Below are 144,179 nucleotides of genomic sequence, written 5' to 3' on the forward strand. Positions count from 1 at the left end.
ACTCGGGACGTACCCGCGAGTACTCGGAAGGTGCTCGGGACGTGCTCGGGACGAGGTTGACGATCGACTACTTGACGCGCACGATGTTGGATTGGTCTGCTCCAACTCTTCTTCCGCTGCACTGCTCGTCAAGTGGTAACGATTCATGATCCCCTACTCGCATGGCTTCCTGGTTGAACGCGGTAGAGAAAATTTATTTTGTGCTAGCGTAGCCTACCCGCAACCCTTCAACTAGGACTTCAGAACCCTTTTGGCCGTTACGCGTGAGATGTTTGACATTCTCTGTGCCATTATGCCTCCTGAGGTATAGTTGTCCATCATTGACCCAACACATGCCTCTGTTGGTTTTATTTAACGTGATCAACGCAGAGCCAGATAAAATTTTTTAAAAAATGTATAAAAGGAATATGGTATTACGATGTAGCCCCTGACTCTAGGGTCGAGGAAGAAATTACTCGATCGGAGAGTAGAAAGGACATACCTGTGCCTTTGATCAGAGAGCAGTGTTATAGCTCTCAACTATGTACTTGATAATGAATGTGCATCTAGGCCCCTTGTGGGTTTTGGATAATTGATGACAAACGATTAAGGGACCAATGGTTTTATCAAGTGTATGAACAGGTTTTAGTCCCGTTAAAAAAGGATAAAACATATCCATGCCCCTCAAAAAGAAAGGAGATGTGACATGAAGAGACTCTTAGATTCCAACTATTCTTTAATTTGATTTTTGAGTCTTAGGAATGTCGTACTATTAAGAGGGATGCTTTTTGTAGTTTTGGTAGTGTCTCAGTGCTCAAAGTGCTTTATGAAAACCAATTTTTGAGAGACACCATCACTCATGAACACCGGAATCAAAGGGCAGTTTTGTCTGGTTCCGGAGTCTCCGGGTTGGTCCAGAAACTCCGGACTCTGTAGGTGTTCCGGAGTCTCCGAATAAGGCTCCGTGAAGAGCTCTTGGTTAGGCTTTATTTCTGTAACCGGAGTCTCCAGGATGGCCCGAATACTCCGGACAGTACAAATGTTCCGGATATTCCAAGTGAGTCTCCGTGAAGGGCTCTCGGTTAGCCTTTATTTCTGTGCCTAGAGTCTTCGGGATGCCCAGATACTCCGAACAGTACAAATGTTTCGGATACTCCGAGTGAGTCTCCGTGAAGAGCTCTTGGTTTTGAGTTATTTTTAAATCCCGGAGTCTCCGAGTTAGTTCGGATACTCCGGATGCTGTTGAGTCCCGGAGTCTCCGAGTGAGACTCCGAGACAGGCTCTCGGTTAGCTAAGGTTTTTTTACCTGGAGTCTCCGAGTTGGTCCGGAGTCTCCAAGGTTAAATGCTTCTGGATCTTCCAGGCATCCTCTGAACTAGAGTTCTAGCCGATTTTTCTCAAACTATTACCCGGAGACTCCGGGTGAACCCGTATAATCCGGGTCAGTGTAACGGCTAGTTCTGACAGGTTAGGTACGCGGTTTTCTGTACAACCCAGAGACTCCAAGTCTGCCTGAATTTCACAGTAACGGCTAGTTTTTAGGGGAAGAGTATAAATACCTCTTCACCCCCTCTCATTTAAAGCTTGCTGAACCACCAATTCATTTACTCTCTCTAGAGCATTCAATAGCCTTCCCAAACCCTCTAGTGCCCAATCTTTGCAAAGATTTGAGAGTTTGGTTTGGGGAGTGAGATTTGGAGCAAGAGAGCAAAAAGAAATTCTTTGAGCATTGCAAGCTTTTCTCTTGAAGCTTTGTGCTTCTAGACGGCAAGAGGTCATCCGTAGAGCACCCAATCGCTGTGGAGTGCCACGGGGAGTTTGTATTACCCTCGATTCGAGTAAGAACCCTAGCTCGATCTTTGTGGTCGCTTGGGTGAGGATAGAGTTTGAAAAGACCCAGCTCTTTGTGAGCTCCTCAATGGAGACGTAGACACTTCTTTGTGAGGTGGCCAAACTTCGGATTTAAATCTTGTCTCCATTTAAATTCTTGCAAGTTATTCATTCAAATTGCTATTTGAGGACTTGTCAAAAATTTTATTGCTTGCGAGTATTTAATTGTACCTTTATTGTTAAGTAGAAAATATCCATCTTAGAAATACCATGATAACTCATAGTCTCTAGTAGATTTTCTTAAGCTTCCTTTATTTTTGAGTTTCTGTATAGTCCGGATAATCCTGGTGAACTCGGAGTATCCGGACCTGCCCGGAGACTCCGGAGACTATTTAATCCGTTGTTGAGTTTTAATTTTAAAAAATGACTATTCACCCCCCCCCCCTCTAGTCGACATCAAGGACTTTCGGATAATGGAGTCGAATGAAGAGTAAAACTCCTTCTTGACCATGTACTCAATAACGGAGTCGGTCGAAGAGTAAAGCTCGTTCTCAACTACGTACTCGATAATAGAGTTGGTCAAAGAGTAAAGCTCGTTCTCGACTGAATACTCGAGAATGCAAGCCCCCGAGCGTTATGGTTTTAACTGCAATATGGTTATCAAGTGAACTCGAACCGCCAGGTAGGTGGGCATTAAAAGACCCCACTCCCATTTGTACTCATTTTCACCGCAATATTGATCTGACGCATCATAATGGCCGCCCATCCCTCTTTGCAGAGACGAGACAAGCCATAACGCCGTCATGACTTCCACCAAACGCGCTACACGCCTGAGACAATGCCATCATTTTGGATCTTGATGGCTACGTTTACACAGTACACCCTGTTTCCCCTGCTATAAATAGAGGGGACTCGAAGCCGTTTGTCCGTCGTCTCCTTTGTTTCATTTACCCATTGCCTCCTAGGACTCGTAGAGCTTGAAGCCATGGCCTCCACTCCATCTCCGCCTCTTAAGCCAATCCAAAAAGTCCTCTCCCCTAGGTAGTTTGAGTCACGTTCTACCGATGAGATTTTCTTGGGTTATCCGGTTTATGGTCATACTTACAGAGTTTATAATCTTGACACTAACACTATCATGGATTCATGTGATGTTAACTTTGATGAATCAACCCCTTGTGTAGTTCTGTTCTTGAGTGTGCAAGTGATCAAGAGATGAGTTGTAGGTGGCAACCTTTCAGCTCTCGGTGATGATGAAGATGATCCACTACTTCCTAGTATCACACCTGCTCCCAAGCTGGCTCCTACTCCTTCAACAGTGGTAGAGGGTCTTCTAGTATCTACTTCTAATTTAGCTGCTTTGGAGTCTACATCAGCAGTATTTGAGGGGGAGATCTTCTCACAGTGTGAGGCTCCTAAACACATTAAGTGGAAACATCCCTCACAGCTGATGATCGGTGATCTCAATGAAAGGGTAACAAGGTCTTAATCTGCTCAATATGTTCATTTCATAGATTCTATATTTGTTGCTTCTTTAAGCACCATGATGTTGGACACACGCTTTTTTATTCAAATTAGGTCAATGTCATATATGAAGAACTTCAAAACTTTGAGAGAAACCAAGTTTGAGTCCTTATAGAGACACCCCCAAATATCTATATCATAGGCACCAAATGGATTTTTAAGAACAAGCAGGGGATGGGTCTGTAGTAAGCAACAAAGCTCAACTTGTGGCCCAGGGTTTCACACACATAGACAGATAGAGGGAATATATTTTGAAGACACCTTTGCACTAGTAGCTACATTAGTAGCCATTAGGATCCTCCTTGCATTTTTGGCATCCAAAGGTTTCAAGTTGTATCAAATGAATGTCAAAAGTACCTTCCTAAATGGATTTAAAGAGGAATAGGTCTATTTCAAGCAACCCTTTGGTTTTAAGCACCCCAAATACCCACATAGAGTATACAAACTTTAGAAGGCATTGTATGGGCTTAAGTAGGCATCTAGGGCTCGGTACGATAGGCTTAAGACTTTCTTGTTAGAGCATGGGTATGTGATGGGATTAGTGAATAAAACCTTGTTTACCTTCAAGCATGGAAAAGACTTTCTACTTGTTCAGATATACATAGATGATATCATTTTTTATGGCTCTTCTCATGCTCTTGTAGCTAAGTTTGCAAAAGCTATGAGCAAGGAATTCAATATGTCAATGATAGGTGATCTCAACTTCTTTCTTGGGCTTCAATTAAGCAATGCAAACAAGGTACATTAGTTCACTAGATAAAGTACACAAAGCATCTGCTGAAAAAGTTTGACATAAGCGATGCAAAGCCTTTGGCAACACCGATGGTCACCTCAATCATGCTTGATCCAAATGAAGTTGGTGAGACAGTTGACCAGCGAGAGTATAGGAGTATGATTGGCTCCCTCCTGTACCTGACGGCGACAAGATCCGACATTCACTTCATTGCCTGCCTGTGTGCTCGCTTCCAAGCATCACCAAGGACATCTCATCGCCAAGCCATGAAATGCATATTAAGGTATCTCAAGTACACCCTTAAATACAGTCTTTGGTTTTCTGTATCTTCTTCACTTTGTCTTTGAGGCTTTTCGGATGCAAACTTTGCTGGTTGTAGGATTGATAGAAAGAGTACATCAGGTACTTGTCATTTATTAGGTACCGCTCTTGTTTGTTTGTCTTCTCGCAAGCAGCCTAGTGTTGCCCAATCCACTGCCGAGGCTGCATATGTTGCTGCCACTAGCTATTGTTCTCAGATCTTGTGAATGGTTACCACTTTGAGAAATTTTATGTTAGATTTCAAGAGTGTGTCACTTTTGTGTGACAACACCAGTGCCATAGCTTAGCCAATAACCCAGTCCAGCACTCTAGAACCAAACACATAGATGTGATATTCTATTTTTCACAAGACCAAAATGAGAAGAGAGGCATTGACCTGTGTTACATAGATACCCATCACCAACTTGCAGATATCTTTACTAAACCTCGAGATGCAATTAGGTTTGTTTTTCTAAGGGGAGAGCTTGGAGTGTGTTATCCCTATGGCATTGTGTGAAGGAGAGTTCTTGAATACTAAAAAAAATAAAAAGGTTACGAGCATTGTACTTTATACATGATGACATTTGAAGCCACGTTTATGCTACAAGGTTGTTTCACTTTCATATCTATACATGTAATTGTGTAGTTTAAGTTATGACTTTTTAGTCGGAAGGAAAAGTTGAATTAAATCTTGTCATGGTCAAACTTTCTTGACTACTTTGATCTTTTCTAAAAGAGCAAAATGTGAATTATCAAAGTTATGTGCTAAATGTTGAAAAATAGTTGATAGTCAAAAGATCAAGGAAATATACATTGCCACACTTCTTCTTTACAATACTGCTTATCATTGCACTTTGATATGAAATTGAAAGAAGTTGTGTATGACCAAAATCATTGACCTTAAGCTTCTAATTGTCTTTTTGACATAGGCTTTGCATGGCTCAAAAGTAAGGTTGATGGCGCATATAATTTCTTGCAAATGAATTATATTGTATATGTTTTCAAGCAATGAATCAGTTGTTTCAACCACAATGAAGTGTTAAAGTTTCAATGTTTTCTAAGATTGAAGTAGTTGAGTTTAGGAGACCATGCCTTGCAAATAAATTGTTAAGTATACTTGATAAGTTGTGCTTACACTACATTTCTACATGTGTAGATAGGTTCGTGCAATTATTTTTGATAACATGGCTTGATCGAATTTTTGCTTCATATGTGGATGATTTATGACGCTTGTTATAAAAAAAATAAGAAAATGACAATACAAAAGAGAGTTTAAAAATTTGTCTTTTGATGAATCCATTGTCAACAAGGGGGGGAATTTTTGGGTTTTGGCTTCGGGCTTTTGCAATCCATCTTATGATAAGTGATCTTGTTCTTACTTTTCTTTGGTTTCTAATCACTTAATATGACAATTGCTTATTGTGCTTCAATTCATTTTTTGTTTTTCATGTATGTTGTCAATGGACTCATCAAGGGGGAGATTGACAAAGATTGAGTTGAGTTGAATTTGGTTTGCATGAGCATGTCCATGTATACAATGCATGATTATGATTATGACTAACTAGTGATGGAGAGAAATAGAGTTGGAGAAACTTGTGTGCTTATCTTATGATGTGTAGGTGATGGATGCAACTTGATAGTCAATGGCGGGATGATCAGGGCTAAGCGGGGGGTGCTTGGTGGCGGACGATCAAGGAGGTCAGGCGGAGTCAAGGGTGATCCTAATTGTACACGTGAAGAGCAATCAAAGCTTGTGAAGATGGATGAAGACGGTGTGTTGATAAAGTCAAATAAAAGGGATGTCGGTGCAAGTGACAAGACGGTCCGAGAAATCAGGAGTGGAAGAGACTTGCTAGCGATCGAGATCGCAAGACAGAGTACATGCATCATATCAGAAAGGTTACTTGGGATGCAAGAAATCTAGATAACTTGGGATGTAAGAAATCTATGTTACTTGGGATACAAGCAATCTAAAAAACTTGGGATACAAGGAAGCTCTAAATGCCTATAAATATGAGAGGAGGGTTGTGAGAGCCTCCTTGAGCCATCCATTTGAGAGTTGAGTTCTAGGGTATTAGAAGAGAAAGAGAGGAATGCTTAGCCTATGGTTTATGTCAGAACAGTGTATCTAAAACTATTTTGTAATCAGTCAAAAATAGGGTGTTCCTTTGCATGTAATGAATATTGTGTTGCATCTTACCCGTGAGTTCATATCCTTCTAGTTTCCCTCTTTTGGCTTCCTTGTATAACTGCAAGTTTTACGGTTCTGTTGTGTCTTTCGTCTTTGTTGGATAGTTGAATTTTTGTATTGTGTTGAAATTATTCTTCTTATTGCTACAGGGATAAAAATCATCTATAAGTTGGTTGTGAACCATCTCTCACCTCTTGATTCATCAACTTAGAGAGTTTTTTCACCTGGTGCCTATTTCTTTGGATTTGAGTGTTTCCTCGTCTAGTTGCAATTTTTTGTGAGCTATGACACTTAGAATGATTTTTTATGGAACCTAGGGTTCAGATATATCCATTGAAGCTTTTGATAAAAATAATCTTTTTGAGATGTCTGGTGTGATTTATTCTTGTTTCTCTTAGTTTCTTGCTTCCGTTTTTATTTAAAGCGTGTTGGGTTAAATATTAGGATAGACCATTCAAAAATTTGGTGAGGCTCTTATTCACCACCCCTCTAGTTGCCTTCCTCGGTCCTACACAACACAAACCACACTCACACCCTACACGCGAAGTGTGCGCATCCCCTAGGGATGAGATTGGAAGGCCATACGGCCCCAGTGCGCGGGAAATGCGCGGACCTTTGTGAGGCACTTGCATAGCGATCCTGGGATTGAGCCCACGAGCAACCGAGACTGAACAACTGGGCGAACTTTTTTATTTTTATGTTTCTTAAATCGAATAATTGTAAACATGCGTGTCTGTTTTGAAAAATGGCATATTTAGATTCATGTCGCCCGTTGAAAGGATGATAGGTAAAAAAAATAAAAATAGATGCTCTCAAAATTCAAAACACTATTGAAAGTCATAAAATTTTCTCAAAAATAATGTATGGTGTAGAAGATGTTATAATCTAGCTCTCTATGTACAATGAAATTTATCTTTTTGTTTCTCATTGTACAAATCATATTTTTATTAAACAAATTGGAGAGCTAGATAATAGTATTCTATACACCACACAAATTCCAGAGTTTTCCATGACAATTTCGATAGCGTTTTGAATTTTAAGAGCCATGGAACATATTATTTTTTATTTTTAAACCTAATACCCTCTTACCATGCGACAAGAGTCTTAGATGCACAATTTCCAAAACAGACACATATTTTTACCCTTTTTCAATTTAAGAAATATAAAAATAAAAAATCCCAACTGAGCTATAGCTCAGTCTTCTGGGTAAATTCTTAGGCTGCATGGTTGTGATCCTTCGAGGATTCTTCGATGGGCTCCGGCTATATCAGAAGAGAGCCTTGTGGGCCCAGAAAGGCATATGGGCCTAAGCCTCTTACTCTCCTTCTCTAATTTCCTCCAACTCCTTTTCTCTCCTATTTTAAGTGTGTTCCGTTTAGTCAAGTCATACTCTCCTATTTTAAGTGTGTTCCGTTTAGTCAAGTCATACTCTATTTACTGTATGAGAGATATGCATGTGAAGATATGGTTAATTATGAAAGTCTGTTGTCATGTAAAAGGCATTTTACTTAAGTCATACTGGTTACGGAGTGGTTACTATGTTGACCTCTATATTTATTTCCCTTACTTGTTCATGCTATGAGTTGGGTTGGCCAGCATCGTGGCTTTTCCAACATTGCCAGCAGCGTGGCTATTACATAATCGACCTGACAATATACAGTCAACTCGTTCGATGCTAGTTAAAACATCAGAAGACATAACTAAAATAGGAGGATACCATAGGGCCTTTCAAATTAAGCACAGGGCCCTCAATGAAGTTTGGTACAGTACTGCCCCAACCAATCTTCCTACTCGTCTTGCGAGTGGGTGTGCCACAATTTTACTTGTCATCCTCTGGGTGGGTCTGCCACAATTTTCCTAATGTGCAGGGTGAGCTAGTTCATGGTGAACCAATTGTCTTATTTCCAGGATTCACTTCGAAAGAACCTATGCAAAACTAGAATTTAGGATATGTCTCTTTATAAGGTGGCTTTAATATTGTTAATGTCTAAGTCACCTCTTTGAACAGTTAGATTTACATCCAACCATCCAAATAAATATATTCCTTTTAACCCTACCATCTTCTTTCTTACTCTCATACATTCCCGGTCTCTCTCCCAGCCTCTCTCCAGCACCGCCACCACTCACACTACTCAACCTACCGCCTCATGCCGCCTTGTTGGCGCTGGCATGCCTCTTCCCTCCCTCCTCAAGCTCCATGCTCATACACATCCTCTTCTTCTTCAACTCCGGCGAGGCTTCCATACCATGCTCTTCTCCATCTCTCATGGCTCCCGCCGCTAACTAACCCATCTCCGATGGGACGTTGGTTAGGCGCTCCTGCCCACCGCTGGTCCCCCACAACCATAGCCCACGATGCCCATGATGCCTTGCCATCCCCACTCGTGGCTATCACCAGGTTGTCCTTCCTCTATGGACATCCCTCTAAATAAAGCCATCAGACTAAATTAAATCCCCACCCTAAACCCTAAATCCTCAAACACTAACTCTAAATCCCCCACCCTAACATCAAATTAGGAAGTGATCCCAAAGGAACTAGTGTGGATACCATGGCTAACGCCTCTCCTTTGTGCTTATAGTCACCCCATTGATTGTCTTGTCGCATCCATGGTGCTAAAGCGATCTAACATTCATGTTGCAATGCCTATTACAAATTTCCATTTTAACTGTGCAAACAATCTTTAATGATGTATTGCATCAAAATTTAGTCCTTTTTTACATGTGTATTAATTTTTTTTTGCAAATGGAGAATGTTGTAACTTATGATAACACTTATTATGAATTGGAAGTTTGTATATTACTAGTTTTATATAGCTTATCTCAATATTATTTAGTGGAATGGACTGAGGGCATGTTTGGTTCGTTTCCAAGCATTGCCATGCCACAGTTTAGTCATGCCATAATTTCTTAGAATGTTTTTTGCTTCACTGCCATAGTTGTGGCTTGCCACAATTCCTTAGCTACATGGTCCATGTGTTAAAAAAAATTGCATAACTTTTTCACAGTTATGACTTCAATTTGTTTGTCACACTTTTTGTGGCTGCCACACTTTGCCTAACACTACTTGTGGCAAGGGTTAAATACTAGTTCTTCAATTGAATGTGCTTATTTACTACGTTTTTTTATATTTTTCTTCATAAACTTTTGACATAGGAACATGTTGTGAGGTTGATTCTTACTGATCATTGTATGCCAGATATGACTATTATGATTATTGTGAAATAGAGAGTCCTTTATTGGGAATGAAACTTTTATTCTTTCTTTCCGCACAATTGTTGTCAAATATTTTATTCTAGTATCTCTAAATTAAAAAATATTTTGTTCATTAGTAACCAAATTCATATTTTTTTTCCACTCAGGGACCGTCCAACTTGAGCCCCTCCGGTGATTGCGTGCTCTAGCAACATCCCTGAAAGGATCAAAAAATGGGTAAAGAAAAAACTTCCAGTGATTGCATTAGGTGCTTATATATTTTTTATCTAAGTACTCGAATTATATTATATGCACTTTTTTATGCTTTTCGATGGAGGAGCCAAGAGTACATCTTGAAGCCTATCAAAGTTTGTAATTTGCCTCACATTCCGAGCTACATTTGATGAGCAAGATGGAGGCAACGAATAAAGATGGACTATATCTCCCCTATGGGATTGTCTATCAATTAATCTATTGTCTTCTTTTATCTCTTCAGTTGTGTTTGATCCACTTAAAGTTATGTAATCCCTATTGTGTCTAATCCATATGATGCTTTGTGTGTCTAACCCATATGATGCCTTGTCTCAAATAAGATTAAGCTCTTGATGGATCTCATCATGCTGTTACATCACAAACTGGTCAAAAATCCATGGAACAACTTCCTACACCAATCTGCAACTCCGAATCATTTCTATCACGAAAACATAAAGGTTTCCCATTTAACAATGTCTCGTTTACGCAACTTCGCAAACTTGGTTCTATGATGATATATAAGCATCTTCTAAATTCAATAGTCAGCTAGTGTATTCAAATCCAAGATAAAATTTAGTGCAATATAAAAGCTAGGAAGGAGAAGACCAGGTGATTGAATATGACTTGCTAACAGATTATTTATTCAGTTTGTATTCCATTCAAAGCACTTTGTTTACAATAATATATACAAATAAAACCAGTACTCTCTTCGATGGGAAATATAAATCATTTTAGGATTCCTGTCGGTCAAACTTTTTTAATTTTAACCATCAATATATAAAGAATTATGTAGATGGACAATGTAAGATTGATGGTAGTAGATTCATCATGAAAATTACTTTCATAATATATTATTATTTTTATTTCAAATATCATATTCTTATAGCAATTGCTAGTCAAAGGTTTAATTTATAGACCATGTAACGACTTATATTCTGATAAGAGGGAGTGTATTGTATTTTTTGGAAAATGGAAAGCATTATGGCTTTTGGCATCTGGGATGCATACAACCGCCGTCATTATTAAAAAGTTTTGGCTAATAGCCAGCAACATTAAGGAAGCAAAGCATGGTAAATAGCATCATGCATCTATTTTGTAACTACAACGCTACCCATGCTTTGGGAAGATGTCCATTGCCACCACCTCCAGAGTGTGGCACACCTTCAAAATACCTTTCCTTTGGTCTTCCTTTTGTAGTAGTCTTCAGAACTTCAGCCAGTAGGTTCCCCTAAAAATTGCCTGCATAAATGACATAATTATTTTTTATTGAACACAATATTATGACAAAGCTAGATAGTCTAAAAAATGGCCGCTACCCTAACCAAGATTCTTTTCTTTATCTTTGATCCCACCTCCTGTGACCAATTGCCCATGATATGAGCTACATTCCTAGGTCTTTTAATACCCAATGCTATTGTGACAATGTGCCAAATGGTGTTGGCTAGGCGACATTAAAAAAAAACGTGACAATGTATGCGTTCATTGTGATTGCAAAAGCAGCAGCAATTTAGCCTACTCTCCCAATTTCTTTTGGCCAAATTATCTTTGGTCAAGATAATCCCACAACCTATATACCATTGGAAAATCTTTATCTTTAAAGGGAGTTTCAGTTGCCATAACACCTTGTGGGAATTCATAATGTCACACCCGGTTTTAAGATCAAAACCAAATGTAAACTATATATATGCCAGGATCAATTTATACATACATATAACAACGTCATTAGTGGATAACAGACACAATGCTCATTATTATAACATTATTTATTACAAAATGATCATACGGGTCTAAAGAAAATTACATAGCAGCGGAAAAGAAACACAGAGCAGCCCACGCCACGGACAATCGACTGGAAGTGCCACAAGACTAGAACTTAGCACCGTCTTCAGGATAATCTTCAAAAGTTTCCCCTTCTGAATAGCAAGAGTGAGTATTTCCAATACTCAGCAAGTGGGGAGAAGTATGATGTGAAGGCTTAAACCAAGGTTTCCTATCCTCTAGGGTTTTATTTGCATAAAGCCAATTTTAGCCTAAAGCTATGGGGAAAAAATAGTTTTATTTTAAAAAGGAAAGAAGTACAAAAGATCTTCTTTTACATCCGAGAATTCATCCATATCTCAACCATGGAAAACATCCACCTAACTAATCATGTTAGGGTCCATGCCACTCAAAACCGTGAGCACGATTGAATATTCAGTTTGACACTCTGCAGAATTTGTACAATTTACGCATGAGTCAAGATCGTCTCTTTTACCGGTACTCATCGGTACCTTACACACTTCCGGGGTGTGCGCTAAGATATCACTACGAGACCTTTCTAAAGAGTCTCCCAGTATGTACTCGCCCACTGAGGTTTCACCGCCGTACATAAGTGGAGTAACCTTCCACCTTAGAAGCCCCCTCTTGTGCCAGGTAGAATCGGGAAGTACATATTCCTTCTCTACACATCCAACTGGCTCACACACCACTGGAAGAATATCTAGTTACTTAGCCAAGCCGTACCATATAGGTCTTGTGGCTGTACTGTTGTCATGTGTGATCGCTCCACGAACCGGTCCTTAACATAGTCTGGGCAAGATCTCAAACTATCCCACAAGAGTAATCACCAAACATATTCATTCAAGTTATCCATGCTTGGAACACATCAACAAGCACAAACCAACATACCCTTCTTACCCAAAACCTAGATTCCTTGTTGCTAATTCCCTTAACAACATCAATTATCATATCATACTTTCTATCTCAATTTTTAGTTTCATAGCTTATGATTCAACACCTATATACTACATGTTCATCTAAAAGCATGGCTAAGCATAAACATGATATTACTGAGAAATAAGCATCTACAAGAGTAAAGCCTGTATATAAAACTAGTGTTTTCTATACTACCCATTTCACCACAAAAGCAACATGCATGTTTTGTAAAGTCTAACTTTAAATGAAAACTAGGCTCACAACATTGTCAATACACTTGCCTTCGTCAAGGTGATGCACAATTCCTTCAAATTCCTCTTCCTGGAAATTCCTGAACTGCTCTTGAACTGAATCGTCTACATAAGCACACAATCAACCATAAGAATAGTACACTAGACAGCACTAAAACTAGATTAGAAATCCTATAAAAAGATTATACATGTTGCTATGAGAATATGAGCGCAAAGACCACCTAAATCAGAGCTACGGGCAAAACGTTATGAACATTTGAAGTTCTAGGGATGTTTTTGCAAATTTTACTTATTAACAGAGAAAAAAATTGATTATTTTTACATTGAAAAACTTGCTTATTGTGCAACGATGATGTCATAAATCAAAAATGAATTATTTTGTGAAGAAAAACCCGCGTGAACCACATCCATTGGGGGGTGAACCAGGGCGACCCCTCGGTCCACAGGTCCACTGTGGACCGACGGCTCTGGGAAGGGCTCGGGCCTGCAGCGGACGGCCAGAGGGTGATTGGAGTTGGCCGGATAGGGGCTTCGATGGCCGGGATGCTTTGGCGAGCGGTGGAAAACGGTGAGGAGGGGCTGACGAGCTCACCCTGAGCAATGAGGAGGCCGGAGAGGTGTCGGGGTGGCCAGGAGATGGTGAGGACGGCGGTGACGTTCGATGAGGCAGTGGGAGGGGTTTTCCGGTGACCGAACAACGATAACAAGATGTGGGATCGACTCTGGGGACACCTGCAGAGATGGAGAGCCAGTCAATTTGGCCGGAGGCAGCGCGGATGTGAAGAACGGTGACAGCGGAGCTCCTCACTGGAACCGAAGAAGAATAGGTCAGCGACGGTGATTTGAGCAGGGAAAAAGGCGTGAGCAGGTACAAAATGCGTGGAACCTCACTGAGAAGGAGGAGGGAAGCTTAAATAGAGGGAAGGGCGAGCGGAGTGGCCAGAATTTGAAGGAGAAGGGGTTGCGGCCATGGCTTTGATAGCCGGCAGTTTCCAGCTTTAATTGCGCAATAGAGAGGGGGAAACAGCCAAGGGGACCATGATGGGGCTTAAGTGCTTGGATCCACCTGTTATAGGAAGAGGAGGGGGCGCGGGAACGAAGAAATGGCCAGCGGCCGGATGAAGCTCGGGCACGTCCAGAGGAAGGAGAAGAGGAGCTGGGGCGGCAACTCAGTTCGGCTGGCGCGACTCAGCTTGATCCAAGCCTACTGGTCAGCGATGGCGGGGGTGCCTCAGGCGCTCAAGCCGGCTCGGGAAGGTGGTCTTGGCCCGAATGGAGAGAAAGAGAGGGGAAAGCGGCTCGGGCTTTGGCCCAAGAGAGAGAGGGAGAGGAAAAAGAGGTTTTGGGCCAAGATTTGAAGGGGTTTTGGTCCGGTTTGAAATTCTTTTACTTCTCTTTTTATTTCTTTTCTAATTTTATTTCTAATTCGAATCTAAACCGAATTCAAATGAGTTTTTGAAATATTTTTCACCTAAAAATTCCTGAGAGGGAGAAAAGGGGGCCTACTACAACTACAGAGCCAGCATGAATGCAACAAATCAAAATATAACCTAAGTTATTTATTTTTGACTTATGAAAATATCATTTTAACCCTAAGCTAATGGTGATGCTATCACTAATTTGTGGGCAAACTTTTAATAATTCACAAAACTGGAAATTAGGGTGTTACACGTAATGGGTTGATTCATCAATTACTTATACATGGATTGGACTGAATATAATCCACTTCCATTTAGAGCCCACTTGAACGTATATCTCTCATTACAGAGGTTTGTGTGAACTAATTTCAAGGTTAAAATTGGTCATTCAATTAGTTTGTCACCCACAATTGGTCGTCAGAAAGATAAGTTAAGAGGTATACTTTGCATAACTTTCGTGATTGTGGCCTGCTTGTGCCTCACAACATTATAAAGACATGGGAATTGCATGCTTAATGGACTATTGCCCAACCAAGTATCATTGCAGAATCGAGTCTGGCTCCCATCCTGTACTTGAGAACCCCATTTTAGGAATTCATTTTTTATCTTCATAAGGCCAGACCAGAAGTGTGAATCATCTTGTTTGCCCTGTCCTTGTATGAGTGCCTTGAAATCTAGATACTTTTTCATGAGCAGTTTTTCCCACACCCCATCCTCATTAATAAGCTTGAAAAGCTATTTGTTGAGTAGGCATATATTCTTGACCGAGAGGTTAGTAATTCCCAAACCACCTAGGTCCTTTGGTTAGCAAAGAATATCCCAACGAGCTAATCGGTATTTTTTTCTTTTGATTATCACCTTACCAAAAGAATCTAGATCATAGATAATCCAGTCTCTTTAGGACACTATGAGGTATTTCAAAAAAAAAGATATCATAAATGTGGGGAGACTGCTTAATATAGAATTTAGGAGGACTAATATGCCCCCAACTGACATCATCTTCCCTTTCCAACTACTCAATTTACGCTCAAATCTTTCCTCAACCTCCTTCCAGTCACTATTTTGTAACTTTCTATAATTCATTGAAATGCCAAGATATTTAAATGGGTGTGTACCAATATCACACCCAAATAAATATGCATATTGTTCTTCACATTCCTTTGTGTCTCCATAACAAAACAACTCACTTTTATGGAAGTTTATTTTCAACCTAAAGAGTTATTCGAAAACGCATGAGTAGTTTCATATTCTTTGCTTGTTCTATATTATGGTCCATAAATATGATAGTATCATCTACATATTGTAGAATTAACAGTCCATCATCTATCAGATGTGGAAGCACTTCTGTTATTTGGCGGTCACTTTTGGCTCTTGATATTAATATTGAAAGCATATCTGCTACAATATTAAAAAGAATAGGGGAAAGGGGATCTCCTTGTCTCAGACCTTTATTTGTTTGAAAGTAGGGCCAACTTCATCATTTATCTTGATTCCTACATGAACCCTTGAAACAAAACTTTGGATCCATCCACACCATTGTATCGAGAAACTCTTTATTCGTAAAGATTGTTGTAAGAAGGACCATTTAAGCTTATCATAGGCTTTCTCAAAGTCAATCTTCATGATGATGTCATTTGCTTTTTCTTGTGCAATTCATGGATGGTTTCATGTAAAATTATTACTCAATTATGTCTCGACCTAGCATAAAAGTGGTCTATGTGGGCCTTATTACTTTCTCTGCAATAGTACCAATTCTGTTAGTGCCAACTTTGGTAAATATCTTAAAGCTGACATTAAGCAGACAAATAAGACGGTACTCTTGAATTTTCAGCGCTTCCCTTTTTTGGGGATAATTGTTATGACACTAAAATTAAGGTTGCATATAGCCTGTCGCCCTTGATGGAAATCAGTGAACAAATCCACGAGTTCACCCTTGATCACTTCCCAGAAGACTTGATAAAATTTAGCTAGGAAGCCATCTGGGCAAGGAGCTTTATTATGCTCCATCTAGAAGATTGCTTGTTGCACCTCATCTTCGGTGAATGGTGCAGTGAGTATTGCATTTTCTTGCTCACCCACTTGAGGTATATCATTGGTAATTGATTCATCTAAAGCAAAATTATTAAGCTCTAGCTTACCAAATAAACCCTTGTAATATTTGGTGATATAATTTTTGAGTTCAAGTTCCCTGATATAGGAGTCATCTCATCCTCTAATTTGTATATCTATTGTTTCCAGTGCTTACCACTAGCTACAAGTTGGAAATACTTGGTATTATTGTCACCCTCAAGTAGCTCTTTCACTTTGGCACGTTGATACCATTTGAGCTATTCTTCTCTTAGTAGATGTGCGAGCCTCTCATTGAGATAATATTTGAAAGCCACCTCATTTGGTGATAAGGAAATTGTTTCTGCCTTCTTATCGAGCTCATCGATTTTATTAGCTAGATGTTTCTTTTCTTTCTTCAAGATCCCAGCAGTATGTTTGCCCAAACTCCTCAAGTATTGTCTGAGGGCTCTAATTTTATTTTGCCATATTTCAATGGCGTTGTTTCCCCCATGGTCTTGTTGCCAAATATTAGCAACCATCTTGCAAGCCCACCACATAGATGTTTGAGGGTTGAATCATGAAAAGTACTTCTTTCTGTCTCCATAATGGTAAGGAAATCTAGGTGATGTTCTTTTAAAGTATCCAAAATAAAGTTAGGTTTAGCCAAGTCTCCCAGATCTCTGCTATTCCAGAAGATTTCTTTCATGAGATAACTAATTATGAAGGGATGCTTGGCTTTTTGGTAGGGTGTTCAATTTTGCCATTCTTTTTTATAGAATTAAACGTTTTCTTCCTTAGCAATATGTTTAGATTGTAACATATTTGATATAAACCCTCATCATTGAGGACCTCAGTTAAATCACGACATATGTGAGTGAGATGTGCATCAAGGACATCCATACCATCCTCATCCTCAATATTATCAGAGCAAGGAGGAATCTTTGCATAATGGTTATTACCTTTTGAATTATTTTCTTTACCAACAACTATAAGGTGATCTACTTCTATATTTTTAATAGAAATAACAGAGTTTATAATATCACTATTATTTCTACCCATAGAAACACCTAAGTTTGTTATATTGGATCTAATATTGTAAAAAGGCATAGAAACAAAGGAGTTGCTAGACATACCATCATCTAAGTTCCTCTTTGCCACCAAGATTTTTGCCTTCTCCAACATATCTTCATCACCATGTGCTATTGTCCTCTTGCTACTCCTTCTGCCTGATCTATCACCCCTAGGAATGCTTGTAATATTATCCACCTCCGAGGTAATCACACTCTGCGCATTTGTCTTGTTCTTTAATACAGAAATCCTATAAATTCCCACCACAGTGTCAAGTGCAAGCAACGCCTCCACCATTGCCACATTAGTTATATTGGTTTGTGTACTATTTTTTTTGGAAAAAGCATGTAACACGTGTTAGGGAAGACCATGGAAATCGCTTGAGACCTGTGTTTTGTTCAGATGATCATTGACCTCATTTAGAATGGCATCATTAGAAATCCCCTACTGCCTTGGAGTAATCAAAAGCTCACAACAATCCATGGCCGAACCAGCAGCTGCTACTTTGACTAGCAACTCTAGAGCCAAGGCAAATGAGGCCTCATCTGCAACCATCAAGGAAGATGCAGCAACAAGCAGCTTCTTAGCCGCCTCTAGCCCAGTACCCTCAGTGAGAAGGAGAGGCGGCAGTATGTTATTCGTCTCTGTAGACTACATGTACTGGTCAAGGCCCTTGACAATCATACATGGCTGCATTGGCGAGTTGAACAAAGGTCCTACAGGAGTAGGCACACCATCCATCCCGCGGCCACCAATTTCTAGCAGCAACGCATGGGGCCAACAAGCAGCACCTAACGCTATCATCGGTGAGTGGGAATCAACAGCCATCAGTCCCACACCCTGCCACACACCTTCCTCAACATTAGCAGCACAGCCATCAGCAGCCTTGAAGTTACTGAACTCCCGCAGCTCCTCCAATGGACAACGACCTTCCACACGAGGCGATAGCGCGGCCACTCCCGCTCCAGGCCACCCTCCATCCCCAACTGCAGCGACGCAGCCAAGTGCGATGCTGCTGTCAAGGATTTCCCGCAGCATCGTGTGGGGCAATTGAATGACCGGCAATCACGTGCCATGCCGTCCAACCCCCTCACTAGGAGGTACATCATCGTGGAGCCCCTTCAGTACCAACATGGTCGATTGCACTACCAGCTGAGATTCTAGCAGCTCACTGCCCATATCATCTGTTGGCACCAAGGAGGCCACCTGCTCCTAGAACATACCATCTTGTATCACATGGTCATCGACAAGTTCTAAGTTACATGTATCATTTTTTGTGATCTCTGCATCTTCAACAATCACCTTATCAGCTATACCCATGAGAAGATCATATGTAACCTTGTCCAAAATAATGTTAGCCATGGAATGAATTTTCGCATTTAGAGCCGCATGTTTAGGAAGCTCTTCCTACATATTGTCATTACTCTTGGGCCTCTTGTTATCACGATCATCCCGCCCTTTCTCTTCATTTTCTTGTTGGGTATCTTCATCGTGGTCCTCTCCTTCATCAAGATCAACACCTGACTTATCAGTTTGCATTCCCTTATCAACTTCAAAGAAAATTTCATAAATCGCATCATCCACTGTAATATCATTAGCATCCAGGATCTTGTTGATGTCGGTTACTGCCACACAAATGCGAACCACCCTTGTTCTTTTAAGATAAATTATATACCTTCTGTGTCGCTCCAAGAATTGAGCACATAGCCCAGAGTGGTAAGAAAGACCGTATTTCATATGGAACTCCATATATATTGACCCAAACATGTTGTAGCTATTGATATGGTTTGATTTTCTTATTCCATTCCTCAATAATCATAACCCCTTCCTCATTATTAGTCCTGATCTCCTTGATTGCCACCATATGCTGCAACTTGACATGGCAAGGAAAAGGAACGATATATGCCCCGTTGCCATGCTCTTGAACCATCCACGGCCATTTGACAGGGATCAACCGTGCCATCTCGGTTTTAATTGGATCAACAAAGATATTTCCTTCCTTGATACAGATCAGAGCTGTCATAGCATCATTCTTGTGAGCTTTGGTTGTACCATCATGGGGGATTTGGAAGAAACCAAGAACATCATTGGCAAATCTGCAAAAGTCACTGTCGATTTGGGAGCACACAAGAGAGGGAATTGAGGGGTGAAGTCCTCCTCGCATATCTGACAGCATAGGATGATCTTTTTCTTACTCTTATTATTCTGATCCTTTTAGACTCCGAAGACCTAGCTCTTCTCCATATTCCTCTTGCAGCCATGATCTAAATCCTTGTGTACCTCAGTGTTCGCATTGTCATGGTTGTGGTCCTACCCTTGATTGACCATGTCGCTGAGGGCTTCGTTCTTCTTTGGCGGTGCTTGGGTTGGAGGTGGAGCATCACGACGACCAGCACCCCAGCCACGACCGCCACTGCCCTGGCGGTTCTCCCACCAACCCTCATTGCAACCACGCCCATATGGGAAGAAGTAACAAGGGGGTTTTGATCTGCCACCCCTATTACCTCGTCCTGTGCCACAGCCGCCATGGCCGTCGCGAGCTTTGCCTCCAACCAGACCACCATCGCCTTCACCAGAACCAGGCTGAAACTTTCCTCCGCCAGCTCCGCCTCTAGCCAAACCATCATGTCCATTGCCACCACACACCATGGTTCCGTCACAAAGAGCACGAAGGAAAGAGTGGCGATCACCAGACACAATACCCGACCAGTTAGGGTTAGGTTTGTGCTAGAGTTTTGATCATAATGCAGAAAGCCATGGGTAGCACCTAGCCCAATCGGATGGGAGTCCATCTGGCCCCGTGGTCCCACATGATGGCCCAATGACAACATCATTTTTTGAAATTTGAATCCGCCTAAATTGCGGATCCACCATCATTGACCTGCCACCAGAGTTGGTGTCGTGATGCGCTAGAGTTGGTGATAGAATCACATCTCCAAGAGTACGCGAGGAGAGATTCTCAGCTTTGGGAGAGGTCTCCATGGACATCTCGTTTGACCACAAGATGTCGATGGCGAGCGAGCTACCACCACCTGAATTGTTTGATTCGTCCACGATGAACCTGCACATGCAGCAGAAGCACATACCTTCGCTGGCCAGTTCGTTGCCGCCCTTGGTACCGACTGCTTGACTGGCATCAACTCCATCTCATCCTGCATACAAGAGAGATGAACCTGCGCATGTCAGTACCGATCTGCCTCAGCCTCCTTCCTCGCAGTCGTGATCTCAGCTGCCACCTGCACATTGTGCCACCGCGCACCTGAATTGTTGGTGCCCATGTAAAACTCCTCCCAACCATTCAACTCATCGGAATGGCCGGTCTAACCTATGTCAAGAAAACTTAACCTTATGGGTTTTTCTTATTTCATACCCTTTTTGGCATCCAGGAAGTATTGTTTTGGCTAGTGATGTGCATTATCTGTTTCTTTCTCAAGTATTTGAGTTTGTTCCAAGTATTTTTAATCTATTTCCAACTATATATTCTATTTTGTTCCCCAATATGTATGTTACTCACATTATGGAGTTTTTCCAATAATATTTTGTTCAGGCAATATATTAGTTTTTTTGTCTAACGAGTTATTTTCAATTATTTTTCAAACTTCCAAATAAAAGTATATATTTTAGGAAAGCAACAATTTATGATAGTAAATGGTATTTGAAATATTAATTTTCATATTTGAAACCATAAGGAACAAGGACGATGTGTCCCTCGCCATCGCATTATGCAGTCTTTTTAGCATGTTTGGTAAAGCTCCAGGTCCAATAATTCTTAGAGCTAGTCATTCTTAGCTCCAGAAGATAATGGAACTAGAGCTATGAGCAGATTAAGGGTGTTTGGTTTAGACATCTTGTTCTTATTTTGGACTAAAAATATATATTTAAGTCACTTTATTTTATCTTACAAATTCTAAATCATGCATGGATCTGGAAGTTATTCTCCCAAATAGGATCTTAGTCAGCCAAGAACAAACTAGAGTAACAACATATTCCTACTCCCTCAGTTGTTATATACCCAGACATATGCAGCAAACCTCCTCAGGTAGTAACTCTAAAAACAACATTATTATAGATGCCACATACAAGGTAACAAATGCTTGTATAGTAATGCATCTGTAAACTAAATCTACAGTTTTCGGTTGTTCCGAAATCAACACTTGTAAATAGAGAGAAAGACAATCAGCCAAGGCTCTAAAGAATAAAATAAATGGTTTTGATTATAAAAGAAAATTCTAAAACTTTGTAACCGTTGGATCTTGCTATGTGATTATGTCTCCAGTTCTTATCTCTAGCGACGGCTACCTCCACCAGCTCTCCGTAACCCCCCCCCCCCTATTCTCCACTCCCTCTTATAGGAAGGTTGGAGGAGGGCAGTGGAGGTTGTCAAGGGCAACAAGAGCTAGCATAACGGATCTTGCGGTAATACTAGCCGAAGACGAAAAAGGAGGACGGTGCAAGCCAGTTAGAAGTCATCGAAGAAGGGGCCAAATGGTGGATGTGGTTTTTAGAGTAGGGATGAGAGAATAAGTGGCAAAAATAATGGGGTGAGTTGCACACTAGTTCTAGGGCAGTGAGGTGGGAGACAACATACCGAGGAGGAGTAAAGTTTTGCTGTTATGGTGGCTATGGGAGGGGGGTTATGGTTTGATTGGGATAGGAGGTATAGTAGATGACGGAGTGAGGGATTGTTGGATCTAGATACAACGACAAAAGTATATATCTGAAACTTTTAATGTTTTCAAGTCTTTGAAGAGTAGAAGGACCCTAAATTAAATATTTCACCCGTTTCGCAATTTTTACTCATTTGTTCGGTGGTTGTTGTTTCACAATATCTATCTATTGACAAAAGATGCAGCTGTTACTATATTTATACTGTTGAACTTTCTTTTAAACGCCAAATGATCGTCACACTCACATGTTGGGTGAATACGATGTTTTCTTATCAGTTTTTCCACTTTGTTAGTCCATGCAACGATGCACTTCCATTTTGTTTCTGGCCTCCTTCCGCTCGGGCGTGATCCACTCGCTTTTCTCTCCACGCGCCAAAACCCCAGCCACCATCTCCCCTGCTCCTCCCGTTGCCACCAAAATCCCCAGGAAAAAACACTCACTTTGGAGCGACAATCCCCAAGAATCACACATCAGTAGCACTACTGCCTCTGACGCGCGTCGGGGAAGAGCGGGAAGGAGGGAGAGATGTCTGTGCAGTGCGCGGTCCGGGCGCTCGCCGCGCTCCCAGCGCCGGCCTCCCCGCACCGCCGGGCAACTCGCGTCTCCCTTTCCCTTCCGCTCCGCCGGCCGGGGCGCACCGTCGCGCCCGTCCGCGCCGCGGACTCATCCCCTCCCGCCGCGCAGCCAGCCGCCGCCGCCGGCAAGGCCGTCGTCCAGGACGACGAGTTCTCCCTCGCAAAGGTGAGCGGCCAGAGTATTTCTCGCTTCTTGGAAGATGGTGATAGCAAATGGCGGTTGTCATGCCGAGCAATCGTGTGCTGAATCGCTCGTACTTTGCAGGTGTCCTTTGGTGTGATTGGGCTCGGTCTTGGGATCTCGCTCCTGTCGTGAGTTCAGACTTCCTTTCAATCTTGATGTTCCAGTTTAAGAGATTCAGAATGCTCTGTCATGGATATTGCAATTGTGAGCTCTCGTGTTCTTGCATCTCAGCTATGGATTTGGGTCGTATTTCAACCTTCTCCCTGGCTCCGAGTGGTCCGCTCTGCTGCTGACCTACGGGTTTCCCCTCACAATCATCGGCATGGCCCTAAAGGTAAGAAATCTCCTCTATGTGTATGTACAATCTTCAGGAAGGATCATGTTACTTATAGCCTCTATAGGTGCCTCTAACAGTCATTCGTCTTCCCTAAATTATGCACCTCAATGTTTTGTACTTGAAATTAAGTCTTGAGATGCAGTTTGCACCGATGAATTTTCGATTGAGTGATAAATGCTTTAGTTGATGAAGGTTGAAGGCGCTTGGTTTTGTTGCTGCGATGTGTTCTGATTCTTGAATTTTCTATGTGCAGTATGCTGAACTGAAACCAGTGCCCTGCATAACCTACGCTGATGCTTTTGCTCTAAGAGAAAAGTGTGCCACCCCTATTCTCAAGCAAGTAATATTTACTTGCCCAACCAAATGTAACTAATAAGTATGATGTGATGAACTGTTTATATTCCATTATATTTCGTCTAGAGGTAAATTGGTCTATATGACCAATAGTTTGCTCATGGCGGAGCTCTTAATATGAGTGGAATTCGACATGAGGCTTTTATTAATAATAATTGAAATCTCTAGATATTGCAGATATGGGAAAGGAAAATGATGCTATTTCAACACCACTAGCTGTTTACTATCATTATGCATCTTAATATAATACAGCATGATGTCACACGTTTCAGTCTTGGAGATTGAAACGAAAATGCATAACACTAAGATTCTCAGTTAATTTCCAGCAAGCTGCATGGAGGATCTAACAAAGGCGAACAGATAATTCCTTGATCAAGCTTTCCTCTATTGAAGTGTTATCAATTATCACTTATTTAGTTACATCATGATGCTATAGACTGATATAGGTGATCCCTTACTAGATTTTGACATCACAATATCACATAAACGTACCTCCTAACAACCACGGTCCCGTATAGTTAATACAACCAGAGCTTGTTGATATTTTCTACTCTAATACAGGCACACTTTGGTAACTAAGACCATTGTTTAAATTAGAATGCATGCTTAATCATACCAAAAGAGGAATAATCACAATGGTTCAGCACATGCTTTTGAGCTAACGTTGATTTACCTTTTAGGCTCTTGCACTAGAGCCTGAACTTGGCCTTTTGGTTAAGGCATACATTTGCAAGGAAAAAAGTCGAACCTTGTGCTCTAAATTGACAATCTATTCCTATAGACAGGTCAAGCATAGAATCTAAAACAGCAAATTTCTGCAGTGCCATTTGTAAATCTTGTAGCATTTCTTATCTCTAGGTTAGGAGTGATGTTACGCGTTTTAGATATGGTGATGAGCAGCACCTGGAGGAAGCACTACAGCGAATCTTTCAATATGGTTTGGTAATTCTTCGTTCTCTCCATTTTCATGAAATAAACATTGTTTTATTTTATTCAAATCAATAATTTCGAGTTCAGGCAATGGTCGTCGATACGAGGTGTCTTCTTGTCTCTCTTTCATAGTAAGGACTTTGTTGCTTTATCTTATTTACAGATATGCCATATCTTTTTTTCTAACTAACAGGGTGGTGGCATTCCAAGACGTAGTGCACCTATATTACAAAAGATTCGAGAAGAAGTGAGTTCACCATCTGTTTGCTTTATTCTGTGAGGTAGTATTTTCAATATATTGCATATTGCGAATCACACATTTCATTTTGGAATTTGTATTTTGTACTCATTTCAAGAGTTGATTATTCAAATTCATAAAAGTTCAGGGATCTACCAATGACGTGGTCAAAGATGGCTTCAGACTATCCGCACAATTTGTGTGGTGCAAGTCAGGATTTGACACTGTTATCGTTATAGGATGTTACTGAAACAATTTGTGCAATTACTTCAAGCAAAGTTGAATGACTGAAAGTAACTGCCTATTAAAGATAAATTAACAAACTTTAGTGCCTTGGGATCATGCACTCTAAACAAACAACTGCTCCATAATGCAATGATCAGGCTGTCAACATAAAAGCCAATGTCAGTGTTCTTGAATTTGAGTATCATGAAAAAGAGGCATGAAATTCAGATAAGGAAACAGATACCATGGACGTATCCCCTTTAGGTGGAACTGAGATATTCTGTTTTCTTAAAAAATTATGAATTGAACCTTTTTTGTTTTTGAAACACACCATAAATGCCACAGTTTATTATCTTCTATCTGACAAATGGAAAAATGATCATTTGCTAAAATGTTGATGAGGTAACTGTGTTTCATTTGAAATATGTAGTTTTGTTGGTAGCTCAATTGCATGTTAATCAACTCTTCCTTTTTAATATCTGTTATTTATCAATGCTCCTTAAATATAATACTGATATGTTTTATTACTGTATTCATTAAATGGGTATTGCACAAGGGAAATTTATTCAGTCTTTCCTGTTGTCCCTTTGCCTTCTGGACATTCCAATGGATTATGTTTGTTGATTGGCATCTTCTGTTTGTTCAGTCCAATGATATAAGTAACACTTCAAATTATCTCCATGAGTTACCAAATGGCCAGCTCAATTTCCTTGGTGCAGTTCTTGATTACAGTATTCACAGTAATATTTTGAATGTAGGTAACTGAGGATGGGAAATACTGTTTAGTACTCGAATTTGAAGCCAAAGCATTGGAGCTATCTGATTTTGAGAAGAGACAGGTGGAATACCTCCTTTAGTTACCTGTACTGGTCTGAATCATGAAATAATACTAATCTTGTGTTATAAGTACAGACATACTAGAAGCAGTTTCAGTATTTAAAATAGACAAGTTTCTTGGATAAGCAACTGCTTCAAAACATTCAGCCCTTTGTAGCAGGGTTTTTGAAACCGAGTTGGGAGTTAATTCCTGAACCTTGACAATAGGCTACCCACCAGTTTAGCCAAAAATTAGAAGATATTGTATTACAAAACTTGCTGCACAAATAACACAACTGCTCAAGACACTGAACCTGCTGAGAACTATAGATATTGAGATTTGCCCTAAAAATAAAAAACCGCCCAAGATATAATGCATCTATATAGGAATGATGCTTACTATTACTTATTGGGATGTAGTATATTGGATAGCTGAGCTGTTAGAAAAAATACATTGTTTATTTTTACCCAAAATCCATAATAGAATTAGGTATGTAAGATTATCAGAGTATTGATGTCCTGCACATATTTTTCTGGTGCAGGCAAAATTCACTTCCTTTTTTGGTCCTGGGATTAAGGCAGAAATTGGTGAGTTGCGTTAATTTTTGTTTTGCTCCATAATACTATCAAGTTTGTATACTCTGTCTCACCCATTGTTGTAACATTATTTTAATGATGTAGGAAAAGGTGGCGGCGATGATCTATATGAAGTCCGCCTTATCTCGGAGACTACATAGGAAACAGACATTGAAGACATGTCCAGTTCCCTTTTTCACTAATACAAGAAAAAAATTGTCTTATTTTCGTTGCTCCACTAATTTTGCATATATGATGTTAATAGTGCTTAAGTTTTTACCCTTTTCTTTGTTTTGGCTTCTGAGCTTTGACGTCTACTGGTTGTTGACTGAGACCGGGCATTTTCATACGCTGCATGGACATGTGCACCGAAAAAGATGTTGTAGTATAGATGTAAATGGACTTGACTGGTAACTTTGTCCATATAGTAGAAATGGATTAGCTGTCTTTTATCTTTGGAACTGTCGAATAAGTTGAATATTCCTGGAGTTGGCGTATTAGTCTATGTAATCTTTGCAGTCCATCTATATGGCTATATATGTAACTTGTATTTTTTTTTCACTGTTTGTTGATATGGGCAATATAGCGCCATGCAGAAGCAAATAGCAGAGCATTTTGGATATATTCAGTCCAGATATTGTTACTTGACATTGGAAGTGGTAAAATTCTTAATTGGTGTGGCACAAAGCACAATTGTCTACCAGGATGTTCTTTAGCATGTGCAGTTTACTCTCTCCTGCGTCCACATGCAATGGAGTGAACATTTCGGTGAAGGACTGCACTGCTACATCAGTGGTGAATAGAGAATTCTGCAACAGATCTGAAGGCTACAGAAGACTCAAGTAATCTATTTCAAGATCTGAATCCAACCATCTCTGAGCACTGACAGTAGTAGATCCTTCTGTTAGCCTAGATTACTGACAAAATCAGATGAACAAATATTACCAGACGACAGTAAACTGAATGTTGCGGACCTGTATTTAAGAACTCATGATTCTGGGCCCAATTCCATCAGCAGAACATTCAGGTGAATCCACAATAGGTTTATAGGATGTCATGACCCTGATTTGCTAGCTCACTGGACAGCACAACAGTAAGTTAGGAGTACATCTATTGATGCAAGCTGACACTGCTGCTTCTGCAGACAAAACTGCACATGTGAAAGGGGAGCTACTTTCTGAAGGTACAAATCAATGGGTCATGTGGTCAGTGGATGCAGTTGTGCAACTTCCACGCAGGTGAGAGTAGGTGACTCAAGCAGTCACATGCATCCATGATGAGCACCTGTTTTCCTGATGTATGCCTAGAAAGGGAGATTTAGATTGAGATCATTGCTCCATCATGGTCAAATGAGGAATCTTGTGACTAGCCACCTCTTCTCTTGTCCTTGCAGAATTATTAGCAGCTTCACGATCTCATCACTGAGGGAGCTTGCTTTGATCCATAAGGGATTTGCAATGCTGATGTGCCCTACGAGATCCATGTCAAAGATTTCCATGAACAGATGATTCAAAATTGAGACAAAACCAAATAATTAACGGAAATATTCTACTAATATAAGGAAAAAATTTTGGGGAAAAAAACATGCGTCACCAAACAATGTCAATGTAAAGCAGCAAAATTTAATAACATAGTAATTTTTGGAAACCCCTATTTTGACATGATGGAGCATTTGAGTGAGTAGGATGAGTATTGGGCTCAGGGCTGCGACTAGGAAGATGCATGTTCTTGCTCTTCGCCGTCACGAGCATCGGACTGCGCACACGGCATGGCATGGCGCGGCACGCACCCAGATCTTCCTTCTCCTCCTCCTCCGGCCGCGCGCGCACGCCGGCTTGGTTGGCGGTGAGACAGCCTCGCTGGTGCGCATGCATGCACCCATGGGCATGTGGTACAATTGCCATGCTGTTCGTTCAGAGCTCTTATGTGGAACCATGACGCCTCTACATGCGACCCTAGCTAAACTATTCCTCTCAACTGTCTCATTAGCCTTTACAACTACACCTGTAGTTGTCTCTCATGCACTTTTGATCTCACTCGCTTTCGGCCTAGGAGAGCTAAAACTCGTTTTGCTTTTGACAAAGCAGGCCACACTGTAACCAACCTTTACATTGTCTCATCAACAGCTAGGAATGGACTATTCCTAATCATACAAGGTGCCTGGTTTTTTTTCTAATAATTTTTTTAAAAAGAATTTTTTTTCTAATAATTGATATGGTACTTGGTGGTCAAGGCACACATATGACATTCACATGAGAGAAGATGCTTGAGAGAAGCTATAAAAACTGTCCACACACAATATTCCACTCTCCCTTAATTCTCTTCGTTTCACAGATCAATTACACACCATGAAGACTGCTACTGCCAAGACACTTGTGGCCACACTTCCTGCTCTGCTCATCTTCCTCTTCTTCCTCCTCCTCTGCGCCTCTTCATCGTCACCTCAGGCGCCATCCTCTGTTATGAGGATCAGTAGAAGGCTTCTGTCGTCGCAATGCCGTGACGCGAGCTCTTGCTCGACACGTCTGAGCGGGCTCGACCGGGTCTACAAGGCTCCGAAGGCGGTGTTTGAGAGCTTGAAAAGGATGCCCAAGAGCAGTTCAAATCCATCACATAATTAGGCCTCTCCTTGTATAGTAGTAGTGCTTGAGTTACTTTGGTTTTCAGTGTTCTTCTCACTTCGGCTTCCTTTGTTCTTTTGTAGTGGATCACTTCAGGTGGTCCAATTTTTAGTTCAAGATAGGTTTCTGGGTATGGAGTTTGTCTTTCGATGGCAAGCTAGCCGCCTCAATTGCAGCTAGCCATGTATGTACATTTTTAACCTAAATTAAAATGTAGATCTCAGTGTAGTATGCTTTTTTATAGTAGAAGAGAAGAGATTAGCAGTATTGTAGATTTGTAGTGAATTCTTCTTTTGCTTGGAGGAGATCTTAGAAAGCTTTGTACATTCCATTAGCTCTCAATGGTTCATGTATTTCTGTGTTGCAACATGAACCAGTTTTGGAGACTGTTTGCAACACTTCATTTACTCATTCCTGACATGGTGAAGTTCATCAATGCGAAGCCCAGCATAACGAATTCGACTATCATTGGCCACTACAGCAAGTTTCCAGGCCCGCAAGGCTCATAAAAGGAAGAGATTTGATTGGGATTTAGTTCAAGGTGAAACTGAATTCAATACCAAAAGGTTGTATCTTGAATGCTACCACAGAAAGGTTTCATTTACCGATTTGAAAACAAAATTACAGAGACTGACATTCCCATTTACCAGCAGGAATCGAAAATCGTAGTATTATATCACTCGATATTACAAATCATAGAAAATTGGCAAAACACGTTGAAACAAAATGAAGGAAAATAGCTGTTTTGTGATTACCAAAAACATGGAGGGGTTTCCCCAAAGTATAGCCAATGATATTCTGTAGAAATCAGGGAAATCTTTTAGGGTTTAATTCATATGAAAAGATGCACGCGCTACATTTTATCAAATCAGACGCTTTCAAAATAATAAACAGGAACAGAGAACCTAATGGACTTCATACATTACAAAGGGTCATTACGTGATTACTGAAAAGCCCAAGGGCCCTTCCGGAAAATCAGAGTTATGAACAACGAATCTGTTACTCGCAGATCTGAACAGAAGCAACAAATCACGTGATGTAGATTCTTAAAATGATGACATACTGGATCCCAAAAGGCAGTAACATTGTTTTTAATTGCAGAAATATTGAATATCAGCGCAAGATTATATTTCATTAGCACATACCATCATACCAACCATAGGGGAAACTTTGAGCATAAATTCGAACACCACAGCAGTCCAAAACCAAACTATTCACATCGTCACTGAAAACATAAGCATTCACTCTGTCAATTTACAGCCAACAGCAACAGCTAACTATGTCATGATATTGAGACCAGCTGTCTGGTTACAAGAAACTGTGAATCGTCAATGATCATAGGAAGGTCATAATCTCGTAGACATAACTCCACACACTGTTTAAATCTGGTCGTGTAAAAGATGCAACCATGAAACCTGTCATGCTTCCAGAATGCAAACTCCTGAAGACAGGAAGAATTAGCGCCTTGGAGATACTTGCAGTAACATGCTTCATTGTCTCCTGCCAGACTCCATTGAGTCCAAAATAGGGCTGGTGTCTCTCAGGGCAATGCCACCATGGCCTTCTTCAGCTTCAAACTCTGTTGGTCTCGTGCTGAATGAATTTGCATTACCATTGTTGTGCGTCTCAGTTAGCTGTTGGAAGTATGCATGAGGCCATATAGCTACAAATGCATAGGAACAGAAACACTTGGTCAAGTCTATAGATCACAGTCCAACAAACATCAATATAGGAAAAAAGAAAGAGGGGAAAGGTACCATCATTATCAAAGGGATAAGGGAAAAACTGCAGGTAACAAAATGAAGCAACTATAAGACCTGAAAAGAGGAGAGAAGGTTGAGGCGACAATCCATGTGTACTTACTGAATCTGAAGGCATTCTCAATGTTTAATAAAAACAGCATAAAAGTAGCAAACCTAAGATGCCGCCTGCAAATACATCTTGCCAGTAATCATCAACTCGAGAAACTGCCACAAGTGATGCAACAAGTAGAGGCAGAAATACTAAACACAGTTTCGCAATATGTCCTTTGCGATCAAAAGCTTTAAGTTTGCCAGCCAAGTACCACGCAAGAAAACCTAGACCAGCGGAAGACCCTGCAGAACAGTTTCCCAGTCCCCTTTTCCTATGCCGGCTATACATATACACGGCGCCAACCGTGATTAAAGAATCAATCAAGAAAGATAAATTAATCTAGTTCTCAGTCCTCTTCTCCTATGCCTCTTCTAATGTTCTAAGTCTTCCCAATCTATAGTTCAATCCCTCCCCTAGTAGCCGATGCCGTCCAGCTATTCTCCCGGCAAGTGTTTTACGTAACAAAATAGGATTAAATTCTCGTGAGCTTTAACATCTGCGATTATACAGTGTTAAGAGAGCAATAAAATTTATTTCCATAAAGCTTGTAATATCTCGAAGACGGAAACTCTTCAAACATTTACAATGAAACTGAAAAGAACGGAAGTTACAGGTAGGTAACAATCAGAAAATCAGTTCAACAACAACATTTAGATTTCAAAGAAAAATCATAGATGTTGCCAAACCAATATGAATTCCAATATAGCAGTCATAAAATGCGCAAGACCAGAAGAAAAGACCCAATGTTCTTCAGAAATCAAGTTGCAATGTCCATGTGTCCATTTTCAGTTTAGTAGAGATAAAGGACTATGTTCAACTCCAGGTAGTGGCAATAGCAACCCCTCTTCCATCCTTGGTTCAAGCCATGTTGCATTCTATAATTTAGTTCCAACTATTTTCACCCATCAGCAGAATATGCTGCATAGTATGTACTAGATGCAACTTAAAGGGTTAATGGTAGATCCATGAAACATACTATCTCTTGCAACTCAAAAGGAAGTAATCCATTTTACATGTTTAAGACAAGAAACAACGTGATAGAAGCTTCAGGATTATAATAATTACAACAGATATTAGATCGATGAATTGCAAAGGTTCCAAGTACCGGGAAGTTTACCAAGACCTACAAACACCGAAGTATTTGGAAGAAACAGCGATCCAAGATAATCACTCGTTTTGGACTAAACCCAACAGCAACTAAACTGAAGCATAGCATACGTAAATCTCTATGGTTGCTATGAAGTATGAAAAAGTTTATGGAGTCGAGTCCAGATCACTTGACAAGGAAAAGGTCCTACATAGAACAAGTCCAACTCCCATGCTGCAGAAGCACAGAGCTGCTGATTCCGCCAATGTAATTCTAAACAGTTTGTGGAAAGATACTACCGTGTAGAAGCAGGTAGTTTGTAAACATTTTAGCCATCAACTACAACTAATAGGAGGTAATACCACATCTTTTTTTCCCAGCTACATTGGAATCTAACTCCTACTGCAAAGGCATGCTCCTAAGTACAAGAGGATTAGAAAAGAGCCAAGATTCTCTGAGTAAAGGGTCCTTACGAACACCTTGTTCAGATCAAAGAGCCAAGATCCCCGACAGGATGCTTGTTCAGATCAAAGAGCCAAGATCCCTGACAGGATGCTTGTTCAGATCAATTCCCGAACACCTTGGCCGCACTGCAAGAACCCCCAAAAAGAGGGCATTTAATCAGAGGAAGAAAAGCAGCCGCGACGAATGCTACTGGAGAAGGGGTAACGCTGGAACGCACTTGCCCTCCGAATCGGGGTATCTTCCGCCGCGGTGAGCAGCTGAGGTAGGGAGGTTAGTGATCTACTGATCTACAATGGACTCTGCCGGAAGATATGACGAAGTACACAGTTACTTACCCCCGAAATCAGGATGTCTGCATTTCAAACGAAAAAAAAAGGATAGCTGCAGAAGAATCTTCCAAAGAAAACTTTTTTTATTAGAATGGCAAAGAAAAATAATGGAAAGAGAGAGCGCGCGTTCTTGGGAGGACCTGCAGCGGAACGGAGTGCTGAAAGATATTATTTATTAATTTTATTAGTATATTTATAATAGAAAATAGTGGTCAAATGTACAGATTGAAGACCGTATGATGTCCATAATATCATGTATTTTTTACTGGAGGGAGTATAAGTTAAGATAATATATTGTTTTTTCTCGAATACGTATGAGAGCTACATATCATTATATTAAGAGAGGAATAAATTAAATACACAATGTAAAAACGCATCACTCACACACACATCATCAAACCAGCTAAAGATTACATGCATGCCACAGACTTTTAATACAACCCCAAGAGCTTCTAGCTAACCGAGCTCAAGTCTCAGCTAGCTGTGACAAACCCACCACCCCCTGTATTACACCAAAGCTAAGCCTCCTCACTAGCCTGTCGCAGGACCATTTGGATGCTAGGCATAACACTGTTAAACACACAATCATTACGATGCTTTTATATCAGCCAGGCTCCAAATATCACCAAGGAATTGAAACCCTATCTCGTTAGTTTAACGATCATGCTGCTAGCCCTCAACCACCACTCGTTGAGGACTTCCTCATCATCTTGTGGCGATAAATCAGGCATGTCAAAACGCCTAAAGAGGATGAACCAAACTTGCCTTGCAAACACACATGTCGTCAAGATGTGTTGAATTGATTCATCCACCTGATCGCATAGAGGACATTATGCAGGATGCGGCAATCCCCTTTGGGACAAGCGGTTTGCGGTCCAACAGCGATTGTGAACTGCTAACCATAGAAAAAATTGATACTTTATTGGTGCCTAGGTTTTCCATATATGCTTCCAAGGTTTCAAACCGAATAGCACCCAGAAAGTAGGTTTGATACGTTGACTAGGCCGAGTGCTGACCTGACTCCGAAAAACGCCAACGATGTTCATCTTGCACCTCTGACTGGAGAGTGAGTTCTGCCATGATGTCCTAGACTTGTAGATATTCCATGAGAGCAAGAAGAGAGGGAACTCCACGTAGATCATGAATCCAGCGATGATCAAACAACGTCTCCCGGATAGTATGTTTATTGGTGATCCACTTTGGGACGAGGTCAGACAAGTGAGGAGCAAGATTACAAAGTGCATGCCCCTGTATCCATTTGTCATGCCAGAACAAGGTGGTGGCGTCATTGCCCACCAAAGAGACCATAGCAACAGCAAAGAGAGCATTTATTGAGGGATACTGAAAGTGCATTTAGGTTCCTTAAGTGGGTTTTGTCTTATTGATGACAAAACGATTAAGGGACTAATATGTTTATTGAAGCTATGAACAGGTTTTAGTCTCATTTGTGAAGATACATGACGTTGATGTCCCTCGAAAAGAAAAGAGAAGCAGTTTGTAGTACTTAATAGGATTTAATTTATTTTATCTTTGAAATTGAGTCTAGAGAAGCCGTACTATCAAGAGGGATGCAATTGTTAGTTTTGATGGTGTCTCAATGCTCAAAGTAACCTATTAGAACCAATAGTTGAGAGACATATTCACCCACGGACACCAAAAAAAATAGGCAAAATGTCCTGAGTCCAGAGTCTCCGGTGTTCATCGGATACTCCGGTACTCAGTGTTTTAGGCCAGAGTCTCTGAGTGAGACTCCGCCAGAGAGTCTCGGTTCTGAATTATTTTTAATTGTCCGGAGTCTCTGGTGTTCACCGGATACTCCAGTAATTGGTGAATTCTGGCCGGAGTCTCCAAAAAAGTCTCCGACAGAGAGCCTTGGTTAAGCCTTTATTTTAAAAAGATCGGAGTCTCAGGTGTTCACCGGATACTCCGGGTAGATGAAGTTTTTGGCCGGAGTCTCCGAGAGAGACTCTGCTAGAGAGTCTCGATTAGCATTTAATTTAAATGACCGGAGTCTCCGGTGTTCACCGGATACTTCGGTACCTAGAGAGGCCGGAGAGTCCGACAAGTCTCCAGACTGTTTCTTTGAGGTGACTAAGTTCCACCCAGAGACTCCGGTGTTCACCGAATACTCCGGGTAGTTCAACAGAACCGTAACAGCTAGTTCTGACACTATTCTGAGCCCGTTTTGGATTTCTGGCCGGAGACTCCAGTGTTCAACGGATACTCCGGGGTAGGTGAGTCATAACAATAACAGCTAGTTTTTGAGGGTCAGCTATATATACCCCCACACCCCCTAGCATTTATTACTTGCTGTTGCTGCTGAGCGCCACATTGAAAAAGCTTCCTAAGAGCATTCAAGATCCTTCTAAACATATCTAGTGTTTAGTTTTGCACCAAATTTGAGAGATTATGTTTGGAAGAGAAATTGAGTTGTTGAGCATTGAGTTCGTCATCAAGCACACATTTGTGATCTTTTCTCTTGGAGCCTCGTGCGTAGAGCACCCAACAATTGTGGAGTGCCACGGGAAGTTTGTAACCATCATCGAATTGAGTAAGAAAACCTAGCTTGATCTTTGTGGTCGCTAGGAGAGGATAGAATTGGAAAAGACCCGGCTCTTTGTGAGCTCCTCAACGGAGACGTAGGCACTTCTTTGTGAGGTGGCTGAACTCTGGGATATATTCTTGTCTCCTCATTTGTGCAAGTTTTACTAATTGTTGTAGTTTTGGGATTTTTCCCAAATTCTAGTATTTGTGAGTATCTTACTGCTAGCTATTGTTATTTAAGCATTTTACTCATAGTAGAACTAGTGGTATCTTTTAGACTCTAGTAAACTTGCTTAGATTCATTTGTTTTCGAAATCCTGTATAACCCGGATATTCCAGACTAGACCGGATACTCTGGACAGACCGGAGTATCCGACCTTCACCGGAGTATCCGGCCTCTGAATAATCCACTACTGAGTTTTAATTTTCAGAAACGCCTATTCACCCCCTTCTATGTGCCTTTAAGTACATTCAGATGCATCGGCAAGTCAAATTCTGCCATGGTTTGTTCAGGTGTGTTTTCTAAAACCACAACCAACGCATACGCAATGCCCACCCGAGGGTTGGGCGATCATGAATTCCAAGTCCCCCTAGCTCCCTTGGTCAGCACACCTTGGACCAAGTGATCATGCAATGCCCGATGTATTTTATCAATTGCCTTGATTGCCCTCTCGGAAGGTCTAAAGCGATGGCATGGTAGATTGACATTGAAGTCAAAACCACCTGAACCAAGATCTTGCGACCAGATCGAGCTAAGAGTCCAGTTTTCCAGCCCGGTACTTGATCCGCAATTTTGTCAATTAGAGGTTGTACATGTGCCTTGGTTGGCTTCATAATAGAAAGTGGGAGGCCAAGATATTTGCATGGAAATTCTTGGAGTTCACAAGGAAGTGTATCCTGGACCAATGCTAGCTCATTCTTGGTGCAATGTATGGGTGTGACACTACTTTTTTGGATATTTGTCTTCAACCCCGAGGCAACCCCAAACAAGTGCAGGATGTATCGGATCATGGCCAAGTCTTCGATAGATGGACATAGGAAGAGAACCACATCATCTGCATAGAGGGACACACTATGTTGAATATTACGAGTAGCCAATGGTTGTAGCAGCCCCTCCATACTAGCCTTGTGAATGAGAGCATTTAACACGTCCATCACAAGGATAAATAACATAGGGGAGAGGGGGTCGCCTGTCGCAGACCTCGCCGGTCTTGGAGTTCTTCGTCGGGGACCCCGTTGAGCAGAACTTTAGTAAAAGATGTTTCCAACAGCCCACATAGCATATCACGCAATACCTGGCCAAATCCAAGGGCTCAGAGAACTTCCAAGAGAAATGGCCAAGACACTGAGTCGAAGTCTTTAGATATATCGAGCTTCAAAAGGATGCAGGATTGCTTTTATCGGTGGAAGAAGCATGATATCTATTGGACCAACAGGAAATTATCCTGAATACAATGGCCTTTCACAAATGCACTCTGGTTTAGGGACACCATATGCTGCAGCTTGCCCACGAGGCGATTTTCCATCAATTTTGCTACTAATTTTGCAAAACTATGGATAAGACTAATTGGCCTATAGTCCTTCACTTGTATCACCTCATCTTTTTTTGGGATCAATGTTAAGAAAGTCGTATTGAACAGCCACAAATTTCTAACATTTCACCGCTGCCATAATATCATTTTTTATGGTAGACCAACACATCTTATAAAATCTGCTGGTGTAACTGTCGGGGTCGGGGGCCTTGTCAGCCAGTAGTTCTTTGATCGTGGCCCAGACTTCTTCCTTTGTGAATTGTGCATCAAGGGCTTCAAGATCATGGGACTGCAGTTGCAACTCATCAAGATTAAGTGAGAAATCTCGTTGTTTCGAAGTACCAAACAGCTCTGTGTAGAAATCATAGATGGCCTATGCTTTTTCATTATGGCTAGTAAGGACACGGTCGCCATTCTTCAGCTTAGGAATAAAATCTTTTCTCTTGCAGTGTTTGTTATGGAGATAAAAAAATGATGTGTTAGCATCACCCTCTTTGAGCCATCCTAACCAGGACCGAAGTCGTGCTATTGTACGCTCAAGAGAAGCCATCACAAGGCAATGTTTTTTTCAGACAGCAGCGCAACCATGTCTCATCTTCTGACAGTTGACTAGAGTCTTGCACAATTTCAAGCTGATGTACAATCTCCTTGGCCAAAAGAAGTTGAGATAGGATATGTCCAACCTTTTTCTGGCTCCATCCTTGCAGGGCCCTGGTAAGGGCTTTGAACTTAAAAGAGAGTGTCTCAATTGGGCAGCGACGGGGTGACGTCACATCATTCCAAGCTCAAAGGACCTCGTCCATGAATCCATCAAGCTTGGGCCAAAAGGCCTCAAAATGGAACCTCGGCTTCCCAGCAATAACATCCTGGAGACCAAGGAGCAAAGGACAATGATCTAATGCTTCAGTAGCGGCACTTTGGAGCAAGCAATTCGGAAACATCAATTCCGAATTGCAGTGTTTACTATGAAATTCTCACTAAGTTCGTCTACTAATCAGACTAATTCCTCAAGTACAGTTAAACCACCTTTAGTCTATGTTTGGTTCCTGGAATTGGAGAACCAATTTCATTTCCTGATGAATTTGAATTGGTTTGTAATTTCAATTATATTGTTTGGTTGCAAGCTGAATTCGCCTGATGGAAACCAAATGCAATTCAATTCATGACCTATTTGGATTTGCTGTTTTCAAAACTGACTACGTGTGATCTCTTGTAAACTATTTGGATCAGCACCAAGTAATAGATAGCAACAATAGCCAATCCATGATTAGCACCAAGTAATAGAGCAAGAACAATAACCAATCAATGGTCAACACCAAGTAATAGAGTAGCAACAATAGTCAATCCATGACATGTATACAAAATCACAACACACAAACATTAATATGTCCAAATACATGACGAGAGGTCCACACATATGAAAGCACAAAACGAATACATTAAAAAGTCCAACTACATGACGACCCGTCCAAACATAACATACTCGAGACACGCGAGGTTTTGTGAAATTACTCGAAAGAAAGAGAGAAAGGGGAGAGCTGTCTTAAGTCCTCGTACTACGATCAGGATGGACGCCTCGGCTCCCCTCTCCCACCCAGGCACTCCGCCTCCCCAAGCCTCCTCCAAAACCACGCCGGCATCCACCGTGGATCCGGCAACCACCACTCCCGTCTTAGCCTCCTCCCACAAGTCGTTTCCCTCGCTCTCCCCGCTAGTGCAGCACCCTCCCTCAACGGGCCATCCTAAGGCTTTGCGGTGGCTGGAGTCGAGCTCGCCGTTGGCGCGACGCTCTTCCTCCCCGCAATCGCTCTCCTTCAGGGACACCGTGAAAAGGAAAGCGTCGGCAGAAACCTACCCTCCTCCTCCCCTACGCTCCTCCCCTGCCCCCTGGTTGGCGCCTGCCGAGTGCTCCGCTGCGGTCACAGCCTACTCCACGTTCTCCCGATCCTCCCCTAAGGACAACGACTTGGACACGAGCGGCTGGCGGTTGGTGATCTGCAAGCACTCCAGGCGGAAGCTCCACTGTCCCTCGCTCCGGCAGCGTAGGCCCGTCCCTGCTGACCTCCGTGGAAGGTGTTTTAACTGTCTAGCGACGGACCATCGCGTGTCGGCTTGTCGGTTTAGCGTCCGGTGTTTCCGCTGCCATTCCTTGGGACATAGGGTGGCCGAGTGCCCCCGACCACGTGCTCCTCCGGCGGTGGCCATGTCATCGGCTGGTGAAGCTCCTGGGGTGCGTCGGTCTATCTGGCGTCGGATCACCCTGGCGCCTGCCTCCCTCACCGCCCAAGATGCCCCTGACACAGAGCTACCGTGTGATGCTGTCCCACTGGAGGGTGGCCCTGTTCATCAGGTCGGTGGTCAAGATGGTCCCGGTGGGAGGAAGCGCCGCCGTCCGCGTAGGCTCCACCCTTCCTCTGCTAACCCTGTTATGCCTGGGTCGTCGGCTTCGTGTGGAGACCATTCTCTGGACTCCCGTGGCCATCCCAAATTGGACGTCGGCGTTAGGATGGCCTCGCCTAAGCCGGAGGCTCTTCCTCCAGTGCCTTGCACCATTATTCATCGATCAAGCTTCATTGACCAGTCTGAATTCGGCATATGCCGCGTGGTGTTCGTTATGATCATTGGAAATAGGCATTCAATCTCTCCGCAGGAGGCCCTGGCTGCGATCGCTGACAAGTTTGATCTCAAATCTGACCTCCCTCCATCCATCGGTCCAAGCCTGAGGATTTCCTGCTGCTCCTGCAAGATGATCGGGCTACTGAGCTGGTCGTTAATCGGGGCAAACCTGTTCACACTACTTGTGGCTCCTTCCTCGTTAAGCCTTGGTCGCGTCTGGTCCATGCAACTGGACGTTCGCTTCCCTACAGAGTTGAGCTGTCCCTCCATGGCATCCCCGCTCATGCATGGGAGCTTACGACGATCGAACAACTTCTCTGTTCCTACTACTGGATCCAACATCTCCACCCAAACACGGTGGACCGTTCTGTCGGTCCGTGTTTCAGCTGACGGCATGGACGGTCGACTTGGAGCTGATTCCCCCTCTCAAAGACTTGCTGATTATCGAGCCGGCCGTGGTAGTTGATGTTGATGGGCTTTTGGGAAAGAGGGCGCTGTCATACCCTATCACCATCGTCAAGGATGAGATCGTCAGGCCGGCCTCGCAGCAGAGCCGTCGTCCCCCCCCCCCCCCCAAAGCGAGCACGATGCTAGTCCACCCCACTCTCATCGCCGGTCCGATGTGGTTTGGGATTTTGACCTTGCTGGCTCCTCGGCTGACGCCTTCAACTCGGGCGAGGGTTTGGCAACAAAGATTCCAGCTGTTGGCCCCTCCTCCCGCTGTGTTGAACCTGTGGCACCTTGCGATGTTCTTGAGTTCACCGTTCAAGGCTGCACTGAGTTCCACGGTGAATTGATCGTTTCTTCCCCATCTCCGACACCAAGTCCATTGCCAGGACACTTCTCTTCGCTGTCCCCAGTGCAGAGTCCTTAGTTGGGGCCCACAGGTTCCTTGGCTGGGGCTCGCTTGGCCCAGTCATTGGACCCTTCGCAGGACATTGATGAGATGCCGCTGTTGGCTCCCGATCATGAGGCGGTGGATACCCTTTCATCTAGGTCGGGAGCTTCTACTGACTCTGCTTTGGAAGTTGTCCCACGTCCTGTTGAACCGGTGGCTCCTTCGATTCCTCCGACGGTCAAAGTGATTGCTGCTGTCGTTCCAGGACCCAAGGAGGATGCAGCGACCACAGCTGTTCCGTTGGTCCCCACTACCATTACGGAACCTGCTGTTTTGGGCCCTCAGTCTGTTGGGCTCCCTGGTGGTTCTCTTATTCGGCTAGAAGCTCTTGGGCTCTCACTCCCTCCCTCAACTAAGGATTGCAGCATTACCTACTCCAGAAGAGCCAAGGGCCTCGGGAGGGCTGGTCGTGCTGCTCCTCCTCGTCCAAAGGCCTCCATCTCCTTTCTGAACCATTTAACTCGTCCGGTCAATGGTTTACTCTCACGGCCAGCACCCCAGACTTGGCGTCCTAAACGTGTCTTGCCTGCCTCTTCACCCCGGCGCAGCACGTGTTAGGCGCAATCCAGCAGAGGTGCTCCTATCCCTGCTGCTCTACGTGACTTAGCGCCGATCCTCCGATCTCTGGGGCTGTTTTCTGATGGTGCTCAGCTGTCTGGAGAGGCTTTGGATCGCTATGTGCGTCTCTTCGAGCGGCCGCTTTCGCGTGCGCATTTTGAGGCCCTGGCTACGCTTTTTGGCTGGTCTGTACCAGAGTTTGAGACTTCTTTGGTGGAGATTACCTCCACCTAGATTTAACTCCTCTGTGTTCTGTGGTTGTGGTCACCTCCCCTGTTTTGTTTATGGATTTATCAAAAATTCTGATTTGGAACGTTCGAGGTTTGAACCAACGTGCTCGGAGGGATTTGGTTCGTGATGTGGTTCGTTCTTCTATGGCTGATGTTGTGTGTTTGCAAGAGACGAAGTTGTCACGTGTCACCCTCCGCCATACTCTCTTTGTTCTCGGCGCTGACTTTGATCAGTTCGTGTCGCTGCCGGCTGAGGGCATGTGCGGAGGGTGTTGATCGCTTGGAAAAGCTCGGTCTACCAAGGAATTACGTCTCGTGTTGACTCCTTCTCTCTGTCAGTTCAGTTTTCCACCATGGATGGTCCAAGCTGGTGGCTTACTAGTGTCTATGGGCCTCAAAATGACCTGGAGAAAATCCAGTTCTTGCAGGAACTCCATGATGTTCATGCATTATGTGATGGTCCTTGGTTGGTCGCTGGTGATTTCAATCTTATTTATAGCTCGGAAGACAAGAACAATTCCAATATAAACCGAGCCATGATGGGTCGCTTTAGGAGGTTTATTGATGATGTCGAACTTCTGGAGATTCCTTTGCTTGGAAGAAAGTACACTTGGTCGAATGAAAGAGATGCTCCAACATTGGTGAGATTGGACCGTGCCTTCTGTTCCTCTGATTGGGATTCAATTTTTCCGGATTATCTTTTACAGAGCACGGCATACTTGATCTCTGATCATAGTCCTCTGATTCTTGGCTTGAAGGATAACACAAAAGGCAAGAGGCGTTTTCACTTTGAAAGCTTTTGGTTGAAGCTTGAGGGGTTCCTGGATGTTGTGCTGGCGGCTTGGTCTGGAGCTGTCCCGATGTCATGTCCTTTTGAGATCCTGGCGCTCAAATTCCAGGCCGTGACCAAAGCTCTGTAGTCCTGGGGGCAGCGCACCACTGGGCACATCAAATCCATGCTTGCTTGGACCAAGGACATTGTGCACAGGTTGGAGGTGGCTCAAGACTTCCGTACCCTGTCTCCCGATGAGGCTTGGCTCCACCGTGAGCTGAAAAGGCATAGCCTCGGTTTGGCCTCCCTTGATCGGACCATTGCTCGGCTTCGTTCTCGCATCAGCTGGTTGCGGGAAGGAGATGCAGACACCTCTTTCTTCCACTCCCATGCAAGACACCGTAAACGGAATAACTTCATTGCTAAGCTTAAGGTTGATGACCGTGTAATCACTGGACTGGAAGAAAAGCATGCGGCTATTTTTTATTTCTTTTTTGGCCTTCTTGGGACGTCAGAGGAGCACATTGAGACTTTCAACTTGTCTTCCTTCTATCAACCGCCTCATGATCTGTTGGCCCTTGATGATCCAATCATAGAGCAAGAGATTTGGGATACTATTAAGTTGATGCCTCTGGACAAAGCGCCCGGCCCAGATGGTTTTACCGGTAGGTTCTATCGTTCTTGTTGGACCATCATTAAGGATGATGTTGTTGCGGCAGTTTCGGCTTTCCAATCTGGGGATTCTCGGAAGCTTGGCCTCCTTAATTCTGCCTTCTTGATTCTCATTCCGAAGAAACCCGATGCTTTGGAAGTCAAAGACTTCCGGCCTATAAGCTTAATTCATAGCTTTGCAAAGCTCGTGGCGAAGATCATGGCCAACAAACTTGCTCCACATCTGTCTTCGCTTGTGGCTGCGAACCAAAGTGCTTTCATTCAAGGTCGTTGCATTCAGGACAATTTTCTTTTTGTCCAAAGTACAGCTCGGTTTTTGCACAATCATAAAGAGCCGCGATTGTTACTTAAACTAGATATTTCCAAAGCTTTCGACTCTGTTTCTTGGAGCTTCTTATTGGAGATCATCACACATCTGGGTTTTGGACCACGTTGGTGTCATATGCTTTGCAGCCTCCTTGCTACATCCTCCACCCAGGTGCTGCTGAATGGTGATCCTGGAGATATTATTGATCATCGTCATGGTTTGAGACAAGGTGATCCGCTTTCTCCAATGCTTTTCATTATGGTTATGGATGTCTTGAACTCGGTTCTTGCCAAGGCGGCGGTTGAAGGTCTGCTGCGTCCCCTGTCCCCTAGACAGCATGTGCACCGGGTTTCCATGTATGCCGATGATGTGGTGTTGTTCTTGAGGCCGGTTGTGGAGGAGCTTGATGTTATCCAGGAGATTCTCAGTTGTTTTGGGGCAACTTCTGGACTTAAGACTAATATTAGCAAATGCTCAGCTACTCCTATTCGGTGCAATTCAGTGGACATTGATGTGGTGAGGGATGCTATGCCGTGTGCAATTGAGGACTTCCCTTGCACCTACCTGGGACTTCCTCTTTCGGTCAAGAAACTCCCTAAGGCAGTCCTTCAAACTCTTGTTCACAAGGTAGCCGATCGGCTTCCAAGCTGGAAGGCTGCTCTTATCCACCCCGCTGGTCGTGCTGTCCTTGTTAGAGCTATTCTTACGGCTATCCCAATTTACCACATGATGGCTCTGGACATCCCTCGTTGGGTGATTAAAGCTATCGACAAGCGGCGGCGTGCTTTTCTTTGGAAAGGCCGGAAAGAGGTTAACGGTGGGCATTGCCTCCTTGCCTAGAGCAAGGTTTGTATGCCAAAAGAGCTCGGTGGTTTGGGTATTCACAATTTGGAGCTGCTCAGTTGGGCCCTTCGCATGAAATGCCTTTGGTTACAAAAAACTGATCCTCATCGCCCTTTGGATCAGCTTTCGAGTTGCTGTTCCTTCTCAATCCTCGGCTTTGTTCTCGATCTTGGTCACTTCTGAAGTTGGCAACGGTCATTCTACTAAGTTTTGGACGGACCGTTGGTTTTTGGGTCGATCTCTCATGGATTTGGCGCCGGATATGTTTGGACTGGTGCCTAAACATATTGTGAAGGTGCGCTCGGTTCAACAAGCCATCTCTAACAATTCTTGGGTGCATGATCTCAGAGGAACCCTCACTGTCCAAGTCCTCGAGCAGTTCCTGCATATCTGGGACCTTGTGTCTGAGGTAGGGCTTCATGAGGAAGTGGAGGACACGCATATCTGGGCTGCTAACTCCTCTGGCATTTTCTCTACCAAATCGGCCTATCAATCCTTTCACATTGGGCATACTGGTTTTGATCCTTGGGAAAGGCTGTGGAAATCTTGGGCACCACCTAGAGCTGAGTTCTTCATTTGGCTCGCTTGTCACAACCGTTGTTGGACAGCGGATAGGCTGTCTCGGCGTGGTTTACCTCATCCGTCTAGGCGCCCTCTCTGTGATCAGGAGGCTGAAACCATAACCCACCTCTTGATTGGTTGCGTGTTTGCTAGGCAAGTTTGGGTGGATGTCCTCCGGGCTGCTGGTTTGATGTTTGCATCTCTGGCTCTCTCTGTTTCAAACTCCTTCCAAGATTGGTGGCGTGAAGCTTCTTTGTTGGTGGACACAAACCAAAGAAAAGGATTCCATTCTCTGGTCATACTCATTGCTTGGTTCATTTGGAAACACCGCAATGAATGTGTCTTTGATAATGCGAGTCCTTGTGCCTCCTCGCTAGTCCAGAAGATCGCTGAGGAAGCCTCTTCCTGGTGTTCAGCGGGTGCTGCTGGATTTTCTTCGCTCTTTGCTCAGCACGATGCCAGTGGTGATTGATCAGTGTTTGACCAGTGAGCATTTGTGTGCGCGCATTTTGGGGATGTTTTTGTATTTTCGCGTTTGCGTTTGTTTTTGATCTTTTGTAAAGCTGTGTTGCGGTGCGTGTGTTGTTTTGAGTTTGGTGTACCACCCTTTTATTCCTTCTTAATATAACGACGGGCAGTTCTCCTGCCGGTTCGAAAATAAAAACATAACATACACAACATGTCCCAACAAAAGTGGCTAATCCTAAGAAACCAACCATACTAGTTTCAGATTTGCATGAGTAGCCAATCATTCCCCATGTCCATGAAAAGGGTCATAAGAGATTTAAATTTACGCTCATCACTAGTAAGAACATTGTAGGCTTTCAGAACATCTTCACGGGCCAAGTCAGATACCTCTTGGAGGGCCTCAAATATTTCTTGAGGTGGAGTTACTGTAGGCCAAGTTACCACAGGCTCATCTACCTTCATAGAAGCTTGAAAGCAAGTGGTAATATCTCCAAGAAAGTTGCAAAGTGTGTCATGTGTTTGGTGTCTCTTTGCCTTGCTACTTTCATAGCCCCAATGATTTGCACTATAACTTCAGGAAGTCAGAAAGAAAAAAATTGCCAGGGGAAAGCTAAACAATGTGATTCTTTGACCAATGTTGAGATTGCTTCAAACAGAGAGCCTAAGGATCCACACCCTAGTTTCTTTCCCACTGAACAAATAAATGAATACCATATAGGCACAACAGGAGGCAAATAACTGTTGATTCCAGCATCAGTGTTCTTTACCAATATTGTGAGAAACTTCTGAAGGGCAAGTATGATACTACATTTCAATTTGTTTCCTTTTTAAATGGCTACACAGATTATATACATTTAAAAAATTTGCAACACCAAGTTTCTGTTTGGTGTTATTTTGGTTCTAACTCAGATTTCTAACTTTCTCCCACATGTGCAAGGTACTACACTCCAAGACCTACATTTCAGTTCACCCATTATGGTGGCAGCGCCGGCTCTGAATGCGGGAAAGGCAGCGGCTGGGCTGTCTAGATCTGCAACTGAGTAGAAAGGGGAAACAACATACCTACGTGGGGGGTGGCGGTGGTGAAGGACCAATGACGGTTGAGCACAGGAGGTGGCGAATCTCCTGGCTTCTAGCGCGAGATGTCATGGGAAGCGATAGTTGGACCACGGTAGGTGGCGGCAGAAGCACGAGAGTCCAGGCTAAGTCGAGTGGGGGTGAAATCAGACTAATTCAAACCTCCGGGCCGAAGAATCGGATCTAGTTATCTATGATTTCTATAGAATTGGAGAGTCAATTCGTTTCTGCAGGGGCATAATAAGCAAACGTCATAAGTGAATTGGGCTCAATTCCAATTTTAGGATTCTGAGCCAAATTTTGGGAACCAAACGGGGAGTTAGATGTACTTGCAGAGAAAGACAAATCCATCATTCGCGTAGTGGTCCCAGCATGAGCTGGGCAACAGCGCAGATGACACGACAGTCACGTTGCTTGCTTTTGCGTAAGAACAGGCAACTAGTAGGATCTCATACCGGAATGTATCAAAGCAAAAGGAGACGAAATTCTCCATCACGTCCTCACTTTCCAAGCTCTGGCTGCACACCATCATTCTTACGGAAAAAAAATTCGAATAACAGCCTAAATAAAGTTATTACTAGCAGTAACCCATATCATTAGAAATTACACAGGGATAGGGGGGCCTTTCCCTGCATGAGCATAAAGCATTGGCGCCTGGCACTTTAGCAGTGTGCTTTCCATCAAAGAACACGGCAGAAGGTAGTTGGAGAATGCTTTGCTTGCTCATCAGTGAGACTGACAACATCCATAATGCTTATAAACAAAGACGGGGCGCTATATTAACTTGCACAAGCCTTTTTAACCATCGGCGGATTGCTCTAGTTGCAGGCACAAGCAATGTTCCTTCCATTACTTCCCGGATGATACAACAGAATTGTATAACATTAATGTAGCCAGTTTTACATACACTTACATGTCAATTTCTTTGACTTACAATTTCTTTGACCTCGGTTTTTGTTATCTGGGAGTACATGTAATCTACAATGTATCCTAGCACTTTCACAACACAGGACGTATTGACATACAGTACACTCGTTTACAAGATTACGTCAAATGAACCCGTAAAATTTACCTGCTTTTCTCATCATTGAGAGAGAGATCTTGTAAAAGACTGTCCAGCTCAGCTTAAAAACCTTCTGAGATGAACATGATGCTGTAAGCATTCAGTGTTATATTCCAATTTTGAGCATCACATAGTCAAGTCAACAACTGGTCATGGTGACAAAGGAATTCTATGATACATGGGTAGACTTCATGGGTCGCCTGTATAAGACAGAATTTGTATTAGTATTTGTATGATGATAATATAATACAGATCAATTCCACAAAAAAAGTGTCAGATTCAATGGGAACTCTTTGAATTAGGTGCGATGAGATGTAACACATACCAATCGACCTCCAACCAAGTCATAGTGTGCATAATGCGGGCCTTTTGGCTTTCCGAACACCCTATACTTCACCTTGTGCTTAGGAATGAGTTTGACCGTTTCTGCCAAATGAGAGTCCGAGACAAAACTGAAATTAGAAATCTGCTAAGAAAAGCAACTGAGCTAACAGACAACAAAAGCCAGGCTCACCCTACCGTAAACTGCTTCTGGAGGGCAGATGAGGTCCTTATCTCCAGCCAGTGCAAGGACCGGAGTCTGACACTCTCGCAAATGATCCTTGTATGAGAAAGTTCCGTTTCGGTTGCATAAGCCACCTTCCCGGAAAGCGGTGGTAAGTTGCAGGACAACCTTTGCGGGCACTGTACCTGCAAATTATATGATAATATCAACTTCTACAAATATATCTGTTATTAATAGCAACTTATATTCCCTGGAGGCCCTAGGCTAATATATATACATATGTACATGTGACAATATGTAAAGAACCCTTTATAGTCTAGGGATATTAGATAGAGCAATATATATATATATATATATATATATATATATATATATATATATAACCCCCTCAAACTCATGGGAGATCAACCACACTAAGTTTGGAGAGATAGAACAAGTGCTGAGCTATACTCTGTGCCTTCGTGAAGAAATCAGTCAACTAAAACTCGAAAGTAACATACTAAAAAGCAACCACCTCATCCTGTATATGTGTCTGAGTATAAGAAGCATCAACACCAATATGCTTGGTGAGTTAATGCTTCACCGGATCCCGAGCAATACTGATAGCACTTGTACTATCTGAGAAAAGAGGAGTAAGTGCAAAAGAAGAAACAACAAAATACTCAAGTAACCACCGTAACTAATTGAACTCCGATGTCAACAATGTCATAGCTCGCAACTCAACCTCTGCACTAGAACGAGAAACTACGGTCTGCTTTTTAATCTTCCAAGCAATAAGAGAACCACCAAGGAAAATATAGTAAGCAAAAATAGACCAACGATCAGAAGGATCACTAGCCTAAGTAGCATTATAATAAACACTAAGCTGTAAAGAGCTGGAACGTGAAAAGAAGAGACGACGAGAGATAGTCCTACGAAGATAGTGCAAAACACGCAGGAGATGACTATAGTGGAGCTGAGTGAGAGTAGAAACAAACTGACTAAGGATATGCATTGTATGAAAAATGTCAGGACGAGTGACAACAAGATAAACAAAACTCCCAACTAGATGACAGTAGAGAGTGGAATCCGCAAGAGGCTCACCATCAGTGGACCAAAGCTAAAGATTAAGCTCCATGGGAGTCTCAACAGTGGCTCATCAGTGAGAGAAGCACGCTGAAGAAGATCTTGAATATACTTCTATTGAGACAAAAAGAAGCCCTCAGAAATAGAAAAAATCTCAATCCTCAATAAAGTAGCGAAGTGGACCAAGATCAGACATAAGAAATTGCTCATTGAGACAAGCCTTCACAAAGACAATATACTCATAATCTCCTGTAATGATCATGCCATCAACATACAAGAGGAGAGTCTGACCACAAGAGGACGTATGAACAGAGAGCTTAGAATCATGAGCACTAGCAAAAAAACTAGCGACAGTAATCGCAGAAGAAAAACTCTCAAACCAGACTCGAGAGGCTTACTTAAGGCCATAGAGAGAGGGACGGAGACGACAAACCATGTCCTCAGGAATAGAATACCCAGACAGTGGGTGCATGTAAACCTCCTCATGCAACTCAATGTTAAGAAAGGCATTGTTGATATCAAGCTAAGAAATAGACCACTGACGCACAGAGGCAATAGCAAGAAGAGTGCGCACTATGAACATGTGAACTACCAGAGCATAAGTCTCATCATAGTCACGATCATACTCCTGCTGGAAACCACGGGCGATAAGACGAGCCTTATAACGCTCAAGAGAACCACCAGAGCAGGTTTTAACCTTATAGACCCACTTGCACGTGATATGACGAATATGTGGAGGAAGAGGAACAAGATCCCACGTGCCGGTGCGCTCAAGAGGGTAGAAGATGGAGGAACTGCAGCATCGGAAGGAGATGGCTCATCAAAAGGTGGCACAACAAGATGGGAGACATCACAAGAATGACGAGTAGAGCGGAAAGAAAAAAGGCTCAATAAGACCAGAAAAAGAAGGAGCATGTGAGGTGAAGGTCTAAGACATGGAGGGCATCGAAGAAGGCACAGTAGGAGAGAGCGCCAGTGGTGCCCGAGAAAGAGAAGAAGAAACAACGACAAGTGTGTCACGAAAAGTGAGAAAAGGCAGAAGCTCAACCAAGGAATCTGAAGAAGTGAGAGAGGTATGAGGATAGAAGAGACGAGACTCATCAAAGTAACATCTCAAGAAATGCGCATCCGACGAGCAACAAGGTCCCAACACCTATAACCTTTATGCTCAGCACTGTAACTAAGAAGGACATTCAACAGATTGAGCAGTCGGTTTGGTAAGTTCACGGGGGGCGAGAAGAACGTAACAAACATAGCCAAAAAGACGAAGAGATGAGTAGTCAGGAAGGTGTCCACATAGACGCTCAAAGAGAATCCCACCCTTGAGAGCAGAGGAGGGTTGAATATTGACCAAGTATGTGGCAGTGAAGACCACCCTAGCCCAAAAATAAGGTGAAACAGAAGAGGCAATCATAAGCGTATGAGCTGTCTCAAGGAGATGACGATACTTGTGCTCAGCAACACCATTCTAAGCATGAGCTCCAGGACAGGTGAACTGAGACAACGTGCCCTGTTCAGCAAGAAATGAGCGAAGATGCCCAGAAAGAAATTCACCAGCAGAGTCAGCACAAAAACATGAATAGGAGTGTTAAACTTAGTGTGAATCATAGTAGCAAATCACTTATATATAGATAACATCTCACTACGAGAAGACATAAAATAAATCTAAGCGTGGCAAGAGAAATCATCTATAAAGATAATATAGTAGTTATGTCCCCTTTCGAAACGAAGGGAGCTGAACCCCATACATCTGAGTGAACAATACAAAAAGAACGTTGAGACACTGACTCGCTATGAGGATAAGGAAGCTGAATCTGTTTACGAAGCTTACAACAATGACAATCTAAGAACGTATCTCCTAAGACAGACCCTAAAAGACAATGACGAACTAATAAAGATAGACGTGACCCACAAACATGACCAAGACGATGATGCCATTGCTGGAAGAAGTCGGTAGTTAAGGAAGCAGAGAGACCAGCAGCAGTAGCGAAAGAAGGACAAAGCTAGTCAAGCTCCCATAGACGCTGAAAATCATAGCGCCAGCGGCTAGTACCAACTAGAGCACCCGTGCGACGATCCTAAACATAGCAAGAGTCAAAGTCTAGGATAACACGATAAACATGGTCAGTAAGCTAACCAACTGACATGAGGTGCATGGTGTGTTAGGGAACACGAGTAATAGAAGGAACGCTAAAAGAAGAAGTGTTAAGGGTGCCCCGACTAGCAACAGAAAGAGAAGTACCATCAACGGTAACAACATGAATAGGAGAAACTAGAGGATGAAGCGACGACAAACTGGAAGAATCGGAAGTCATATGAAAATATGCTCTTGAGTCAAGAATCTAAGGAGAAGTACTTGACTGGGTAGAAGTTGATCTATTAGTGACAGAAAAGAGAGTAGCAGAACCAGCAGAACATGTCGGTGCAGAGCCAAAGGTAGCAACCAGGCGACAAGCAGTGTCACAATCTCCTATTAAGTGTCAATCGAAGAGGTAGTCGAGAAGGTAGCCAAGGTAGAAGCACCAGAGGAACGTTGAAGATGCTTCTTCTTCCGGTAGCAGTTCGCCTCAACATAGCCCTCCTTGTTGTAAGCGAGGACGACCACATGAAGAGGTCGTAGAAGACGAAGGAGTTAGACGAGGAGCAGACTACAGTGTAGACAAAAATGTAGGCGCAACAGGTGGACGAGCAAACAACACTAAAGGAAGTGGCAGCAATCTAGAACCACGTAGATGAGTCTCCTCCAAGTGTAACTCCGTAAGCCTCCACAAGCGTGACACGAGGATGTCATGCAAGTAGCTAAGCCTGATGCTACTCAAACTTCGAACGAATGCGAGTCGAGAACTCGTAGAGGCGTCGAAAATTACGTTTAGCATGCAGATCAAAGCAGCACTGACAAGAGTGACAACCAACAACACAAAGAGAGTCCAACTGACGCCACACAGCCAACATCTGAACATAGAACACATCAATTGTGGCATCACCCTGCTGAAGAGACTGCTCCTGACGAACAACAGACAGATAGAGAGCGTCCCTAGATGGCTCATAAGTTTGACGAAGATAAGTCCATATCTAAAAGGCAGTAAAGAAATCAACAATCTTAGAAGAAAACTCGTGCTCCACACTAGCAATCAAAATAGACGCTGCACAAGCATCATCATCTATCCACTAAGCATAGTCAAACAATCGATCACAGTATAGCTCCAAAGCTTCCTGATAGATAGAGACAACCTTCTCATAGGTAGCGGTGGTGATGTCAATAGCTGCTTTGTCTCCTTCGTCGAGAGATGGCTGCACGAGCTCCGTCGGAAGCTCAAGAGAAGACGAACAAGGAACGTCACTGCAGAGAACACCCTAAAGACAAAGCTCACACATGTGAATACGCATATCCTACGCGAAGTCCTGGTAGTTGGCACCATCAAAGATCACCGAGCATCGAGGAACTGAAACGGTGCTCGACGACATCCTAAAGAAGTGACAAACGGTGACGAGAGCGCAAAGGAGAAGTGGCGGTCGACGGCGAGAGCGCAAAAGAAGCAACGAACAATGGGGAGCACACAAACAAGGAGCGACAAGCGACGATGAGAGTGTAAAAGAGAAGCAATGACAAGCACAAAGAAAGCAACACGCTGCTTTTTTTTTTGCTTTTAAAAGAACTCGTTACCTTTGTACCTCAAACAGAAGCAACAGACACAAGCGACGGGGAGGTAGGCACACAGCGGGCAACACATCGGGCGGCTCGGCGGGCGAGATCCAGCGGGAGGCGGGGTCGATCTGGTGATTGGTAGACACGGAGGGGCCGAGGGTGATTCAACGGGAGGCGGCCGGGCCGGGCCTGGGCGGGAGGCCAGTTTGGTGCGACGGGTCCAAGCGGAGGTCGGCGCCGATCCGGCGAGGAGGTGGCGCCGATCCGCTGAGAGACGGCCGCGAGGCATCTCCACGCGGCGGGGAGGTGGCTAGGAGACAGGAGGCCGATGGGAAGGGGAAGCACCACGCGCAGCAACATATCGGCGTGTGCAGAGACCGACGGCGGCGATCAGGAACAGTACCCGATCCGATAAGGAACTGTAGATCAGGAATAGTAGCAGATGGATTTGGTGGACGAGTTGCGGCCTAGAGAAAATCTAACTCTAATACCACCTGAAGGCTCTAGACAAGTATATATACCCATGTACAAGTGACAATATACAAAGAACCCCTTATAGTCTGGGTATATTACACATAGCAATATATATATCTAACAATATCCACCCTCAATATTCCTTTAAAAAATATTCAACCCCCCCCCCCCCATACACCAGAATCGCAGAGATGCATCACATTGAAACTATCAGAAATAGTACACAACTAATTAAATAGAACCACAATTTCTATGAATGCAAGAGACATAACAGAAATCTTATAGCTAGGTAGCATAGCATGAAGACAACACGGTGTGTTATGAAAGACTACTTACAAAAATTGTTGAAAACAAGCTTGGACAACAACTCCGGATGCATCATGTCCTGAGCTGATATTTGATGATTAAGCCAAGAAAAAAGATGCAGCGGACCAGATGCCCAGGGATATGCTGCTGCCAATAATGTACCCAATGGGACAACAGGGACATTAAGAGCCTGTGCAGGATGAGCCTGACAAACAAATTCATTAGCCTATTGCCCTCTATTTATTAGTGAAAACAATGGAAACCTGACAAACAAATTCATTAGCCTATCACTTAAACGAGACATTCATAAACATCATCTCAAGCTGCGAATTTGTTGTCACTCACAAGAGGCAGTAACATCTTCAGTGAAGAATTGGACGTTGTATAGTCAACAGAGGAAGCCAAAGTAACAATAGCTGCTAAATTTGATGGAACTCCTTCAAAACCTTGGAGATTAGGGGAAACAATCAAATAAGATATGGTGATAAAGAATCTATTATAGAAAGGCAGTAAGAAAATCGCATTCTGGAGCGTTAAAAAAATCCTAAACAGGTGCTCAAATGTATCTGATATTAACTTGGAAAGCTATGCAAAACATGTCACTAGCCCGAGTTTATCAAATAATAGTAAGCTCCTTTTAATGTGTTAGGTGAAAATATGGCTCCAATTTATAGCAGAATGCACAGCAAGTGTACTTTAAGGGGAAACAAAACAGAGAAGGGGGCTCCATGAAAGTTCAGATAAAAAGAAGAAAAGAACACTTAGAACATACTACAGTGCAATGTCTCACCAGATCTTGACAACATTGCATATAATAAAATTCCTCCCATTGAATGTCCAATGGCAAGCAACTTCCCATTTTTCGCTTTGCTGTGTTGTCTAATATACTCCACCTGATGATATAGATGTGCAGATGGGCAGTATTCACAAAAACAATAATGATTATGCAAATAATGGAATAACTAAAAAGAGTTTAAACAAATCAACAAACTGTTCGGTTCATTAGATAAACCAACAATGAACTGTGCCTACTATTCAACAATTAATAGTTTGCCAAAGGGCATGTCACCATACCGCAGCAGGTATATCCTCCTCCAGGTAATGGTCAAAGTCCCAATTATATTCAGAAGTCAGATGCATCTGTGTTTCCACGAAGCGCTCCCATGAGTCCAACTGCTCTTGAACATTCTTCAAAAGACGTAGACTTTCTTCTCTCATTGGACCAATAATGGCAGAGCTCTCTACCATGTCTGACAGAAGTGAAATTTTTTCTGTGATTTCATGAAAATTTTCCTTTAATATAGCCTCTTCCATATGCTTTGAGATTTGATCAAAAAAATTAGAAAGCTCTGTCAGTAAAGGTGGTTCATCCAAAGCAATTATTCCAAGGTCATCATCAATGGAAGAGCCACCAAAACTTTGAAGGGAAGCAGCCTCGAATGTACTTTGTTTTTCAAGAGGTTGAATGCCACCAGAGACATCCTCAAAAGTGCCTGACCCAGATGCAGCAGAATTGTCATATTCACGCATGCTCAGACCAGCACCTCTTACTTCAACTATCCATGTATCAAATCCTTGGCTAGACATGTGACGCGCGAATGAAGCCTGAAGGAAAATCAAAAGAACAAGATAAAGGACAAGCTAGATAACACCAATTTCAGTAACTTGTTAGAAGGATACAAGGTTATTGCTGCTTCAGGTTTTCCACTGTGCGCACACTTGTCAAACAAGGTATGGCCCTATTTAGCAAAACATTTAAAACTGTTGAAACTATTTCCGTAAACAGTACCGAAGGGGTTCATTCCAGGCAAAGAGAGGGGAGTGGAAGTGGAAGGAATCAGCCCTCCTCTTGACCTTTTGGGTCCTTTATATAGGTGAGGAGGAGAGGTAAAACTTCATCGTCAATCCTTGGTGGGGTACAAGTATTACAAAGAGACCCTTGGGTCTTTACATGGGCTGGTATGTTACATGGGCTTCTTTGTAACCCTGAACCTTCCCCCCAACAGTAGCCCCTCAGCTATAAGTTCTGATGGAACATTGGGGCGAACAGCTACAACTAGGAAATGACCTAGGCTTACTGCTGACATGTACACCTCGCTAAGAACTCCATCCCAAAAACCCAGTGGGAAAAAAAGGCATGGAGAAAAAAGCGCGTACATGGCATATATTCTTTCTCTTACACGATTGCTATAGTTAGATACACTCTTATAACTACGCTTCGTCTTGCTCGGCGAAGGGGTCTTCGGCAGAGGTGGAACTTCCTCCATCCTCGACGAAGGAGATCTTGACGAAGGCTGCTGCTGAGGCTTCAACAGGCGCGGCTTCAACGCAGCTGACAAAGTGGAGGTCGAAGGCTATCGTCGTGGCTTGGAGGTCGAAGGTTGTTGCCATGGCTCGAAGGTCAAAGGTTACTGTCGTGGCTCGCCTAAGTCAATGATGCTCACACGTCTCCGCTCACGTGCGCCGGCCAAACTCTTGGGACCCAGGACGGGGTTTTAACCCGGGTACCCCCGTAGCCCCTCTTGACCGGTGTTCGTGAGTGGTGAAGGATGCCACATGGTCAACGTAGTTGAAGTCAGCGTGGGCCAAGTTGTCGCAACAGAGGCGAAGTCGACGCGGCCGAAGGCTATCTGGTCGACGTTCAAGTCGACGAAGGCGAAGCCACCTGACAAAGCCCCTATGTTGAAGCTGAAGTCGACGAAGGCGAAGGCGTCGTAGACGAATACCCTCTGATCGACGTCCAAGTCGACAAAGGAGAAGCCGACACGGCCGAAGGCCCTCTGGTCGACATCCAAGTCGACGAAGGAGAAGCCACTTGATGAAGCCCCTTTGGTCGACGGTGAAGTCGACGAAGGCGAAGCCGACGTGGCTAGAGCCCCTCTGGTCGACGTCCAAGTCGACGAAGGTGAAGCCGTCGTTGAGAAAGCCCTTTTGGTTGACGTCCAAGTCGACGAAGGCGAAGGCATCGTGGACGAAGCCCCTCTAGTCGACGTAGTCCGAGTCGACGGAGGCATAGTTAATGTAAGCATAGACGTCGTAGTCTGAGGTCCGAGTGGAGCGTTGCCTTTATCTAAAGTTGAGCGTCACCTCGGTCCTCTTTGGCGGGCCTTTGTCCGCCTGTTAAGTCGATTGGTGCACTGCATTTACCTAAGGACCAACAACATTTCGACTTCCTATCCTGCAAGACAATAGGTGCTTTGCATCCCTAGAAGATTAAAAATTCCTACATGAGCAATAAGAGCTTTCTTATGCAAAGGCTAAAACATGTGCATAATGAATAAATACTTCCTCGTGCGAAGGGTAAGATTCCTGCATTCGTGAAGAATAGGTGGTTTGATGCATATAAGTAATGCAAGCACAAAGAGTACTTCGGCGATTATGCGAAGAACAAGTGCTTCGATGCACATGTTATGCGAGTACGCGAAGAGTAAATACTTCGGCATGTAACAATGAACTATCTTATGCGAAGGGTAACAACCTGCATACATTTGCGAAAGGTAAAAACAATTACTTCGATTCATTTTTGCCATGCAAATGCACAACAGGTAAATACTTCGGCATTCATGCAAAGAACACGTGCTTCGATGCAAATGCAACGCGAGCGCACAAAAAAAAACCGCTTTGACATGCAAGCGAAGGGTAAAAAGTTTAATGCATATGTAATGCCAACGCGTGAAGAACACTTGCTTTTTTCGTGCGATGCAAGCACATGTAATTGGAGTATGCGAAGAGCAGATACTACGGCGTGTGACAATGAATTGTCCTATGCGAAGGGTCAAAATCTGCATAGGAGGAAGAAAAAGTCCCTCGACCAGAGCATAAAAACCTGCAAGTACTTGCAAAGGGTCAAAACAAGTATGCACAGAAGGTAAATACTTCGACGTTCCTGCGAAGAATGCATGCTTCGATGCAAATGTGACGTGAACGCATGAAAAATAAACTTTTCGACATACAAGCGAAGGGAAATAGTTTGATGCATATTTAATGTCAGCACGTGAAGAACACTTTCTTTGCACGTGCGGAGGGTAAAAAATAGTTGCTTCAATGCACATGAATAATGCAAGCGTAGGAGTGTTAATCAATACGATAACATGCTTCTGTGAAGGAATAGGCAACCTGAACATCAATAAAACCTGCGCAAGCGATGGTTTCGGCTGGGCTTCGGCATGTACGCAATTTTCATGTGCAAAAATGACCGCTTCGGGAATGAGCGAAGCGTAAGAGTTTCGGTATATTCACGGTACAAAAAATGTGAAGAGCAAACGCTTCGGCGAAGAATTAAATTTGTGCGTGATATGAAAACGCCAAAATACAAAAATGAGTTTTCAACATCAACAGTGAGCAAAGCGAGTAGTTTGATAGGCGGGGACGTAAGCGAGCGAAGATACACTTCATTATGCAAATGCAATGCACGCAAAATGCAGATTCGCAAACAATTAAAGCTTCAATGCGTGAATGATGTGCATGCGTATGCAAAGAAGTGCTTCGACGGTATATATGGTGTTTGTACGCGAATCGATCGTCGCGAAAAATAATATGCGTATGGAGTGAATGTTATAAAGTCCGACTGCACTGCGAGTGCATTAAAAATTTGTTAATGAAGCATCTTCTAGCACGTCATGCACGACCCTTTGGTTTTATGGAGCCCCAAGGGCCTTGTTACCTTTTGGAGTTAGCATCTAAATGATGTGTTGCTTCTTGGACAACTAATGCAGGTAGCAAGGCTCACACGTGTGCACATAAAACAAGAATTGGCAGCATCATTAGTACTCTGGTGGCCTGAGTATCCATGCAAGGAGGAATTTGATAAAGCATTGCATCAACAGCATAAGGATGCATGCACGCTTTGAAGATTAAGCCAAAAGGACGAATCGTGCCTAACAAGACACAAAAGAATTTGTGGTCCGACGGTGGGTACTCTTGCCTACCACCCGCGAGACCTCAGCTCGAGTCCCAGCTGGTGCTTCCTTTTTTATGAATTTTAGCACAAAATAGCTGGTGGGATGGGCCTATGGGTTACCTATCGTGCCCTTCACCAGCTGCCGAAGGTGGGCTGCACCCCCTGGCTAGTCGAGGTCCAAAGGTCGGGCCTCCTTCATCTGAGGGCCAGCCCGCGAAGCATCTAGCCGAAGGCTGCGCGAAGCCCACTTGTCCTTGGCGCGGAGCCGCCTGTCCAAAAGCCGATGCACGAGGTCCGAACGCCCACGTGCTAAGCGTGAGCACGATCCGAAGGCCAACACACATGGGTGTGAGGCCCTTTCGGCCGAAGGCCCATGCGCGAAGCCCGTCTGTCCTTCCCACGAAGCCTGCCTATCCGAAGGCTGACACACGTGGCGTGAGGCCCGTCTGCCCAAAGGCTGAGCGAAGACGACGATGGCCCATGCTTGGGGTGAAGCCCGACGAAGGCCCGCTCACGGTGGCGAAGTCCGTCTGGTCAGGCCCGTGCGCAGGGGCAAAGGCCCATCCCGCGGTGGCGAAGCCCGTCTGGTCCGAAGGCCTATGAGCGTGGTGCAAAGCCTATCTAGTTGAAGGCCCACGCGAAGGGATGAAGGCTAACAAAGGCTCTCTCATGATGACGAAGCCCGATGGAGGCCCAGGCGCGGGGATGAAACCTGTTCGAAGGCCCATGCACCGGGACGAAGGTCTCTTCACTCTGAACCTGATGAGCCTATAGCTCCTTCGGATATGATCAATACCTCCAGTAATCCTCAAATCGTACAAGGTCCAATTACAAGAGCACGTGCACGACAATTAGACCACTAGGTGAACTCGTTTCTCGCTGTTTATGCTTCCTTGGATGGATTCCTACTAAATTCTTGTGATGTTTTATTGCTTAGGAACATGGAAGAAGCACCACAACCTTACCCGGACGTCACCCCTTGAAGTCCAAGTCTCCTCGGACTCAAGGCTGAGTTCTAGTCGTGGTCGTGATCGAAGTCATGGTCGTGATCGAGTCGCAGGACAGCACGTCAGTAAAAGGGCATAACTCTCTCATATGAAATCTATTTTAGGCAATCTTGGATATTCTGGAAAGCTTACGACAAACTCTTTCCAATGGATATGAGCTTGACCAAATATTCCTTATATTTTAGTCAGAGTCAACGAAATAAGGTGTTGCGCCACCATTTTGAACCTAGTTGGGTCTTGTAATCGTGTCGGGGTCGGAGTCCAGGTTGTGTACGCATCTTTCCATGGCTACACAACTCTAGGTCAACCTCCTCAAGTCCCCCTATATATACATAGTAGCCGTCGTAGTTTAGGATCGGGTTTTGCTTAGATTATTCTGTTTTATATAGTTTCGCCGCTTGTTCGGTTTGTGGAACCCCAACTCGAGCACTTCATTGGTAGTTCACAATATTCAGATTGCATCTACCTGTTCTTACTTGTGTTCTCGATTCACTTGCAGGAAAAGCCTTCTTGGCGAGGTCAACCGTGTCTTGGCACGGTTGATAACCACAGAGTAGTGGTGTAGTGGTTGTGAGGGTTCTCGAGCTGTTCTGTTTGGTGCTTTTGGATCATTAACGTCGAAACTCCACCAATCAACTTATCATATTAACTTTCGGAAGATCGAACAAACGCGCATCAGAACCGAATCCCCACGAACGGCGCCAACTATTGGAACTATCTCCGTTAACAGTACCGAAGGGGTTCATTCCAAGTAAAGAGAGAGCAGTGGAGGTGGGAGGACTCAGCCCCCTCTTGACCTTTTGGGTCCTTTATATAGGTGAGGGAGAGAGGTAAAACTTCCTCTCCAACCCTTGGTAGGGTACAAGTATTACAAGGAGACTCTTAGACCTTTAAATGGGCTGGTATGTTACATGGGCTTCTTTGTAAACCTGAGGCTTTCCCCCAATAAAAACAATTTTAGCTTCTTTATTCTCTATCCATATATTCAATTCCTCAGTATTTCTTACTTATGAGCATTTCCTACTTATGACTTAAGTGCATTTCTTTCTAATCGGACCAAACAAAGTGGAGGATAGAACAGGTTAGAGATGGCAATCAGTGATACAGAAAAAGAATGTAAATCTTTCTCTCCCGTATAGAGTGAAAAAAGTAAAGTACAAAATATTCAATACTTGACAATGGATGGCCCAAATCTTGGAACAGGTGGAACAAAATGAGCTGGAGAAGACCGTTAATGAGATTCTACCATGAGCAATTAGGTTACGCTTTCATACTCTTAGACCCCAATACTAACAATGTTTATGTAGGATACAGAAAACTTCAGGAATCCCACTAAATGGTATTTTTAATCCTGGTAGGTTTGTGGAACCTACAAAATCACATAAAGAATTTTGAAATCATTGGACTTTAATATCAATTGTAAGAACCACATATGGTTCCCCTAAACTGCATTTCTTTTATTTTTAAGGGTTCACAGAATAAAAAGGTAACTCGACAAATGATAAAAAGTTGTAGGCTTAGAAGTTTGGAAAGACACCCTATACTTTGCCAATATTGTGTACCATGTTTTGTAAGGGTGAAGATCAAAACAACCACGGAATCTGAATATATCTGGTCAAATGGGAGTGCACACATAAGTCACAACTCACAAGTGCATTTAGACCAAGGAAATCGCAAGGGCAAGCCGAAGGTGACCATGAGAAATATAGATAAGTTTGGTATTACAACAAGCATGGACATTATAATTTGGTTAATTTCCAATTGAAGATAGTGAAGAAGGTATAGATGACACTTGCGGCATGAACAGCACAGCACCCTATGGATTCTTCAGCCGCAAATGGACATTTCTCTCATCATACTACATGATTAATGATTGAAAATCATTTGGGCATATATGTCCAATGTTCTTTTGTTTGCTGCTAGAAAATTTTGTTCTTTTTCTCTTCTTTCCTTGCGAAAGCTAACATTTCTGTATTTGCATCCTTGTCGTCGTGTAGAGAATGTATAAAAGAGAGAAACATTGGGCTTTAGAAGTAGATGGCTTCAGTGCTGTTTGAATTCCTGTGTCTTTCTATGTTTGATGTTGTTCTTTCAATAATTTTGTGGAACTTCTTAGGGGTTTTTTTTTCTCTTTTGGGTGAAGTTGCGGACTTCTACTGTTCTTGCATGCCATATCAAACTGTAGTCTCAAACTAATGGACCGTACTTGAAGTTAGAAAGATATGCCGTGTCACCAAGTGGGTGTAATGCCGTATCCATAAACTACCTAGCCCATCATAGACAAATTGCTCCTGAATTCACTAGCCCCGGCAACAGTCCAAAACAAACTAACTTGAGCACTTGATCCCACACCATTACTCTACGCAATCCGGATCAGATTCCAAACGCATCAGCTCAACCACACATGCAGATCACATTTCAAAGCTTCATTTCAAGCAAGGAACTTCTCCAGGATAAGAAGAACAAGAAGAACTTCCAACTCACTCACCCCGGGGGAGAGGTCGAATCCGATGGCGTTCGTCCCGACTCCCGACAGCAGCATCAGCGGGTGATTCCTCACCGGGGCCTGCACGCGCGCGCGCGCACGCGACACCAAATCAAATCAAACACGGCTCTAACAAACAACTCCGGGGAGCGAAACCAAAGGAGCCGAGGCATACATTGCGGGGAGGCCTGTACCGCCACAGCGCGAGGCGCCACCCAGCGGCATCTACGGGGGCGTAGTGGAGCTCGTCGGCGGTGCAGGCGGGTGGCTTCGCCGGCCGCGAGGGGGCGGCGGAGAGGGAGATCGGGGGCGAGTCGGCGCGGATGGGGGCGAGGACGCGGCGGTGGAGGCGAAAGGGGAGAGGAGAAGGAGGGAAGGGAGTGTCGCCGGAGCTTCGGCGAGCGGCGGCGCCGGCAAGGGCGGCGGAGATTTGCTGGAGAAGCATCGCGTTGCCGTTTCGGGAGTGCTGTTTCTGATTCCTCTTTTGAAGTTTTTGGGTCGTTATTAAGGGCTTTTTACGCTCGCTTAGGACAAAATTGCTTCGGTTAAATAAAATAAAAACATGGCAATTCTAGTAAATATAAAGGGAAATTCTATTCGGTGGGTGACCGAAACTGAACCAACCGTCTTTCAAATCCCTCTTTTGTACCCTTACGGCCTTGCATATCCGCTATTTTTATACAGCGTATCTTTGTCTCTAGGATATTAATAAGGCGTGGTTTGGTTTATGGGACGTTTTATTTGTCGATTTTGCTGATAGACACTACAATTTTGTAGTTTGGTTTGCAGGACACTGTATTGTATAAAATAATCATTTAGGAGAGAGGATGAGTGAAAAGACTTTGTTATCCTTGTCTTTCTTCTTCCTCTCAACTGAGTAGCTCGTATGGTGCCATGGTGCCAAGCCGTCACTCGCACACGTCGTTCCCGCGTGTAGCTGCTGTCGCTCCGCTACTCCGCCTTGCGCTGCCGCTCTTGTGCATGTTGCGACGAGCGTGTCGCACGCGTCGCGCCGCCACAGTACTCGTCACACCACTGGCCCACACCGTCACACCCTCCGCTGCCTGCATGGGCATCGTCCCTGCCGCACGTCCTTCCATTGCCATGCTCGCAGCTCCACCATGTCGCCCGCCACTCGCGCCTCAAGCTGTCGCCAGAGATCCCCCCACCCCAGCCGGCTTTCCCCGCCCTCTCGCGCTTCCGATGAGCCCCATCTCCGTCAACCACCTTCCCCGCTCACTCCCTCCGGCATCGCCCCTCTCCGGCACACCTCCCCCTTTTGGAAATGCTGACGAGAGAGGGGAAATGGGTGAGGCGGAAGGCCAAGGGCAGAAGCGTTCTTTCACCACCCCCTCTATCTCCTCTCAGACAAGAAAAGATTATTTCAATTCGGACGGTGTGTTGTGGACCAAGCCACGTTTTCGCGATTGGAACAAAAAATGTGAGGAGTGCAATGTGGTGTGGATCAAACCACGCTTTATTAGTGTCCCAAGGACAAAATTCTCTTTATGTAACATGATGAAAATGTGTCATTGGAGAAACATGTCTCTCTCCAATGGATATAATGAAAGGGTATTAAGTCTCTTAACCAAAGGACACATCCCTTTGATAAAGACACATTGTTGCTAATTGATTACAAACTGTAATCAAATTCTAACATTCTCCCTTGATAGAGTCAGTTTGAAAATTGAAGTGTGCTTCAAATCTTTACCTTTAGCATGTTGATTATATCCCACGGATTATAAATACATATCAACTAAATGTCTCAAGTTGTGGTATTTCTTAGTGGAGTGCTTGTAATATAGATTTGTCAAGTTTGGGTCTAGAAATGTTTTTTTTCTGATCCGATGCATAGGGCTTCTGTTTTTTGTTGTGTTTGCATTTACCATTAAAGTTTTTTAGATGGCATCTAAAAGAGCCATGGAACTTGTTGTTCTTCTGAACATTAGGATGTACTTCAGGTAAAAGAGCAGCGCCGATTGGACGCTGATGATGATTCTGTAGAAGGAGTTCATCATGTTTTTCAACCTGAAGTAATACATGTATTAAGTCAGAATATACTTAGTATTCTCTTGCACAGTATTGTTGCTATAAGATCCTATCAGCGGGAAGCATAGAAGATAAAGTTTTCCCTATCTTTTCCGCATATGTAGGTTTTTTTCGGAAAACGCAATTTTAAGCATATTTTATGAACAACATGATTGTAATCTCCGACGGACTTAAATTCCTGGAGTCGGAGATGTGTCCATTCATGACATGCATCGGACATAATGATTGTCTTCTACTATTCATATTTGCTTTTGAGAGTGTCAGAGGATGAACTCCTCAAGCGGGGATCCTGAGGGACCCCCTTTGAGATTTGGTCGGGGGATGATTCTAAATCTACCTCGTACGTGAATTAATAAGAGTAAATGAGATGCAAGCGGAACAGATGATCGGATGCTAGTGAGAGTAAATGCTCAAGGGATTTAGACAGGTTTGGACCGCATAGAGCGTAATACTCTACTCTTGTGTGTATGCTATTAATGCTCTAGGAATACCTCTCTGTGGATCTCTTGTGTTACAAGGATTTCTGTCTAAGTCTAGAGCTTCGGTCTCGGAGCGCCAATCTCTCTGAGCTTGTTCCTGGCTTCGTGCTTCGTGTGTCGTGACTTGCTAACTTGTCTGAGTCTGTTGAACTTCTTGAACTTGTCTCGGTCCCTCCTCTTCTCCGGGGTGCGCACCCCTTTTATATCCCGTCGGGGAGGCTTGGCGTGCCCAGAAAGGAGGGCACGGGTCCCTATGAGCCATAAATGGAAAGCAACCATCATGGGCTGCAGCTCGGCGTTACAGGGGTTGAAAAGTGCGTCCCTGGCCGGTCTTGTCACCCATTACGCACAACTTTAGCCATTTGCAGGAGGGGGGCCCACCGGGCAGCCGCCGAACCACCCTGCATGCCCGCTTGGTTAGAGCGGGCCTGACACAGCAGGGGGGGCAGGCGATAAGCCTCGAGCCCAGCGACGATATCCCCAAGCCGCGCAGGATGACGTGCGATGGGACCCATCGCATCAAATGTCCCCACGCCTCCTTGTTAGGCAGTGGCAGGGACTGACAGCACGCGTGGGGGGAGTGGTTGGAAGTGACAGGCCACGCTCCCTCTTAAATGCAGCATCGGGCCTATCACCAATTGACACCTCACCGCTGAGCCCTTGTGGGGTCCACCGGTAAGGGGCTTCTCAAGTCCTCAGGGAACTCTGGGTTCTCGGGGACTACTGTTCATAGCCACGAGTGCCCTCTCCCCGATATGTCTCTTCTCGGTCCTCGGGGAACTCGAGTACTCGAGGACCACTGTTCATGGCCCCGAGCACTCTCTCCCGGAACTGCCTTCTTGGGTCCTCGGGGAACTCGGGTACTCGGGGGCCACCGTTCATGGCCCCGAGATCCCTCTCCCGAAACTGTCTCTTCTCGGGCCTTCGGGGAACTCGGGTACTCGGGGACTACTGTTCATGGCCCCGAGCACCCCTCCCGGAACTGGGTCTTCTCGGACCTCGGGGAGATAGCCCCCGAGGGAATACGCCACGTGGCATTCTGCAGTCCTGGCCTCGGGACTCGGGGACCCCTGGTTCCCATCTCACCGACAGCAGCCCCCGGGCCCATCGGCATGCGATGGCCCAGAGACTGCAGATGGGGCCCTATTTCTTCGAGACTGCAGATGCGATGCCAAAATCTTACGGTCTTCACAGTCTTTCTGGCCTAGGCTTTTGCTACGGCCCAGGCGGGAAACTGAAAGGACGCGTGCCCTTCCGACTTCCGAGGAGAGTGATAACGAGGTGGGAGGCGCGCATGGCAACCGCGCGGATCGAGGGTAGTGCGCCTGGCAACCGCACGGATCGAGGGAGATGTGCCTGGCAACCGCGCCGATCGAGGGGAATGCACCTGACAGATTGCGCCGATGAATGTGCCATTTGAAATCCCCAGGATATAAAAAGGAGAGGGGGAACGAACCGTTACCCCCCATGTCATTCTCGCGATTGCCATCTTCTGTCTTCTTCTTCCTTGCGCACTGGGAGCTCTGTCTTCTGCCTGCAGCGCACCTTTCTTCTCAACTCCTCTAGCACACTCCCCACCCCTAAAGAATGCCAAGGGAAGGAAGCAGTCGCCGGGATGCGTCGAGCTCCAACAGCGTCCTGCCGAAGTCCTTCCTCATGAACGAGGAGGGGGCTGAGAAGGTCCGCAAGTTGATGGTGCCCGCTGGCCAGCGGGAGGCGTCGGTGGTGACGTCGGTGAACTTTCCGCCCTCCACGTGTAGGCCAGAGAGGATCGTGATCTTCGTGTCCTTCGTCGCCGTTGGACTGGTGCCGCCATTCTCGACGTTCTTCCTCCAAGTACTGGACACGTTCGGTGTCCAGCTGGCCCACCTGAGTCTAAACTCGGTGGTGATCCTGGCGATCTTCACTCACTTCTGCGAGATATTCGTGGGAGTGCCGCTGTCGGTCACGCTGTTCCGGCACTTCTTCGTTCTCTGAGCGACCGGGAAGAGGAAGGGATCTGACGAGGTGGAGGTGGTCGGCTGCTGCAACTTCTGCCTGCAGGAGGGGCTCGGCGACGTCTACATCCCGCAAGTGCTGCGCGGCAAATGGGAGGACTGGCGCTGAGACTAGGTCTATGTCAACATCAGCCCCCATGACCACCTCACGCTGCCCCCGTGGAGGACGAGCGCATGTGCCCGGTGCTGAACCGCATCAACGATCTGTGCCTGGCGGGGCTGACTTCGCTGATGGTGGTCACCGATTACCTGCACCGCTGTCTGGCCCCTTTGCGGGAGCGTGCCCGCTTCGCCTGGATGTACACCGGCTCGGGCAACGTGACGAGGACCTCGACGAGGGGGCGCTGGTGACCCTGCTGAAGGTGGTGACCGGCGTCGACGACCTAGCCCCGGCGGTCCTGCCACGCGAGGAGCTGGCGCTCTGCGCAGACCCTGGCCGGGCAGCACTGCAGGCGTCCATGCCGGAGTTCGACGCCCAAGGGCTAGTGGATCATCCGGGGCGCTGGAACCCTGGGACCATACACATCCCCGAGGTGGATGACAACGGAGGGCGGGGCGCCGTCGCCAAAGGCAAAAAGCCGGTGGCCCGAGGCGACAAGGGGAAGCGTCCCCGGGCGTACGTCCCTCAGCCGTCTTCATCATCGTCACCGTCACCTCCGCAACAACGGCCGGCGGCGGGCAGCGCGACAGAGGGTGGCTGAGGCGGCCAATCTTCGGGAGCGGACTCCGGGACTGAGGTTGGATCTAGGGCGCAGTAACTCGAGGGTCAGAGCCCGGCTGGCGGCGCAACGGTTGGTGGCCGGACCGACCAGCCGCCGGAGACAGGCTCTGGGGCGGCCGCTAGGGCCGGCCCACAACGGAGCACATCTGCCTGTATTTTGGCTTTGTCACTAACATGTTTTCTTTTCAGGCCGCCCAAGGACTCCGCAGGAGGCCAGAAGCAACCGAAGCAGCCAAGTCCAGCCCCTGTCCCTGGGTCGAGTGCGCCGGCGGACCCTGAGATGAGGGCTCCGGCCAGTCCCGATCAGAGGGCCACGGCCAGTCCCGAGCAGAGAGCCCCGGTTGAACCTGCCCCGAGCCCTCCGAGGAAGGAGCGAGTAGCCGCATGGGAGGTGGTCGCGATGAGGGCGGCGTCGGCGTGGCAGCCGTCAGGGTCCCCGAGCGCCTCTTCAGAGAGGGCTCGCAGGGGATCCAATCCCCAGCCACCATCTGGCCTGGCCCTGGAACCCCTCCTCGAGGTGCTGGGAAGCGCCTGGGAGATCCTTGGGCGGCTCGAAGTGGCCGTGGCGGTAGAGCAAGCCAAACTCAAAAAGAAGCGCGCTGCCCTTGTCGATGAGAGGGGTCGGCTGGATGAGGCCCGGAAGCTGCTAGAGAATCGCATCGTCTCGGCCCATGTGTCTTACAAAAAATCCATGCGCGAGGTGGCTGAGGAGCGGGAGGCGCTGGAGGAGACCCGTGATGAGGCCATCTCCGAGCAGGAGAAGGCCAGCCGCATGGAGCGGCTCGCGACCGAGCGTGACCAGGCGTCCAGGAGGCGTGCCACAGAGCTGCTCGCTCGCGAGCGCCAGGTGGTCTCTCGGGAGGAGGCGGCCAGCAGAAGGGAGGAGGCCGCGCGGTCTGCCCAGGTGGACTTGGCCTGCTAGAACGACAAGCTCGAGCACGGCCGCGCCGACGTCCTCCACCGGGAGGAGCAGGTCGTGCTGCGCGAGACCAACGTCGAAATAACGGTGCTGGCACTTGACGCCTGGGAGGAGCAGATCATGCGGCGCGAGTCAGATGTCGCCTCGACATCGTCGGCACTCACTGCCTGGGAGGAGCTTTTCGCCAAGTGGGAGGCTGGCCTGGCTGCCCGAGAACAGGCCGTCAAGGCCCGGGCCGAGCTGCTGGAGTGAGCTCAGACCGAGGTAGCTGCCCAATACCGGGAGATCCCGACCGCGAGGGGCGTCCCTACCAGCGCCGCCGTCGGCACCAGCCTTGAGGACCGGTTGAAGAACGTAGAGGACGTGCTCGAGACCGTCCTCACCGAGCGGACTAACGTGAAGCTGATGATGCGAGACATCCTTCAGCAGGCATGGGACTCCGTGGAGGCGGCCGGGCTCGGCCGCGTGTTCGTGGGCGAACAGTCGCTGGACAAGGAGACGACAGGCCACATCGCCCTCGGATTCACGGAGATCTCCCGGCGCCTCGAGGCCCTTCTAGACGCCGTGTAGGAGCTGGCGACCCGAAAGGGGCGTGCTCTGGCCCAAGGAGTGGCCGAGCACATTCTCGCCTACTATCACAGCCGAGACCTCGCCTTCCCGTTGGAGCCTGCCCGATAGGGCGTGGTTGAGGCAGAGGAAGCTGCCGCCCGGGAAGCCGTTTGCAACGTCACCGCTGAGGTGACGGTGTGTTTTGTGCGGGAGCTGGAACCGGAACCGAGCGGTGACGGTAGCAGCGATGCGTCCTCTCCTCCACCTGAGCCTGTAGATAGTTTGGTTTTTTGTTTTTGGAATGTTGTAAATATGGGAGTGATCCCTTCCTGAACGGTTCCTTTTGATATAATAGAAGCCTTTCTTGGGGTCGAAACTCCGCTCTGTGTTTGTCCTTTATGTTGTTTGCTTTTTGCTTGATGTCCCGAGAGGCACTGGCCGAGCCGAGCCCAGCACCCTTCCCCCGAGAAGTTAAGTTGCCTCGATCACTCATTGTTCGAGTAGTGGGACCACCCGAGCGTCCAGCCCCCGAGCCCTCGCGAGTCCGCAGTATCTGAGTCAAAGAGACACAGACACGAACTTGTTTGCTTGGGAGTCAAGTCCATCCAGCACGGTGCACGCCACGACCAGTGAACACTTTCCACCCTGCGACCTCTCAAACGAGCAGACCGGAGACACGTGCGGGCTGAAACACGACCAACAGTCCCCACGGTTTGGTGGTGTCCGGGGTAGGACTGACCAGGCCGAGCACCGACAGCCCGTCCCTGGGGTCTAGGCGGTCCCGACCACTGTTTGTTCAAGCGGTAGGATTACCCGAGAACCCCAGAGGCTCGGTAGTGCTCGGGGTACTGCTGAGCCGACCGGGCACCACGACCACCATAAAGAACCTAGGTCAGCCATCGCCACCTGTACGGTACACCGACTACTGTCTATTTTTGTCATTCCGAAAAAGCGAGCATGTGGGTGGAGTTTTGCGCGAGGAGATCGTCTCGCCGAACAGATTAGCATGCGAGGGTCCCGAGATAACTCAGGAACAATAGTTTATTGCGTATGTATGAAAGGAAATTCATATAGCATTAGTTACTTACCGGACAGCTGTCAGCCTTCTGGCCGACCGATCCAGGAAAAGGTAGATGCCCTGAGCTCGGGGTTCCCGGGAACGTTGGTTCCCTCGTACAGAGCTCCTAAGCCCCCAGGACATCCTTTTAGCACCCGAGCACTGGAAACCCGGTGACAGAACCATGGTCTAGGCGGTCCTGACCACTCATGTTCGACTAGTAGGATTACCCGAGGACCCCATAGGTTCGAGCAGCGCCCTGGGCACTGAGGCCCTTTCGGTTGGGCTACTTGGCTCTTGATCATTGATCTGTAAGCTTAAAAAATAGGCAAAGATTCTTTGCTTGGTGCGCTCTGTTAGTGTGGTACTCATTATAGACTGCTCTCATTTTTGACTCGAGACCTCTCGAATACCCAGACCGGCGAAGTGTATAGACAGGGGCATAACCAAGAGGTCCAATGGTTCGGTGGTGCCCAGGGTAGGACTGACCAGGCCGAGCATCGACAGAAGTGTATAGACAGGGGCATAACCAAGAGGTCCAATGGTTCGGTGGTGCCCAGGGTAGGACTGACCAGGCCGAGCATCGACAGCCCACCCCTAGGGTCTAGGTGGTCCCGACTACTCATGTTCAAGCAGTAGGATTACCCGAGAACCCCAGAGGCTTGGTAGTGCTCGGGGTACTGCCATGCAGCCGGACACCATAGCCTACCACGACGAATTTACGTCAGCAGCTACTGCCTATGCGCATACCGACTGGGATCCATTTTTATCAATAGGAAAAATGAGAGAGCGTGTTTTTCTCACACAAATCGAGCATCTCACCAAGCAGATTAAACATATGGGTTCCAGAGAGAAAACTCGGAATAGGAGTAATATGAGCGTATATTGACAATTTGTACAGAGGTGCTAACTTACATGTTTGGTGGCAGCCCCCAGCCAACTTGGGCAGGGGGGAGGCCCCTGGCCTGGTTGGCCCGAGCACGAACAAGCTCACCTATGGATAAAATTTGCGCAGATGCTGGATGTTCCACGCGTTTGGGAGCAGCTGCCCGTGCTCTGTTGTCAGCCGAAACGAGCCTTGTCGCGGGGCACCGGTCACGATGAAGGGGCCTTCCCACATGGGGGAGAGTTTATTCTTTCCTTCGCGCATTTGGGCGCGTCGGAGAACTAGATCCCCAACCTCGAGTGATCGGGCCCGGATGTGGCGCTGATGATAGCGCCGTAGGCTCTGCTGGTATCTGGCGGCTCGGACGGTGGCTCATCGCCGACACTCCTCCAGGTGATTGACGTCGTCGCATCTTCGCTGTTCCTGTTCGCCTTCTAAGTAAGCATTCACCCGGGGGGAGCCGAGAGTGAGCTCGGAGGGGAGGACCGCCTCGGTTCCATACACGAGGAAGAACGGTGTTTCCCCAGTGGCCCGACTTGGCGTGGTCCGGTTGGCCCATAACACAGCAGTTAGCTCGTCGATGCACCCTTTCCCATGCTTTGCCAGCACGTCGTAGGTCCGGGTTTTGAGCCCCTTTAGTATCTCGGCATTTGCACACTCGACTTGCCCATTGCTCCGAGGATGTGCGACAGAGGCGAAGCAAAGCTTGATGCCGAGATACTCGCAGTAGTCTCCGAACAGGGCACTTGTGAACTGGGTGTCATTGTCGGTGATGATCCTATTTGGGATACCGAAGCGACTTGTGATACCGCGGATGAATTGAATTACCGTGATCTTAGTAACCTTGACAACTGGGACCGCCTCCGGCCACTTGGTGAATTTATCGATGGTGACGTAGAGGTACTCATAGCTCCCGATTGCTCGGGGGAATGGACGCAAGATGTTCAGCCCCCAGACCACGAAGGGCCATGACAGGGGATGGTATGAAGAGCTTGAGTTGGCTGGTGAATCTGCTTTGTGTGGAACTAGCACGCCCTGCAGCGCCGAACCAACTCAGAAGCGTCCTGGAGAGCTGTAGGACAGTAGAAGCCATGCCGAAAGGCCTTCCCGACCAGCGTGCGGAATGATGTATGGCCACCGCACTCGCCCTCGTGGATTTCAGTGAGGAGCTCACTGCCTTCTACTCGGGTGATGCATTTCAGGAGGACACCATCCGTGCCACGCTGGTAGAGATCCCTATCTACAATGTCATAGCGTTTGGACTGCCGTGCAATCCTCTTTGCAGAGGCATCATCCCCGGGAAGGATGTTTTCTTTCAAGTACCCTCGGATCTCGTCGATCCACGAGGCATCTTGAGAACCACCGGCAAGCGCATCGCACTCACAGGACGGCGGCTCCCTGACAGGACCTCCCACTGAGGGTGCTTCCTGGGTTCCCTCAACTAGGCTCAAGGGTTCCCCTTCGTCCTGGTCGGTAGGTAGGACGGGTGGCCATGTGAGCCTTTCTTCAAAGGCTCCGGCTAGGACGGGTGCATGGCAGAGGCCATGCGGGAGAGGTCATCGGCTAGAGTGTTGTCGTGGTGAGGTATGTGCTGCAGCTCCAGTCCGTCAAAGTGCCTCTCCAGCCTCCTGACTTCCGCCATATACATCGCCATCTGAGGATCCGCGCACTGGTATTCCTTGGATACTTGGTTGACCACTAGTTGGGAGTCTCCCTTCACCAGCAGCCGCCGGATTCCGAGACCCACCGCTGCACGGAGGCTAGCGATGAGGCCCTCATATTCCGCCATGTTGTTGGTTGCTCGAAAATGCATTTGCATGACGTACTGGAGTACTTCACCCATTGGGGAGGTGAGCACCACTCCAGCCCCCGCGCCTTTCAGCGTGAGGGAGTTGTCAAAGTGAATGACCCAATACTCGGGCCCATCTTGCTCGGTGTACGCGGAAATCTCTTTATTGTCAATCTCGGGGACCGGCGTCCACTCTGCCACGAAGTCGGACAGAGCCTGGCTCTTGATTGCTTGGCGGCTGATGAAGTGCAGATCGAATTCTGCAAGCTCGATCGCTCATTTGACGATACGCCTAGTGACTTCTCGATTTCGAAGAATCGGCCCCAGTGGGTATGTGGTTACCACTGAGACCTTGTGCGCCTGGAAGTAGTGGCGCAGCTTTCTGGAAGCGATGAGCACTGCATAAAGCATCTTCTGGGCTTGGGGGCATCTTCTCTTGGTGTCTCGGAGGACTTCGCTGATGAAGTACACCGGTCGCTGTATACGGCGGGCCCAGACTGTGGCCTCGCCCGAGGACTTGTCACAGCCCCTGAGCTCGGCACAGTGGTCAGGGCCGGCCGAGATCTCGGGCACGACTCCCTGGTCGGGAGGAGCCATGGTCTCGAACTCGACTCCCTAGTCGGGAGGAGTCCCGAGACCCGAAGGCTGCTCGGGGGCGGCTGGGAGCTCGGAACCAGCACCTTGCCCCGAGCACTCGTCACGCTCCACCACCAGTACCATGCTCATGACCTGAGGAGTGGCCGAGACGTAGAGCCATAAAGGCTCGCCCTCGGAGGGGGCCACCAGTACAAGCGGTGAGGTGAGATACTTCTTCAAGTCCTGGAAGTCCTGCTCGGCCTCCGGTGTCAAGTCGAAATGGTCGGTCTTCTTCAGCAGTTTGAAGAGTGGGAGCCCTTGCTCCCCGAGCTTGGAGATGAAGCGCCCCAGGGCCGCCATGCAGCCAGCGAGACGCTGGACCTCCTTGAGCCGGGCCGGGGGATGCATCTACTCGATGGCCCGGATCTTCTTGTGATTGGCCTCGATTCCTTGGCTGGAAACCAAGAAACCGAGGAGCTTGCCCGCGGGTACCCCGAAGACGCACTTCTCGGGGTTGAGCTTCAGGCGCGTGGTGCGGAGACTATTGAAAGTCTCAGCTAAGTCTTCCAGCAAGGTGGCGCAGTCTCGGGACTTGACCACGAGGTCGTCGACGTAGCGGCCAACCGCGTACCAAGGGTAATGCGCACGGCCCGCTGGAATGACGATCCAGCGTTGCACAAACCAAAAGGAATTGACACATAGCAATATGTCCTCACAGGGGTAGTAAAAGATGTTTTTTCTTCGTCCTGTTTGACCATGCAGATTTGGTGATAACCCGAATTTGCATCTAGAAAAGACAAAAGATCGCATCCCGTGGTGAAATCTACTATCTGGTCTATGAGGGATAAAGGAAAAGGATATTTCAGATAAGCCTTGTTCAGGTTGGTGTAGTCGACACACATCCGCAGCTTGCCGTTGGCCTTTGGGACGATGATTGGGTTTTCCAGCCACTCTGGGTGGAGGACCTCTCGGATGAATCCGGCGTCGAGGAGCTTGCTAACTTGCTCCCGGATGAACTCCTGGCGCTCGGGCGCCTGTCGTCAGACCTTCTGCCTCACCGACCGTGCGTCTGGTCGCACAGTAAGGTGGTGCTCGATCACCTCCCTAGGGATCCCAGGCATATCGGACAGCTGCCATGCAAACACGTTGACGTTAGCCCGGAGGAGAGCGACGAGCGCGCTTTCCTATTTGTCACCCATGTCACCGCCGATCTGGATGACCTCAGACGAGTCTTCGCCCACCACAACCTCCTTCGTGGGGATGGAGGCGTCGGCCGTGAGTCGGGGTTTGGATGAAGAGGGTCCCGGGCCCCCTGGGTGTCCTTCGACCTCAGCCCGAGCAGAGACCAAGGCCAAGTATAGCTGCTCGGCGTAGGAGATGGCGCTGCCGATCTCGGTGGGAATGAAGATGGGGCCTGCAGGGCCTGGCATCTTAATTGTGAGGTAGGCATAGTGTCTCACCACCATGAACCGGGCGAGCACCGGGCGCCTGAGGATGGCGTTGTAGGGGAGAGGGACTTCTGCAGCATTGAAGATGTCGTTCTCCGTCCAGAAATTGTCCCGGCTCCCGAAAGTGACGGGCGGCTAGACCTGCCTGAGGGGCAAGGTGTGCCCCGGCGTCACCCCGTAGAAGGGGGGCGATAGCTTTAGGCGCTTTGAAGGCACCTGCAGCTTCTTGAAGGCCTCGTGGGACAGGAGGTTTAGTCCTGCACCCCCATCGATCAGTACCCGACTGACCTTCACATTGCAGATGGTGGGGGACACCACCAGAGGTAGTCGCCCCACACCTGCAGTACTCACAGGGTGGTTCGCCAGACTGAAGGTGATCGGGGTCTCCGACCACTTCAGAGGCCTTACGGTCGCAGTGCCTGGGGTAGCCAAGCACACCTCATGCCGCATTGTCTTGACGTAGCGACGAGAGGAGGGCGTGTACGTGCCCCCGAGCTCTTGGAACCCGAGCTCTTGGTTCCCAGGGGCGGCTTTGTCATCGCCACCCCTGTGGCGCTCCTACCCCTCCTTCTGGAGTCGCTCGATGAGCCCTTTGATCGACCGGCACTCAGTGTGGTCGTGCCAGTCAGTTTAGTGGATCTCACACCACTTTCCTAGTTCGTGCCTCGCGGGAGCGGGCTTCTTATCGACAGCCACCTAGCATGCTGGCCCGCAGGCAGGGCCCTCTACCGGCACGACAGGGGCAGCGTCGCGCTTCCTTCTCTTTTTCTTTTCCCACCTTTCCGAGCGGGAAGGACCTGCCTTGTCGGCGTCGGGTTGCTCAAGGCGCGGGACATGCCACGCCCGAGCCTACGTGCCTTGGCGCACTTGTCGGCCAACACAAAGAGCTTTGCTGTGGTCTCGACCTCATGCATGCCTAGTTTTTCAAGCATCCGCTCGTCGCGGACGCCCTGCTGGAATGCGACAATAATGGCATGGGGGGTAATCCGCGGGATTATGTTGCGGACCTGGCTGAAGCGCTGTATGAAGCGCCTCAGTGTTTCCCCCTCTTGCTGCTTCACGGCATGGAGATCGCACTCCAAGCCAGGGCGTGTGAAGGTGCCCTGAAAATTGGACACGAATTGGTGGCACAGATCATCCCATGAGCTAATAGATCCTGGGGGTAAGTTCATAAGCCAGGAGCGGGCAGAGCTCCTCAAGGCTACATGAAAGTAATTGGCCATAACCTTTTCACTGCCGCCCACCGCTTGGACGGCGATGGTGTAGATCTGGAGGAACTCGACGGGGTCGATGGACCCATCGTACTTCTTGAGTAGTTCTGGCTGGAACTTCGTGGGCCAGTTGACCTGACGGAGCTCGCTGGTGAATGCGCGGCAGCCTGTGTCGTATCCCATGGCGCCAGCAACGCCCTTGGGGGGCGAACGGCGGCACACCAGGGAACCCCGACGGTCGTGGGCTGGCATAGAGGAAGCCTGGTCCTCTGCCTCGACCTCGCACCGGGACTACCGGTGGCGCTCAAGGGTGATGCACGCATCCTCGACAGCCCTCCGCTCGTTGAGGTGTAAGCGGAGGTCCTGAGCTCCTGTTGTGGCTAGGGGGACGGCACTCCGCCTGGAGCCCCCCCGACCGGTTCTGCCACCACCCGAAGATGGACCGGCTTTGGTTACGCCATGGTGGGAGGTGGCACGGGCGCTTTCGGTCAGCACCTGCTGGTGAGCTGTGCCCACCAAGGCGGCCACCTCCTGCAGCCAATGGCCTTCTGGGGTTTCCCCCGCTGCCTGGACAGGCGGGTGCCTGAGGAATGCTTACGCCGCAAGCAAAGCGCTCCTAGGGCTGGCGTCACCAAAGGCGAGCCTACACCGTAACGGTGCCTGGCGCTGTCCGAACGTGGATCTTGTGGCAGGGGCATCTGCCGCTTGCTAAGGGTTATGCGGCCCTCCTGTGATGACGGCAGCGGCCCTGCTGGGCCCAGCACATTTGTCCCCAAGGGAGGGGGGCGCCGTACGGGCCGACTGCTGCTGCTGCTGCTGAGGAACAGCAGAAACTGGGGCCTCCTGAGCGATGGGCTCCACCTCTTCGCTCGAGTTGGAGCCGGTGGGTTGGAGACGATGCCCGCCTGCCATCTTTTCTGCAGAAATCAAGGCGGATTCAGAGATGCAACCCCCCTACCTGGCGCGCCAGCGTCGGAGAAGAAACTCCTCAAGCGGGGATCCTGAGGGACCCCCTTTGAGATTTGGCAGGGGGATGATTCTGAATCTACCTCGTACATGAATTAATGAGAGTAAATAAGATGCAGGCGGGACAGATGATCGGATGCTAGTGAGAGTAAATGCGCGAGGGATTTAGATAGGTTTGGGCCGCACGAAGCGTAATACCCTACTCCTGTGTGTATGCTATTAATGCTCTCGGAATACCTCTCTGTGGATCTCTTGTGTTACAAGGATTTCTGTCTAAGTCTAGAGCTTTGGTCTTGGAGCGCCGATCTCTCTGAGCTTGTTCCTGGCTTCGTGCTTCGTGTGTCGTGACTTGCTAACTTGTCTGAGTCTGTTGAATTTCTTGAACTTGTCTCGGTCTCTCCTCTTCTCCGGGGTGCGCTCCCCTTTTATATCCCGTGTGCCCAAAAAGGAGGGCACGGGTCCCTATGAGCCATAAATAGAAAGCAACCATCATGGGCTGCAGCTCGGCGTTACAGGGGTTGAAAAGTGCGTCCCCAACCAGTCTTGTCGCCCATTACGCACGGCTTTAGCCGTTTGCAAGAGGGGGGCCCACCGGGCAGCCACCGAACCACCCCATATGCCCGCTCGGTTACAGCGGCCTGACACAGCAGGGGGGTAGGCGATAAGCCTCAAGCCCAGCGACGATATCCCCAAGCCGCGTAGGATGACGTGCGATGGGACCCATTGCATTAAATGTCCCCACGCCTCCCTGCCACCGCGTGGCAGGGACTGACAGCACGCGTGGGGGGAGTGGTTGGAAGTGACAGGCCATGCTCCCTCTTAAATGCAGCATCGGGCCTCTCACCAATTGACACCTCATCGCTGAGCCCTTGTGGGGTCCACAGGCAAGGGGTTTCTCAGGTCCTCGGGGAACTCTGGGTTCTCGGGGACTACTGTTCATAGCCCCGAGCGCCCTCTCCCAGATATGTCTCTTCTCGGTCCTCGGGGAACTCGGGTACTCGGGGACCACTGTTCATGGCCCCGAGCGCCCTCTCCCGGAACTGCCTTCTTGGGTCCTCGGGGAACTCGGGTACTCGGGGGCCATCATTCATGGACCCGAACGTCCTCTCCCGGAACTGTCTCTTCTCGGGCCTTCAGGGAACTCGGGTACTCGGGGACTACTGTTCATGGCCCCGAGCACCCCTCCCGGAACTGGGTCTTCTCGGACCTCGGGGAGGTAGCCCTTGAGGGAAAGCGCCACGTGGCATTTTGCTGTCCTGGCCTCAGGACTTGGGAACCCCTGGTTCCCACGTCACCGACAGAGAGCTAGCCATAAAGTGCTCGGATTTTCTTCCATCAGATACTTAGACTTGAGATCCAAATTGATATGATGCCCTATGTATAATGCATCATATTTAACATAATCTGGTAGCGGTGGATCTCTCTCTTAGGGAGGTTAGTAGAGCCACTACTATTCTGTGGGACACAAGACTGACCTTGACGTCCATTGTCCATATTAGATAATTGTGATCATTGAGTGCAAGTTCATGGAACTCTTTGCCAGTCATTATATCCAATATGGATTTGACCATAGATTTGACTAATTTACTGTTGGTAAATTAAAAAACATTATGGTAATTTTGTAACAATAATGCAAAATTTTATAAAGTCAAGTTGAGACTTGAGTTACATAGTGTAGACCTCAAATTATATAGCTAACATGTTGAAGATAATCACTAAATATGATGTAGATCTCGTAGTAGTATGAGGCATAATCTGACATTTGTCAATATATGTCTATGTTCCTATTACCTTGTGTTATACTAAGTATAATATTTAGAAGAACACGTTGAAGGTAATCATTAAGTTAAGATGATAGAATGTAGACCTCGTAGTAATGGTAGATAATATGCAAATATGCAATAGATATCATTGTTCCATTACCTTGTGTTTGGCAAATATTAAATGGGGCTAATCATATCGAAGATAATCACCAAAATGGTGTAGACCTCAAATGTAGTGATTTAACCCTTTAATGGTAGTCACCAAAAATGGTGTAGATCGTATAGCAATGGTTTAACACTTTGACGGTAGTCACCAAAAAATGGTGTAGACTGCACAGTAGTGGCGTGAGTAATTCGCTATTATGAGCATAATCTATAAATATTGCAGTAGATTTCATAACATCCACGACCTTGTGTTATACTAATATTAGTTGAGGTAGTCACTTGTGGTGAAGGCCATATGAGGAGTGCACGACGATGCTTATGGTGAAGGCGTCGGTGTGGTCAGTGAGGACCAGACAGAGGAAGAACGTGATGCCATTCTTCTCCGACGGCATGATCAAGGTATGAACATGTGCAATCAGAAGATGCCTTGGTGCTTACCATGTGTCAAGGCCTTATAGCCTATGTTCTTGATTGCTTCTAGCCAATCAATAGTCGTCCTTGCGCACGTCCGTCTGTGCAGAGGCCTTCGTGCCTCTGGGATCCGGTGTTGTGGCCTGTTGTCGAATGGAAACTAGCTTCTCATTGTGTTCTGGGTGTTGCCTTTGTTTAGTATGCCAGTTGTGCTCTTCGATGGTGTGGCCAATTGGAAGAATCCATGTAACTCATCTGGGAAAGGCCTTCATGCCTCTGTGTTATCTCGATTGGTTGGAAGGCTGATTGGCTTCTGCTGTTGGAGTGGACGAATCAATAGCGATGTTCATATGTGGCACCATCTGGTCCCGATGCCTTTGGTGTAGATGATTGGCCTTTTGTGATGTTCAACCATCATCATCGATGTTGTGGTCGATTAGTGGAATGGGGAACAACGTGGCTGATAATGTTTGTAGTAGAAAATGAAAGTAGAGAAAGAAACGTTTGTAATGATTCAATGAAATGTTTACATATATATATATACATGATAAATGGGTGCCATTGGAGAGACATGTCTCTCTCTAATGGGCATAATGAAAAGGTGTTAAGCCTATTAACCAAAGGACATGTCCCTTTGGTAAAGACACCTTATTGCTAATTGATCAATTGCTGTAATCAAATTCTAACAAATAAATTTACATTGAACAAACAAAATGAGGGTTTCAATTGTGATTATGAATCTTTTTATAAGAATTCCCTCGGATATTTATTAGGTTGTTATCAGCTAATTAACGGCTTTATCATTGGACTAGTAAACAAATTTGAACGTACTTAAACATTTGGCACAACTTTATAATTACATAGCGAGATTTGCGCCCTTTGTCCCTCTATTATTTGTTGTCTACTGTTATGATCATATTACATTTTGCAAGTTTTGATAGCTATAATAGTCTTCACTAGACGTTGTTGTTGGGGATGATCTTCCGCCCCCCCCCCCTCTTTGGAGGAAAGCTCGAAGTCTGCTGGAAGGTCCACATGCTTGTCACTACATGTTCGTTTCAGGAACTGCATGTGAAGGTTGCGAAGATCGCGAAGCACCATCGGTCGAAGGATGTAGGCGTGCCCGCGGTCCCAGCTCCTTGTGTCGGCGAAGACGGTGGCGAGCCTTCGGCCGAAAGCCAAAGTCCGTGCCAGCGGTTCTAATTGACCGCGGCGAGCGAAGGTAGCAGCCGGTCTTCGCTCTGAAGCCGAAGGCCATCCCACGGCAATGGAATGGAGAAGACTTCGACGGATCTCTGGAGCTGAAGATCACGACTGGATAGCGGGGCCCGCTTTGGTCTCCCAGGGCAGAGTTTTGATTATGTAAATATGCTTAATTGTACCATAATGCCCCCGGATATTCCAAGAATGTAGCAGGTAAGGGGGTAGGAACTGTAAACCACACCTGGAGTGGTCAAGTACGGGCTATAAATAGGGTCATACTGTACCCGAGAGGGACATCGAAACAGTTCTACCCCAAACACGTGTCACCCCGAGGACCCTTCGGCATTTCCGTAAGCAAAGGTCCACCTTGTCTGGGATTTCATTCCCAACAGCTGGCGCCATCCGTGGGATCGAACCCATCGACGCCATGCCACCTAAGAAGAAGACGAAGCCAATCGGTACAGTGGTGGCGTTGCCAGAACCTTCGGCCGCGGCCAGGGCTTCGGTCGAAGACCCCCTTCGGCGCTGCCAGGGTCGAGCAATGCTTCGGCCGGCGGAGCTTCGGGCGGACGCGAGCAATGCTACAGCGTTGAAGTAGCGCCACCAGGAGGCAATGGTGACAGACACAGAGAAGCCGTCCAGATAAATGCGGAGCCGGTGCGGGTCATGGAACCAAACGATTGCGCACACTTCGAGCCTTCGACAAAAGAAGGGGGGAAGGTGCGAGATGAAGAGTGGGAAGACCTTGATGACTTCGTAGAATATGAAAACAAAGACGAAACACAAGAGGAAAGGACAGCCAGGCTAGAGGTCGAAGAGCTGGAAAGGCAGATTGCGCAGAAGAAGCGCATGTTAGATAGCCTGGCGGCGAGCCGAAAAGCCGCAGAATATCTCAGATGGGCAGATGAAGCTAGGAAAACATTGGAAAAAATGCAAGAGGAAATCGATATGCTACACCGAGCGGAAGGAATGTCTTGCCAAGTGACGCCACTCGAAGACACGACACGAACTTCACAGGACCTGCGACGGCGATCGTCTGCGGGAGACCCAGAATCTCTGCTAGCCATGGATATGCCGAACTAGCCGTGGCCACCGGGTTTCAAGATGCCCAGAGTAGTAATGTTTGACGAGGAGTCAGACCCGATGGATTTCATAATGAGCTTTGAAGCGGCTGTCGAGTCTGCCGGAGGGGACAGTGCAACATTGGCGAATGCCTTTGTATTGGCCGTAAAAGGGATAGCAAGATCTTGGTACTCCGCATTGCCCCCGGGATCCATATACTCATGAGAGCAATTTCTTAATACCCTGCACAACAATTTTAAGGGAAATTGGGCAGACAAGATCACCGCGAGTGACCTCTTCGCACTAAAGCAACAGCCAACAAAAACACTGCAGTGCTATATGCGCCGCTTCGTACACATACGTTGCCAGGCGAAGGGGCTGAGCGAAGATATAATCATCGATGCAGCAATACAGGGCATCAAAGGGGGATTATTAGCAGGAAAACTCACAAGAAAAAGACCCGGGAGTGTACAAGAGCTGCTAAATAGGATGGAAGAATACGCGAGATATGAGCTTGATCATCTTTGAAGGAAAAATGAAATGGTAGCCTCCAAAGTAAAAACAAATACATCGGCTAGAGAAGCAGGCACTAGCAACCCTAGAGACAGATTGCGGCACGCGAGGAAATCTAAAGCATCCGACTATACAAGGCAAAAAGAAGTCAATCAGATAGACTCCAGCCCATTTGAAGTCGCTCAAGTGGCAAGCGAAGCTCAAAGTGCGGCTACTCGAGGAGGCCAAACTAGTAGAGGAAGGGGTCGTGGAGGCCAATGTGGACGAGTCCCGCAGGACCCGACCACGTTCTACTGCGAGCTGCATGGCGAGGGAGCCGACCACAGGACCAAGCAGTGCCCGCAGGTCGTGGCCATGAAAGAGAGCTTGGCGAAGCAATCTCTCGATCACGCAAGAACTATACACCACACAGCAAGTTTCAGGAGAAGCAAAGCGTGGGAAAACCCCAATCAGAACACGGTGTTTGCCAACTAGTGGCGACCGATGCTAGCACCATAATATGCACCTGCAGCCTCGGCTCAGCTGGATCAAACGAGGCAAATGATGCTCCAAGGGGAGCTACCTCCGCCACCACCAAGGCCTGCAATCGAAGCACCACCAGAGAGCAATAAGTCCGTGAACACAGTAGATCATGGATACAATGTGGTGTTGGCTATCTCAGGGGGATCTAACCAACAGACATAATTTAAGAGATAGTGGAAAGAATACGTGCGAAGGGTCAACCACGTCGGTGTGGGGCCAACGTACATTCATTCAAGGTGGTCAAACGTTCCCATTACATTCTCGCAAGAGGACATGAGGGTCTTAGATTACCCACACACAGATGCCTTCATTATCACAGCAAAAATCTCGGGAAACAAAGTGCATAGAATCTTGATAGATGGAGGAAGCTCAGCAGATATCATCTTCACCTATGCCTTCGACAAAATGGGTCTACGTCGAAGCGACTTGAATCAAGCTAGATCACCATTGCTAGGCTTCGGTGGGAATGCAATCAACGCTCTAGGAAAGATAACAATCCCAGTGTCATTTGGTGAAAGGACAAATTTCCAAACGGAAGATATTACCTTCGATGTGGTCGACATTAATTACCCATACAATGCGATATTCGGTAGGGGAGTATTGAACACATTCAAAGCAATACCGCACCACATGTATTTGTGCATGAAGATGCCTGGTTTTGAAGGCGTCATAACGGTGTTTTGAGACCAGCGAGTGTCCCGACGAATCGAAGTTGGAATCACTCCAGGACGGAGAAATGTCCACATGGTGATGGAACCTTCAGCAAATGATGAGGACATCACTCCCTCGGATACATACAATGATCCTCCATTGAACTTTCAAGGTCCAATCACAAGGGCTTGCGCACGACAATTAAATTTAGAGGTGAGCTCGTTCCTAAGCAACTCTTTATATAATTTTGAGAATAGATTACTACCTAATGATTATGTGTTGCTTAGAAATCATAGAGAGGACAAGGAGACACATAGAGGAAGGCTTGGAGGCGTGGAGGAGCAGCTAGGACGTCCAACAACAGCAGGAGGTCCAGTCCAACTCGAGTCCGAATCAGCCTCGACCTCCAGGACCAGCGAACAGTAAAACGGACGCCCAGGACGCATCCGGACTCTGTTTTCGACGATTCACATATGGTTGGAAAGATAATTTCATAAGGAAACCAATGACGTTGGTTTGAGGTCCAAATTCCTTCTGAGTCAACGGGAAACGTCGAAACAAGTCAGCATCCAGAATCTGTCCCGGTGCTGCGTCACCGTTTTTGGTCCGTTCGGCCATGTATCGTGTTGGAGTCCATTAGGGATGCGTCCAGGGGTCCTTGGCCGACCCTAATCCTTTATATATAGTAGCTGCCGCCCTAATTAGGGTTGGGTTTTGCTTAGATTATTCTGTCAAGAACAGTTTCGCCGTTTCGTCGGTTTGTGAGACCCCAACTCGTGAGATTAATCATTCATCTGCAATTTGGTTGCATTCTTCCTTGTTCTTGCTTGTGTTCTTCGATTCGCAGGCAAGGATTTTAGCCTTCTTGGCGAGGTCAACCGTGCAACGCCGGTTGATAACCAGAGGAGACGTGGTGCTGCGATTGCGGGGTTTCGGATCGTGTTGTTCGGAAGCCGGATCGACTTGTGTCTCGTTTCCACCAAATCGAGAGTTACCAGAACCTTTCGGAAGATCGGGAACCTTTGTTCATATTAAGTGGTATTCAGAGCTTCAGGTATACCGTCAGGTTCATATCTACCCTTAGTTTCGAGTGTTTTCGCCTTCGTTCCATAGTCCACTGCCATATCGTTTTTTTTTCCTGTCCTACAACCCTTCCGCGCCTTTAGCTTTTGCATATTTCAGTTTCAGAGTTCGTCGTGTTGAGTTTGTGTCCTGGTCAAGTTCTTGTTGCTGGTTAGGTCGTGTTAGAGTCCAGTTCGTGTGTTTTTTCCCACCGTTTCCATCAAACCCTAGCCTCCGTCGCATATTTTCCCCACTTTCTTCCCGTTTTGTCCTCTAATTCGGAGTCGTTTCTTAAATCGGGCATAACTTTCACGTACGAACTCCATTTTCATAAAAGTCACAGAGTTTTTCGCATCGAAACGGCGTTTGAGTCACAGAGTTTTTCGCATCAGAATTCCCGAATTCGCCTCCGAAGTTTGAGTTTTCAATTTCCAAATATTTTTCTCATTTTCCGGCTGAACTTCAGAAAATTCTACAGGCCACGTCTTTCACTTGTTTAAGCTCAAATTTTCTGTGGTTCCCTCTTGTGTGCTCCTAAGTGAAAACAAAATATCAAAAAAATAAAAATAAAAAGTTGAATTTTCCCAAAAAAACAACGACACCCAAAAAAAATAGAAAAAAGAGAGGGGCAAAAGAGGAACAATATCTAGAGGAGCACATAGAGAAGGGCAAAGTGAGCTGTGTTAGCGTGTGCTGTTTAGTTCTTTGTTTCTGTTGCTCTTGCTATCCATCATGCTTGTTTCTCCACCTTGTTTATCACACATACTTGGTACTTGCAACACTTTAGGCCAGCAACGAGAACAAGTACTTGGGACTATAATTCAGCATTACTATCTGTTTCTGATTTGTGTTCCACATATACATATTTGTTCTCTTTGTGTGCCTTCCAAGCTCCACAGATTCTTCTGGACAGCACTGGTTTGCATCCCTGCAATCGCTCGCACGCCTTCCAGGTATCCTTTGCTTTGCTGGTAAGAACCCTGGTAAGAGCTTGGTAAGGTGTCTACCTTTGCTGATCTTGATTGAGAGGCACCACTCCACCTTTGTAGTACGATTATTAGGGATAACCTTCGATGTTTGTTGTTGTGTTTTTTTTCCACAATGTCAGTTGAAGGAGATAAAACGCCAAAGGACTTCAAGGAGTGTGTCAGCCAAGAGCAGCTACAAGCTGTTGTAGACAATGCTCAGAAGAAGATGAAGGAGACAGTCATCAAGGCTGTCACTGAAGCGATAATTGAGATGAAACTCGCAAACGCGGTTGAGCGGGTGGACAAACGGTTATCTGAGCTCACCGACAGGGTAAATGCGTTGGACAACCGTCCTGTGCACAACGAAGATGTGAATGGAAGCAACACCGGTGATGAGTTGTATGATGACGATGTTAATGTTGATCCAGCGGCGACATTGCAAAACAGATTGCGGCGTCGTCTTCGCACTAACACCACAGGTATGGGTGGCGTTCCACATCACCACCACCATCGAGGTATGTATAATCGAGCTCCTGAAGATCCTTATGCTAAGGTTAAATTTACTATACCTTCTTTTTCGAGACATTATGATGCTGAGAGATATCTTGATTGGGAGATGACAGTAGAGCAAAAATTTAGTGCCCACCAAGTACCTGAACAACATAGAGTTAGACAAGCCACTAGTGAGTTTAAAGATTTTGCTATTATTTGGTGGACTGGTTTAGCTGCAGATGGTGCCACACCTTGTACATGGGAAGAGCTTAAGGTTGCTATGCGTGATAGATTTGTTCCCCCATCTTATCATAGAGACCTGCGTAAGAAATTGATGCGCTTAGAACAAGGAGATAAATCTGTGCAGGATTATTATGGTGAGCTTCAAAAGGGCTTGATGCGTTGTGGCATAGTAGAGGGAAACGAAGATTCTATTTGTCGATTTTATTCGGGTTTGAGACGTGAAATCCAGGATATTATTGATTATAAAGAATTTAACAATGTCAACCAGTTGTTTCAGTTTGCTATGCTTGCAGAGAAGGAGTTGCAGGGGCGTGAGCAGCAGGGCAAGTACAAGGCCAGCACCACATACACGCCGCGCACAGGACCATCCTTTGGGCTGTCCAAACCATCCACTTATAGGGCTCCCTCACCAGCGAGCAAGCAACAAGCAGCTACGGCACCAAATCCGGTCACTACACGACCTTCAGGCTCATGTAAAAATTCTGTTTTGCAGGGACCTTCCAAGAGTGCTTCCTCTGTTGCATCAACGGGACGCACCTCTGGCATTCAGTGCCGTCGCTGCCATGGATTCGGTCATGTGCAGAAGGATTGCCCAAGTCAGCGGGCATACATTGCAACGGAAGATGGGTACATCAGCGCCTCTGACATTGAGGAAGAAGAAGAAGAAGAACCAGTTGTTGAGGAGAGCAACGAAATCTTGGGCAGTGATGACACAGCGACCTATAGGAGCATCATTGTGCAGCGGGCGCTCAGCACAAAGGTACAACAACCAGAGAAGCTGCAATGCCATAACTTGTTCCAGATTTTCTTCGTCATCCAAAATCGGCGAGCACGTGTCATCATCGATGGAGGTAGTTGTAATAATTTGGTGAGTTCAGATTTGGTCAAGAAGCTTGGCTTGACCACACGCCAACACCCCCATCCATATAACCTTCAGTGGTTTAATGATGCTGGAAAAGCTAAGGTAACACAAACTTGCAGAGTTTCTTTTTCCATTGGTTCCTATGCTGATTATGTTGACTGTGATGTGGTACCTATGGAAGCTTGCTCACTTTTATTGGGTCGACCTTGGGAATTTGATAATGATGCTATACACCATGGTAGAAGTAATACATATACTTTTATGCATAAAGGAAAGAAAATTACTTTGGTTCCTATGACCCCTGCTGAAATTGTACAAGCTGATAAAGAACGAGCTGCTAATTTGCGTGATACTAAATCTGAAAATCAGCAAGTTGCTAATTCTCTTTACCCACCTAAAAAGGATAAGTCTGCATCTAGTTCTAAGGTAGAGGGCATAAAATTGAAGGGTGGTGTTATGCTTGCACTAAAAAGTGACCTTGCTGAAATTTCTAATAATGATATTTGCTACACCTTGGTTTGCAAACGAGTTTTGTATTCGCTTGATGATGTTATTAGTTCGATACCTCCTGCTGCCACTAACCTTTTGCAGGAGTATGAGGATGTTTTCCCAGCTGAGATACCCCCGGGACTGCCACCTATGAGAGGGATAGAGCATCAAATCGATTTGATCCCGGGAGCAACATTGCCAAATCGTGCTGCGTATCGAGCCAATCCCGAGGAGACTAAGGAAATTCAGCGGCAAGTCCAAGAGCTTTTGGACCGCGGGTATGTACGTGAGAGCCTTAGTCCTTGTGCTGTTCCTGTGATTTTGGTTCCTAAGAAAGATGGTACTTGGCGTATGTGTGTTGATTGTAGAGCCATCAATAACATTACTATTCGATATCGCCATCCTATTCCTAGACTTGATGATATGCTTGATGAGTTGTGTGGCTCTGTAATTTTTACAAAGATCGACTTGCGTAGTGGTTACCACCAAATTAGAATGAAACTTGGAGATGAATGTAAAACAGCTTTCAAAACTAAATTCGGATTATATGAGTGGTTAGTAATGCCTTTTGGTTTAACTAATGCACCTAGCACTTTCATGCGTTTGATGAATGAGGTTTTAAGAGCTTTTATTGGACGATTTGTGGTGGTTTACTTTGATGATATATTGATTTATAGCAAGTCTTTGGATGAACATATGGATCACTTACGTGCTGTTTTTAATGCTTTACGTGATGCACGTTTATTTGGTAACCTTGAGAAGTGCATCTTTTGCACGGATCGAGTCTCTTTTCTTGGCTATGTTATTACTCCACAGGGAATTGAGGTGGATGAGATGAAAATTGAAGCCATAAAGAGTTGGCCGGTGCCCCAAACCATCAAACAGGTGAGAAGTTTTCTTGGACTTGCAGGTTTTTATCGTCGTTTCGTGAAGGATTTCAGCGCCATTGCTGCCCCCTTACACGAGTTGACAAAGAAAGGTGTGGTGTTCCATTGGGGTAAGGCACAAGAGGAGTCCTTTGACACTTTGAAGGATAAGCTTACGCACGCGCCATTGCTGCAACTTCCAAATTTTGGTAAGACCTTTGAGCTAGAATGTGATGCTAGTGGAGTTGGCATTGGAGGTGTTTTGATGCAAGAAGGTAAGCCCGTTGCATACTTTAGCGAAAAATTGCATGGCCCTGTTCTTAATTACTCTACGTATGATAAGGAATTGTATGCACTTGTACGTTCTTTAGAGACGTGGCGTCATTATTTGTGGCCTAAAGAATTTGTTATACATTCAGATCATGAATCGCTTAAGTATCTTCGTTCTCAACATAATCTGAATCGTAGACATGCTAAGTGGGTTGAATTTATTGAATCTTTTCCTTATGTTATCAAACACAAGAAAGGGAAGGATAATATAATTGCTGATGCTTTGTCTAGACGATATGCTTTGTTGTCCCAACTTGATTATAGAATTTTTGGACTTGACTCAATAAAAGAACAATATGTGCTTGATCCTGATTTTAAAGATGTATTGCTGAACTGTAAAGAGGGACGTACGTGGAACAAGTTTGTGATCAATGATGGATTTGTGTTTAGAGCTAACCGTCTATGCATTCCAGTTGGTTCCGTTCGTCTTTTGTTGTTGCAGGAAGCACATGGAGGAGGATTGCTGGGACATTTTGGTGCTAAGAAGACGGAGGATATGTTGGCCACACATTTCTTTTGGCCAAAGATGAGGAGAGATGTTGAGCGGTTCGTGGCACGCTGTACCACATGTCAAAAGGCTAAGTCTCGCTTGAATCCACATGGTTTGTATATGCCTCTTCCTGTTCCTTCTATTCCTTGGGCAGATATTTCGATGGACTTTGTTTTGGGATTGCCTAGGACTAAGAGGGGGAGGGATAGCATTTTTGTTGTTGTGGATCGTTTTTCTAAGATGGCACATTTTATACCTTGTCATAAAAGTGATGATGCCGTTTATATTGCTGACCTCTTTTTCAAAGAGATTGTTCGCTTGCATGGTATGCCTTCTACTATTGTTTCAGATCGCGACGCTAAATTTTTGAGTCACTTTTGCGCACTCTATGGAATAAGTTGGGTACAAAACTATTGTTTTCTACTACTTGCCACCCACAAACTGATGGCCAAACGGAGGTAGTGAACCGCACTTTGGGTACCATGTTGAGAGCTATTTTAAAGAAAAATTTAAAGATGTGGGAAGAATGTTTGCCCCACGTGGAGTTTGCTTATAATCGGGCAATACATTCTACCACCAAGGTAAGTCCTTTTCAGGTAGTGTATGGTTTTACCCCTCGCGCTCCTATTGATCTTTTGCCTTTACCTACCACTGAAAGAACACATAGTGATGCTAGTGCACGTGCTGATTTTATTCATAAGTTGCATGAAACAACTAAAATAAATATCGAAAAGATGAATGAAAAGTATAGAATTGCTGGTAGTGAAGGTAGGAAAGAAGTCAAACTTGAACCGGGTGATTTAGTGTGGTTACATTTAAGAAAAGATAGGTTTCCAGAGCTGCGTAAGTCTAAATTAATGCCAAGAGCTGCTGGTCCTTATAAGATAATTGAGAAAATAAATGATAATGCATATAAACTTGAGTTGCCACCAGAGTTCGGGGTTAGTCCTTCTTTTAACATTGCAGATTTGAAATCTTACTTGGGAGCCGATGATGAGCTTGAGTCGAGGACGACTCCAATTCAAGAGGGGGAGGATGATGAGGACATCACTCCCTCGGATACATACAATGATCCTCCATTGAACTTTCAAGGTCCAATCACAAGGGCTCGCGCACGACAATTAAATTTAGAGGTGAGCTCGTTCCTAAGCAACTCTTTATATAATTTTGAGAATAGATTACTACCTAATGATTATATGTTGCTTAGGAATTATGGAGAGGACAAGGAGACACATAGAGGAAGGCTTGGAGGCATGGAGGAGCAGCTAGGACGTCCAACAACAGCAGGAGGTCCAGTCCAACTCGAGTCCGAATCAGCCTCGACCTCCAGGACCAGCGAACAGTAAAACGGACGCCCAGGACGCATCCGGACTCCGTTTTCGACGATTCACATATGGTTGGAAAGATAATTTCATAAGGAAACCAATGGCATTGGTTTGAAGTCTAAATTCCTTCCGAGTCAACGGGAAACGTCAAAACAAGTCAGCATCCAGAATCTGTCCCGGTGCTGCGTCACCGTTTTTGGTCCGTTCGGCCATGTATCGTGTTGGAGTCCATTAGGGACGCGTCCAGGGGTCCTTGGCCGACCCTAATCCTTTATATACAGTAGCCGCCGCCCTAATTAGGGTTGGGTTTTGCTTAGATTATTCTGTCAAGAACAGTTTCGCCGTTTCGTCGGTTTGTGAGACCCCAACTCGTGAGATTAATCATTCATCTGCAATTTGGTTGCATTCTTCCTTGTTCTTGCTTGTGTTCTTCGATTCGCAGGCAAGGATTTTAGCCTTCTTGGCGAGGTCAACCGTGCAACGCCGGTTGATAACCAGAGGAGACGTGGTGCTGCGATTGCGGGGTTTCGGATCTTGTTGTTCGGAAGCCGGATCGACTTGTGTCTCGTTTCCACCAAATCAAGAGTTACCAGAACCTTTCGGAAGATCGGGAACCTTTGTTCATATTAGCAAATCGAGAGGAAAAAGATATCTAGCCGAAGATAAACAAAGCAGAGAAGGTTGTACCGAAGGGAGCAACCAAAATCGTGCCGTTACATCAAGAAAAACCAGATAAAAAAGTCACCATAGGAGCGGAGGCCCCAGAGGAGGACCAGCAACAACTCATAATGTTTCTCCGCAGTAATGAGGATGTCTTCGCTTGGTCTCCGAAGGACCTATAAGGAGTAAGTAGGGAAATCATTCAGCACAGCTTAAATGTAGATCCCAGTGCGAAGCCAAGGAAGCAAAAGCTTAGAAAAGCTTCGAGTGAAAGGGAAGAAGCAGCAAAGGCTGAGGTAAAAAAGCTGCTCAATGCCGGAGTGATACGTGAAGTGCTGCACTCAAAGTGGCTAGCTAACCCAGTGTTAGTCAAGAAAAGAAATGGAAAGTGGAGAATGTGTGTCGACTTCAGAGACTTGAACAGGGCTTGTGTAACACCCAGTTTTAAAGGAACCAAAACCGGGCACAACACATGTATGCCAGGAACAACTTCCATACATGCGCTTACATCATTAGTGTTATCATCACAGTGCAAAAGATACATCGTACTTAACCTTATTACAAAATGACCCGAGGGTCTGAAAGAAAACACAGCGGGAGACAAGAGGGGTCTTCAGCGCCAGCGGCTCCAGCTTCCACAGGCGAAGACGCCAACCGGGGGCTCCACAGCCTATAACAGCAGCTCGGGATCGAAGTCATCGAGGTCGAAGGTACCAGCTTCAAAGACAGCTTCTGATTTGGCGAAAGAATGCAGGGGAGAATAACAAGGGTGAGTACAAAAGGTTGTACTCCGCAAGTGCAGGGGAAAGTAGGGTATGAGGCTTTAGACAAGAAAAAGGCTTGACAGGGGTTATTAGCACTAAGCAACTAAAACGATGACTTAACCTATACTTCCAACAACAGGCATCCTATTTACTAGGTGTGAAGACACTTGTTATAACCAAAGGGGTTTGACTCACCGGGTATCCCATATCCGGTTACCCCAAAGCTCACCAGATAATCCCATTACCTGGCTACCCGACCAACCATACCAAAACCCAGATCCAACTAATCTTGAAGAAGTCCAAGCTCGCTCTTGACCGTGAGCACGGCTGATCGACTAGTTTGATACTCTGCAGAGTCTGCACAGCTCCACGAGTCGTGATTCCCTTGTTACTCCATACTTCCGGGGTAAGGAGTCGGGGTCTCACTACAAGGCCTTTACAAAACTCCCACCAATTTGTAGGCACCCACTAAGGTTTCACCGCTAACAGCCGACCGAGTCACTGCAGAAGCCCCCTCTTGTGCCACATACTCGACCAGTGATGCCCACAGAATCGGTGGTCACTAATTATTTGGCCAGGCCGTACCCATATAGGCCTCGTGGTTGTACGGGTATAACTTAGTTACATGCCCAAGAACCGGTCCTTAGGACCCCAAACAGATACATACACAAACTTGCCATAGGCACCACCACAATCCATCCATTCCGTTGGGGAAGACCTATACCATGTTGCTACAAAAGAATTACCATTTTTCCACCGGGACAGTGTTACATAGTTCATTAGTCAATATTAACCATTTTCCCACCCGGACAGCACTAGCATGATCTACCCATCTTCTTAACCCGATACATCAACGGCGACAAGGAAAATATCGAGACAAAACTAGTAAACCCTAGCATGGGATATCATTTTGGACAGCATGCATATTGAAGGATAAAAACTACACCTGCAAGTCCTAAAACTGGTATAGAAATGCTCAAGGGCACTTGCCTTCACCGGGTTGCTGCTCAAAGCCCTCGAAAACTTGGTCTTGGAGGTTGCCGAACTGCTCAGCTCCTAAACGACGGACCGGAAAAACACAAACCAAACAAAACTCTAAGAACAGTACACCAAACAGTACTGAAACTATTCAAAAACTCTACAAAAAGATTCTACACGATGCTACGAACGATTTGACGTGAAAATCGCCAAAGTCGGAGCTACGAGCAAAAAGTTATAAGCTTTTGAAGATGTAGGGACTTTACTGTAAATTTTACATGTTTTCCAGAGAGTAAACCGAAATAATTTTATACTGAAAATTGGATTATGATGCAATAAAACAATTACTGAATTATTTCTTAATTGGAAATGACATGGAATTGGTCTACGGGCTTGTGGACCACTGAAAGAGCATCGGTCCACCGGTCCATGGTGGACCGAAGGGGTATAAAATTGGCCGGTCTAATCCGGGCCGAAGAACCGGGATCCGACGGCTGGAAATCAAAAAGGGGGTGGCGCCGGCGGTTTCAACGGTGGGAGCGGCGGCCGGCGACGACGGGGACGGCGGCGGCTCACCGGCGATGCGCAAAAGGCGCATCCGGCCACGGATTGCATCGGGACTTGGCGCAAAGCAACGAGGAGCTCGCGGGGAAACTTACTGCGGGCTTGACGACGGCGGAAGAGGTCCGGAGGTGGCCGGCGATGGAGAACAGCGGGCGGAGGCGAGGCGGCTCTGCGGGAACGGCGTCCGACGGCGGGTGAAGCTCCAAGAAGCGCCGGAGTGAGCTCCTAGAGGTCCGGCGGCACCATAAGAGCGAAGGACGAGCTTAATCGCGGTTCGGTTGAGGAGAAAGAGAGCGGCGACCGAGCTCCTTACCGGCGGCAATGGAGGTGACGGCGGTGGCTCGAATCCGTGCACAAGAGAGAGGGGAAATGGGGTATTCGGGTGCGGAACCGAACAAGGATGCCGATGGAGCCCTTAAATACCCGAGAGGAGGAGTGGAATGGCCGGATTCGAGGAGATTCGGCCGGCGGCTCGAATGCACTAAAAACTTCGGTTTCCATGCAAACGAGTGGGAATTCAAGGGGGAAATGGCTCAAATGGAGGGAATAAGAGGCGGCGATTACGGTGGTGTGGTTTGATTGGAGAGTTAAAGCACGGGGAGGCTTCGATTTGAAACAGTCGCGGCGATTGGGGGCGTCGGTGTCCGGTGGCGGGATGAGGAAGAAGGTGAGCCGGCAGCTCGGCGGCTCGGGCGGGAGGGTGGCTCGGCTCGGAGCTGGGCCCACTTGGCAGCGAGGCGGGCGGAGGCGAGGCGGCTCGGTGGGCGTGACAGGCCGGCTCGGCCTGCGGGCCGGCGCGGGAAAAGGAGGGGCACGGCCCACGGCGGGAGAAAAAAAAGGGAGGGGGAAAGAGGCGGGTTGAGCCGGCGCGGGGAAGACGGCCCAGGAAGGGTTTTCCATTTTAGAAATCCTTTCTTTTTTTTTCTTTGCTTTAGGTTTTCAAACTTATTTTCCAAAAGAGATTTTAACCGAGCGAACTCTAGCGAAATTTTAGCAAAAAGAATTTCCCACACAATAAAACCTTATTGCAACTACAACGGCATGAATGCGACAAACATTCAACCTCTTCCAAATTAAATTTAGAAATTAATTTCCTATAGAGCTAAAATGAAATCCACTTATTTAATTTCTAGCAAAATTTTAAATTATTGCAAATTTTGAAGTTTTGGGTGTTACAGCTTGTTCGTAGGATGATTTCCCATTACCTAGAATCGATCAGCTGGTGGATTCCGCGGCTGGTTGCGAGATGTTAAGTTTCCTCGATGCATACTCGGGGTACCACTAGGTCTGGATGGCAAAGGAAGATGAGGAGAAGACGAGTTTCAGGACCTCCTTTGGCATATACTACTTTGTGAGGATGCCCTTCGGACTCTGAAATACTGGCACAACCTTCACCAGATTGGTGCAAATAGTGCTAAGTTCACAGATAGGGCAAAATGTCCTAGCTTACGTCGATGACATAGTGGTCAAAAGTGCTAGAAGAAGCCAACATCTCGAAGACCTACGTGAAACATTCGGAAGCTTGCGAAGGGTGGGACTAAGATTGAACCCAGAAAAGTACGCCTTCGAAGTACAATCCGGAAGGCTATTAGGGTTCTTGGTGTCGAAGAGAGGCATCAAAGTGGAACCCCAAAAGATACAGGCGATAATAGATATGAAACCTCCACAAAACGGAAAGCAAGCATAATGCTTGGTAGAGAGGTTGGCAGCACTAAACAAGTTCATTGCAAAATCTGCAGAGTGAAGTCTACCTTTCTTCAAAATGTTGAAAAGCTCTGACTCATTTAGATAGGGCGCGGAGCAACAAGAAGCCTTCGATGAATTGAAAAACTATCTGATGAAGCTCACAACACTTTCCAGCCCCGATCCAGGCGCATATTTGTTATTATACATAGAGGCATCCCCTTCAGCAGTGAGTGCTGTACTCGTGCAGGAAAGACACGAAGACAACAAATTACGACAGTTCCCAATATACTATGTGTTAGAAGCTCTCGCAGGCCCGAAGAGGCTCTACATAGAACTGGAAAAAGTAGCATATGCACTAATCATGGCATCTCGCAAGCTTCGCCATTACTTCACAGCTCACAAGATCACAGTACCAACTTCCCTGCCCCTTCGCGACATGTTTGAGAACAGAGAAGCTATAGGAAGAATGGCAAAATGGGCAGCGGAAGTTGCCCCATTCATGATTGCTTTTGTGGCAAGAACATCGTTGAAATCGCAAGCGTTAGCAGACTTTGTAGCAGAATGGACTCCGCTAACCGACCCTGGAAGAAGAACCATCAGAACCGGTCTGGATCGCATATTGCGATGGGGCGTGGGGAGCTACAGGAGCAGGCGTGGCGGCGGTATTATCCTCACCTTCGGGCGCAAAACTGAGATATGCCGCCAGATTAGAATTCCGGTCTACAAACAATACTGCGGAGTATGAAGCCGTCCTCCTCAGACTTCGCAAGGTGAAGGCTTTGGGTGCCCGAAGGGTGCTGGTTAAAACAGATTCAAAGGTAATAGCAAGCCAAATCGACAAGACGTTTCAGGCAAAAGAACCAGAGCTTGTTAAGTATTAGGCAGCAGTCCAAAGAATGGAAAAGTACTTCCTGGGGTTCACAGTTAAGAGTATATCGAGAAATGACAACTTCGAAGCAGATGAGCTAGCCAAAGCCGCCGCGCAAAATCTGCCTATGCCACTAGATGTATTCTACCAAAAGCTGACTGAACCAGCCGCTGATGACACTTCGTGACCAGCGCGTTCCGTTGCTATGATCAAAAGCGAAGATTGGCACTCTTCGATATTGGCTTATCTTCGTGGTTATCACAAGCCCGAGGATAATGTTGAAGCGAAGCGTATGGCCTAGAGAGCTAGAAATTAAAAAATTGTGGGAAACAATTTGTACAAGGCCGAAGTTTGTGCACCATGGTTGTGATGCATATCCTAGGAAGAAGGGCAGAATCTGCTAAAAGAAATTCACAGTGGATTGTGTGGTTCACATGTGGGTACACGAGCCTTAGTTGGAAAAGTATACATACATGGCTTCTATTGGCTGAAGGCGATCAGTGATGCGGATCACATAGTCCGAAGTTGTCACCAGTGTCAATTCTGGGCGAAGGGGTCAAACAAACCTTCGGCGAAAACACAGCTAATCCCACCAGTTTGGCCGTTAAGGCGGTGGAGAATTGACATTGTCGGCCAACTGCCAGTCGTTCCAGGAAATTTGCGATATGCCGTCGTTGCGGTCGAGTACTTCTCCAAATGGGTGGAGGCGATGCCACTCGTAAACATAACATCGAGAAATATCTAGAAATTCCTGTGGCAGAATGTCATATGTCGTTTCAGAGTCTCGCGCGAAGTAACAGTAGACAACGGCACCCAATTTGACAGTGCAGGATTCAGACACTTTTGCGAAGGACTGGGGATCAAAGACCTTTTTGCATCTGTATACCACCCACAATCTAATGGAGCCATCGAAAGAGCAAACGGCATCGTCTTCGCTGGTGTCGCGAAGCGCCTGTAGGGCGTGGCAAAAGGGAAATGGGTCGAAGAGTTGCCCAAAGTCTTATGGTATATAAAAACAACGGTAGCAAAACCAACTGGTTTCACACCGTTTCGCCTCCTCTTCGGAGAGGAGGCAATAACCCCAGAGGAATGCAAGAACAAATCATTTAGGGTCATAAACGAACCAGAGCAAGACGAAGAGTCAACATCAAAGGATGCCCTCGAAGAAGTGAGATTGCAGGCCGCTGAAAATCTGGGCAGATATCAACAGGAGACAAGAAAGTGGAGAGATAAGAAGATATCCGAAAAGAACTTCGTCCCCGGAGATTTGGTGCTGCGAAGACTCGGTAATGCCTCACCAGTGGAAAAACTACAGAGCAAATGGGACGGTCCCTTCTTAATCAAAAGGTCGTTAAGACCCGGCTCGTATCACTTTGCTAATATGGAGGGCGAGGAGCTTCCACATACATAGAATGTGGGCAACCTTCGCAAGTTCTACGCCTAACAGCGATGGCGGCCAAAATGAAGCTTGTGTAATTTTTCTTTATGCAATTTTTCTTTTCATGTAATCAAATTGTACGGGAACTGCACTCTTTTCCTCATAGGGGGACCCCTTCATTAGGGCGTGAGGTTTTTAACGAGGCAGGAACCCTTGTAAACACGATATAGTAGAAGTACCCCCAGAAAATATCGCTTGTTCTGAGTATTGGTAACTTGTCGTCGAAGTGCGTCAGCCTCAGAGCAGGGTGGCACACCAATCGACGAGTGAAGGGCCGCAAATAGATGGCACAACTAGAGGTGCGAAGTGTCAATGAAAAAAGATGTACACTTTTGACCTTAAGAAAAAAATAAATAAAAAAAAGAAGCCAAAGTGTCGCTCGACCTAAGAGAAGGCGACGCACTTCGAGCTAAAAAGTTGGGGGCTAAGAGTGCCTGCCCTCGCACCAAAGGAAAAACAAACCTTCAGAAGAAAAGCCGAAGTGACGCTCGACCTAAGAGAAGGCGACGCACTTCGAGCTAAAAAGTCGGTGGCTAAGAGTGCCTACCCCCGCATCGAAGGAAAAACAAACCTTTGGAAGAAAAGCCGAAGTGTCGCTCAACCTAAGAGAAGGTGACGCACTTCAAGCTAAAAAGTCGGGGGCTAAGAATGCCTACCCCCGCACCGAAGGAAAAACAAACCTTCGGAAGGAAAGCCGAAGTGTCGCTCGACCTAAGAGAAGGCGACGCACTTCGAGCTAAAAAGTCGGGGGCTAAGAGTGCTTGCCCCGGCACCGAAGGAAAAACAAACCTTCGGAAGAAAAGCCGAAGTGTTGCTTGACCTAAGAGAAGGAGACGCACTTCGAGCTAAAAAGTCGAGGGCTAAGAGTGCCTGCCCCCGCACCGAAAGAAAAACGAACCTTCAGACAAAAAACTGCCCTAAGAGCACCCGCTGTCGAACAAAAACAATAAATTTCTATCAGCCAAAGATACATGCGACCAAAAATCGGGGGGGGGGGGAGGCGCTCTCAAAAAAGCACTTCTCAGGCAGTCGCAGGTAGCTGCGGCGAAAAATTGGGGAAACGACATTATCCAATATTAAAAATTCATCATTGCCGAAGCGACGCCCCAGATAAATAATCAAGAATATCATTCGCCGAAGAAGACTTCGCTCGAGTAAGCGACGAAGCATTCCTAACATCCGAAAACATTGCGAAACGCCAATATGTCACTTCAAGCGCGATGCCACCGAAGTAAGTGCCCAAAAAGCAAAGTAATAATATTGTAAAAGCAACCTTCATTCCGCAAAGCGGTCAACATAAAAAGCAAAGTAATAATATTGTAAAAGCAACCTTCATTCCGCAAAGCGGTCAACATCAAGATCAATAAAATCCTTATACCATTGACTAAAAGCAAATTGAAAGACTATGCCTTCACTTGCATGAAAATGCATGGTTGGGTCCAAAGGGGACCCAACATCAGTCGATGCTGATGGAAACGCTCGAAGGGCATCTTTGCCTCCAGTGTGTTCAACTAGTTGTGAAGAGGGCCCGCGGCGATAGCAAAGCTGCGGTTGGCAAAGTGGGAGCCCGTCGTCGTCTTCGGGCTCAATCTTCGGCTCAAGGAGCATAGGCGTGGTACGGCGCAAGTTGCGCTCAGCTCGGTGGTTAACTAACGTCGAAGGGCTAAAATATTTCCAAAATGCTTTAGTTCTAGTATTCATGGCATCGTATGCCTTACACTTCGCATGCCAGTACTGCTCGAACTCAACATACGGATGACGGCGGCGAAACGATTCCCAACAAGACCAAGACACAAAAAAATTGTCCCTCATCATGGTAACGGGGACAGCCTCTTCGGCTACCTCCGCAGTGTCCGAAGGGAGGACCTGCGCAGGGAGCGCAACAAGTCAAGAACATTTTGTAAGAAATATAATATTATATATTACATCGTCAATGTATAATACATCGCCCTATCTTATAAGGAAAACTCAATGAACAAAATGACGCTTCGCGCTGAGTCATCCTACCTTCCCGGTTTCTTCAGCCGCCGCGGTTGTAGCTTTAGATGAGGGATCATCCCTCGCCTTCGCCTGCAAAAGAAATATTTCTTAAAAGAGTGCACGACCAAGAAGACAACAAAACCATTGATATGAAGCAACGTACTCGCTGGTGGTTGATCTCCGCCTCTCGGAGGGCGAGCTCGCGACCGTGTCTGCACCAATAATTGGTGGTAAACGATCGGGCATTGGTCTTCGACGCCCTCGTAACGGCCAAAGTGGACATGTCCGTCGGGTACCGGAAGGTATACTTTTGAAGCATAGTATGATGGTCGCAGCCCGTCATTTCAATCGACTGGATAAGTCTCCGGGCGGCAACCATCGCACAGAAGTTGCCATACAGCTGAGCGGCTGGGAGAAGGCTCCCGCTGGTTTCATTAATCCAACTTATAAGTCCGCCTAGCCTGACAATGTTGAGTGTTGGGGGCGTCGCCGAGGCACCAATACCTTCGAAGGTATTGTTGATAGCTTTGCATGCAGCGATAGCCTTCGGCTCAAGCTCCCCAAGCGCATTTAAAGCATCTTTGGAGAGAGCCTTCGCCTCGCTTAGCTCTCCTTGCAGCCGCTGTGTCTTAGCTCTCTCTGTGGCGCAAAGCGCTTGCAGGTCACACACTTGCGCTTAAGAGGATTGCAGGTTTTGGCGCAAGCATTTGACTTCCTCTTCGGTCACTTGTTTCACTGAGCGAATGGCGCTGAGTTCCTTCTCAAGTTGTTCCAAGTGCGACTCAGCTTCCCTTGCTCGACGCAAAAATTCACGCTTCTGGCCTTCAGCTTTTTTAGCATGCTTCTGCAACATATCAATCTGCGCATCTGCACTCCATGCGCGGGCTTTAGAATTCTCTGCTTGTTTGCGCTGAGCCCGCGATATAAGCAAAGCCTGGGACATCGCACGGATATGAGCGATTACCATAAGGATAAAATAATAATGATTATAATAATGGAACATACTGGTATACCTTCGCAATCACCACATCAGAAGCATCAAAAGGTTCGCTGATGGGCTTCTGGGCCAGCGAAATTTCAAGCTCGGGGAGGACGAAGGTACTAAAAAATTAGCGTGGGAAGGTCCACACGAGAGCAAAACCCCGACTTCGGAGGACGGGGATCCTGGGTGCCTTCTGGAGTCTCTCGCTTGGGCACATCGCGCGGCGCGGTCGAACCCTCTGGAGACGCTTCTTCGTGGACAACATCGGAGGCAACTTCGCGTGGCCATTTCCGAAGGGCAAGCGCCTTCTTTTTCTGGCCTCCCTGCGGCGATCGCTCGGGCTGTTTTTGTTTTCTTCAGGGTACCCGCGGGAACCTCTTCACCGGCGTCTTCTGTCGGGGAGCCCTCTCTGGGACCCTGCAGCAACGCGCTAGCCTTCGACCTTTCTCGGTATGAAAGGCTCCCATATTCCAAGACTCGATTGAGTCTTCGAACAAGGCATTATTCGGCGCATAGCTGGGCTTCGCCCGGTGTAAATTTCCCAACAAGCATTGTAGCTTTGGCCTCGACTTCGGACACTGACAAATCTGGAAAAGATCAAGACACGTAAGCAAGTGCCAGTGAAGTTAATATATATATATATATATATATATATGTTTTAAAGGCAGAAAAATGTATACCCGTGAAGCCGTGTAGGGAAGGATGAGGTCGGCAAAGCCCCTCGGGCCCTTTCTCCCCAAACTCCGGGATACTCCAATCCCAGCTAAGGGGCCACACCCTAGCAGCTATAAATTCCTCTACCAGGTCACAGGTGGATAGATACTTCGCACACCTGGCGAAGGCTTCGAGAGCTGTTTGCTGAGATGTTTTCAAGCGCACGTCTGGCGTGTGGTTTCCCTTAACTTCCTCACATTTTGAGACAAGAAACTCTTCAAGATCTACTTTGTGGTAGAACCACCACTGCGTCCAGTCACTCGGCCATTTGTTCTTGTATACGATGAAAGGCATGGATAACCCAGCGCGGTACGCGAAGTTCAAACACCCATAATGCACCTCACTCTGTACGCCTCGGGCGAAGACTGGTTTTGGCTAGTGATGAAGGTGATGAGCAGCAGTGAAGGCCCTCGCGGATGCCTTCGCTCCCTCTGACCGAGCGGCCCACGCGAAAAGCTCCATCCTCACTATGGCATTGGGTGTGAGCTGGTGAAGATAAACTTCGAACAACTTCAGCACTTCAACAACCATGTCATCTCATGGTAAGCGAAGACCTGCTCGAAAATAATGAACGAATACAACTACTTCATCATCAGCATGCTCCGATATCTCCTGATTACCGGGGAGCCAAACTTTGGAAACATCGTTGATCAGTCCCTCCTTCATGAGGCTGGCCAACACTTTGTCATCCACCTTAGACTGCCCAATCTAGTACGTCTTCGGGCGAGAAGACCTGACCTTCGGTGCCATTGGGATGAACAGAGAAGCCTTGAACAAGGAAGGACTCAGAAAGTTGTAAGGGGCTTCGTCCGAGAAGGACTCAGAGGGCTGTAAGAGGTTTCGTATGAGAGCGAAAGCTTGAGCAAAAGATGCGCAGTAAAAACAAGTGACCGTGGGTTGGTATTTATAGCAAAGGGGCCAACGGTTAAAACGATGCGCATCGGAACTTGAACCGACGAGGAAAAAGACGCTTCGGTATACATAGAAGGCATTAAATGCATGTCAACGATACAGTTACCCAGGGGCCGCATGGTCATGCTGTAAATATATATATATATATATATATATATATATATATATATATGTATAATAAGGAAATTTGAACGAAGTGCATCCGCCTCAGTAGACTTCGACAGGCTGAAGGGGACGGCGTTGAGATGCATCTTAAAGACTACAGGTTTGGCCCATCGAAGATAAACCTTACCTATAGGGGGCAGCTGTTGGGGATGATCTCTCGCCCCCCTCTTCAGAGGATAGCTCGAAGTCTGCTGGAAGGTCCATATGCTTGTCACTACATGTTCGTTTCAGGAACTGCATGTGAAGATCGCGAAGATCGCGAAGCACCATCGGTCGAAGGATGTAGGCGTGCCCGCAGTCCCGGCTCCCCGTGTCGGCGAAGACGGTGGCAAGCCTTCGGCCGAAAGCTGAAGTCCTTGCCAGCGGTTTTGATTGATCGCGGCGGGCGAAGGTAGCAGCCAGTCTTCTCTCTGAAGCTGAAGGCCATCCCGCGGCAACGGAATGGAGAAGACTTCGGCGGATCTCCGGAGCCGAAGATCACGACTGGATAGCGGGGCCCGCTTTGGTCGCCCAGGGCAGAGTTGTGATTATGTAAATATGCTTAATTGTACCATAATGCCCTCGGATATTCTAAAAATGTAGCAGGTAAGGGGTAGGAACTGTAAACCACGTTTGGAGTGGTCGAGTACGGGCTATAAATAGGACCATATTGTACCCGAGAGGGGCATCGAAATAGTTCTACCCTAAACACGTGTCACCCCAAGGACCCTTCGGCATTTCTATAAGTGAAGGTCCACCTTGTCTGGGATTTCGGTCCCAACAATTATGTTGTGTAAGTAAGTACGTATGTCTATGTACAAAGTGTTGTAAGAGGGTTTCAAACAAAAGATAGGTACAATGGTCACAAATGAAAGGCCATTATTGCTAAAGATGTCCAAATAGATCGTGCAACATAGGCCGGTTCGAGACACGACACTGTTGGCACAGCCTGAGCACAGCCCGGTTCGAGCCTAGATGGGCCGGGCCGGCATGGTACGAAGCCCTGGGCCTTGCCTAGGCTGAGCACGCGGCACGGCAGGCCGGCACGGGCACGACACGACCCGGCACGGCAAGGCCCGGGCACGCGACGACCCAGGAGGCACGGCCGGCCCGGCACAGTACGACCCATCAATAATAATAAAACTCTTTTTTATTTATTTTCTATAATTTTTATTTTTTTGAATTTTGTAGCTATTATTTTTAATTTTTTTTCTATTTTCAGAGTGTTGCCGGGCCAAGCGTGCCTCCACTGTGCCCATCGGGCCCGTCGTGCCGGCCATGCCGTGGCCGGCCCGATACGGCACGGTGAAAGATGGGCCGTGCCGTGGGCCGGGGACGCGGCACACGGGCCGACACGGTACGGCCTGTTACAGTAGTTGGACCTATCAGACCGTGCCGTAGTTGGACCGTATCGAGATAGATCGATCCGAGTGGTCTATTTAGTCATTTCTGATTATTGCTGTCATGCTGGAACGGTTGTTTGTTGGTTGGTTGTGCTCGGTAGGAACGGGGAGGACAGCGACGGATAAGATACGGTGGCCACGAGTGCGCTTTTGGGCCCACACGGCAGGTAGAAGCCACGTCAGCGCCGCCTCCCGTCATCCGGTGGCTGGGGCGGGTGCGACAACACGTGTTTGACTCTTCTTCGGCTATCTATTCTGATTGGAGCAGCACGTACTGCCGGTGTGATGGTGTGTGTGGACCTTTCTGCCATCATCTTTCACACCCACCTGTAGCGAACGGTTGGTGTCGTATTGGATTGTGGCCTGGATTTATTCACTTGAAATAGTGGACTGTTTGGCGCCATCTCTGGTAGCCAGACCCATCCAAGCTGGGTATGGCTAGCTTCAGGGATAGGCGGCGCTGAAATTAGGGTTAGCCTTAGAGTTTTTACATAGAGCTTGGTATTTTAGAGCGGAATCAAACCATTTTATTTCAATCTACGAATTTCGACATATAATTTAAGAATCCGAGAGTTGGGGCTATAACAAGCAAGCCTAATGCTAGTAGTGATTCAGTGATCAGTAATTTAATAGTATAACTAAAAAAGAACTAGCGGGTTGTTTGGATCTTGAGTACTAAGATCCCCGGAACTAATCAAAGGAGCCTACTCGAGCTGCAGCACATTGCTCCTCTTATAACCACACGGGTTGTATTGTTTGTTACCAAAGCTTACACAAGCCAAGCTCTGCTTACCCAGGATACTACCGTGTCTGAGCCAAGCCTAACCATAAGTTCCACCCCCAACAACACATATACGAGCTTACACAAGCCAAGCTTTGCTTGAATTTATTTCGGGCTCCACTTGTTGGCGTCCTGTCGGAGTGTTAGGTGGTTTGTAATGCTAGACATATATAACTGGTGATCAGCAAATAGTGCTATTTTTTCAGCACTCTAATATAGTGTCTCCAGTCTAAAACTAGATGTTTTTACAGGTTTTGCGCAGACCAATTTACTAAATTTGACCACTAATAGATATTAAGGAAATTGTATTAGCCACTTGGGCAATATTACATGAAATTTTTTTGATACTATGCAAAATTAAGAATGTTTATTTTGGACTCAAGGAAGCATGACTATACAAGATGAAGTAACCACTGAGAATTTTTTTACGTATGAGCCACTACTACGGAAACTATTTTTAGAGGCGGTTCATAACTGGTTGCATTTAGCATAACCGTTTGTGATCGAAAGCATGTAGAAATGAATGATTTTCACAGACGTAAAATAGATCGTCTGTGAAAATTTATTTTCATAGGTAGTTTACTTAAGGACCGCCCGTAAAAATATATTTTCACATGCGGTTCCTTAAGACAACCGCCTGCGGAAATAGATTTCTACAGATATTTATCTTAAATAACTATCTGTGAAAAACCATTACCACATGCGGTTACTTAAGTGAACCGTATGTGAAAATATATTTTCACAGGTAGCGCACTTTAACGTCCGCCTATAGATGGATAGATTTTCACAGGCGGGTGACATAAGGACCCACATGTGATGTGTATTTCATTTAAAATTAATAATGAGCATATATTTTATTCTCTTCAGGTTTTAACATATTTTTAAGATAGATTTTAACAACATTTGAATCAACACAGGTCCAATATTTAACATAAAAACAATAATATTCACAAGTACAATATTTTTACATCACAAACCAAATATTCAACACAAGTATTCTTTCATCTCCCACTTATAAAACCTTGGATGGCTAGCTAATTCACCTTCGATATCAAAAAATCTGCTACTCGTGTGAATGACTTCGTGCATGATGAACCAACACATGTCACGTTAGACGATTTGGATATCTTCGTCTTTGAGTGAGGTGTGAGTACATTCGATCATCCGTGTCTGAAATAAAAACACAACTAAAAGAGCTAAAACATTACTGACAATGAAAATAGAAACAAATAAGAATGTGTAAGTGCTTTTTTTTTTCTTTTCTTCCTGTAGGAAACAATAGGGGAGACCCTTACTGAACAAACCAGTCAGACAAAGCAACCAAGTGTAGAAAATATAACTGAGGCATTCTTAGTCCACAAGCAAAAACTTGTTTTCGATGTCTTTATTGGGAGGGATTTTCCTTAAAATCATAAAATATCTTGAAGCCATATGTGCCAACAAACTCGAGAGTGTAGTCCTTAGACAAGACTTCCTGCGATTCGTGGCTTGGGGGTCCGTTTGGGGGTTAATTTGTAAATTGCGCTTGAGTCCTTCGTTCTTTTCACCCTGCAGGAATGGTAGATGATGAAAACCTGGAGAATGTGTGGAATCACGGTCAACGAATTGGTGCAGGCTATAAATGCAATTACTGTAAGAGAATCAGGAAATGTGGGTGTGCGACCCGGCTAAAGGAGCATCTTGCATGGAGACATCACAAAGTCATTGCTTGCTCAGGAGTGCGACCAAAAATAAGAAATTTACGAGGATTTCTTTGAACAAAGTAAAGCAAAGGAAAAAGGCGGCAAGGAACCATCGAGCATGAAAGGTGAAAACAAGTTTACAAACACATGGTGTGCTGTGTGTCCACAGTGACACGGAAGAACGACAAATGCAGATGGCAAGGCCAGCATCATTGGAGGATTTTCAATTTCGTCAGAGAATAGAGACGATGGGAAGCACATTTGAGCATGGTGATGGAAGTGGCAACAGAAGTTGTGCGGGTTCTAGTGGTAGTGTTCACGGAATGGATGCAGATCTTGCGCACAGCGAGGAACCAATAAGACAAGCTCAAATCGATACATTACACAACAAGGAGACCAGATCAAAACTAGGAAAAGCTTGGGTAAAATGGTTTCACAGCAATGGTATTCCTGGAATAAAAGCAGACTGCCCACACTTCCGCCGTGCCATGGAGCTAACACAACAGCTAGGTGCCGGTGTGCTTGTCCCTACGAGTGCTGAAATAGACGACGCATATCTTGACGCCAATGAAGAAGAACTGAATGAAGACATACGATGCGGAGGCAACCCCAAAGTCCGCATCAAAGTCCATCTTAATTGGCGCCATACCAGTTGTGGTATTGAGGACGGAGGAAGGCAATGGAACCAAAATTGAAGACTTATTCAGCTGTTCAGATTGGCTCAATTTCAGTCCTAACTGCATGATTAATTGTTTTGCTTTGGCTTATTAGTTTATTTCAGCCCTGAATAGCGTCGAGCCATGCTTTCCTACGTAGAATTTGTGTATGAGCCCAGCCTGGGCCTATAGGTCTGGTTTCATGGTGAGAATTGCTGTTGTTCAATTGAGGCTGTTCCTAAGATTGTCACGGGTCTTCTTCTGCTATAGATTGGTCCATAGGAATTGCTGTTGGTGTTGGTTGACATATGCCAGAGTTACAGATGCACTAGCTCTTCTATTTGCGAAGCTTGTTGGTTTGTCTATTGCGCATGCCCCAATTTCACTTGCTGACCTGTTGCTGTTTGGTTGACTGTCGTTACCGAAATTCAACTCAACTCACTAGTCGCAATTCCAAAATCCCAACTTACGAGGTGGCGAGATTAGCAGCGACGCAACACAAGCCCAATCCATGACAAGGAATGATGCTAACCATGGCGGCATGCGCATAGCAGCTCTAAGCAGCGAAAGCCTTGACGGACAAAAGGAGAACACTAACGAAGAAAGGTAAGGCATAGCGGGCTACAGGGTAGCACAGTCAACAAATTCACGAAGTTAGATCGGGATGAAGCGACGAACAATGCATGCAACATGAAGGGTTGGAACAAAAGTGATCATAGTTGTGTTTTGAAGGCTGCATCAACTACTTTGTGACCGGAAAGAGTACTAGATCGTGAAATTTTCAACCTGTCTCCATACCATCTGTAGTTCATGAACGTGTTACTCTTTGCAAGTTTGGGCAATCGACCGTTTATGGACATGTTACTCTTTGCAAGTCTGGGCAATCGACCGTATCTCGCAATGGAGGTCACGTTGTTGCTGCCTCGTTTTGTATGGTCGGTCGTAGCTGCTAGGTAGGAATGGGCAGGTGACGGTAGGACAGCAACGTAGGAGATGCTATGGCCCCGGGCTCCAGGCGCAACAACGCGTGTCACTTTTTGGCTATCTCTAAGTGGAGCCAAGCCAAGGTCTAATCGCAGGTTGAGTTTGCTCAAACAAGAAACTTGGCCTGCTCTAGCATTGTCAAGCCCAGGTCAAGTCAGCCTGTGCTCACACTCGCTCAGCTCGCTGACACCATTCGCTGCTCCAGCTTCTCATCAGACCAAAACCACAGAAGCAATCGACACAACCAATCCAGCAACGTGGAGGGAAGGAAGCATCACGCAACATTGAAAACAATATCAGAATACATAATATGCTGAGCGAAAGTACGCACGCTAGTTTCATGGCAGGTCACCGAGACCGGCCAGTACCACAACGTAAAAAGTTGTCCTCCGATTCAGCAGATCCATAGAACATGAGGATACAACCTGGTAGGTACCATGTAGGAAAGCCCTTAACTGCTCTGAGCTGCCTCAGTCTTGGCTGCCGCTGCATCGGTCTTCTCGGCCTCATCAGCCTTCTCTGCAGCTTGAGGTTTCGATACTTCTAATAAGGGAGCAAAAGGAGGAAACGAAAATAACATGAGTACGTCGAACATGATTGATGACTGCTATAAGCCTATAAGATACTATCATATAGGCTGGTATTTTGTGCTTGATATGACAAAACATAGTTTTACAGGTCGCGTGAATATCCCGCTACACTGCATGTTATTTATTTAACCAAAAAGTAAAAGCTTCGAACCGACATTAAATTGCCAAACTTTCACTTAGTCCTAAAACTTTCCGTGAAGCCTATACCACAACTAGGGCCAATACCATGAAACATAGCTTGTTCTGACCTGGTGTTTTTAGACAATAAATGCATCAAAGTTTATTCATGTAGTAGATATGTCTAATGGAGTAGTCCTTGATATCAATCATCTTGCAGAATGCAATTCCGAATAGGAGAAACATGTGAAGTCTTCAATTCCAACACTAGAATGATCTAGTTAGTCACTTTTCCAGCAAAAAGGCATAGATAGGTTACCATATTTCAGGCTAAACAGTAAGTCTTAAATTCCTAAATCTGAATAAACTCTGCTTTGGTTACAGTATTGACTATCTAGTTCCCTTGTGAAAAAAGGACATTAGATTATCTTGTGCATTGCATTCATATTTGATTAGTATCACAGATGTGATCTTTTGATCAGCACTATTAGATGGGGAAATTGCAACCTTTCAGAGATTGATCTTTTCATTTAATGTCAAGCTATATCACATAAAAAGAACTAACAAAAGATTAGCAATCGATCAGGCAATTCCAATTAAACCATAACCACCACATCAAACTGCAGTGTTCCTAGTAATGCAACCCTAATTTGGATTTGATTTATTTCCGTTATCTTTGAGACAACAGAAGTAACAAGAAATATAATTATGAAAAGTGGTAGAGAGAAACTACAGAAATACCAACCTTCATCATCACTCTCATCCTCGAACTCGTCCATTCCCATACCACCCATGCCGCCCATCCCACCCAAACCGCCCAGGCCGCCCAAACCGCCCAGGCCGCCCAAACCACCCATACCACCCAAATCACCCATGCCACCCATACCACCCATGCCGCCCATACCGCCCATGCCGCCCATACCGCCCATGCCGCCCATACCACCCATGCCGCCCATACCGCCCATGCCGCCCATACCGCCCATGCCACCAAAATTCTACAAAAAGAACATGAAAGAAAACATCAAACCAGTGCACCTCAATGACATGGAAGTGCATTAAAAAGAAAAACCGAAAAGAGTTATTTACCGAAAAGTCCATCCCATCCAAGTTGACATCAGCACCTAAGAAGAGAATGGATGAATGTCAGAACTTTTACACACCCATGTAATGAGTGACCTACTTGCAGTAAATAGGTCGTAATATACTCCCTAGTTAACATCTACAACACTTAGGTTGTGATATGAGGTTTATAAGTTAAAAAGGCCAAATGGTTTTCTGGAGCAAAAGATAGCTATCTTTTTGGAGAGGCCGGATGGAGAAGAAGCTAGGGGAAAAGTTTGTTGCCTCAAGGAAATTGGATGAGGTCTTTTAAGCCTTTTAGGTATAGAGACTAAGTATAATTTAAGGGCAAAGGTACTGCTTAACTTAAGAATAGTTGCAGGAAGTTGGATGTGCTCTTTTTAGCCTTTTATTAGGCAGTGTTACTGGACACGGACACGAGTGTCGGAATCCAACTCGGACTCGGATGTCCGATTCGGCAAAGTAAATTTGGACACGCGAAATACAACTTGGAATCTGACACGGGTGTCGGAATCCGACTCGGATTTGGGGTGTCCGATTCGGCAAATAAATTTGGACACAGGTGTCCAGGTAACACTGCTTTTAGGTATAGAGACTTAAGTATAATGTAAGGGCAAAGGTACTGCTTAATTTAGGAATAGTTGCTAGCTACTAGGTAATCATCCACCGTTTCACAGTGTACATTTATCAAGTACAGAAGTTCTTATTGTATCTGCTATTTACTCATAGTGTATCTCCTATTTTTAGGAGTTTTAAACCACATCCTTTGCCCACTAACATCTAGTCATGTTCATGTGTTGTATCTATATGTATCACCCTATTTGATTTGTATTAGTACACAAAACCAAAAGGGAGAAAAAAGCGTATAGCATACCGTCATCATCTTCATCCACCCATTTGTCCCAATCAACTTTCACAAAGTGAGGTGCCTTTTGATCATCTCGAACAAGCTTCTTCCACCATTTGGCCTCAGCTTTTTCTACAACACAAAATATGGACCTGACCCCCACACTTATTTTGCTAGCCTGTTAAATCAAAATGAAGAAACACTGGGTAAGGAAGCACACCTTTTAAACAACAAGAATCAAACAAAAACTATATATATAATACCACATGAAAATGCATTACCTCAACATTTACTTTGTCATTCAGATCTAGTTTCAATTCATATAAGTTCCCACCAGTTCCAGCAGTGCCAGAGAATGTGAAGACACCATCTGGTTCCAAATTGACCTTAGCATCCTTTGCATCAGGTAATTGTACAGTGATGTAAACCTTGTCAATCCTCTGGGCCCACTTAAGTTCAGGGTGACGACTACAGAAGACATTGCCACTTATCAAGAAACCAACATAAAACGGGAAATTTAAATCTCCATAACCTCACAAAAAATATACTTAATAGCCTCGATAAGCAAGATTCAACAGAAATACACAAATGGGCCTGCTAAACATACATAGAGGTTTACTGTCTAGAGGGCATATCCATCATACATGAGAGCAAATCGAGTGATTAGGCAAACAGAACATTAAGACACAATTAGCAGTTAGCTTCGGTAATGTTATCTGTCCAACTTATAAAGATTTCACCATCAAATATTGTAGCTAAATATGAAGAAAATGGAAGAATATGATAAGGAAAGAAAGCAGGGCCATGAATTCAAGCATAACAGAAAATTTTGGGACTGCCTGTAACAAGAGAGTAACCCTGGGTACCCAGCTGCCAACATGTACACTTTCATCAAAACTATATAACGGAAATGAACTTGGGGATCATTACATAATTCAATGCAGATATTCAATACCTAAATCAGCATTTTACCACCTCACATACAAAATAATAAAATTATTGCATTTTTAATATTTTCATGTCCAAATATTTTCTTAATCCATTGGTACCATGATGAAAATAGTAGTAGACAACCAATCAATTTTTTTAGATTGTAAATACAGTCCAAATACTTTAATCACATGACAACTTTGCACACAATCTCAAGTACAAAACAGTCAAAATATAATCAATCTCTGTTCAGAAACACAATTTGAGACCTACCCTATAATATCAAGCACTAATCAAATGAGAAATTTGCGGAACACTGCAACATATGCTAGATTTGTCTCTGAAAAATCTTTTTAAATGTTATGATTTTATTAGATTTCCTAAATATTTTAAATGGTGGTCAAAGTTCTGTTCCCAATAATGTGCCAATGTCTAAAGTAACTCTTATTACTGATTTGAAGAAGTAATTATTTGATCACAATGCACAGCAAACCAAATTTAAAAACAGTAAAAAATGTCTTGCAGGTTAGAAAAGTCTTATGTACAGAAATTTCTAAGATGGGAGACATCACCAGTTGTCCATGAAAAGATAAGATAAAAGAAACACATTGCTGTAGGCATCACACTGACTACCTTAGCTCACCACAGCCAGTGCTAAACTACCCATGCAAACTAAAAGAGACAACAGATACTGTAACTATTAACAACATAATAGCTTCAACTTCAAGTTGCTCAAAAACTACATACTCAAACCATAAATACGCCAAAATAATCCATTTCTCTAGAACCAGTGAAAGAACCTAGACTTAAGTTCAAAACACAGGAAACTGGAGTGCTAAAATCTTGGAGTACCCCATATCTGCGTGAATTAACCACAGGTAGAAGGTAGCCGATGCTAATTAGCAAAGCAACACCAACACTGCCGTGCTCAGCGAAAACCAACCGCAGAAGCAGAACTCTGAAGTCTGAACATACTGAAACTACAGCATCACACCAAGTCATGGCCGCTGCAGCCATGACCTGCAGCGCCAACAGAATCATCTCGGCTTCCCCTCGCCAATCCATCCACACCCTACCAACAGAACCATTCGAAACCGCCGCATCGCGTAACGCACCGAAAATAAGCCGTACAAACCCCGCACCGGCCAAACCCTAGCGACACACCACAAGGGGGGGATCCTAACGATCCGAACAAGCCCAACCGCACCGCCGCGCGAAAACATAAAGGCCGACGCGGAGCCCCGGACGCGGCAGCATCGCGGGACCACGGCCGCCCCACCCCCAGATCCGTCACGCGGTCGGAGCCGGACTCCAGGAGATCACATTTCCATCGGATCGACGGAGCGAGACCGCCGAATCCAGAGAGGGGAGACGCGAGATCGAAAGTGCGTGGTAGATTTCAGCTCACCTCATCCTGTCCTTCGCTCGCGGCTGCTGCAGGCGGCGGCGGCGGCGGAGAGCGAGGGTTTTGTGAGATTTCGGAGTGGGAAGGGAGGGGAGGTGGGGGGGAGGGCACGTGAAGTAGGGAATGAGAGGAGAGGACGGGGGTGGACTAGACGCGACGGGATAGCAGGCCGTAATGGGCCCGTCGTGTGCGTGTTAGCTCTGGAGTTTGGGCTGGCTTGTTGCTGCATGCCCGGTGGCGCTGCTTGCCGTTTATTCTTGTGATGAACCGTTTATTCATTGATACATTGTATATTTATACATGGTGTACAGATTCTCCGCAACCGTCATCAGTATACAGCAACCGTCCATAATGGTTGGAGAAAGTCAATCAACCACAACACTCCCTCTTTATTGATTCGTCATCTAAAAATTGATAAATGAATAGATCTTCCAAAAACTCTCTAAGAAAAATATAAGGAGAGTTGTGATTATAATATGCCATTGAAAAACTCATTAGAAATCCAATGGAGAAAAAACATAAGAGAAACTGAGATGGAGTATATGTTTATATTGATATATCCTCATTAAAAAAAATCTTACATGAAAAAACTAGAGAGTAAAACTCATAAAGAGGAAAATGATGCAATATGCATGACCTGATGATCATAAACATGTAATTAATTAGGAATTGACCTCCTAAACTCTGCAATTCTCGAAGTATTCACATGCTAATTCCATGAATACGTTTATGGAACATAGAAGTGGATAATAACTTAGTGAATAAATTTTCTAGATTTTCACATAACTTTGTTTGCATAATATTTATTTCTCCATTGTTTTGTAGCTATGGGAGAAAAATAACTTAGGAGCAATATGCTTTGTAATATTACTCTTTATATAACATGTTTATATCTGAGCAATACAAACAGTATTATCTTCATAGATAATAGTGGGAGGTTCTGATGAATTAATCCTATATGATCATTGAATATGATTTATCATTCTGCGAAGCCATACACATTCATGAGAGGATTCATATAGAGCTATTATTTCATAATGATTGGTAGAAATAGCAACAAGAGTTTGCTTTGATGATTTCCACGAGAAAGCAGTACCACCAAATAGGAAAACAAATTCAGTTTGTGACTTGGCATTATGAGGATCAGACATATAACCAGCATCAGTATAACCTATCATGCTCATTTCTTGGATTTTCTGATACAACAAACCAAGATCTCCAGTACCGTTTAGATACCTGAGGATTTGTTTTGCACCAACCAAATGTCTCTTAGTTAGAGTAGCACTATGTCTAGCCATAAGATTGACCGCAAATGTAATATCAGTCCTTGTGCAATTTACGAGGTACATTATTACTCCTATAATATTTAGATATGAGACATCAGGTTCCAATAATTATTCACCTTCTTTCCTAGTCAGAATGGATCTTTGTCCATATCCAAGGATTGAACGATCATAGGGGTTTTCGATGGATATGACTTATTCATATTAAATTTCTGCAGTATCTTTTCAATGTATGCAGATTGGTGAACTAATATCCCTGATAGGAGATGCTCAAGTTGCAAATTTAAGTAGAATTTGTTTTTTCCCAAATCCTTCATCTCAAACTCTGTCTTTAGATGATAGCTAGCTTCCTTTATAATGAGGGAAATTTCTCAAAAGTGCCTATTTGTTAAATCCATTGGATTTCGTGAGAAATAGGAATTCATCACCATTCTCAGTTTGAGTTTCAATATAGAAGCCATTAAGACAAATGTCTTTATAACTGAGTAAAGTACGAGTTAAATATGGATACAAGAGTGTATCCTCAATTACTAATTTTGTACTCACAGGGAGTCTTATTGTGGCTCAACCCAAACCCACAATCAACGCATCGCAGCAGGCGATGGTCATAACATTTCTAGGTTTCTTATGTAATGTATGAAAATATTTTTGCTCCTGTAAGATTGTATTGGTGGTACAGCTATCCACTAAACAAAATTTTCTTCCTTCATCTGGTTGCGTCCCACAAAAGTTTCTATGTATATAAAAGGAGAAAATTTAGTAGGATTTTAGCTCATATATAGAATAGAGTGCTGATATTTTTTAATACATGTTAGAGGTACATATTTGAATACAAACATACAATATACAACACTTTAATAGGACAATATTAGGCTAAATACAACTAGGATGAGTTGGGCATTTAAGAGAAATCTCCAAACATGTCTTGGTAATAAAATTCCACAAGCATATCATCCACGTTGAGGGGGTTGTCCTTCTTTTGATGAACCAGATCTTCATTGTTTAGAGGAGCATTTTGGGAAGATCCCACGACCTGCTTGCCTTTCCCAATAAAGTTGAGATAAAAATCCACCAAATGCCTACGAATCTGACATCTGCTTGTACGGTAATTCTTGCATCCACAACGCTAACAAGCTTGAGAGTTCTCTTTGGCATTATTCTTGAATTAATCTTTACCTTTGGCAATGCCATGCCTTTTCTGCATATTGGAAGACTTCTACTTTCCTTTACCCTTCCTGTTGTTCCATTTACGGACACATAATTTACTAGTATTCTGAGTGTTAGCTTGTACTTAAGGAAGTGGAGCAGCACCCGTTGGACGGTTCTGATGATTCTTGATAAGAAGTTCATCATGTTGGTGATATTGATGTTGAAATACCCGGAACTACAAATGAGAAGTGTATAAGTCTTTTCAATCATGTCATCATCCGATACTGGTTGACCAAATTTTTTTAGTTTGGAGCAGATTTTGTGAACTTGAGGGTTGTAATCTGCTACAGATTTGAAATCTTGAAAGCGAAGTAGAGACCAATCGCGTTGAGCTTCTGGTAAGATGGCATATTTCTGTTGTTCATAACGCTTCTTGAGGGAGGTCCATAGAGCTAGCGGATCTTCCTCCATGACATACTCATTTTTGAGGTCAGGGTGGAGGTGATGATGCTTTAAAACCAAAGTAGTACATTTAGAATGCTCAGGTGTCTGAAGAGCATTCTCCGGCTGTGGAGTTATGGTGGCAAGAATCTTCTAGGCAGCCAAAGTGAATTTGACATCTTATGCCCAGGTCAAATAATTGTTGCCATCCATAGCAAGTTCTGAGAAATTCTCCTTAGAAGATCAGCCATGTCCTATATGAAATGTATTAATTGCAAATGACATGTATTAATTTACTAAGAGAGTAAATTAATACTAAATGTTGTAATTGCTTGTATAAAAATGCAAGATGTCCAAAAAGACAAGTGATATAGACATTGATATAGTACATGCGATAAATCCCTGCTATAACACTAGACTCTGTTCGCGATGGAATAAGTGACAATAATCACTGCCAACATATATATACAAAAATATGGGATAGACACATTGAAGGTAGTCACTAAAATGGTGTAGACCTTGTAGTATTGGGCGATATAACTCATTGCTATTGACATGGACCATGTCCAATTAAGACGAACGATGCTACAATTGCAGCCGATGTCAAGTCTTCAATACATTGTGTTATGCTAACATTATAAAAGGTAATCATCAATAAAATAGAATTTTTATGAATTTATGTAAATTATTTAAGCTAATGCTCAAATAAATAAAGACAGAAGAATTATTCCAAAAGAGGCAATAAGAAATTGCAAGGAATAAATAAGAGTGTATTCAAAGTTCAATATATTGAACATATTACAGAGGTAATATGGTTACAATATAGTTTTACACAAATTCTTGCAATACATGAAGTTCTGAGAGGCTTAGACACAAGAAAAACATGATATAACAGAGGTTATATAAAAGAGCGCACGAATACATATAAACTTGAGGATTTTTTTTTGTTAAATTCGGGGGTGGCTCATGCAGGTCGGTTCAGCTTGAGCCCCTGGCGTGGCTTGAACTCAGCTCAGGCACTATTGGCAGGCCGACTCGGGTGGTAGGTCGGCTCAAGCTGTGATGGCGAACCAGCATTGGAAGACGAATACGTCGGAGGATCTAGGCGTCTAGAGCCATTAGGGAGCGAAGAACATCTCCAGTTGTTGAAGGTGAGGGCTCCATCTTTGTGCTTACCATGTGATGTGCTCTTCTTTATTCTTTGCATGCGTACTTCTATGCTTCCCTGTTCTTCTTTTGGTTGGCCGAATGATCAGTGGTTGAAGTGAGTGCTTGATAACTTGTTAAGAACCTAGATTGGCACAGTAGATAGTGTAGAATAGAATGAGTTCCATTGATTCATTTTATTGATACATTGTATATGTATACATGGTGTACAAGTGCTTATTGGGGAGGCATCCCTCCCCAATAGTCATCGATATACAACAACCGTCCATGATGGTTGGAGAGAGTTGAGCAGCTACAACAATTCTTAAGGGTATGGTTGGTTGCCCGAATATCCTTTAGCCTAACTCGGTGGATGCGTATAATCTCATGGAAAAATATGTTTGATTGCCTGTATCTACTATTTCAACCAGGCCCAACGGATGCAAATATACAATCTCATCCTAGCTTGGGAGTGACGCTCAATTCGAGCTTCACTCCGCAGTCTGGCTTGGTGGGTGCAGGTTCTGCATCTATTCATGCAGGCGAGCCCACTTGTCAGTATCATAAAATTATCTTCATACGAGTAACCAATCACAATCTTAACTTTTGTATCTACTTATGTAGCCTCATTTTCAGTTAATTAAACAGAAAATCAGCTCAACCTATCTAATCAAATACAACCAACCAATCACTATTTTTTTTCAACAAATATGACTCCATTCAACCTGCTTATATGATGCAACTCTATGAAACCTTATCTAGGAACCAAACACACCCTAAATGATCATTACTCTCTCATTTGGTGTCAGTGTTTTATTTTGTTTTCATCATTGTGTTTCTTACATTTGGTGTCTATTTTTTTAATTTTGTTTTCACCATTGTGTTTCTTACAAAGAGCTTAACAAAATAAGATCTATATTGCATATATTTTGAAGATTTTTTTATACAACAAATTTTTTTACATAATTTTACATAAGTTGCTACCATACACACTGAAGCATCTAGGCTCCTAATTCGTGTTTTGGTAATTAATGACAATATGTAATTGTGGACTAATGTGTTTAATTGAGTTATGAAAAGGTTAGTTCCAAGAATGTTGCAAAGCTAGAGAAAGCATATGTGGAAGATATGCAAATGGCTAGCTCAAGATAAACGTATAAAATGTAGGGCATTTTCTTTTGCCTGTGAATGATGATTAGAAAAAAAAGACCGGATTGATATGATAAGTGGCATACTAACAGAGGTTGACATGTGTTTACTTGAGATATCATACGTGCCATAATTGCTCAAACTTGCATTTGATCTAGAATGAGGAATTAAGTTTGAGAATAACCGGAAAAACTGCCTTTGAGAGTGTTATGTGTAGTGGTGTTCTGACCACCAGGTATGGCTGGTCTAAGTCACGGTTTGACTGTGGGGTGTCTCAGTCTGACCGCTAAGGGACTAGAGAGTTTGGACTCTCCGCTCCGGCTAGCACTCTGACCGCTGCGGCTTGCCGGTCTGACGTCAGGGAACATAGAGTTTTTGTACTCTGTTTGAAGCTCACGGTCTGACCGAGATCAGTGGCGATCTGATCGACAAGTTATTTATTCACCAATGTCAAGAGTCATGATTACACTTTTGTAGCCATTGGATTAGTGACAGTCTGATCGTCAGATGAACTGCGGTCTGACCGCTAGATGCATAGAGAAGTCAGACATTGGGCAACGACCATATTTCGAGTTGTGGCCTATAAATGATTGCATCTTTGAGAGTGTCAGAGCATCTAGTGCATTGCATTATAGCGGTTGAGCTTTGTGGCGCTAGTGATTCTTCAAGCAAACGTCGTTAGTTTGTTACTTTTGAAGGTTACCGCCTTCTAGATAGCTTGGAGGTGGTTGTATTGTTGAGCTCTTTAAAGAAGCTTGTGAATGAGTCACGGTAATGATTATGAGAGGTTTTGAGCACGCCTCATCTGAACAGTTAAGTGCTACTCTAGTGTAATCAAGGTATTGAGTATTTTATTGTTCTATTTCAGTTTGAGATCAAGTTGCTTGGTATGAGCCTTTTCTCATTGTAAGAATTACATATTTGATAGAGGAGCGGCTAGAAGCTTGAACTCACCTCAACATGGACTAAGAGTGATTGGCAAATCACCGATACTATGAGATAAAATTCGGATGTCATCTTTTGTGATATTTATATTTATGTAATTTATCTTCCTAGAATATAAATTATTGCATGTCACCCTAGGATTGCAAACATTGATATAATTCTAGTTGCTTTATATTACTCTAGTGATCTCTAATTTAAATTCCGCAAGTTCTATTTGATCACTTAACAATTAGTTTTGAAATCACCTATCCTCACCCTCTAGTTAGTATCCTAGATCCTACACATACAACATAAGTTGCTATACAAAATTTACTATAATTTGGAACCTTAAAAATTACAGTGTCAGAATTTGCTATAACTTAGATTGGTAGCAACTTTAGTTAATGTTTATAAGCAAGTTATGTGTATATCATGTAACAACTTCAGCAGTGTTTTGTAGGAATTTATGTGAACATTGTGTAACATCATCAATGAAACAGTGAATACTTAAGTTACTACCATACATTAATTCTTTATAAGTTGCTATCAGACTCAAGCCATAGCAAAACCTATCTCTACGTAAGTTGCTATTAGATATAAGTTTCTACATTGCCTCACTAGCAATTTGGTCCTTTACGTAAGTTGCTACTCATGTTCTATAAAAGATATTACTATTCACCAAAAAATTACTGACAACACTTATTATCAAGCTAACAACAACTTCTACAATAATTTTAGTGAATATTTTTTTTGGCAACTTATGTTAAGGATTTTCAATAGAAAGTTTACAAATAAGTTGCTAGTGCACATAAAATATTTTCAAAACATATACAATATGGATATCATTTTGTTGAGCTCATCACATATAATACAACGGTACAAACATAATTAGAACAGACACTTGATGAAAGAGATATAGTGATTTCAACCGAATATAATCACTTTTTTTTTATGACACCATCCTAGCCTCATCCGAAAGCAACATCTTGGGCTTTGTTGTTGACAGCGCGCGTTCTTGCCAACGCTTGGAGGACACCTGGAAGACGACACGGGGGTCGCACGCTCGGTTACAGCGTGGCCCGTCACATGTTATCCTCGTCCTTCGTAAAACTAGTTCAACGGTTTTTAAAAACATCACAAATAATGTATGAAACCTTTCAGCAACTTTTAAAATATAGTTAAATAATAATCTTTGAAAACCTTGCAATATTTTGGATTTTTTTTGCAGAGAAATATTTTGGACTGTTAGTGTGAAAAAGGTTACATGTCCTTAATTTTGTTAAACTTTCGCTTCATGAGTCACAGCTCCGGATTATATCCTAACTTGCTTGAATACCGAACTATCCGTGGATCAGATATCTGTGTTGTTACATTTTTGAAGAAAAGAGATTAGTACTGGCACCACTGCTCCTACTAGTGGTACTTTACAACTTGTACGTTTTAATTTTCAGGATAATATACGCCCTCGGAAATTTTGAAGAGCGTCAATGGGAGCAACCCACGGATGTTACAAGGTAATTCAATAAGGGGCAGGATTACAAATTTTGAAGAGTTTCGCGGTCCTTGCACACAGTCATATGAGTAGTTTCGGCGTGCAAATACTAATGCCGCATTCAAAACGCGTGATCTCAGCATGATTTGGGAAGATTTTCCGTGGTCTGCATGGCTCGTATCTAGGAGTACGTAAGTGTTGGACCTGCACAGGAAACAGCATTCCGATTTTCTCTTAAACTAGTATAATATCTGTGTGTTGCAACTAATCTTAAATTTGGTATTCCTACATTGTAATGGTTGAGAAAAGAGTAAAGCATGTAGATAAATCATAAAAATAAAACAAGGGAAATTACCAGGAAAAAACAGGATTGCAAGTTACAATAGCATATCTCCTTGTGGGACGCTGCAGGTGAGTGTGCATGATTGGTGGTCGTGCACCCAGAGCGTGGTGGCGTAGAACCCTTCCCTAACTGAAAGCATCAGATAGTTAGAATTTAGGATCAGAGAGTAAGAATTTAGGGATTGTCTCGGTCTAGATGTGCTTGCGTTCCTCCCTCCCTAACTAAAAGGGCACCTTGCAGGAGCGGAACCGGTAGGATGGTGAGGCGAGCAATGAGGGAGGCAGATGGATAGAAAACACAACACACAGGGGGCGAGGAGGATAGGGTGTCCGATGCGAGTGGTTGGGAAGGAGGTCGAGGCTGTTCCGTTTTTAGTTTTATGAGTTTTTTTAAAATTTTAGTAGGTAGCATAGGAGGTGAATAGATGATGTAAAAACTAACTTGTGTTTTATATAGTAAAGATTTAAATACATATGTTTAACATGTATGTAAGTTTTAGCTTTCAAATACTCGTGTTTCCTCTACGCATTATTTTGTTTCCCAAATAACCTTCTTTTACAATTTTTTTAAATAGTTTAGACGTGCTAGCAAACCTTATCTTTTGCTACGAAACAAGCGACAAATTTTTCCTTTTTTTGACTTGCAGTGAGTCAATAGAAGCCGAACATCCTCCTTTGTGCTTATGATCAAAGCCCTTAGCGAAAGCTAGCCAGTCGGTGTCGGCCCAGACAACGCGACCGAAGAGAGATTGATGTGCAAAGGACGCGGGACCCCTCACCTCGCGCTCACCGCTCACCAGTCGGTCACCAATACGACGATTCCCATTTTGGTTGCAACAAAACCCATGCCATCAATTAAATAATTCAACAACGTTAAGTTCGTTTGCATCGGTGTTATAGCTTCAGCAGATGGAGGTCATCTCCAGTAAATTTGCTCCTAAATAGAAGCTCGCTGACTTTCTCTAGAAAGCTCACCGTCTCCGTCTAACTCTATAAAATTCTCGATGACATATTTTCTTTTCAGCACGACGAATAATCCTTTAGAGCAACATTGGAATCCATGGAAAACCTAATAAAGAATGATAACAATCACTTAACAGCATAGAATAACAATAAAAAATATCCTCAAAATCAGCAGCCAATCATCAACCTATGGAATCATGTGCCACCCTTTGTAGACCACACCAAACACCTTTGGCTCTCATCATTCCTGCCTCACCTCCCATCAAAAGCGCATCTCCTCCCTTGACCTGCCCCCTCCAGATCCAGTCCAACCCATCTCAGCCTTCCATCCGCACCCTTCTCACCAATCTCGAGGCAAATACCGCACACAAAACGCTCGCACAGAATCCACCCCCCTTAAATCACACACACTGCTGACACGGAGGAGAGAGAGGAGAGAGAGAGAGAGAGAGAGAGAGAGAGAGAGAGAGAGAGGCGGCAGCAATGGCGACGCTGCCGCAGCGGTTCAAGCTGCTGGCGACGCGGTGCGCGGCGGGGGCGCCGAGCCCGTCGCGCAGCCCGGCGCCGTCCTACGCCGCCAGCGCCAGCCCGGGGTACCGCCTGCGCCGCCGCCGGGGGACCACGGCCGCCGCCAGTGCCAGGCGCCGCGGCCGCCTGCGCCGCTTCCTCTGCCGCCGCGGCGGCGAAGAGGGGGTGCCCGATCCGTTGGCGGCCTCGCGGCAGGAGGACGATAGGAAGCCGCTCTTCGGCGGCCGCGCGGGCCGCACTCTGCGGGATCTGTTCGTCGCGTCGCCGGAAGCCGGGCTCCGCCGCGGCGGCTGCGGCTGCGACTGCGACTGCGAGGAGGAGGAGGAGGACGACGACGGAAGGACAGGTGCTGGCAGGGAGGATCTTCGAGGCGGCGGGGCCTGGGGAGGGAGCAGGAGGTTCCGGTCCGGCGGGCTGCGGAGCTTGCTGATGCGGAGGAGCTGGCGGCCGGTGCTGGGGGCGATCCCGGAGGGGGAAGGCAAGATGGAGCTCAGCGCCATCGAGGAATGAATAACAACAAATGGCGGCGAAATCAAGAGCCTCCGACCCCAAAACGGATTGGAACCGGGAGGATTCTTGCCTCCTCGTTCTTTCTCTGTTGCTGCTGCTCTGCTTCTCTCCTGGTTCTTGGCCTCCCTCCCTGTAGGTGACTGCTGCTGTGAATATGTTGGAATGGAACACCAAATTACTGCCACCCAATAATCTCTAGCTGACATTCACAGATTTACAGCGCAGCTAGCGTTGCTCTTCTCTTACACGTGAAATGTGATTATGTGAATGGGGACCTTGTTCTTGTGTTGTAACAGGGAGGATTTACAGTTTGCATGCGAACCGACACTGTATTTGCCAAGAATGTTCAACTGAAAAATGTTTCTCCGGATCATCACAGGTACTACCGTAGTAGTAGTACTGAGTTGTACAACCAGACACGGAGACTGCAGTTCCGGTGGCTGGTGAAGGGAGTCATTGTGCATGGGAGGAACGGTCAGCGCGAGATACGATGTTGATGCTGATCGCCAGCCTTGTATGGACTCCAGACGTCCTTTTGGACTCGAGATATAAAGTTTTAGCATGTAATTGGTTGCTAGGACGGTTTTTGTTCTAATGGGTTGTATAGGTAGGTTGAAAGAAAATAAGTTGAATGAAGTTATATTTATAAAAAAAATATTTAGTTGATCGTATCTGTTTGGACAGTTTAAATTGAGTTTCTGTTTGCTAGACCGAATATGAGGTCGTATGAGTGGATGCAAAAGTTGAGATTATAATTGGTTGCTCGTATGAAGTTGATTTGTTGACACTGATAAGTGGATCCGTCCACATGAGCGGATGCATGATCTTGCATCCGTCTAGCCAGGCTGCGGGCATATCTATTCACCGGGTTAAGCTGAAACAGTTTATGCAGGCAACTAAACATGTTTCTACTTGAGATTATACGCATCTGTCAGGCCAAATTACTCTTATGCGGGTAACCAATCAGACCCTTAGCAACTCCTGACATATCTGTGCACACTGGTTGTAGGCTTGTGCAGTCCGATTTGGTCCGATCCAAAGCTATGACCAGTTAATGATGTTTGGGCCTTTGGGGGCTCATGTCCATGGACCTCCTAAGTACATAACATCAACCAAACAAAGTGATGCTACATGCACAAAGCCATAGTTAGTGTTGATGATAGGTAAATTATCGATCTTACGAATTTATATAATAGAAGGAGATGTTTCGAGTAGACAAATCACAGAAACACACAAAGAGGGTTTTATACAGGTTCGTGTCTCCCTTACACTACATAAGAATCCACCATTAGTGACACCGCATTAATGATGGCCGACCAGAACACGTTACTAATGCATTATTAGTGATGGTTCTAGTGACGATGTGTCACTGATGTATAGCCCGGGCTGGGATTAGGTCAAGACCCGTCATTGATGAGAGGTTATTAGTAACGGCGAGGGAACGACTCGTCACTAAAGATACTAATGACCGATAAAGAGGGTATCCATCAATAAATATAACCTCGAGCGGCTCACTATCGAGGCCACTTATTAGTGATGGGTTATGAGAAAATCTGTCACTAATGCCTTAGTTTTTAGTGACGGGTATCCATTTTCACCCGTTACTAGTGTTAATTCCATAGGTCGTAAGCCATCTCAACTTAAGCCTGGTTTGGTACAGCCTTTGAGCCGGCCCGGAAGGGGGCACCCATGCGCCTGCACGCGGATAAAGATAAAAGGGGTACATGCGGTGGTTAGTGTTAGGGATTCCCCACCTGGCTGCCACCCCTGCCTCTCCTCGTCGCTGCGCCGCACGCTCCTCTTCATTGTCGAGACCCTCCAAGCCACTGCCCTACCTCCTCCCCCCGGCATCAAGCTCGCCATCCTCCGTCCCACACCACCCATGCCGTTGCTTGGCCGCCTCCCCATGTGCGCCCGCTCGCCTTGTTGCTCGGACACCAGATTCCGATGCAGCGTCCCCGTACCGCATCCTCCTGCCGGCCCCACCTCCATCGACCAGCGAACCTCGGCATGGCCACGGCAACATCCACCTCCGGACTTATCATAAACATCGGCGACTTCAAGGAGCTGGTCCCCGACGAGGCCGACCTGCAGGGGGCAACAGGTGGTCACGGAGGTGACACTAGTACTGGTCACGGGGTGGTCATCCACCTACGAGACCTACCTCGTTGATGGGGTGGTCATCCACCTACGAGACCTACCTCACCTTCCTCTCCATGTTCCCGCTCGTCGACAAAGACTAGGAGCTCCAGCTGCTGCCAATCACCGTCGTGCACCCTGCTGACGGAGTCATGCCTCCCGCCACCACGGTCGCTGCCTTGTCCAAGCCTGCTGCCACTCCAAATGCAAGGTCTTTTCTATTATCTTTCTCTCATGAATTGTTTATTTCTTATGCACAAGATTTTATTACCATCCATGTGCAGTGACTGCTGTGCTTACTTTATTGTCAGGATGTTTTCGTTCATGTCTGCTTAGCAGCGGTACTAGTGTGATTAGTTTATCTTCTTAACTAATTTAATTGTTTCGGATGAGGATTTGTGTGTTTGCCCTTTGTAGCATGCCTATTTTTCAGACATGTCTGATTACCTGAGTCAGTGTAATACCGTAATTAGTAGTAGAGCTTTTTGATCGATAACATCTTTAAATATACCATCTGTGAGTAGAATGGTTTCTTTCTACTGGCTGTCCGGACGTTTTTAGTGCTTTTTCCACGATGCAGAGTTCTTTTTATTGAAGCTTGCTCTTGTGATATGCTTGCTTTAGTAATCAATTGAGCCACGCCCAGCATCTTGATCGGTATCCTCTGTTGCTTATGGTCTTTGAGCAAGGCGTGTGTTGGGGTCGTTATTAAGGACCTCCGATGGTTTTTTGCTTAATTAGCTCAGTCTTTTAAAGGCTGAGCCTATTTCCGTCTTCCGAAGTCTCGGCCTTCCGGAGCTCAGTCTTCCGAAGGTTCGGTCTCTGAGGCTTCGACCTCCTGAAGCCTCCCCTTCCGAAGCCTCAGCCTTCCGGAGCTCCGCCTCCCGAAGGTCCGGTCCCTGAGGCTTCAGCATCCTGCTGTCCGGGCCAGCTTCCCGGAGGTTATTGGGTGAGTCATTAGTCCTCAGGAAAAATCTGCTAAAAAGCAAGAACCAGTCGTACTTTGCCTGCGAGGAAGTGGCCGGTATTAAATGCCTAGGCTAGTGGATGCCGCTCTGATACCCCAGCACGATGGTACCTATCCTGACACCCCTAGCGGTGCGGTGCCAGGCTGCAATTGGCGACAACTTTCAAGACGATGATAATAAGTAGTTAGGCTGCCATTTTTCCAATATCATGGAATAGCATGGCCCGGGATCCCGTATTGACCAACGCCTGCGAGAGAAGGTGTAACCCCCTTTTAGTAAGCAGCGTATAACATGGAGTTTAGTGTTCAGACCAAAAATGAATTTAGTAGAAAAGTATTTTATAGGATTCGAACCGATGACTTCTGTCTTACCATGCCATTACTCTACCGGCAGGCACCATGATAATTGCCACGGTAGATATTTATCTCCCGACATGATAGAAGGTAGTCATCCAGGATAAGACTCAGTAATTTGGCCGGATCCTAGATATTTGTACATTATGATAACTTGTACACCAAGCTACGTATGGCCCTATAAATAGGAGGCCATGGTCCTCTGGGCAAATGACGGACACATAATTGGCATCACATCAATCATGTGATTCTCCCCCCAGATCGATCCATTTTTCCTATCATCAATATACTCGTGGTGTTCTTTCCTCTCAAACTTCGTCTCCAAGCTTGAGTCTCCTCCTTAGAAGAAACTCTCGCCGTATTTGCTGGGCAAGATGAACTCTTGCTCCAACAGCGTGCCGTCCATGGGGATTCGAACACAGAAGTACTAAGAGAGGTAGGATGCCACCTAAGAAAAGACCACCAAGGCCGCATCGGCAGCGGCCGACCCCCTAGTCACGCCTTCGCGGCAGTCCAGTCGGCTATACGCGACCAACACCGATGACGGCCCCCCAGTTGGGGGGAACGAGAACCTTACGGCCACCACCGACCCAACCATAACTACCGCTGCAGGCGACACCGAAGGGTTCTCTACCCCAGGGACCCACCAGCAGCAAGGCGAGGCCCTCGCTCCACCCCTAGGGGCTGTGGCCGGTGCTGCCGCCGGAAACACCGCTCCGCCCGAGCAGCAATCACGCTTGGCGGCACTCCTGGCGCAGATGGAGGAGTTATGGACGGCCCTACGGGTCAAGCAGGAAGCTGCCCATTCCTTTGCCGCCGCTCCCGGGACGATCGGCGCGTTTTCGACCCAAGCTCTATGCAAGGACACAACCCGTTCGATCCCTGGAGCCCCAGGGTTGTCATCGTGAGGACCCTCTGCAGGACCACAACTCTCCCCTGTGGGCCGACCTGCAGGCCATACCCTTCCCGGAGGGTTTTCAGACTCCGAAGTTGCCCAAGTTTAAAGGCAATTCAGACTCCGACGAGTTCGCCCGATCCTATGTCCTAGCCATAGAGGCCAGTGGGGGCGGACCCGCCACCAGGTCTAAATGCTTCCCCCTCGCCCTAGAAGGGGTGGCCATATGCTGGTTTTGGGCGTTGGACCCCGGCACCATTCACACCTGGTCCCAACTCCGAGACCTCTTCCGCAGCAACTTTCAGGGCACCTTCATCGAACCAGTAACCTCCGGTAGCGTGTTTACTACCAGGCAGGGGCCAGATGAAACCCTCCGGGACTACTTTCGAAGGTTCTTCCAGACCAAATCCCAGATTAGGGGCATATTGGACTCTTCAGTCATTGATGCCGCAACCTAGGGCCTGGCCGAAGCCCCCCTGTATGATCGACTAAACCGGCGCCCAATGTGCATGGTAGAAATCCTCATCAGCAAGTTTGAGGAATATGCACGGGCAGAGGAGGAAAAGCTCCGCCGGAGGCGCTCACAAGCTAGCGAAGCTTCTCATGCTAGCACTGAGAGACCACCCTCGCAGGATGGATCGTCACACACCCTGGCTCCCTCGACAAAAAGGAGCTTCGAGGAGGCCCTTACCGCCGGGTCCCAAAGGGGGCGGCAACGGCTACGCCAAAATGTCAGCAATATCAGCCCAAGCCACGGGGCTCTGAACCAAAGCCACCCTAGGGGACTCGGCTGAGGACGCTCCGGAGGCCTCTCGGAGCAAAGCCACACCCCAAACCCGTGTTCCGAGGAGGAATCCTGGTGCACTCTACACAGCACGGGACATGGGCACAATACCGATAACTGCCGAACCCTTACCACCTTCCGAGAGGAGTACATCGGGAGGCAGGCGGCCCTCACCTCCAACGACGGGGCCCCCAAGGGGCAGTCCGAAGATCACAGGCCATAGACCAACCGACAGGTAGACCACCTGGCCCTACAAAATTCTCCGCAGTTGGCCCTACCTTCACCACCCCAATCATCCCTAGAACTGCACGGTGACGTAGGAGCGCGGGGCAAACGGATCGTCCTCACCATTACCGGTGGAGGGAGCTCCGGAGGCACTTCGAAATAACAACAGCGAGACTATGCCCACGGGGTGCACCACATCAGAGCAACTAGCATCCGTTGATAGGCCCCCAACTGGGCTGACGCCCCCGTAACATTCACCATCGATGACTCCGAAGGGGTAAAATTTCCCCACTCTGATGCCCTGGTCCTCTCAGCCAATATCGTCGAAGTCGAGGTCCGAAGAATACTGGTCGATGGAGGCAGCTCGACGGACCTCCTATTCATGCATGCCTTCGACCAGCTCCGAATTCCGTGAAACTGGCTCTCACCAAGTAGCAGACCCATCTAGGGATTCAATGGAGCCCCTCTCAACACCCTAGGATAGATAGAACTCCCGATCATCTTCGGCGAGGGCTCTGCATCATGATCCGAGGTTATCACCTTCAACATCGTGGACGTACCATACGCCTACAATGCCATCCTAGGACGGGGGACCCTGAACAGATTCAGAGCTGTACCCCATCACAATTACCTCTGCCTGAAAATACCTGGACCCCAGGGGCTAATAACCATCCACGACGACCAAGACCTGGCTAGACGCATCGAGTATGGGCACCCCGCTCCGCTCTCCAGTCGCCATATCCACACCATGACATGGGAGGACTCGAAAGATACTCCGTCGGCACACCCCGAGCACCACTGCCCTCCAAGGCCACAACCAGAAGGGGACATAAAGCTAGTCCCCATACACTAAGACCAACCCGACCGGACCTTCTAAATAGGGGCATACCTCACCTCCGAGCAAGAAACCCAACTTATGGCCGTCTTATGGAGTAACCTCAACATCTTCGCATGGTCCTTACAGGACCTCCCAGGAGTCGACTGTAGCATCATCGAGCACTCGCTCCAGGTCGACTCAAAGGCAAAGCCCGTACGCAAGGGGCTTCGCAAGCTCTCCCCAGAGCGGGCAGAAGCCACAAAAGAAGAAGTCCAGAAGCTGCTGAAAGCCGGTGTTATCCGAGAGGTTATCCACTCCAATTGGCTCTCCAACACTGTCCTAGTCAAAAAACATAGCGGAAAATGGCGTATGTGCATCGATTTCATGCCATTAAATAAAGCATGCCTCCGGGATCCGTACCCTCTCCCCCGTATCGACCAGTTGGTGGATTCTACCGCTGGCTGCGAAATGCTAAGCTTCCTCGACGCCTACTCCGGATACCAGCAGGTGTGGATGGCAACGGAGGATGAAAACAAGACTAGCTTTATTACCCCCTTCGGCGTATACTGCTACGTCCGGATGCCCTTTGGTCTTCGAAACTCTGGGGCCATGTTCTCCCGCCTAGTACACAAGTGTTGCAACAACAGTTGGGCCGCAACGTCGAGGCCTACGTAGACAATATCGTGGTAAAAAGCCAACTAGAAGCCACCCACGTTGCCGACCTACAAGAAGCATCAATAGCCTCCGAGCCGCTGGCGTACGGCTAAACCCAGAAAAATGCGTATTTGGCGCTAGAGGTGGAAAAATGCTAGGATATCTTGTGTCCCGACGAGGCATCAAGGCCAACCCGGGCATGGTTCGTGCTATCGCGGAAATGTCGCCTCCTGCAAATCCTAAAGAAGTACAGCGCCTGGCCTGCTGCCTCGCAGCCCTCAGTCGCTTCCTTGCGAAATCTGCTAAGCACAACCTCCCTTTCTTTAAAATGCTAAGGGGCTCCGAGTGATGAGGGCATCACTCTTTCGGATACACACACACACCGAGTTTTCCTCCAACAATAGGTCCATTGACATGAGCTCGTTCCTTAGTGTTCCTTTATATTTTGATGAGGATGGGATGCTACTGAATAATTGTGATGTATTGTTACTTACGAACACGGGACAAGAACAGCAAGGGCGCCCAAGCCAAGGTGGAGGTCCAATCAAGTTCGAGTCCGTTTCGGAGTCCAGGACCAGCCTGCACTAAAATCGTCGTCCAGGACGCATACGGACTCCGTTTTCCACGTTCTACACATGGTTGGAAAGCTAAGGAGATAAGCTTTCAAACGGGACTGGTCCCATGTCCAAATTCTTTCTGAGTCAACAGAAATCGTCAAAACAAGTGAACATCCAGAATCTGTCAGGGTGCTGCGCCACCATCTTTTGGGCCGTGTATCGTGTTGGAGTCCATTAGGGACGCATCCAGGGGTCCTTGGCCGACCCTAGTCTTTTATATACAGTAACCGCAGCCCTAATTAGGATTGGATTTTGCTTAGATATTGATCTACACACAGTTATGAGATTTTCGCTCTTGTTCCGGACCGACTAGGCCGCCGCAAGTGTTTGTGGAACCCCGACTTCGAGTGCTTGAATTCAATTCGCAATATTTCAGATTGCATTTTCTACGTTCTTGCTTATGTTCTCGGTACGCTTGCAGGGATTGAGCCTTCTTGGCGAGGTCAACAGCGCGACACGGTTGATAACCATCGGAGCTGTGGTGTAGTGATTGCAAGGGGGACGATCTGTTCGGGTCGAAGCCTTTGGATCATCAACGTCGAGTTCTCCACCCACCGACTTATCGCTACCTATCTGAAGATCAGGCCAACATTGTTCATCAACTGGTATCAGATTTTCAGGTTACCCGTTAGGTAATTTCGTTTTTCCCTTTAGATTAGTTTGTTTTTCATTACCTAGAGTCCAGAAAAAGCCAAAAAAATTCCGTCAATTTCCGCTGCCCTAGAACCCTTTGTGCCTTTGCAATTTTTGTTTTAAGTTGCGCGTTGTTGAGTTTGTGTCCGTGGTCGAGTCTTGTTGCTGGTTTTAGAGTCATGTTCTTGGTTTTTAGTCAACGCTCTGTGCTGTTTTGATCACACCGCTATCCCATCGTCACCATCCCCACCAACAAGTCGAGCCACCACATTACTCGATTTGCCGCCGCGAGCCGCCTTGCGTTACTTTCCGCCACGCCAACCCTAGATAGGTCGCAAGCCGCCTTGTATCAATTGCCTTGCCACCGTTGCCATCCTTGTTCATCTCACGATCCTATTGCTTGCAATACCTTAAAGAGGTCAATTTCTGCAAGAGTTGCTTGAAAAAAAAAACCCTAACTCGACACGGGTTCAGTAAAACAGCCATAACTTTCTCATACGGACTCGGAATCAGGCAAAATTTTTTTTCACGGACATCTACAGAAAAAGTTACATCCGTTGCTCCCCTGCTTTGCTGGGTTCCGCCGAAATTTTTTTCCCAAATTCGGCTCGGAAGATTGAGTATTCGAGTCGCGAAGTTTCCGCACGCTTTTCAGAGAACGTGCTTGATTTTCTGTAGGCCACATCTTGCATCCGTTTGAGCTGAAAATTTCTGTGGTTGTTGCTTGTGTGCTCCTAGTTCAGAAAAAATATCAGAAAAATACAGAAAATGAAAAAAAATTCGTGATTCCTACTAGTGCTAAAAGACAAAAAAGAGGAGCACATAGAGAACACCCAGATCAATGTGCTATTTGCTGTGTCTTTCTCTGATCATCCTTTTTACCTTTGTTTCAGCTGTTGTGCTAGGACTAGGGATACGAGATAGACCAGCAACTGTGATTCATACCTTGGATACTTATTTAGCTTTGCTCTTCTGATTACAATTATTGCTAATCCTTGCTACCATATTGTGCCTTCCAAGCTCCACCTCCTTTGATCCGAACAGGTTCACTCTTGCAATCATCCCACGCTTCCAGACTCGTCACCGGTTGTTCCTCCTTGCTGCGTTGGTAAGAACATTTGTAAGAGCGTGGTAAGACGCTTGAGTGTGTGTGATTTCACCTTCCACAACCAGTAGTTGATAGGGATAATATTTGTTGTCCTTTGTTTTCTACTAACCATGTCAGGTGATGGCTCTCCGTCGGATTTTAAGGATTGTGTGTCCAAGGAAGAACTCAACAAAGCCTTGCAGGATCATACTAGGCTATTGACAGATATTAGAACAAGCATTGCTAACCTCGTCACGCGAGTCAACGACCTTGAGTTGCGACAGCCACCACAGGATGATGACCATTCACATGATGATGATGATGATACTAATAATGGTGACCAAGAAGATGGTGAGGTTTTTGTTGGGCAAGATGCGTGTGCTGAGCAACGTCCTCATGCTGAACAATTATGTCGTGGCCAACAACAACGTCATCAAGGTAATGGAGGTAATAATGTTAATCGCAACGGTCGCGATGATCCTTATTCTAAGATTAAGTTTTCAATGTCTCCTTTTGATGGTGCATATGATGCTGATGCTTATTTGAATTGGGAAATGACGGTTGATCAAAAGTATAGTTCTCATATGGTTCCTGAAATGCATAGAGTTAGACTAGCCACTTGTGAGTTCACGAATTATGCTATTATTTGGTGGAATGGTCTAGTTTCTAGTGGCTTAGAACCTGAATCATGGCCTAGACTAAAGCGTGCCATGCGCAATAGATTTATTCCTCCTGATTATACACGTGAATTGAAAAAGAAATTGCAGCGATTAAATCAAGGTTCTAAATCTGTGCATGATTACTATCAAGTGCTTCAAATTGCTATGCTTCGTTGTAGTATACAAGAGGATGATGAGGATACCATGATTCGTTTTTACTCCGGGTTGAGACGTGAAATTCAGGACCTTGTTGATTATAAAGATTACAATACTACCAATAGGTTGTTTGATTTTGCTATCTTGGCAGAAAAAGAACTGCAGGGTCGACAACAGGTGCAGAAATTACGGAACAATTTTGGGAGTACATCTACTTCACGAGTACCACCGGGACAAGCAACAACATTCCCTTCTACATCTACACGATTTGCTGCCCCCTCCTCCAACACTCGGGCGCGTTCAGCAGGAGCACCACAACCATCACATGAGGTGAGTAAATCTACTATTTCGCAGGATCCAATGCCACGCTCTTCTTCAGGTGCAGCTACCACGGGTCGTACAACGGGCATTGTGTGCCGTCGCTGCCAAGGTATTGGCCACGTCATGAAGGATTGCCCAAGCCAGCGAGCATACTCCGCAACAGTAGATGGTGTATATGTTAGTCATAGTGATGTCGAGGAAGAATATGCATTTGAAGCTAATCTTGCAGCCGATCATGACATGGATAGTGAGGGGGAGGAGATTAGTGGTATCGCTGCCACGGAGAGTTATGCAGCACGCACCTTCATTGTGAAGCGAGTTTTGAGTTCTCAAATGGGGCAAGCGGAGTAGCTACAACGCCATAATCTATTCCAGACATTCCTCATTGTCAAAGATGCACGTGTTCGTACCATAATTGATAGCGGGAGTTGTAACAACCTCTTGAGCTCCGATCTTGTGAAGAATCTTTCCTTGCCAACACGTGCACATCCTCATCCATACTACATTCAGTGGTTCAATAACAGCGGTAAGGTTAAGGTAACACAATCTGCGAGAGTACATTTTTCTATTGGTTCCTACCATGATTATGCTGATTTTGATGTAGTGCCTATGCAAGCATGTTCACTTTTGTTAGGCCGTCCTTGGGAATTTGATACCGATGCTACACACCATGGTAGAAGTAATAAATACTCTCTCATGCACAAGGGAAAGAAAATCTCTTTGCTTCCTTTGACACCTGCTGAAATTGTGCAATGTGATAAAGCTTTAGCTGAAAAAGAAAAGAAAGAACGTGTTTTGGAATCTGAAAATCAGCAAGTAGCTCAATCTGTTTTTCCACCTAAGAAAGAGAAGAACACACCTAGGTCCGAAGGCATTAAGTTAAAGGGTGGTGTTATGCTTGCTACTAAATCTGACCTTGCTGAAATTCAAGATAATGATACTTTGTGCTATGCTTTCGTATGCAAAGAGGTTTTATTTTCAATTGATGATATACCTAGCTCTTTGCCTGCTGCTGTCACTAACCTTTTGCAGGAGTATTAGGTTGTCTTTACAGCTGAGATACCCCCGGGGCTACCACCATTGAGAGGGATAGAGCACCAAATAGATTTGATCCCGGGAGCGACTTTGCCAAACCACGCTGCATATAGGACCAATCCGGAGGAGACTAAGGAAATTCAGCGACAAGTCCAAGACCTTTTGGACCGTAGGTACGTACGAGAGAGCCTTAGTCCTTGTGCTGTTCCTGTTCTTTTGGTTCCTAAGAAAGATGGTACATGGCGTATGTGTGTTGATTGTAGAGCAATTAATAATATCACAATAAGGTATCGTCACCCTATTCCTAGGCTAGACGACATGCTTGATGAGTTGAGTGGTTCTATTATTTTCACGAAAATTGACTTGCGTAGTGGTTACCACCAAATAAGAATAAAATTGGGAGATGAATGGAAAACTGCTTTCAAAACTAAGTTCGGTCTATATGAGTGGTTAGTGATGCCTTTTGGTTTAACTAATGCACCTAGCACTTTCATGAGATTGATGAATGAGGTTTTACGTGCTTTCATAGGAAGATTTGTGGTGATGTACTTTGATGATATTTTGATCTATAGCAAGTCATATGAAGAACACATTGATCATCTACGTGCTGTTTTTACTGCTATGAGAGAGGCACGTTTGTTTGCTAACCTTGACAAGTGCACCTTTTGCACGAATAGAGTTGCTTTTCTTGACTATATTGTTACTCCACAGGGAATTGAAGTGGATGAAGCTAAAATTGAAGCCATCAAGAGCTGGCCAACCCCTGGGACTATCACACAGGTGAGAAGCTTTCATGGCCTTGCAGGGTTCTATCGGCGTTTTGTGAGAGATTTCAGCACCATTGCTGCCCCACTCAATGAGTTGACAAAGAAGGGCGTTCCGTTCTAATGGGGGCCAGCACAAGAACAAGCTTTTAATACGCTGAAAGATAAGCTTACACATGCACCTCTACTCCAACTTCCGGACTTTGGTAAGACTTTTGAGTTAGAATGTGATGCTAGCGGCATTGGAATTGGAGGAGTGCTACTACAAGGAGGTAAACCCGTTGCTTATTTTAGTGAGAAATTGAATGGGCCATCTCTTAATTATTCGACTTATGATAAGGAGTTGTATGCTTTAGTGCGAGTTTTAGAAACATGGCAACATTATCTTTGGCCCAAGGAGTTTATTATTCATTCTGATCATGAAGCTTTGAAACATATTAGAAGCCAAGCCAAACTGAACAAACGTCATGCTAAATGGGTTGAATTTATAGAGTCTTTTCCTTATATCATTAAACACAAGAAAGGTAAAGACAATGTCATTGCAGATGCCTTATCTAGACGTTATACCATGTTGTCCCAACTCGATCATAAGATTTTTGGTTTAGAAACAATTAAAGGATTATATGCTACTGATTTGGACTTTAAAGATGCTTTTGAACATTGTAACGAAGGAAGAACTTGGAATAAATATGTGCTGAATGATGGATTACTATACCGTGCTAACAGGCTATGCATCCCAGCTAGCTCTATTCGCCTATTGTTCTTGCAGGAAGCGCATGGAGGTGGTTTGATGGGACATTTTGGAGTGAAGAAGACCGAGGATGTATTGGCTGCTCACTTCTTTTGGCCTAAGATGAGGCGCGACGTCGAGCGCTACGTGGCACGCTGCACTACTTGCAATAAAGCTAAGTCTCGCTTGAACCCACATGGACTTTATACGCCTCTTCCTGTTCCTAGTGTGCCTTGGGAGGATATTTCTATGGATTTTGTTTTAGGATTGCCTAGGACCAAGAGGGGGAGGGATAGTATATTTGTCGTTGTGGATCGTTTATCAAAAAATGGCACATTTTATACCTTGTCACAAGAGCGATGATGCTACACACATAGCTGATTTGTTTTTCAGGGAAATCATTCGCTTGCATGGAGTGCCTAAGCTAAATTTTTTAGCCACTTTTGGAGGTCACTTTGGAATAAACTTGGAACAAAGCTGCTGTTTTCGACGACATGTCACCCTCAAACCGACGGACAAACGGAGGTTGTGAACCGCACATTATCCACCATGTTGCGGGCTGTTTTGAAGAAAAATTTGAGGATGTGGGAAGAGTGTCTACCCCATATTGAGTTCGCTTACAACAGATCAGTTCACTCCACCACCAAGGTAAGTCCATTTCAGGTAGTGTATGGTTTTAACCCCCGTGCCCCTATTGATTTACTTCCTTTACCAACATCCGAGAAATTGAATTTTGATGCTAAGACACATGCTGATTTGATTCTGAAAATGCATGAGTTGACTAAGAAAAATATTGAAAAGATGAATGAGAAGTATAGAACTTATGGTAGCCAAGGTCGGAAACATATTACTTTTGAAATTGGTGATCTTGTGTAGTTACATTTGCGCAAAGATAGGTTTCCTGATTTGAGAAAGTCTAAATTGCTGCCTCGAGCTGATGGTCCTTTTAAAATTATGGAAAAGATCAATGATAATGCATATAAGCTTGAGTTGCCTGCAGATTATGGGGTTAGTCCCACATTTAACATTTCAGATTTAAAGCCTTACTTGGGAGAAGAACATCACATTGCATCGATGACAACTCCAATTCAAGAGGGGGAGGATGATGAGGACATCACTCTTTCGGATACACACACACCGAGTATTCCTTCAACAATAGGTCCATTGACACGAGCTCGTGCACGTCAATTAAATCATGAGGTGAGCTCGTTCCTTATTGTTCCTTTATATTTTGATAAGGATGGGATGCTACTGAATAATTGTGATATATTTTTACTTAGGAACACGGGAGAAGAACAGAAAGGGCGCCCAAGCCAAAGTGGAGGTCCAATCAAATTCGAGTCTGTTTCGGAGTCCAGGACCAGTCTGCACTAAAATCGTCGCCCAGGACGCATACGGACTCCGTTTTTGACGTTCTACACATGGTTGGAAACCTAAGGAGATAAGCTTTCCAACGGAACTAGTCCCATATCCAAATTCTTTCTGAGTCAACAGGAATCATCGAAACAAGGTGACGTCCAGAATCTATCAGGGTGCTGCGCCACCATCTTTTGGGCCGTTGGGCCGTGTAACGTGTTGGAGTCCATTAGGGACACGTCCAGGGGTCCTTGGCCGACTCTAGTCTTTTATATACAATAGCCGCCACCCTAATTAGGGTTGGGTTTTGCTTAGATATTGATCTACACACAATTGTGAGATTTTCGCTCTTGTTCCGGACCGACTAGGCCGCCACAAGTGTTTGTGGAACCCCGACTTCGAGTGCTTGAATTCAATTCGCAATATTTCAGATTGCATCTTCTACGTTCTTGCTTGTGTTCTCGGTACGCTTGCAGGGATTGAGCCTTCTTGGCGAGGTCAACCGCGCGACACGGTTGATAACCAACGGAGCTGTGGTGTAGTGATCGCAAGGGAGACGATCTGTTCGGGTCAAAGCCTTTGGATCATCAACGTCGAGTTCTCCACCCACCGACTTATCGCTACCTATCGGAAGATCAGGCCAACATTACCCATCAATCACCATATGAAATGCATAAATGTATATGTATGCATGTGAATTGACGTCAATTCTTATATTCTTCTTTTGATGACTCATGTTGAATAACATTGCAAATGATTCAGGTCGCCACCATATATTCAAAATCGATATAAAAGACTGAATTTAAGTTCGACATAATGTAATATCATTAATACTCGGAATATATTAGAGAATATTGAATACTTCAATTTTACTTGCAAAGAAGTAAGATATGAATATAAACATAGCACTGAAGTCACCCCCACGTTACTTGCCTTTTACCGAAGGCGACGAAGGAATTTTGCTTGGGTACGCCCGGAAGCACTACCACCTGCACAGGTACATTTTAGTACTAAAGCGCATCTGAAACACATATAACGAGAAGTGTCAAACCTACGCCTAAAAACGTCACATACACATTATTATTTCAAAACACGTCGAACAGATATTCAAATAGCATGATTTGATGTGACATCTCCATTTCATATCCGAATTAGATCTCTCTCTAATTAAACTTTGCTTAACTGAAGGAAATAGATATTCCAATTTAAATGTCACATCTATACTCAAACGACGGTTATTACAAATGAATTAGATTATCGATTACATGTTCGACGAAAATTGATTCGATTCAATCCAACTACAAACATCTAGAAATTACCGAGGAATCACCTTCGATGGAATCGACGAGGAATCCAACAAAATTACAAAATTTCCAACTTTCTCCTCTTTTCCCCCTCTTCCCTTTTTCTCCTTTTTCTTTTCTTTTCTTTTCTCCTTTTCTTTTCTTTTTTTCTTTTCTTTTCTTTCCTTCTCTTCTTCCCTGGCTTTCTTCTGCGTGCTTGCTTCTTTCTTTCTTTGCTTGCTTCGGTTAGCTTCTGCTTTCTCACGGCAACCAGCACAGAGCCGCGCGGCGCACGCGGCAGTAGTGCGCAGGCGCACGACGGCGTGCAGGTGGACGGCAGCGCGGCAGCACGCGGCGCAGCGCACAGGCGCGCAGCGGCGCAACAGCGAGCAGCAACGGCGCGGCGGCGAGGCACGCGGGCGGCGCGCCGGCGAGCAGGCGTACGGCGGCACGGCAGCGGCACGCGGGCGACACGCACAGCGACGAGGAGAGAGAGACGAACGCGAGAGGTATCCGGATGGATCGGGTTGAGGGCCGATCCATCCGGTACTTATCCTCTCTTTTTTTATTTTTTTTAAACAACCAACGATCTAAATTTTTTAAACTTGCTACGGGTCACAAAGTGCTTGGGACGGACGTATAAATAACAAAATGGGTTCGTCTCGACGAGATGAACACAACCACAGTCTCCGATTGTCCATACGAGCAATGGATCAAAAAGTCAAGTTTTGGTCAATTTCTCACTTTCTTCTCTCTCAATTATTCGGTATTACAGAGGGGCAGGGAGGATGAGAGGTGTGCGTGAGTTTGCAGTGTGGGATCTTTTTCTCATAGGCTAGTCAAACAAGGGGCTGGCTCCAAATCACACGATTTCATGAGCCATTCGAGTTCGATCCAACTCTTCTTTTTTTCTTCTACTGCTCGCCCCGCCCGCCATCGTATCAAGCGGCTCCTCGGCTTCCTCCTCTTCTTTCTTTTCGTTGGGTATAGATTCATTCAAAGTGACAGCCCGTGCACTGCAGCAGCCAGTTTTACTTTGGCTGGCTTGTAAAAGTGAGTTTCTACGTTATACGATGAAAAAAATGAGTTTTTTTAAATACTCAATTTATATGTATTTTATCATCTTATACAGTATATCCAGAATTAACACATTCAGATAACCAAATAGAATCTTGTACCAAATTATTTCATTTCATACCATCAACTAAACATATTCTCGTATCATTCTATACATATAACGAACAATCTACTTATACTATCTCATCTAAGATTGTCCAGTCTCATCCCATCCAAAACGATTTCATCTCATTCAACTAACTAAATGCTACCTTGTATATATATATGATGCAAAACGAAAGAAATACCAGCCTTGGATACCAACGGAGCCTTGATATTATGTTGACCCTCGATCGGGTTGACCTGGACCCTCACTCATTTCCTCGCGCCGCTGCCTCGCTCTTGTGATCCCTTGTGAAAGGGGTTTGCAGCCAATAAGCTAGTTTAGGAATAAAATCAGTCAAGTCTTCATATACTCGACCTATTGCCTTCCGACTGTTTGGGAAAGGTTCCTGATTTACTGGCATGCATGAATTTGATTGACATTGACATCATGACAGAAGTCATGCATGTGACTGATTTTAAGCCATTCAAGTTAAAAGTCTCTACTATACACTACTAGAAACTAGTTATAAGTGTCATCTCATCTGTGCCGATTCAGGAAAAACCAGTATTGATGCGATTATCAGTGCCAGTTCATAAGGGAAGCAGTATCAGTGCCGGTTTTAAAAAACAACCAGCATAGATAAGTTATTATCAGTACTGTCGGAGGATGAACTCCTCAAGCGGGGATCTTGGGGGACCCCTTTGAAATTCGGCTGGGGGATGATTCTGAATCTACCTCGTACGTGAATTTAATGCGAGTATATGGGATATAGGCGGGATGGATGATCGACTGCTGGTGGGAGTAAATGCTCGAGGAATTTTAGACAGGTTCGGGCTGCACGGAGCGTAATACCCTACTCCTGTGTGTATGCTATTAATGCTCTGGAAATACCTCTCTGTGGATCTCTGGTATTACAAGATTTATGTATAAGTCTAGAGCTTCGGTCTTGCTTCGAGCTTGGTGAACCTCTGCTCAGCTTCTCAGACTTGTTCGCTTCTGTTAAAAGCTTGGCCCATCTCTCCTTCTCTGGAGTGCACCACCCTTTTATACCGCTGGGGAGGCTTGGCGTGCACAGAAAGGAGGGCACGGGTTCCCATGTGCCATAAATGGAAAGAAACCATCATGGGGCTGCAGCTTGATGTTACAGGGGGTTGAAAATCCGCCCTCGGCCAGTCTTGTCGCTCATTACACCAACCTTTAGCCGGTGCAGTGGGGGGCCCATCAGGCAGCCACCGAATGACCCCGCATGCCCGCTCGGTCAGAGCTGGTCTGACACAGCAGGGTAGGCTATATGCCTCGAGCCCAGCGACGATATCTCCAAACCGCGCAGGGTGACGTGTGATGGGACCCGTCGCATTAAATGTTCCCATGCCTTCCTGCTAGGCGGTGGCAGGGACTGACGTACTCTGTACGACAGGCGTGGGGGGAGTGGTTGGAAGTGACAGGCCACACTCCCTCTTAAATGCAGCATCGGGCCTTCCATCGATTGACACCTCACCGTCGAGCCCTTGTGGGGCCACCGGCAAGGGGCTTCTCGATTCCTCGGGGAACTACGGGTGCTCGAGGACCACTGTTCATGGCCCCGAGCGCTCTCTCCCAGATATATTGAAAGGACAATGATGTCGCCTAGAGGGGGGTGAATAGGTGTTTTACAAAAATTCGTCCCCTTTTACCGTTGGCCTAAACTTGCAGCGGAATATAAATTAACGGATTTTTCACAAGTGAAAAATCTAAATATGCTAGGCTCAACTAGTGCACAATCACCCTAAATAAGTGTGGAAATTACAATCCTAAGGTGACAAAAATTACTCTAATCTAGTGAGAGATATGCAATAAAACTTAAATTGAAAAAGGCTGAAAACACTGTTCATATGCTTGAAATTACTGTTTATCCAGATACTTCGGTGAAGACCGAAGTCTCCGGGTTGTACAGGTTCGGAATCTCCGGTAAAGTCTGGATTCTCCGGATTCTGTACAGAACTGAGTCCGAAACTGAATATAAAGAATGGGTAGAGAGTTCTAGCTTAAACCAAATGATGTCGTGTATTCCCAGAGATGATTCCAAGTAGATCCACGGAGAACCTACACTCAAATACACACAAACAAGTAGATTGAGCAATATGCACAAAGATTTGAACAAAACTCAAAAGTAAAGAAACAAGAGAGGAGACACAAGATTTATTTCCCGAAGTTCGGATTCACCACCGTGAATCTTACGTCTCCATTGAGGAAGCTCCAACGAGTCGGGTCTCTTTCAACCGCTTTCCTCGATCCACTCTTGATTTCTTCCCTTGCGGAGGCAAAATCGAGCCCTTCACAAACTTCCGCGGCAACCCACAACCTTGGGTGCTCATCGGCGACGCCTAGCCGCCTAGGAGGCTTCACCTCCAAGAGTAACAAACACGACGACGAATTTCTTGCCGAGAACTCAAGTGCTCAAGATTGGATTTTAGCTCACTTACACTGAATCTTCCAATCTCTCAACCCAACTCACTTTTCTTCTCAAATCACACACTAGAATGGAGTGGGAGAGGTTCTTTTGGCTCTAGAGGATGTTCTTTTCGTGCCCTTTCAGCTACCCCAAAGGATGGGGGTGAGGGGATATAAATAGCCCACTTCAAAAAACTAGCTGTTAGGCTCTTTTCTGGACTTTACCGGAGTATCCAGCCTACACCGGAGTCTCCGGCCACTCCAGGTACCGAGAATCCGGTCTTCACCGGAGTCTCCGAGTACAGCACAGCTGACCTCAAAAAACGGCAATAACTTTTGATACCGGAGTCCGATTTCGACGATTTTGGACTCTATGGAAAGCTTATTCAGAGGGCTACATATCCCAACTGAATTCATGACCTAAAACACATAGATAAAATTAGAAACACTCCAAAACCTATTTTGGACACTTCCACACTTTCCGCTTCAGACTCTTAACAAGAAACTCTCACTTTGGGTTTGGTTGGGAACTCTTGAGCACTGAGACATAACAATTAGCTTACATTGCATCCCTCTTAATAGTACAGCATACCTATACTCAAATTCAAAGATAAAACTCGTTTGAACCATTTTGAGCTTTTGAAAAACTTTGAAATACCGCTTCTTTCTTTCAAACCTTGAGGGTTGCCAACTTTCATATATTCTTCACTCCATCTCTTCTTGATTCTTCATATGATTGATGTGAATCATCCATAGCTTCCCATGGCCTCGCACGGTCCATCGGTGCAAAGCCTTTACTCGCTCTTCACCACCGCCTTGGTCCTTCGGCGCCAAGCCATTTGCTTGCCCTTCACCACAGATGGTCCATCGTAGCCGAGTCTTGCTTGCCCTTCACCGTCTTGCCATAGAAAACCACTTTGTATTCGACATCTTCAAGGAATTAATTTTATCAAATATGGAGTCCACTCTTGTTTTTCACTCTTGGCATATATGATTTCAATTCAACTTATGCCTTCTTATGGATCCTAACCCCAACTCACTCTCAAGCACAAAGCATATGGGTTAGTCTATAAAAACTAAATGATAACATTTATACCTTAAGTTACTTGATCTCCACAAGTAACTTATTAGCCTTCATGCATATTATCAATCTTCATATAGAACCTAACCCCACTTATTCTTAAACACATAGCGCACGAGTTAGTCCATAAAACTCTATTGACAAGTCATACCTTTAGTTACTTGATCTCCACAAGTAACTTAACCTTCAAGCTTATTGCCAGTCTTATTGAGCTTCTTCTTCTTCTTATGAGCATCACCAAAATCTCAATGACTTTTGATGCAATTCTTTGGACTCATGGCATTTCTCAAAGAATCCATACTTTATCAGTTTTGCATCTCCTATGGAATAACCTAATAGCAATTCTCAATATGATTGTTAGTCCATATGCATTGTCATCACTTACCCGAGCATCACCTAGAGCTCATTCATCTTGATGCATTTTCATTCTCCCCATTCACCTAGAGCTCATGCATATCTCTCATCCATGCATCACCTATGGAACAACCTACTAACAAACTCAACACCATTGTTAGTCCATAGGTATTGTCATTAATTACCAAAATTACACATAGGGGCTAGATGCACTTTCAATCTCTCCCATTTTGGTAATTTATGACAATCTTACTAGATGATTATATTTGACAAAATTTAAAGTTTTAAGTATACATATAATCCGAAGATGAATGTATACAAAGAACAAGTTTTGGAAATATCAAATATCACAAAGATATTTAAGATTGCCAAAACTAGTTTTACTAGCATCAAACATCACAAAGGTTTGATGTTAGTAAAACTAACAAATGTATATAGTAAACTCCCCACAATCTATGCATATGTGAATGAATTTTGAATATAATTGCATATATTGTCTATCTCAAATTTTGGATGGAGTTTTTGTTATACATATCAAGCAAGCATGACAACGTATGTATGAAGATAAATATGCTCATGCAAAGCAAAACTTTCACCTCATTTCTCAAAGGAAAACATCCAAATTCTCCCCTAATTGACATCTTCCCCATATAAGCAAATTATCCTCCATAAGCAAAGTCCTCTTACAAAATATAACATCTAGTCCAAATTCTCCCCCAATTGACATCAATACCAAAATAGAATCATCGAAACGAATTCTCCCCCAATTGACGTCAAATTGGTAAGAATTATGGAGGACGTGCTAAAAGAGAAGTTTTCCCAAAAAACATTCGAAGCACATTAGCTCTATCCCACAAAAGGAATCATCGAGAGCTAGTGCAAGACCATGTATAGTATAAACTCCTCATGATATGTGTATTTTTCATAATTTGAGTTAAACCGAATACACTTATTCAAATATAAGTTATGTGAGGAGAACAAGCTATACAATAGGTCAAAATGGGTTCAAAGAGATGCCAAAAGAGATTTTAAAAGATTCCAATTTAAAAAAAGATATAAAAAAATCAAAGGATACTAATTGCATACCTACAAGAGATACCAATTGAAAATCCAAAGCATTCCATTTGAAAGAGATACCAATTCCAATTAAAATAGATGACAATTGAAACAAATTCAATTGAAGGCAAATCAAGCATGAGTCCGTAATAAATATACAAAGCACAAATGCAATGGATTAGGCTCTAAGTTGAACACAACAAAATTGTTGATAATATAAGAAATTTCTTGTTTATCACGAAGTGTCAACATCACATGAGCATATATGTCGAAAAGAGCAATTTAAAGCGGACTACAAACCTCAAGCAGAAGATTTTGCAAGTTTCATCAATATTGTATATAGGAGCAACTCAAGCATTTGATATGAAATCTTTTGCATATTTAGAATCGGATGAATCATAAACATGATTATAGAGTTTCCACAAAAATATACTACTTCAAATTGCTCATATTTGCAATAAATAGATTTTAAGCACTTGCACGAGAAACAAATTTTTGCAAGACATTTTCATGCTATGATGCAATCTACACAAGATTGAATCTTTGACATTAAATGCATGAATTAAGAGCAAATTAGTTGGAATGATATTGAATTGCTCACTTTGATATGGTCCTTCTTTTGATTCCAATTGAAATTGAAGGAGATTATCTTCTTTGTAGATACCAATTGAAAGTACAAAATTATCTTCATAAATTTCAATTGAAATGATCTTCTACTTGAAAGAACCTTCACTATGATTAATCCAAGCATCCAATGCATTTTCATTATACCTAAAACTCATTCAAGTACAATTTGATCTCCAAACTCATTGGGTCTGAATAGATTAGTGAACTCATTACATAGAGCACGCTCTCTCATAGATATGTGCATATTTGTATGAAATAATAACAATTCAAGTTCATACCAATAGATAGATACCAACTGAAAATATATACCGAATGAAAGTATATACCAATTGAAATCAAATGAAAGTTCTATGCACCTTTTAGACAATAATAGTATTTAAGAGAGGCTTACTCTAAATGTAGGATGAAAGAAGACAAATATGCTATAGATATTAACATTTAAGTCAAACAAGCATGCTCATCACTTTCAAGATCCGATGAAGATATAATTTGGACAAAAATAACATATGAGACTTGAAAATACCAAATGAAAGACAAATATCAAAAGGTTGTCCAAATTACATCTAAGTCA

The 144,179-nt window shown here is 45.4% G+C and overlaps 4 protein-coding genes and 1 long non-coding RNA gene across 8 annotated transcripts; 2 read left to right on the forward strand and 3 right to left on the reverse strand.

The window, feature by feature from the left end:
- Positions 1-22,500: 22,500 nt before the first annotated feature.
- Positions 22,501-26,942, forward strand: LOC133898984 (uncharacterized). Of its 3 annotated transcripts, XM_062339832.1 has the most exons (9): positions 22,503-22,887; positions 22,987-23,033; positions 23,137-23,239; positions 23,496-23,582; positions 24,455-24,538; positions 24,720-24,773; positions 25,748-25,828; positions 26,348-26,393; positions 26,487-26,942. In XM_062339832.1, the coding sequence occupies exons 1-9, from the start codon at positions 22,672-22,674 to the stop codon at positions 26,540-26,542; spliced, it is 774 nt and encodes a 257-aa protein (XP_062195816.1). In that variant the 5' UTR covers positions 22,503-22,671; the 3' UTR covers positions 26,543-26,942. The 3 variants fall into 3 exon arrangements, with proteins under 3 accessions (XP_062195817.1, XP_062195818.1, XP_062195816.1); XM_062339833.1 differs by lacking the exon at positions 24,455-24,538 and having other exon boundaries at positions 22,501-22,887; XM_062339834.1 differs by lacking the exon at positions 23,496-23,582 and having other exon boundaries at positions 22,501-22,887.
- A 3,215-nt stretch (positions 26,943-30,157) lies between these two features.
- On the reverse strand, positions 30,158-32,887 carry LOC133899783 (uncharacterized). Its single transcript, XR_009906414.1, has 4 exons — positions 32,626-32,887; positions 30,919-32,533; positions 30,760-30,819; positions 30,158-30,665 (listed from the first exon to the last, which is right to left on the reverse strand). It is a non-coding gene; the product is annotated as an uncharacterized LOC133899783 (long non-coding RNA).
- A 13,738-nt stretch (positions 32,888-46,625) lies between these two features.
- Positions 46,626-61,794, reverse strand: LOC133899009 (uncharacterized). 2 transcript variants are annotated; one of them, XR_009906292.1, is made up of 9 exons: positions 61,442-61,794; positions 61,270-61,347; positions 53,949-54,479; positions 53,665-53,767; positions 53,220-53,320; positions 52,905-53,079; positions 47,393-47,568; positions 47,204-47,304; positions 46,626-47,078 (listed from the first exon to the last, which is right to left on the reverse strand). XR_009906292.1 is itself a non-coding variant. In XM_062339880.1 (9 exons), the coding sequence occupies exons 1-9, from the start codon at positions 61,709-61,711 to the stop codon at positions 47,013-47,015; spliced, it is 1,596 nt and encodes a 531-aa protein (XP_062195864.1). In that variant the 5' UTR covers positions 61,712-61,793; the 3' UTR covers positions 46,628-47,012. The 2 variants fall into 2 exon arrangements, 1 of the variants encoding a protein (XP_062195864.1); XM_062339880.1 differs by having other exon boundaries at positions 46,628-47,078; positions 47,398-47,568; positions 61,442-61,793.
- A 44,995-nt stretch (positions 61,795-106,789) lies between these two features.
- Positions 106,790-111,642, reverse strand: LOC133899280 (uncharacterized protein OsI_027940). The gene is made up of 6 exons (XM_062340258.1): positions 111,499-111,642; positions 109,442-109,628; positions 109,188-109,338; positions 108,320-108,354; positions 107,979-108,228; positions 106,790-107,069 (listed from the first exon to the last, which is right to left on the reverse strand). The coding sequence occupies exons 1-6, from the start codon at positions 111,501-111,503 to the stop codon at positions 106,978-106,980; spliced, it is 720 nt and encodes a 239-aa protein (XP_062196242.1). The 5' UTR covers positions 111,504-111,642; the 3' UTR covers positions 106,790-106,977.
- Positions 111,643-120,837: 9,195 nt separating this feature from the next.
- On the forward strand, positions 120,838-122,053 carry LOC133899189 (uncharacterized). Its single transcript, XM_062340158.1, has one exon. The coding sequence runs from the start codon at positions 120,868-120,870 to the stop codon at positions 121,420-121,422; it is 555 nt and encodes a 184-aa protein (XP_062196142.1). The 5' UTR covers positions 120,838-120,867; the 3' UTR covers positions 121,423-122,053.
- Positions 122,054-144,179: the final 22,126 nt, after the last annotated feature.

Source organism: Phragmites australis, chromosome 18 (assembly GCF_958298935.1).
Source record: "Phragmites australis chromosome 18, lpPhrAust1.1, whole genome shotgun sequence".
Lineage (NCBI taxonomy): Eukaryota > Viridiplantae > Streptophyta > Magnoliopsida > Poales > Poaceae > Phragmites > Phragmites australis.

What these genes read in the sequence shown, in the direction of transcription:
- LOC133899189 (XM_062340158.1), top strand. Translation starts at nt 120,868, where the DNA reads ATGGCGACGCTGCCGCAGCGGTTCAAGCTGCTGGCGACGCGGTGCGCG.
- LOC133899280 (XM_062340258.1), bottom strand. An exon ending in ATGACAAAGTAAATGTTGAG is followed by an intron (nt 109,339 to 109,441) that starts GTAATGCATTTT and finishes TTGATTTAACAG; the next exon opens with GCTAGCAAAATAAGTGTGGG. An exon ending in TGGATGGGATGGACTTTTCG is followed by an intron (nt 108,229 to 108,319) that starts GTAAATAACTCT and finishes TTCTTTTTGTAG; the next exon opens with AATTTTGGTGGCATGGGCGG.
- LOC133898984 (XM_062339832.1), top strand. Translation starts at nt 22,672, where the DNA reads ATGTCTGTGCAGTGCGCGGTCCGGGCGCTCGCCGCGCTCCCAGCGCCG. An exon ending in TCATCGGCATGGCCCTAAAG is followed by an intron (nt 23,240 to 23,495) that starts GTAAGAAATCTC and finishes TTCTATGTGCAG; the next exon opens with TATGCTGAACTGAAACCAGT. An exon ending in TACAAAAGATTCGAGAAGAA is followed by an intron (nt 24,774 to 25,747) that starts GTGAGTTCACCA and finishes TTTTGAATGTAG; the next exon opens with GTAACTGAGGATGGGAAATA.
- LOC133899009 (XM_062339880.1), bottom strand. Translation starts at nt 61,711, where the DNA reads ATGCTTCTCCAGCAAATCTCCGCCGCCCTTGCCGGCGCCGCCGCTCGC. An exon ending in TGAAGATGTTACTGCCTCTT is followed by an intron (nt 53,080 to 53,219) that starts GTGAGTGACAAC and finishes TTTGTTTGTCAG; the next exon opens with GCTCATCCTGCACAGGCTCT. An exon ending in ACTTGGTTGGAGGTCGATTG is followed by an intron (nt 47,079 to 47,203) that starts GTATGTGTTACA and finishes TGTCTTATACAG; the next exon opens with GCGACCCATGAAGTCTACCC.